Genomic DNA, 144,179 nt, shown 5'->3' with positions numbered 1-144,179 from the left:
TTTGGGTCACGGGGCAGATCCCTCATGAGTGGCTCGGTGTCCTTCTGCAGCAGTGAGTGAGTTCTTGCTCTGGTGAGACTGGATTTGTTCTCAAAGGAATGAATTCGTTCCCTGAAAAGTGGGTTGTTATAAGCCAGGACGACCCTTGGGGTTTGCCTCTTTGCCTTTGTCTGCTTCCCCTTTGACCTTCTCTGCCATGCTATGACCTAGCACGAAAAGCCCTCACCAGAATCTAAGCAGATGCCAGGGCCATGCATCCCATACTGCCTAGCCCGCAGAGCTGTGAGCTAAGTAAACCTCTGTTCTGTGTAAGTGATCCAGTCTCAGGTGTGATTATCCATTTGTGTTACAGCAACACAAAATGAACTAAGATACAGGTCCATAATGGAAAACACGAAGATGGCAACCACTAGCAACCAGCTGTGTTGTGTGGTGCTATCAGGTGACCAGAGGCCAGGGCTACTTAAACCAATGCAGGCCTCATTTATGGCCTCAGCTGGGATTCTGGCCGCCTGACTCCCCTGGATCCTAATTATTCCCAGATCTGGTTTCCCAGACTTCTCTAATAGTCTAGTTGCCCTATCTCTTTTCAATGCATTCCTTTCCTGCTGGAGTTCACCAGAGTCAGATTCTATTTTTTCACAGGTAAGAGCCATCGCTGGTTATAATAGAAGCTGGCCAGATGGCGCATCTGAGGGAAATGATAGGGAGTGAGGAAAGTGCCCGGCAGCACAGCAGCCCTCTCAGACGCCTGTGGCTGCTAATCAATCCCCACCTTCCTCCTGGTAAAGTAGAAACAGCCTTTACCTTACTCTTCTGCATCATACTCACGCTGTGTTTGTTCTTGTTTTTCTCTTCCAGACTCCTTTTGTTGGCATAGTAAGGCAAAAAAAAAAAAAAAAAAGAGAAAGAAAGAAAATGAAAGAAAGCAAGAAAGAAAAAAAAAGAAGAAGAAAATGTACGAACAGACCAGATTCCAGAGACCAACATCCTTGGTAAAGAGTGTGGGGAAGTCCGCAGTCAATTTGTCTTATGAGAACTACATTTCAAGTGACTAACCCAAATATCAATGCCCTAATGCCAGCAAAACAACTATAAACACACATGCTTCCAATCTAGATATCTATATTTGTATCAGTTCGAATTTTACTAAGATTCTTAAAATAATGTAGTGTATTCCCAAAATTATTACTGAACTCTAACAAAGTGAATGACATAATTACTATTTAAATGTTACACATGTGGTATGGTTAGCATTTGTATTTTAAACATTCACTGTGATAGCAGAGGACTATCTCTATGTGACACACAGGCACACACATAGATACCATACACCTTGTCTGTTAAAGTTCCTTATGGAACCAATACAAGAGTAGCTCATTGTTCATTTTTACAAGATTTATTTTATGGTACTTTGTTTTTAAATAATTATAGCTTTGCTTTTATGACAGGTAACTGGCCATATCTTTATTTATTTTCTATTCAATCTTTATTCAGAAACCATGTCCTATTTTTTAACACTGTAACTATAGAAATACATGATCAAATTTATGATACACGAAAAACTCATTGCTATGAATCCTGAATGATGAATAGAAGATGACCAGAAAAGAATGGATGAGGGTTTTGTAGGCAGAGAAGACAACATGAAAAAAAGATACGGAGGCACAAAAAACCCCACGTATCTATGTATATTTAGGGAAGGGTTGGTGATATTATGGTTAAATCACTGCATGTGTGGAAGAGTGAAATAGGAGAGCTTTGGGGAACAGTGGCACAACTGTTAATTTTGTGTGTCACTTTGACTGTATCACGTTAGATGGAAGAACGGCTTTGTTATTTCCTTTACCTGGACATTAAGTGCAAGAAAATGTGTATGGATGCTGAGTAAACAAGGGCTAAACTGTGATGGTTAATTTTATGTATCAGCTTGGCTGGGCTATGGAATCCAGCTGTTTGAGCAAACATTAGTCTAGATGTTGCTGTGGATGTGAATTGTATCTGTGATTAACATTTACAGTCAGTTGACTTTAAGTAAAGCAGATTACAGCAGAATATCATGTAGCAGGCTTCGTCCAATCCATTGAAGACCAAAGGGCAGAAGAGTTTCCAGAGAAGGAGTTGTGCCTGGAGACTGTAACACAGAAACCCACCTGAGTTTCTAGCCTGCTGGCCTGCCCTGTGAATTTGAGATTCCAAACTACAACATCAATTCTTCCAGGCTGTGCCTGCCTGACAAATTTCATATTTCCCAGTCCCCACAATCATGTGAGCCAATTCCATAAAACACAGCTCCCTGCAGACATAACATCTATCTACACAGTATATCTGCATAGATATATAGATAGATACAGATATCTAGAGATACATATAGAGATAGATGTAGATATCTAGAGATAGATATAGATATCTAGATATAGGTAGGGTTCTGTTTCTCTGGAGAACCCAGACAGACACAAGAGGTTACAGGTGATAATTAATCATCCTCCACTCCACACTCTGAGAATTGAGAAAGAAGCCACATAGAAAGAGATGAAGACAGCGTAAACACTGATGAAGTTCATAGAAGGGCATAGCTTAGAGCTACAGCCACAAAAGGACTCCCTAATTCCCTCTCTGCTTCCCTAGATTAATTCTACCAACCTAGACACAAGCTGAGATGGCAACTGCAGCTCTTCTCTACAAAAGGAGAGCACTTAGAAGAGGAAGAAAGAGACTCCTGAGGACAGGGCTGTCCTACAAAGAGAATGCTCAGGGGGCTCAGCCGTCCTGAACCAGTGCTGTTTTCCAGCCTCAAGAGGCAGGAGTCACTGTTCTTTCTGGGGGTGAGTCTAGTGGGGAGAAGGAAAAAAGAAAGGGCTCCTCCCGCTCTTTATCTTCCTGAGGCACAGAAGGCACATAGGTATCCCATTATACAGGCTGATCTGCTTTGGGTTCAGTCACAGACAGGGCAATCATTTCCCTACAGCAAGTTTCCTTCTTGTGACATGTAAAATACTTGCTCGTAAAGTTCTGCTGTAGTTCAGTACTGTGCTATGTTACTTCTGAGAGTATTAATTTTTTTAATACTCTCAAAAGTAACTAAGAAACTTTAAGACACGCTTCTACTTGTTTTCCCCTTTAGTGTAGCTGTTTCTCTCTGCTAGTCGAAGTTTGGATCTGCTTCTGGAAGCCAAAGTGCAATTGGAGGGTAAATACACAAAGTGTGTCTCAAGTCAAGAGCAACCAGAGACCTCTCAACCTAACAGCCTGAGTTTTCTTTTACATATTTCAGAGGCCTCAGTAAAAATCCAGAGAAGGCTCCCTCAGTTACTTCCTAGAGTTACTATAGAAAACAAGAAATTATGTCCTTTGAGTTGACACATGTAGCAACTTTAACAACCTCCATGTTCGATTTTGCTTCAACACTGAAAGCAATGAAAGGAGGTGCCTACCCTGTCTCCCTCCGCCATTTGGTTCTGGGGCCCAGGGTTGATGCTACGTGGGAATTCCCAGGCTAGCGCTCTACAAAAATGGCCGAAATTCAGTAACACAACTTGTGGAGCTGGCAATTAGGCAGGGTTTTTACATTCTGCACATGACAAAGCCCTTTTCATATCGCCATCTTCAATTAAATTATATAAAATTATTCAAAGCTACTAAGATCTCTGTTTTCTTAAGTAATGGCAGGTAATGCCTTGAGAGAGCTTAAAATCAGTTTATATGGAGTAGAGAGGAAAAACTGTTCATTTGTTATTGGTTCTGGGGAGCAGTATTGTGCCCTTGAAGACAGCAGGGAAGAGTCACACCATAAACATGTGACATTTTTCTTGCTTTCAGAGGTTCAAATTGCGGCATACACTCACTGTTATTTTCAGAAAGGCAGAAGCTGTCTACATGAATGCATCATCCTTTTAGTCAGAAAACATTTAATGCCCTCGTACTCTCAGCAATTCTAAGTAAAATAGGAAATAAAGAATAAATAATACCCACTTATTTTTTTAAGTTTTTTTAGAATATAAATTTATTGAATAATGCCTTAGTGCTTGCTAGAATTTACTTCTTAAAATAAATATATACATTATATATAAATATATTTGTATACTATGTATATGTGTGTAAATATATTCCCCTTATTAAGTAAAAAAGTCTTTGTAAGAAACTGTGTCTTAAGGTTTCTTAATTACTTTGGGGAATATTTAAAAATATGTATCCCAAAAGTAACATATATATATATATTTTTTTTTCTTTTCTTCCCATAAAAAGAGAAGATGGTATTTAAAAATCAGCATAGGCCTAAACATATTTAACTGACGTTCAGACAGAATGACTTTTTCTGCTGCTGCCATCTGGTGGCAGCTTGCCTAAAACTCAAGGAGAGTAACATTCTCAGTAGCTCCCTCTGGCCCAGGGAAAACCTGACAATTATACAGCAAGTTCTAAATCATAGAAAACCTAGATCTGAGATCCAAGTACATCTGTACAGGGAAGTTGCACTGCATATGAAGAGAGAGGAAAAATGGTATAACAGTGAAAAGTTAGCACCAGCACTTGAATGTTGACAGGAAGAGAAATACACAAAACATTTAAAAATTTTTTACAATAGAGAGAAGCCAGGCATGGTGGCTCACACCAATGGAATAGAATAGAGAACCCAGAAATAAAGCCCAACACTTACAGCCAGCTGATCTTCAACAAAGCAAACAAAAACATAAAGTGGGGAAAGGATACCCTATTGAAAGAATAGTGCTGGGAAAATTGGCAAGCCACATATAGGAGAATGAAACGGGATCCTCATCTCTCACCTTACACAAAAATCAACTCAAGATCGATTGACGACTTAAATCTAAGACCTGAAACTATGAAAATTCTAAAAGATAACATTGGAAAACCCCTTCTAGACATTGACTTAGGCAAAGACTTCATGACCAAGAACCCAAAAGCAAATGCAACAAAAACAAAGATAAATAGATGGAACTTAATTAAACTAAAGAGCTTCTGCACAGCCAAAGGAACAGTCAGCAAAGTAAACAGACAACTCACAGAGTGAGAGAAAATCTTCACAATCTATACATTAAACCAAGACTAATATCCAGAATCTACAAGGAACTCAAATTAGCAAGAAAAAAAACAATCCCATCAAAAAGTGATGAATAGACAATTCTCAAAAGAAAATACACAAATGACTCACAAACATATGAAAAAAATGCTCAACATCACTAATGATCAGGGAAATGCAAATCAAAATCACAATGTGATACCACCTTACTCCTGCAAGAATGGCCATCGGCAATAAATCAAAAAGAAAAAAAGATATTGGTATGGATGTAGTGAAAAGGGAACATTTCTGTACTGCTGGTGGGAATGTAAACTAGTAAACCATTATGGAAAACAATGCAGAGATTCCTTAAATAACTAAAAGTAGAACTACCATTTGATCCAGCAATCCCACTACTGGGTATCTACAAAGAAACATAAGTCATTATATGAAAAAAGATATTTGCACGCACATGGTTATAGCAGAGCAGTTTGCAATTGCAAAAGTATGGAACCATCCCAAATGCCCATCAATCAACGAATAGATAAAGAAATTGTGAGATATATATATATCTGACATATATATAGATACATGTGTATATATATACATACACACACACACACACCATGGAATATGACTCAGCCATAAAACAGAATGAAATAATAACATTTGCAACAGCCTGGATGCAATTGGAGACCATTATTCTAAGTGAAATAACTCAGAAATGGAAAACCAAACATTGTATGTTCTCACTAAGTGGGAGCTAAACCATGAGGATGCAAAGACATAAGAATTATACAATGGACCTTGGGGACTCGAGGGAAAGGGTGGGAGGAGGGTGAGTGATAAGAGACTACAAATTGGGTTCAGTGTGTACTGCTTGAGTGATGGGTGCACCAAAATCTCACAAATCACCACTAAAGAACTTACTCATGTAACCAAATGCCACTTGTTCCCAAAAAACCCATGGAAATAAAAAATTTTTTAAAAAAGAAAGAAAATTTGAGGATTTGAAATACTTGGGATGGTAAGGGTGGCACTAAGAGCACATGAAAGGGCATTTGATCAAATTCAATATCGTTATTTTTAAATATTCAGTGAAATAGGAATCAATAGACACACTCTAAGAGTAAATGTGAAAACATCCTTATGGTAAAAATATTAGATACATTCCCATTAAAACCTGAACTAGACCAATATGTCTACTATCTCTTCTATTAATTAATATTGTAAAGTAGGGAACCAATGCAATTAGACAAGAGAAAGCAATTAAAGGCAAAAGAATCATAAAGGAAGAAGTACAAGAAGTATGGGCAGATGCTATTATTAATTTTTTGGAAATTCCAAAAGAATCCATGAAAAATACTAAAAACAATACCAGTTAAATTGCAGGAATAAAATTAGAAATCAATATACTTCATATACAAACAATAACCTGGTAGAACATGTCACAATAGATCTCATTACAATAGAAAATAAAATGTCTAAGCAAAAATCTAGTTTAAAAAATGTACAAAACCCATATGACTAAAAGTATACACATACCCAAAGGACACAAAAGCATATCTAACAGAAAGACATACCATGGTCTCCCATGGTCGGACTCCAGAATGTATCAGTTAGTTCTAAGTTTGTAAATGTAACATGATCTTGATAAATATAGTAGGAGGGTTTTTTTTTTTTTTGGTCTGGAGAAAGACAAACTGATAATGAAGTTCATCTGAAAGAATAAATAGGCAAGAATACCATGGAAAATCCTGGGGACATGAGGGATCACGACTTGTAGAAGCTAACCTTAACGTATATGAAAACAATATAAAGCTTCCATAATTAAAACAAAATATTAGCACATGAATAGGATGGTAGTCCACTGGAACAGAATATAAAACAAATAGGAATTTAGTTTAATATTTAATGGAGGTAGTAACTAGAATCAATAGGGGAAAGGATAGGTTATCATTTTTTTAATGGTGAGGGTATAACTGGATAGCCTTATGAAAAATAATCAAATTAGATCTATTTCTCACACCACAAACAGTAGAAATTTCAAATACATCCAAATGTAAAAATTAAATTCATACAAGTTCTGGAAAGGAAAATGAAGCATAGATGAAGTTATTTATAACTGAAAGTAGAGAATACTTGGCAGACAATTATTCAAAACCCAGAGCCTATAAATAAAATTTTAATAAATGTGACTATATTCTAGAAAGCGCTTTTTGCCTGGGAAAAAAAAATTGTAAGAAAAGTTACAAGATAAAAAATGAGAAAAATATATATGGAATTTATATCTCAGACAAAAAGCTAATATATTTAATATAATGAGCTTCTAGTATTTGAAAATAAAAAGACCTACAACCCAAGACAAAAATGAGCAAAAGACATAAATAGAGATTTCAGAGAAAATAGATATATTAATGGCTCTTGAACATATAAAAAGATATTCAACTTTTCTCATACAAGAAATGCACATTAAAACTATAGGAAAGATGCTTCAAGAAAAAGGGGGGGTTGAGACTTTCTCTCCTAATCATGATGGAGTAACAGAGTCCTGACTTGTCCCCTACCCTAAATCATTAGAAAACCAGAAAAAAAGTATGAAAACAACTGTCTTCAGACATTGACAAAACGTAGCAGAAGATTGTTATTCCAGAGGGAGAAAAGGGAAAAAAGAATGAGAATTTCTGCTTAGAGGCAATTTCAGGAATGCAGAGATCAGGAAGCAAAAAGGGCTTGGTAGTCTCACTGAACTGAAGAGACAGATGTGTTCAGGGAGGCCAGAGCAGCAAGAATCTGTGGAGCAGAAAGTGAGAAGAGGGAGCTCTGCAAAAAAGAACCCCACAAATCTGCATAGAGGTCTACTTGAGACTTTGGCTTGATACCTAAGTTAAGCTTAAAAATCAACTTCAAAAAGATCAAATTGACCCTCAAGATGCTTAAAAGCCTTCCAAAAGAATTCCCAACACACTTTAAAGGAATATAACAAAATTTAGCTCTCAGCTACATAAAATCTATTATGTCCATGCCTGATTGAAAATTACTAGATATGGAAGAAACATAAAAATGTGACCTGTAGCCAGAAGAAATTTCTCAGCAAAAACATCCCAGAAATGACAGAGATGATGGAACTGGCAAACTGAGCTTTAAAATTAACTATTATATGTTCAATACAGTCAATAATTTTCTTAAAGTAAACATGATGCTGAGAGAAATGGAAGATACCAAAAATAACCAAATGGAACATCTAGAGATTAAAACATATATAATATCTGTAAAGAAAAATAATGACTTGATTGTATTCACATCAGATGCTGCAGAAGAAAATATCAATGCCCTTGAATACACAGTGATAGAAATTATCCAAATTGAAACACAGAGAGAAAAAAGACTGACATAAAAATTGAATAGAGCCTCAGCGCCACTGCACTCCAGCCTGGGCAACAGAGTGAGACTCCGTCTCAAAAAAAAAAAAAAAAAGATTGAATAGAACCTCAGTGACCTATGGAACAATATCTATATCAAGCAGTTTAACATAGTTGTAATTGGAGTTCCAGTAGGAGAAAAGGGGGAAGAAAACTATATAAATAAGTAATGGCTGAAATGTCTCAAATTAGCTAAAAACTGTATGTCCACAGATGCAAGAAGCTCAATGAATCTGTCAGCAAAATAAACACAAATAAAACCATGCAAAGGTGCATCATAATTAAATTTCTGAATATCAATTAGAAAGAGAGAATTTTAAAAGCAGCCTGGGGAAATGGAATGCAGGAGAGCACATTATATACCAAAGGAACAAAGGTAAGAATTACTACAGATTTCTCACCAGAAGTGATGCATACAAGAAGATAATGAAAAATCATATTGTAATAGTATTTTCTATTTTTAATTTTTGTATATAATAGCTGCACATATTTATGAAGTACATGTGATATTTTGATAGAAGCATATTATGTGTAATGATCAAGGTAACTGGGATACCTACCATCTCATTTAATGTTTCTTTGTGTTTAGGGTATTCAATTCCACTCTTCTAGTTATTTTGAAATACACGTTAAATTATTGTAAATTATAGTCACCCCACCAAACACTAGCTCTTATTCCTTCCATCTAACTGTATTTTTGTACCTATTAATGAACTCGTCTTTATCCCCCACTCCCTATTCCCCTTTCCGGCCTCTGATAATCATCAATCTACTCTTTATTTCCATGAGATTAAATTTTTTTTTAGCTCCCACATATGAGTGAGAACATGTGCTATTTGTCTTCTTGTGCCTGGTTTATTTCACATAACATAATGTCCTCCGGTTCCATCCATGTTGTTGCAAATGACAGGATTTCATTCTTTTGAAATTTTTAAAGGGCAAAAAGAAAAAAATTGTCAATCTGAAATTCTATATTCAGTGGAATATATTTCAAAATTAAAGGCGAAATAAATACTTCTTAATATAAGTAAAAGTGAAACCATGCCCCCAAAGAGTTAAAGAAACCACTAACAGAAATTCTTGAGTTTGGCAGCAGTTAAGAAAAGAAACAACTTCCTGAAACATTGAAACTCCCTCTTTCGTCTCCCTCTGGGATGAAAAAACTGGCTGAAATTAATTGGAACCAATATGGCCGACTGGAGTTTTTGCAGAATGAGTTTGCTGACATCACGGCCTGGATTTCTACCACATGTTTCATACTAACTCCCCACAAATTTGCACATGTGACCCGTGAGATATCAAGAAAAAATAATTGCACATACCCAAGGGCTTTCCAGACCTCCCCTTTCCTTCCACCCATCATCTACTAATCTCAAAATCCACCCCCTGTACCTTTTCTAATAAAAATGCTAACTTGAAGTCAGCGTGGGGAGACAGATTTGAGCTTGACACTCCTGTCTCCTTGTGAGTCAACTTGCAATACAAAGCTTTTCTTTTCTCAAAAATCTGGTGTCATAGCATAGCGGGCAGCGAGCCCTTTTTGCTCAGTAACAACTGCACTACAAGAGATTTACAAGAAGTTCTGTAGGAAAAAGAAAAAAGATACTAGTTGGAAGCAGCACTAGTTGGAAGCAGGGAGAGCTCCTGAAATTGCAAAATGTAACTTGAGAGATATGACATAAACGTAAATTCAAAGAGCACTTGAAATGGTAAGTGTGGGGGAAAATATAAAAAATATTTGTCTCAACTTTTAATATCCTTAAAAATAAATCAAGGAAAAATGATAGAAAGAGCAGGGACATAGGCTGCAGTTTTAAATCAAGTAGTGAGGTTAGGCCTCATTGTGAAGGTGATATTTGTTCAAAGAGTTGAAAAAGATGATCAGACTTTTGCGCAGTAATATTAGCTACCCTAATGTACTGTTGAATAATCGTGGCTAAATGAAATATCTGTCTCAGGCAAAAAATTTTATCAGACATTTTAGTAACTATATCTTAATCCAAAGCACTGGATCTAAAGGGAGAAAAACTAGGATATACTGAGAGTTTAGAAGAGCAAAAGATCTGAGCATTTTAAGAAATCACAATTCATCTAATGAAGGTAATTGTGAACACCCAATTCTGTTCTCCAGATACCCAACCATGGCTGCCCTAAATTCCAACCATGGGTACTCAGCTTCAGAAAGAAATCTCATAAAACTCATTCTTTCAAGGACTAATAAAGCTGGTATGTGACCACCTGTAGTCCACATTCCTTATTTTTTGGTATTAGGAATATATAGTATGTTAACATTATATTTATATTTTAAATAATTTATATGTTAATGAGGACAAACATTTTAGCCAAAGCAATAAATTTCTATTTGGAGAAATTGAAGCCTCAATTAGCAGATGGGTTATACATGTTTCCAGTCAGAGTTAACGGCTAGAGTTCTCATGGAGAGGTTATAAAGTCACAATACAAAGGCCGGGCGTGATGGCTCACGCCTGTAATTCCAGCACTTTGGGAGGCTGAGACGGGCAGATCACGAGGTCAGGAGATCGAGACCATCCTGGCTAACATGGTGAAACCCCGTCTGTACTAAAAATACAAAAAATTAGCCGAGCGTGGTGACAGGTGCCTGTAGTCCCAGCTACTCGGGAGGCTGAGGCAAGAGAATGGCATGAACCTGGGAGGCGGAGCTTGCAGTGAGCAGAGATCGCGCCACTGCACTCCAGCCTGGGTGACAGAGCGAGACCCAACCCCAAAAAAAAAAAAAAAAAAATCATAACACAAAGGCCAAAGCCCATGTTCTTCCTAGCAAGGCCTATTCATGGTTATGAGTATATGCACAAACTTATCAGTAATTGCTTATCTTCCTCCACGGGCCATATTCAACCAAGGTTCAGCAGTGACAGTGCCTCATGTATAGATTTTCAGTGAGAATGTTGCCACATCCTTCAGTGTTACTAATAAATCCCATTCCTTGTTCTCAATCCCACTGCACAAAATTTACAACTAGAGAAAAACAATTCATTAGAATGAACTTCAAATAAACCCCGTAAGGCAGAACCTCCTTGAGACTCAAGAGCAAATAAGACCTCAGGGATTCATTAAAAGTTGACTTTTCTCTAAGAACCTTTGAGGATTCTTGCCTGGATGAGGCAACACCAGGGAAGTCCCTCCGAGTTGATGTCACTTCAGAGACTGTTACAATGGAGGCTTCATTTCAAATGCAACTCAAAATTAGAGTATTGCCTTTTTGTTTATTTTATTTTTATTTTTTTATTTTTGTTGAGATAAAATTCACCATTTTAAGCCTTTTAAAGTGTGCATACAGCGGCTTTTAGTACATTCACAATGCTGTGCAACCATCAACACTTATTAGTTCCAGAATATTTTATAACCCCCAAGCAGAAACCTCACACCTAGCAGTCACCCCTATTCCTTTCTACCTCCAGCCCCTGGACACCACTAATTGGCTTTCTATCTGTACTGCTGTGGCCATTCAGGACATTTCATATAAATACATTAATACGATATGTGTTCTTTTGTGCCTGGCTTCTTTCACTTAGCATAATGTTTCCAAGGTTCATCCAGGTTGTAGCATATATCAGTATGTCATTCTTTTTTTTTTTTTTTTTCGATCTGGAGTCTTGCTCTGTCACCCAGGCTGGAGTGCAGTGGCTTGATCTCGGCTCACTGCAACCTCGACTTCCTGGGTTCAAGCAATTCTCTTGTCTCAGCCTCCCGAGTAGCTGGGATTACAGGCACCCACCACCACACCTGGCTAATTTTTATATTTTTAGTAGAGATGGGGTTTCACCATGTTGGCCAGGCTGGTCTCAAACTCCTGAACTCGTGATCTGCCCACCTCGACCTTTCAAAGTGCTGGGATTACAGGTGTGAGCCACCGAGCCTGGCCTATGTCATTCATTTTTATGGCTGAATAATATTCTATTCTATGTATATACATTTTATTTACCCTTTCATCAGTTAATGGTCATTTAGATTGTTTCCATTTTTGGCGATTATAAATAATACTACCTGAAGGTCAGCCGAAGGTGAGATCTTAGAGTTAGAGCATTCTCAGGTTTTTTCTGAGTAGCGTTCAGCCCTAAGCATGCATCTGACCTTCTAGGTCCCCAGGAATACATGGGGGCTTTTCAGAGTTCGTATTTCCCAAAGCATCTCATTCTCAGTCTACCATACCAGGCTTTTGGTTAACCTATTTTTTTGCCCCAATTGTTATCTCTTGCTTCTGGCTGTATCTATTACATTTGCCTTTGCATACTTATAACAAGCCCCACCTCCGTACTCCCATCCGGCACCCTACAAAGTCACCTTAGCCGTGGGAGAGTCCCAGGTTAGGCAAGAGACAGGCAAATCCTTTGAGCTGATCTTTCAGAGAATCACCAGGGAAGCCAAAATAAACATCAACTTTTTTTTAATCATCCATGGATAGAATAGTGGATAAAGAAACTGCAATACACACATACACACACACACACACACACACACACACACACACACACACGAGTGAGTATTATTTGGCTTTTAAAAAGGAGATTCTGCCCTTTGTGGAAACATGGATGAACACTAATCTAGAGGGCGTTATGCTAAGTGAAATAAGCTAGATGCAGAAGGAAAAATATTGCACACAATCTCTCTTGTATGTAGAATCTAAAAATGTCAAACATATAGAAGCAAAAAAGAATAATGGTTACCAGCGGCAGGTGCGGTACAGTGGAAAAATGTTTGTCAAAAAGTAAAAAGTTGCAGTTATGTACCATGAATAATCTAGAGATCTAATAAATCTAGTTCTCTATAGCATGAGAACTGTAGTTAATAATATTGTATACTGGAAAATTTTCTAAAAGAGAGGATTTTAGGTGCTCTTACCACACACACACACAAAGGTATGTATGTGAGATCATGGATATATTAAATTGGTTACTATAGTAATTACTTCACTATGCTATGTATATCAAAATCATATTGCACACCTTAAATTTCTACAATTTTTTTTTAAATCTCAATTTTTTGAAAATAAGATCTGTTATGCTCCCTCAGGTACTGGGTACTTGTGCCAGGAATGTGGGCTCCTGTCTTCAAGGCTGTTGCCAACTAGGTAAGAGCAGGAGAAACTCCTAGAATAAGTTAAAATGCCACAAAGCTCTCTTATTAGATCCAGCTCTTTTTCTTTAAGTGTTGCCTTAGTTGCTGCGTGTTTTTGGTTTGTTTGTTTTGTTTTGTTTTTTGGTTTTTTTACTAGTATTCATAGTTCTAAGCAAGTTGATTCTGAAAGTTTTTTACCAGTTTATTTGTTGCTTTTGTGGGTGCAAAAAATAGTTTTGGAGTTCCCTGCTCTGCCATTCTTGCTGACATCTCTCTAAAATCAACCCCCTTTGTAACCCACTTAAATGACAAATTATATGGTCCTACTAAGTATTCAGGCAATAAACTGGAATCCGACTGATATTAGTAAAAATGCTGGCTCTGCCACATCCTAGCTGAATGACAGTGATAAATTTGTTTAACCTCTCTCTGGACTTCAAATCCCTTAATTTAAAATAAGGATAATAATGCCTAAACTCAAAGAGTTACAGTTACGAATAAATGATGCCATTTCTGACACCATAAATTGAGGTATAGAGCTTATGATGTAATGTGCTTTCCCTGTTTTTACTACTGCAACATGAAGTTTATAGACTTTTTCCCACACCTAAGAAGGAACATAGGGTAGGTATTGTTATTGGGTGTGGAGTTAGGGAGGATAAGTGAAATACAATAAAACTATGTGTTTTATTTCTTGTCTTTTTGTTTTGTTTTGTTTTCATTTTTTTTGAGACAGAGTCTCACTCTGTCACCCAGGCTGGAGTGCAGTGGCCCCATCTTGGCTCACTATAAGCTCCGCCTCCCGGGTTCAAGCTGTTCTCCTTCCTCAGCCTCCTGAGTAGCTGGGACTACTCAGGTGCCACCACCACGCCCGGCTAAATTTTTTGTATTTTTAGTAGAGACGGTTTCACAGTGTGAGCCAGGATGGTCTCAATCTCCTGACCTCGTGATCTGCCCGCCTCGGCCTTCCAAAGTGCTGGGATTACAGGCATGAGCCACAGCACCCGGCCGTTTTTTTTGTTGTTGTTGTTGTTGTTTTGTTTTTGTTTTTGTTTTTGTTTTGACACAAAGTCTCACTCTTTCACCTACACCACAGTGCAATGGCACAATCTTGGTTCACTGCAGTTTCAGCCTCCCGGGTTCAAGGGATTCTCCCACCTCAGCCCCTAGAAAATGCAAAATAATAATAATAATAATAAATAATACAGGATTCTTCTTTTTCCCTATGCTATGCTGTTAAGACAATCAAGAGTATCAAGAGTAGAAGCACCTTGTCTTTCGAGTTACCAGGTGGGCCCTCTTCCAAGTGTACTAAAAATAATAATAATATTTTTAAAATAGTAAAACTGGTGCAGTCACAATGCCTAAGAGACACAGGTGCACGGATATGAGAGGCTGCAAACTAGAGAAGTAGTTCTCAAATGTTAATATGCATTAGAATTGCCTAGAAAAGTTGTTAAAACTCAGATTTCTTGACCCCATCTGCAGAGGTTTTGATTCAGTAGGTCTGTGGGTGGAACTCAAGGATTTATATAACAAGTTCCCAGGCAGTGCTAATGGTGCTAGTCTGAGGACCACACGTTGAGAACCACTGAACCAGAGGCAAAGCAACAAGCTCAGGTGCTTCAGGTTCAAGTTCCAAGTCACCTCCATTAGCTCTGTGACCTTGGGCAAATCTCTTAATCTGCGATTCAACTTCTTCACCAATAAAAAGAATATCATAATTCCTGCTAATAAGTATCACCTGTCCCCAAGATACTTATGAGCATTAAATGATTTAAACTTGTGAAAGGAATGCACAAATTCTACTGAATTATGCAAATATCATTAATTACATGAGTTAAGCAACTATCATAGCTAGAATTTACATTATTTCCATATTAGGAACCCAACGGTGAAGATCCATGCTCTAGAAAACATGTCCGAAATGTGAGTACTTTGCTACTATTAGTACTTGGTTAGACACCATGATGTGAACATGTGAACGATAACAATAATAATCACAAGAGTTAAAATATATTGAATGTTTCCTATTTACTAGGCACAGTACTGAATTTAAACCTCACAATCCTATGAGGAAGCCATTTGTAATAATTCAAAATGTGTAGCTTAAGAAAGCTTGGGCTTCAAATGGTCAAGTACCTTTCTCAGGCTCACACACAAAAGATCAGAAGCAGGGTTTCTAAATAATATGCTTACAGTGTTATTTAGTTTAGTTTAGTTTAGTTTAGTTTAGTTAGATGGAGTCTCACTCTGTCACCCAGGCTGGAGTGCAGTTGCACAATCTTGGCTCACTGCAACCCTCACCTCCCAGATTCAAGCAACCCTCCCGCCTCAGCCTCCCGAGTAGCTCCTGCCACCACGCCCAGCCTAATTTTGGATTTTTAGTAAACATGGGGTTTCACCACATTGCCCAGGCTGGTCTCGAACTCCTGACCTCAAGTGATCCGCTGGCCTCAGCCTCCCAAAGTGCCAGGATTATAGGCATGAACCACTGCGCCTGGCCTTCAATAATTTGAAGGAAATTGCTACCAATTAGATTTGACTGGAATTTAGTTCTCTTATGTTCCCCATCCCTAATCTTTCTCTCCTATCTTCCCTATATAGATAAATCACAATATTCATTTCTCAACACTAAATGTCTATTATACTTGGGGTTTTTTTTTTTTCACTTGTTCTATTTTGTTTTTCCCAGAGTAAATACTGTCCTCATAGCTTTCTATGTGCTTCTTCTTAATATTTCCACATACTCCATTGTAACTGTCAAGTACCCAACAATATTATTTCCCGAAAGCACAAACATACGCGACAATAAGTCGATTTCATTTTCTTCTGGTGGACTCCCTTCTCCTATTCCCCCCTGGATTCCTCTCCAGGCTTGAAGCGTGGCTGTGATCCTTCTGGTGGACTCCCTTCTCCTATTCCCACCTGGATTCCTCTCCAGGCTTGAAGCGTGGCTGTGATCCTGAAACTTCCTTTTGCTGCGCTCTTCTCTTGGGTTGGGTCTGCTCTTTTCTGGATTCCAGGTCTTGGTTTAGAGTCAGAGCTTTGTTTTGCTAGAACACTTTATTCAAAAGTTCCCTAAAAGAAAAAAAGGAGGAGGAGGAGGATGCAGAGAAGGAAGGTGGGGATAATTTTTTCAGTTCTTATTTCTGAACATATCTTTAGTTCTAACCCTGATACTTGAAAACATTAAGAATAATTTTTGCCATGGAATAGTGAAAGGATTCCTCTGTTGTCTTTTATTACAGTAACCACTATTGCCATTCAGATTTTGAATTCCATCCTCATTTCTCTTATGTGCAGGGCTGTCATATCTAACAAATAAAACTACGTAACACTCAGTTAAATTTGGCTTTCAGGTAACAAAATATTATTAGTATAAATATGTCCCAGGCAATATTTGGGATATACTAAAATTTATTCATGTTTATTTAAACAACGAATTTAATTGGGTACCCTGTATTTGATCTGGAAACTCTATTTGTAAGTAGTATTTTTCTCTCTCTCTGGAAGCTTTCAATATATTCTCTTCTGCAGAGTGTTCTAAAATTTTGCAGTGATGTATATATCTCTTTTTCTTCCTTATTATGCAGTATATTCAGTGAGTTCTTATTTTGGGGGAAAAAAACTTTCAGCCCTAGGAAATTTTCTTAATTATTATTTTCTTCCCATTCACTATTTCTGTTTCTTTCTCTTTCTGGAATCCTTATTCTTGACAGGTTGAACCTCCCCTCCTAGTTTCCATTTTTAAAAATGTTTGTTCATTTCCCTAGGAGACTTTTATCAACTTCACTTTGTAGGCTTTCCATTGGAATTAGAACTTTGCCTGTCATATTTTTATTTGCAAAAAATGTCCTCTTTATATAGACTGTTTATTTTTCATATCATTCTGTTCCTATTATATGCACATAACAAGGGAGCTTTTTGATATAAATATTAAAGAAAGATTCCCAGAAATACTAATACCTTGTAACTAGGTTACTTCACTCACTACCTTTAACTACTCTGAATTGTTGTATTATATAATCCTTCAGACTTGAGAGAAAATCGCTTTTTCACCCACATTGAACCTTTCTTTCCTCACCCATATCTCAGCATCACAAAATCAGAGGATTGGAGAGATATAGAGTCATTTTGTCCAATCATCCAACCACCCATCTTGTCTAGGACTCTTTCTGAGTTATCCACTTTGAGGTAACAAATTACACAAATTTAGGAGCTTGAAACAACAGACATTCGTAATCTCATAACTCCTATGGGTCAGGGATTCAAGCACAGCTTAGCTGGGTCTTCTGTTCAGGTCTCACCAGGATGCAGTCAAGGGATTGCCAGGACTGGTTCTCATCTAGAGGCTTGACTAGGGAAGGATCTTCTCCCAAGCCCATTCATGTTGTTGGCAGCATTCTGTTTCTCGTGGCTGTAAGAATCACAGAAGCTTGCTTCTTCAAAGCCAGCAACAGAGACAGACTCCAGAAAGATGGGAACTAACGCTCTTACACAATCATGCACCCAGAATCACATGCATACCATCACCTTTGCATTCTATTGGCATGAACCTCAAGTCACAAGCCCACCCACACTCAAGAGGAGGGGATGACACTAAGGTGTGACTACCAAAAGGCAGGGATCATGGGACTAGCTTAAAATCTCAACCTTGGCACTATTAACATTTGAGAGCCGAGAATTCTTTGTTTTGAAGGGATGTCTTGTGCATTGTAAGATATTTAGCAGCATGTCTGGCCCCTAGATGCCAGTAATATGCTGCCACGCCCAGATAAAAATGTCTCCAGACATTCCCAAGAGTCCCTTAGGGGCAAAATCATCCCCTGTTGAGAATCACGTCTCTGTAGGAATAATTCAATCACTTACAGTGAACGCCTTTCTCAAAAGAAAGGTCCTATTTGCTCTTACAAGTTATGCATTCCTTCTACAGCTTTTTCCTGAATAGCAAATAAATAAATAAATAAATAAATGTGTGTGTGTGTGTATGTGTGTCAGAATAGGGTGTAAAATCCAGTGATACAGTGATAGCAATTGCTTTTTTAAAAATGGAGACATAATTCACATACTATGAAACTCATCATTTTAATGTGTACAATTCAGTACTTTTTAGTATATTCATAAGGTTGTGTGACTTTTACCACCATCTAATTCAGAACATTTTCACCATCCCAAAAAGAAACCCTGTGCCCTGTGCCCATTAGCAATCACTCCACTTCCTCTCTTTCCCCAGCTTCTGACAAACACTGATCTACTTTCCTTCTCTGTAAATTTGCATATTTGGATCATTTCATGTCAGTGGAATCATAAATATATATATACACACACACAGCCTTTTGCAACTGGCTTATTTCACTTAACATAATGTTTTCTGTGTTGTTGTATGTATCAGTACTTCATTACTTTTTATGGTTGAATAATATTCCATTGCACGGATATACTATATTTTGTTGATTCATTCATCAGTTAATGGATATTTAGACTGTTTGCACTCTGTGACTATTATGAATAATGCTACCAGCAATATTTGTGTTCTTGTGTAAACTTATGTTTTAATACTCTTGGGTATATACTCAGGAATGGACTCACTGGGTCACATGTTTAATTTGTTGAGTGACTGCCAAAATTTTCCACAGTGGCTGCACCATTATATAATGCATTCCAATTTATCCACATCCTCAGCAACAATTGTCCACCTTTTCATTATAGTTATCCTACAGATGTAAAGTGACATCTCATTGTAGGTTTAATTTGTGTTCCTTGATGGCTAATGATGTTGAGCACCTTTCCATGTGCATGTTGGCCATTTATATATTTTCTTTGGAGAAATATTTGGTCAAGTCATTTCCCCATTTAATTGAATTGTTTGTCTTTTGTTGTTGAATTTTAAAAGTTATTTATATATTCTGGATTCTAGACTCTTATCAGATATATAACTTCCAAATATTTTCTCCCATTTTATAGGTTGCCTTTTCACTTTCTTGATAGTATGTAAAAGCAATTGCTTTTTGAAGACCAAACTTTAATCTGCTTTTTCGTCTTAAATGTCCCAGCATTCCTCTAGCAGGCCTCTTGGGCAGCAACATACAATTATCATCAGCTACATGCCTTTCTGCCCTGACCATGGGTTGACCCTAAAAGTGGAAAACCAATAAACAGTGATTTGGGAATCAAAGCTAAAAAATAGAAAAATGGTGAAGCAATGAGAACTGTTGAGATTTTTCAGGGGCAAAATGTGACATGGAAAGAGGAAGTCAAGGACACAAAGACTTTCTGGGACCTCAATGTAAAGGGCACACAGAGGAAGAGAATCCAGTTCCCCATTCAAATTACTTTGCTTTTGATTTGTGAGCATGTTATATTCTATTTCTAGTTCCACCTACTTCTAACCCTGACCTAACCTGAATTTTCCTGAGCTCCTCTGAGCATAGAAGGAGGCAATAGATCTTATCTATTTTTCTTCATTCCTTTATTTTTCTCAGGATAAACTACATTCCAAGTTTAGTTTGCCCAAATAAACAACAAAATTCTCAGTTGACATTAACTATTCCTTCTGTAGCAGAATACAACCTCCTGCCTAGAGTCATAGATGCTGGCTTTTCCACAACCACATGGCTTAAGCCCAAGCACAAATTTATTGGATTCAATTTCATATGCAAAGCAAACCTACTTATTGGCATAAATACACAAAGTGGCACATCCTACTTCTTTTCATATTTTCTTTCATTTTCAATACATATACCCACAAATATATATGCAATTTTTCACAAATATATAACTGTGATAACATGCATGCTTTTGTGAATGTATAAAATTCTTTATTCTTTTCTTTCTTCTTTGGTGACATTGTGCCAATACCACAGACATGGCACATGCAGACATCAACAGCAATGTTTCTTCATGGTCTTCTGACTTTTACATCTGTGTGCATTAAAATTCAACTTGTTGAGCTCCATTAATGCTGATATGCATGGCCTGTCAGGGTGCAGATTGTACTCCTTTTTGAAATGGTTTCTCAGGAACCAGCACATGACATTTTCACCCCATCGACTTCCCTCTGATTTCGCTGCTAACTAACCTCCCCAAAGTGGAAGGACACCTGCTGTGTTAGGTCACAGAGCTTCAAGTCCAGGGAAAAACTAAGGATGACTTACAGATGCTTGAGGGCAACTTACATTTCTATAGCAACTAAGCATCTGAAAAACATTTTCATGCACATTATCCCCCTTTATGCTTACAACATGCCTTGCGAGTTGACAGCGTTACTCTTCATTTTATGGATAAGGAAATGACTTGTCACTCGGGAAGTAGTTTAACTATAACCACACTACACTGTACGCTCTAGATTTGGAATAGTGTTAGTTTTATATTATGAAAGTCTAGTGAATATTTTGGGATTACCTATACAAAAAGGGAGATTAAATTTCAGAAGCAAAGGAAGCATCCAAACCCAAGAAATAAAACATAAAAATTTTCATCTTTAAATATGTGAAAAGCTTATAGGCAGTGAAAACTCCAGGTCTAACCCATTTGTTCTAACTAATTTGATCTCTGGAACATCCTCTGGCTGATGTGATTCCTGGAGAACATTAGTAGTAACGGCATGAGTAAAATGCAGGAAACAGCTCATTCAGGGGAGATGCTTATACCTAGCTCCACCAGGAAAATGGCAGCAGGAAGTCACTCTGCAGTGACAGAGTTCATTCTCAGGAAAAAGCCAGCGAGGGTTCCAGCTCCCCCTCTTCTAGGGATCTGTTTGAGCACCATAGTGGGGGCCCTCATCTTCATCATTCTGGTTTTCCTTAATTCTCAGCTTCACCCTCCCATGTACTGCTTCATCAGAAACTTATCATTTATAGATCACTGCAGTTCCTCTATTAGTGCTCCTAAAACACTGATGAAGTTTGTGTTAGAGAAGACCATCATCTCCTATGAGGATGTGCTTATATAGTCATGGCCAAGTGTAACATGCGGACCAGCAACTGCTGTCATCACATTTCATCAAGTCAGCTCCCTGCTGGTAGTTGTAGTATTTATATGGAGTTGACTGGTACAACAATAGATATTTTGCCTTGTATTAAAATAGTACTAGTGCAAGTTATTCATCAGTCATACTTCCCTCATGTGCTAGCACGTATGATATTGATAGGACAATTTTCTTTTTTACTTGATGCAATATTGTAGTCGCTAGATTAACGGTTCTTGTTTCCTACTCCTTTTCTCTCCAGCATCCTCCACATCAGCTTCACACAGGGCAAGCTCTGGGATTTTGCCATGGGTCTGACATGGGTCAGCATTCATGCTGTTGCCTTGTCCTCTCTTGGATTGCTTGCTCCAGGGAAAGGCAGGTGCCGTGTAGTGAGAACGTTCAATCAACCCTATGGAAAGGGCCATGTGGTGAGGCACTGAGGCCTCCTGTCACACTGAAGCCTTCTGCCAAAAGCCACATGAGTAAGCCACCCAGGATGTGACTCTTCCAACCCCAACTGAGACATCTTGACTGTAATCTTTGAGCAACTCTGAGCCACAGCAACCCAGCTAAGACGCTACCAAATGCCCAACCTGCAGAACCTGGGAAACAATAAATGCTTGTTGTTTTAAGAGGCTAATTTTTTTTTTTTTTTTTTTTTTTTTTTTGAGATAGAGTCTCGCTCTGTCACCCAGGCTGGAGTGCAGTGGCACAATCTTGGCTTACTGCAACTTCTGCCTCCTGGGTTCAAGGAATTCTCTGCCTCAGCCTCCCAAGTAGCTGGGATTACAGGTACCTGCCACCATGCCCGGCTAATTTTTTGTATTTTTAGTAGAGACTGGGTTTCACCATCTTGGCCAGGCTGGTCTTGAACTCTGGACCTCGTGATCCACCCACCTTGGCCTCCCAAAGTGCTGGGATTACAGGCATGAGCCACCACACCCAGCCTTAAGATGCTAATTTTTAAAGTAATTTGTTACTCAGAAATAGTTAGTGCACATATGAAGAGCTCAAAGTCATTAGTCATCAGGAGAAAAGCCAATTAAAGTAACAAGATATCATTTTACACCAGTAGCCCTAGAGGACCTAGAAATTCTAGACCTGGACATGTATCCCAACTGAATTTTCCTTTAGGACCATAAGGGGAAATGTAAGTTATTTGTGAAAGCAAAATGAGTCTCTATCAGTAGGCAAGTGAGTAGGTAAAGTATTTTGCAGTAGTGGAAACAGATTCGCTGTGGACATAACAACATAGATTGACTTTAAAGGCACAGTGCTGAGTATTTATTTATTTTTTTATTTGAGACGGAGTCTTGCTCTGTCGCCCAGGCTGGAGTGCAGTGGCGCGATCTCGGCTCACTGCAAGCTCCACCTCCTGGGTTCACACCATTTTCCTGCCTCAGCCTCCCGAGTAGCTGGGACTACAGGCACCCACCACCATACCCGGCTAATTTTTTGTATTTTTAGTACAGATGGGGTTTCACCATGTTAGCCAGGATGGTCTCCATCTCCTGACCTCGTGATCTGCCCGCCTTGGCCACCCAAAGTGCTGGGATTACAGGCGTGAGCCACCACACCCGGCCTGAGTGTTTTTAAAAATAAGAAACAGAATGAAATATAATATGGAATATCACTTATGTATATTAAAATTACCAAGCGCAAACTTTCAGGTAAGGTGCAATATGTTATGGCATGGCAGGTGAATGCTCCTGGAGCAACAAATAGAAAAAGCTGTATTAATAACAAAAAGTATGTTTTATGGATATCTGGAAGCTATGAAAGAAATGAGAATGAGATGAATTGAAATTCCAGAGGAGATAGAACCATTTTGCTGTAAGATAACAAGTTCTTTCTGTTTCTAGGAGACTTTGTCCAAGCAAAGGGCCTCTGTTGAGGAAAAAAATAAACCATCAAAGCTTTTAACGATTGTTACCAAATGGAGTGACAATCAGAAACTTGAGGGACTTCACACACATGGCCAGTTTTCCCCAGAGGACATAGACTGAGCACTGGAGTCAGGTGGACTGAAGACTAGAACAGAAGTTTCTAAAATACAAAGTGAAAACTGCTACACTCTGTGATGCTTAGAAAACAAAGACCCTCCAGAGGGATGGGGTCTGCACTGAACTCACTGTTCCAAACTCACTGAGCCAGTGTCTAACATTTGCCAGATTTTGAAGCAGTAGGAGGCTAACGTGCTAAATGGAAATCTTCTAAAGAGGATGATAGAACCTCTCAATCTTCTAAAGATAGAACTTCTAAAGATAGAATCTTCTAAAGATAGAACCTCTCAATCTTCTAAAGAGGATGATAGAACCTCTCAATCTTAAAACACCCAACAGGTTCTCAGTCAAAAACCCGGAACAGTCAAGCTTAGGAACGGGGAAAACTAAATGTAGACAGAATCTTACTAAAATTCCAACACAGGCCTAACAATGCTCAGTTCCTGGTAGAATTGTAATCACCTTCTCACCCTATTTACCTAATAGAAGAGTGAGCCATCTTTAGTGAATGATAGCGTCATCTGGAACATGTATGGTTCTTATGGTTTTGTATACACGGTCTTCAGCAAACAATGTGAAACTACTAGACATACAAGGAGATGAGTCCATATGACCAATAAAGAAGACAGAAAGTAGACAGTAAAAGCAGATCCACAGACTACCCAGATTCTGGAGTTAACCATAGGAATTTTAAAATAACTCTGATTAGCAAGATCAAGAAAATATAAGATGGATGAAATAGATAAAAGTTATGGGCTGGGCGCAGTGGCTCATGCCTGTAATTCCAGCACTTTGGGAGGCCGAGGCAGGTGAATCAGGAGGTCAGGAGTTCAAGACCAGCCTGGCCAACATGGTGAAACCCCGTATCTACCAAAAATACAAAAAATTAGCTGGGTGTAGTGGCAGGCGCCTGTAATCCCAGCTACTCGGGAGGCTGAGACAGAAGAATGGCATGAACCCAGGAGGCAGAGATTGCAGTGAGCCAAGATCGTACCACTGCACTCCAGCCTGGGTGACAGAGTGAGACTCTGTCTCAAAAAGAAAAAAAAAAGAAAGAAAAGAAAGTTATGGATATTTCTGCCAGAAAACTAGGATCTTTAAAAAATAATCAAGCAGAATTTTCTGGAGTGATGATAATGTTCTAATTGTAATGGGGTGTGAATTACACAGATGTATGCATTTGTCAAACTCCATGTATACACACCTCAACTTTGTTCATTTCATTGTATGTAAATTTTACCTCTAAAAAAACTGTAAATAGGCCAGATGCGGTGGCTCACGCCTGTAATCCCAGCACCTTGGGAGGCCAAGGTGAGTGAATTACCTGAGGTCAGGAGTTCAAGACCACCCCGACCAACATGATGAAACCCCGTCCCTACTAAAAATACAAAAATTAGCTGGGCGTAATGGTGGGTGCCTGTAATCCCAGCTACTCGGGAGGCTGAAGCAGGAGAATCGCTTGAACCCGGGAGGCAGAGCTTGCAGTGAGCCGAGATCGCGCCACTGCACTCCAGCCTGGGTAATAAGAGCAAAACTCTGTCTCAGAAAACAAACAAGCAAACAAAAACCTGTAAATAAACATTGAGGTATAGTTGATGTGCATGCTGAAATGTTTACGGAAGAGAGTATATCAATGTCTGCAAGTTACTCTGAAATTCATCCAAAAAAAGATTAATTAATGGGTGCATGGGGGCTGGATAGATGCATAACAGAGCAAACCATGTGAAGTGCTAAGGATAGAATTAAGGATTGCAAGCATTCACTAAAAAATTCTTTCAACTTGGCTATATATATAAAATTACATAATACAATTTGATATAAGAGCATATTATGATTACTAGTATGCCAACAAATTTGACAGTTCGAATGGAAAATGGACAATTTTCTCAAATTTTTAACTTATTAATATAATGGTTTAAAATAGTTCGCAAATTCTTTGACACTCGTTTAAACTGTGTAGCTTAATTCCTTTCTCTGTGGGTATGGGGACTTAATGACTTCCTTCTAGTGAATAGTAAAAAGCAGAAATAGCAGTTGCAACTTCCGAGATTAGGTCATGCAAGGCACTGTCGCTTCCTGTTTGCTTTCTCTCTTGGATCATCTGCTCTAGGAAAACCAGCACCCATGTCACCCTAAGGAGAGGCCTATGCAGTAAGGAACTGAGGTCTACTGCTAACACTCAACAAGAAACTGAGACTCCCAGCCAGTAACCGCTCAGTAAGTATGGAAGCAGATCCTGCCGCTAGTCAAGCCCTTAGCTGTCTGCAGCCCCAGTCAACACCTTCACTAGACCCTGAGCCAGAACAACCTAGCTAAGCCCCTCCCAAATTTCTGATCTATACAATATTTGAGATAATAACTTTTTCTGTTTTAATCCCTACATTTTGGGGTAATTTTTTATGCAACAATAAAAAACTAGTGCATTTAAGCTGTGATAAGAGAAACTAGAAAATTTGATTAATCAGGCCGGGCGTGGTGGCTCACGCCCGTAATCCCAGCACTTTGGGAGGCTGAGGCAGGGGGATCACCTGAGGTCGGGAGTTCCAGACCAGCCTGGCCAACATGGTGAAACCCCATCTCTACTAAAAACACAAAACTTAGCTGGGCATGGTGGCACACGCCTATAATCCAGCTACTCCAGAAGCCGAGGTGGGAGAATCACTTGAACCCGGGAGGCGGAGGTTGCAGTGAGCCGAGATCGCGCCATTGCACTCCAGCCTGGGCAACAGGGTGAGACTTCGTATATCATATCAAAAAAAAATAAAATAAAGTAAAAGTTAAAAAAAGAAAATCTGAACAGTCAAATATTGACTAAGGAAATTAAATCCATTACTAAAACTCCACACAAAGAAAATCCCAAGACTGGATGGTTTCACCTGCAAATTCTTCCAAATATTTAGTGAAGAAATAATACCAATATTGCACAAACTCTTACAAGAGGAAGCAGATAAAGAAGAAAGACTTCCTAACTCTTTCGGTGTGGCCAGCATAACCTGCCAAAGACCTTATTAAGAAGGAAAATTAAATCAAGTTCTTTCTCCTTTTAAAATAGAAATGTAAAAATCCTTAACAAAATATTAGCAAACTGAAACCAAGTGAGATTTACTTCACAGATGCAAGAGTAATTTAACATTCAAAAATTGATCAATATATTTCATCACAATAATACACATAAAGTTAAAAATCATATGAGCATCTCAAAGTATGCAAGAAATATATTTTTAAAAATGCAATATTCATTCATATCAAACACACTTAGCAAGCTAGGAATAAAGGAGAACTTCTTTAATGTGAAAAAGAATGCCTACCAATAAAAAAAAAAAGGAAAAAAACCTACAATGAACATCCTGCTCAATAATAACACTGAAAACTTTCCCTCTGAGAGAAGGAACAAAGCAGGGATACCCATTATCACTACTCATATTCAATATTATACTGGATGGCCTAACCAGTGTAATAGGGCAAGAAAATAAATAAAAGGCATGAAGATGAAAGAAAGAAACAAAGAAAGAAAGAAAGAAAGAAAGAAAGAAAGAAAGAAAGAAAGAAAGAAAGAAAGAAAGAAAGAAACTGATTTTTCATAAATGATATGGTTGTATAGATTTTTAAAAATCTAAATTAATCTACAAACTATTAGAATCAATAAATGAATTCAATAAGATTGACATACACAAGATCAGTGTACAAAAATCAGTTGTATTTCCATATATGAGCAACAAACAATTAGAAAATAAATTTTCTAAAAAATACATGGTTAGCAATAGCATCAAGAAGCATCAAATACCTAGGAATAAATCCAACGATAGATGTGTAAAACACCCACACTTAAGACCAAAAGTTGCTATGCACAGAAAGAAGTCTTTATGATTTATTTATTTATTTGTTTGTTTTGAGACAGAGTTTCACTCTTGTTGCCCAGGCGGGATTGCAGTGGCACGATCTCAGCTCACTGCAACCTCCGCCTCCCGGGTTCAAGCGATTCCTCTGCCTCAGCCTCCCAAGTAGCTGGGATTACAGGTGCCTGTCACCACATCCAGCTAATGTTTTGTATTTTTAGTAGAGATGGGGTTTAATCATGTTGGCCAGGCTGGTCTCGAACTCCTGACCTCAGGTGATCCACCTGCCTCAGCCTCCCAAAATGCTGGAATTACAGGTGTGAGTCACCGTGCCCAGCTTCAGAAATAAGTCTTAAACAAATGGAAGGATATACCATGTTCATAGATTTGAAAACTAAATGCTATAAAGAGGGCAATGTTTCCCAAATTAAACTGTAAATTAAAGTCACAATCAAAAAATTCTAGCGGGTGTTTTTCCTGCTGAAATTCAAAAACTGATTGTAAAATTCATGTAGAAATGCAAAAGATCAAAAATAACCAGAGCAATCCGGAAGAACAATAAAACTGGAAGATCTACACTACAGGTGCCAAGACCTGTTATAAAGCTGTACTAGCTAAGATAGTGCAGTGTGGGGAAAAAAAAAAAAAAAGACAAATTGTCAGCTGGAACAGAGTCACCTGATTTATGACCATGACAACACTGCACTGCAATGAGAAAAGACTGGTCTTACAATAAATGGTGCTGAGTCAGTTGGATAGCCATATGGAAAATAATATTTCTTGACCTCTATCTCATACCACATGTTACAAAAAATTATAGATGAACTGCAGACTCAAATGAGAAACATAACACAAAAATATTTTGGAGAAGACGTCAGAAACATTTTTCAAGACATTGTAATTAATAACCAATGGTTCGTTAAACAGAATACATATAGCACTATCCATAGAAAAAAAAATAATACATGGACTGTATTAAAATTAGAACTTCTGGTCATCAAAAGACAACATTAAGAGAATGAAAAGGCAACCAGTGGAGTGGAAGAAGATATAAATAAAACATGTTGCTAGCAAGGGTTTCATATCCAGAATATTTGAAAAAGTACTACAAATCAATAAGCAAAAGATAGACAACCCAACATTAAAGAAGGCAAAAGACTCAAACATACACTCACAAAAGAAAATATCCAAACGGCCAAAGTAGCCAACTTCATTAGTCAACAGAGATATTCAAGTTAAAACCACAGTGTACTACTACTACACACCTTCCAAAATGGCTTTAATAATTTTTTAATTCCAAAGGTATAATGTCAAGGATGTGCAGCAACTAGGATTTTCATAAGCTGTTGGTGAAAGTGTAAACTGATACAACCTCTTGAAAAACTATAGAGATAAACATACGCATAGCATTACGACCTAGCAATTCCACCCCTCACTATGTACCCAACATAAATGCGTACATGTATTCACCAGGAGACACATATTAGAATGTTCACAGCAACAGTATCTTCTAACATCCTGAACCTGAAAACCCAAAGAGAAATAAAGGATCCCTCCTGCTGCCCCATGACTCATATGCTCCAGTTAGCACACGCAGGGCAGCTCTGAATCCAAATGGGCCTCTAGCCTGTGGGGTGGGAGAGAGGTAAGCCCAGCCCAAACATTTGTGGCCTAGGAAAAGAAAGTTCAAATAGAGGTCCACATACCATATATCTAAAATTTTATAAAAGTTATAAACCAAGTTAACAAACTGTTGAATAAAATATGTTATCCTTGCTTGACATATATAGACACACACACCCCAGCTTCATAATGATCAGGAATGCCAGGTTCAAATTTAGAATCCTCAGACTCTCCCAGGTCCCTGGCCCAATCTTCTCTTCCCAACCCAGCTAACGCCCACATTGCAAAAAACCTCACAATTGCACGTGTGGACACCCCAAGACTTATAAATTGCATCCAAACCCTGACAGCCAGCCATTCCTTGGGCCTAGAAGTGCACACCAGCAGCACAATCTTCCCTTGGGAGGTTACCCCTGAAAAAAAGGCCCATACAGGTCTGGGAAGTAGGCTGGGGCCATTTGGGCAGAGCCTTACAGAGTGGTTTCTAGCTGACTGCACACACTCTGAATGGACACATCCATCTGAGCCCATGTACTCATTGCCTGATGAGAAGGGCACAACCAAAGAGGATAAAGTTAAGAGCCTCTATTGCCAGTTTAAGGGCAACACTAGAGACAAGAGTGCCCTCTTCTCCACTCACCCACCCCCACCTAATTGAAATAAGAGCTGACACTTCTGCTACACTTTCCAGTTTACAAAGCACCTTCACAAACAATACTCTTAATCAATCCCCCCAATCTTGTAAGCTTGTTACATACTACCATTTGAGAGATGGGAAAACTGAGCTAAAAGTGACTGGCCTGAAGTCACACAGTCAAAACCTGGGTACTCCTAGGAATCCAGTGGAGGAGTTTTCCCTCCAAATTTCAAAGGTTATGCTCTTTCCATGACTCAACACTGCCATGCATCCCCTAGCTTTGTAAAGAACCCATGGGCTAAAAAGGAATTAGAAATTGTAAATATGTAGTTGAAACATTCTGGAAAAAAGACGAGAGTCAGGGAAGGAAATCTAACACCAAACACAGAAAAGTTTCTGGGAAAGAGTCTGGGCCCAGAGCAAAAACCATCACTGGGACAAAGACTACTGTGTAGGATAGCAATCCCAGCTGGGTCGCGGGGGCTCGACTCCCACCCCAAACCACAAAATGAGTGCCTTCAAAACATTTAAGCAATCCTCCTCCAAATTCCACACCAATTACATGGGGGGGCTTGGTTCCACAGCCCTCCTTCTCTCCACCGCCCGGCTGAAAATACTTTATTAATGACAGGGCAGCATAAAGCCACAGAACTCCATCTGCTCTAGGATAATCCAGACAACAGTATGGCACCAGCCCCAGGTGAGGCCCGACCCTCCTCCAGCAAGGACCCGCTAAGGCTGTGCCTCCCTCTAATTAGCAGGGCCTGGCTCAAGGCCTGGGCAGTTATTTAGAGAACCATCGCCTGCTCCCAGCATAGATATCCATAAGGCTGGGGCAGCAGGCACTGTCTGCTCAAAGCCAGCTGCCTGAAGCTGCCATCTCCTCATTCCACCATCCCAGGACCCCTCCTGCCACCTCGGCACTCCCAAGCTCAGCAGCATCATGTCACTCGCACACACAGCTGCAGAGTACATGCTCTCGGATGCCCTGCTGCCTGACCGCAGGGGCCCCCGCCTCAAAGGACTGCGCCTGGAACTGCCCCTGGACCGGATAGTCAAGTTCGTAGCTGTGGGCTCCCCCTTGTTGCTGATGTCCCTGGCATTCGCCCAGGAGTTCTCCTCTGGTAAGTTGCTTCCAAGGCCCAGTGCGCAAGAGAGACTCCCCTTCATGTGACTCTCTGCATGGGCTCTGAAGTGAGATGGTGCGCACAGTGATGGGATTCCATGGCTTTGGGCTGGGCTGGATTATCCAAAAGGCAGATGATGCATAAGTTCAGGCCAGCAAAGCAGAGGCACCAAAAAATTTTGAAAGTCATCTGCAAAATGTTACAGTTAAAAAAAAGTTGTAATTTTAGTATTCATATATTTTATGTCATTTCAAATGATCAAACCTTTATTTTGGTTTTCATTATGAATGAAAGAAGTTGACACCCCTGGTAATGTTTTTAGGACCTTAGACCTCTTCATCTTAGCTGGGCCAAGTCTCTTATTTGCTCTGGGCCCTCTTCCCACCCCAACCCCCCAACTCCAGGGTTATTGACTTGAGAATATGTATTAAGTGCCTGAGAGCCAGGCACATTGGAGATGCTGGATAAACCCATTGCTTCCTGTCTACGAACCCCAGCCACACACACAGACATTAGCATACACATACATCTAGGGCTTCTGGTGCTGGATTCACTCAGCAAATCCGCCACCTTTGTTAAAGAGAATGTGGACTTCCTGAGAACTGAGACTTCTTTCTGACTTTCCTTTCCAGCAGTGCCATTAGCTTACTACATTTCCCAAACAGGTGTGCCAGCCTCCCACCACCTCTTCATTCATCCACAACCAAGGGAGAAGAAATGGCTCCCACTTCTGCCTCTTTCTGCAGACTGACATGAAAACAAAAAGGCAGGAACTCTCCTCCAAGCCCACTTTCCTTACGGCATAATTTGCCCACCCTTTCTCTTCATTTAGGCTCAGAAGCCCAGGCAATTAATCCTCAACATTTTAGAGCCTAAAGGATGTCAGTTATTTCAGGAAAGAGACATCACCATCAAACCACAAGCCTTCTGGTACCAGACTACAGGAGCACAAAAAGCCCAGGGGGTACTCTGAGAGCAAAGAACCGCCAGACCCAAAAGGCTGAGTCAGCACTGGCAAGCCCTGGCCATACGGTGGGATGCGTCCAGGAGTGCCCTGTCCTACCGTGACGTGGCAGTGCTCAACCCAGAAAACTAAGGTGTGGGAAGAAGACAGTCCCTGCCAGAAACAGAAACAGGAAGAGTTAGATGATTGCCCCTGAGTCCCCACTCCTCCACTCCAACTCAGGCGGCCTCAAAGCTGTGTTCCTGTTGCAGGGTCTCCGATCAGTTGCTTCTCTCCCAGTAACTTCAGCATCCGGCAGGCAGCCTACGTGGACAGCTCCTGCTGGGACTCACTGGTTCACCATGAGCAGGACGGGCCTGGTCAGGACAAGATGAAATCTCTCTGGCCCCACAAGGTAAAGCAAACTCTCTGTCAGGCCAGCTTCACGGTTGAGTGGAGTGGGGCAGAACCACTTCATTCTACTCCTTCTTGCTTCTATCCCCACCACCCCTAACCCATTTATTTTAGTCACTTGCTTTCATGTTTCAGGCATTCTCTGAATGTGGCGATCTTTGGTGACCCACTTGTATCTAATTGGAAGCTTTGTGCCTGAGGGTGAGGCACATAAACAGGCAGACTTCGGTTTAAGGTGATCCCTTTGGTCTATTTCATTAGTTTCTGAAATACTGACTCTGTAGTCCTTTTTCCTGGGCTCATCAGTTTCCTCCTACAAGAGTCATTCAGACCTTAATTTGTGGGGAAGGGCGGGGTGCCGTTGGAATTAAGCCTGCCTACTTGAGGTCAGGAATTCAAGACCAGCCTGGCCAACATGGTGAAACCCCATCTCTACTAAAAACACAAAAATTAGCCGGGTGTGGTAGTGAGCACCTATAATCCCAGCTACTCAGGAGGCTGAGGCAGGAGAATTGCTTGAACCCAGGAGGCGGAGGTTGCAGTGAACTGAGATTCCACCACTGCACTCCAGCCTGGGCAACAGAGCGAGACTCCATCTCAAAAAATAAATTAAATAAATAAATAAATGAAAATATTTACAAGTAGAGATTTTACTTTACAGGGCCCAACCCTGCTAGGTGTGGTAAGTATGAAGAGGAAACCTAAGGAAAAGTCCCTATGTTAATTTGCTAGGGCTGCTGAAACAAAGCACCACCAACTGGGTGGCTTCAACAATCAAAATTATCATCTCAGGGTTCTGAAGACCGGAAGTCCAAGACCAAGGTGCCATCAGTTTTGGCTCCTCTGAGGGCTGCGAGGGAAAGGTCTACCAGGTCCCACTCCTTAGCTTGTAGATACAGTGCCCTGGGCAGTCTCCCTGTGTGCACGTCTGCTTCTTTACCTGGCTTAAAAAAAAAAAAAAAAAAAAAATCAATCATAATGAATTTGAGGTCCACCCTATTCCAGTATGACCTCATTTTAAATTAACTAATTGCATCCACAACAACCCCATTTCCAAATAAGGTTTCATTCTGAGGTACCAAGAATTAAGACTTCAATGTATGAATGGAGGGAGGACATGGACACAATTCAACCCGTATCAGTCCCTTATTGCAGGTAGCTAACGATGCAGTCATTGAGGAGACAAGGCTTATGAATTCGTGAAAGTCAGCTTATAGATTTACATAGCTGAAAGAGCCCCCAAAGAATCCCAAGACAGTGTCTGATGGTGTAGTTTGGCATTACCAAGAATCCAAAAATTGGAAAAGACCACTGTGCATCAGACGAGTCCAGGAAGGCGACAGGGAGGAAATGGGATTTTCTCTCCCTTAGGATGACATGGTCTCTGCTGGCCGTGACCCCTAGCTAGCTAGCTGCACAGACCACTTTGAGGGAGGTAGGCAGATCACTCTCTCTCTCCTTTTCTCTCTCCTCTCCTCTCCTCCCCTCCCCTCCCTTGCCCTCCCCTCCCCTCCCTTCCTCTCTCTCTTCTCACTCTCTCTTCTCCCTGGGAACCCACACAGACCCTGGATCAGAAAAGCGAACCAGGGGAGCATGAAGGTGCACATTCCTTCTCAAGCAGGCCTCCCTATACTCAGCCAGGTCAGTAGGGTACCTCGGGGGCTGGGCCTGGGCTAGCCCATTCCCCACACAGCCTTCCCCTGCTGAGGCAGGAACAGGGGAAAGGAGAGCCCTTCACTCAGCGCTGTCACTCAGGGTCTCGGCAGCCCCGGCCTCCCTCCTCAGCTGCTCTCGCCCTGCAGGCCCTCCCTTACTCCCTGCTGGCCCTGGCCTTGCTCATGTACCTGCCGGTGCTGCTGTGGCAGTATGCAGCTGTGCCAGCCCTCAGCTCCGATCTGCTGTTCATCATCAGTGAACTGGACAAATCCTATAATCGCTCCATCCGCCTGGTGCAGCACATGCTGAAGATCCGGCACAAGAGCTCTGACCCCTATGTGTTCTGGGATGAGTTGGAGAAGTGAGTTGTCTCTACCACCTTTTTCTGAGAAATTCATTCAAGAATTTAAATGATATCTTTGCATAGTCATCTTTAAATGATCTTCCATGCCATTCGTCTCAAGAGGGCAAAGTGCTTAACACATCATCTCATTAATTTTCTATTGTTTCTGTAAAGGGAGAGAGAAAGGACTCTTCCTGTAGTGTACACTGAGCCCACAAAGGGATTCATCTCTCTAGAATTCCACTTTCATACACTACTCCCTTCCCAAACCTTAAATAGCTCCCTTCATGCCTACCAAAAATACTCAAACTTTCCCAGATATGTGTGCAAGGCCCTCAACACACTGTCACCAACTACTTTTTCAAACTTCTAACTACCAGGTGACAGAAACCTTCCACTGCACCCAGGCAGCCTCCTCCTTTTCCCCTGAACAAATCATTTATCTATGTAATTATTCCTCCACCTGCATACAGGCACTGTCCTGGGTGCTTCTGACACATTCACGTGTATGTGTTGGGGGACGGGGGCAGGAGAGACAAAGCTGTACCTATCCCTGTGGGGCTTAGATTCTATTAAGGAAACAGACAAATAAACAGAACGTGGGAGTGCAATCTATGTTCTGAGATAATAAGTGGTATGAAGAAAAGAAAAAGTAAAGTGGGGGCAGAAGGAAGCTGGAGGGATGGAGAGTGGTGTAGTTTTACAGACAGTGGCCAGGCTAGATGGCCCAAGGGGACAATTGCGCTAACATTTGAATCATATTGTCCCATATTTATGCACATACTCTATCTTTGGGAAAAAAAAATCCTATCTTTTGAAGCCCAGATTTCAGCCAATATTTTCCATAAAGGTTTGTGAACATTGAAGGCCACACTGTTGCCTACCTCTCCTAACTTTTACAGCCATTGTGGTTTGTGTCCACGATTTTAGCAACAAACCAAGCGCTATTTTTATTCCATATTTGCATGTCTTATCTGCCCCTTCCCCACAAGCCAGGCTCTAAGCTTCTTCAGAGCACAGACTGGCTTGCATGTACCTGAACACCACAGCTCTCAACAAACATTTGTGAGCCAAATTATTTACATGAGATGAATGAATTGGCCCAAAGATCATATACAGAGTGCACAGGCCAAGAACCAGAATGTACTTTTCTTTTTTTTTTTTTTTCTTTTTTTGGTGGGGGAGACAGGGTCTCACTCTGTTGCCCAGGCTGGAGTGCAGTGGCACAATCCTGGCTTCTTGCAGCCTCAATCTCCTGGACACAAACAATCCTCCCTCCTCAGCATCCCAAGTAGCTGGGACCATAGGTGTACACTACTACACCTAGCTAATTTTTGTATTTTTTCATAGAGATGAGGTCTCGCTATGTTTCCCAGGGTGGTCTCAAACTCCTGGGTTTATGGGACCCTTCCACCTCAGCCTCCCAAAGTGCTAGGATTATAGGCATGAGCCACCATGCCCGGCCCAGAATGCACTCAGCTAGACCCCCAATCCAGTGCTAATTTCATAAGCCTATTGCTACCTAAAGATCCTACTTCAGCTTAGAACTTTAGTCTGCCTTGCTTGGCAGAAATCCAGTGTAATAAATCATTACTCACTGATCATTCACTGGGTTTTTCACATGGCAGTCAGTACTTGGAGAATCAAGATACACTCATATGTCTCTGTTTTGGGGAGAAGGATGGTTATGCTCCTGGAAGGCAGATTTTCATGGGAGCCAAGAATGCCATGTTGAAAACAGATCTGTTAGTTTGTCACATGCCTCTCTTGGAGTATGGTTCTAAACGGTCACTACTCACCTTGCCTCCTTTCTTCCACTGCCCAGGGCTCGGAAAGAACGATACTTTGAATTCCCTTTGCTAGAGCGGTACCTGGCATGTAAGCAGCGTTCACATTCACTAGTGGCTACCTACCTCCTGAGGAACTCCCTCTTGCTCCTCTTCACCTCCGCAACTTACCTATACCTTGGTCATTTCCATCTGGATGTCTTCTTCCAGGAAGAATTCAGCTGCTCCATCAAGACAGGGCTGCTAAGTGATGAGACCCATGTCCCCAGCCTCATCACATGCAGGCTGACATCGCTGTCCATTTTCCGGATTGTTAGCCTCTCCAGTGTAGCAATATACACCATATTGGTTCCAGTGATCATATACAACCTCACACGGCTATGTCGATGGGACAAACGACTCTTATCTGTCTATGAGATGCTCCCAGCTTTCGATCTCCTCAGCAGAAAGATGCTAGGATGTCCCATCAATGACCTCAATGTGATCCTTCTTTTTCTCCGAGCTAACATCTCTGAGCTCATCTCTTTTAGCTGGCTGAGTGTCTTATGTGTGTTAAAGGATACGACCACCCAGAAGCACAATATTGACACAGTAGTTGATTTTATGACTTTATTGGCTGGCTTAGAACCCTCAAAACCCAAACATCTCACCAACCCGGCATGTGATGAACACCCATAGTTAAGAAACCATGGAGCCAGAAATTTTGTGGAAAGTCTCTCTCCTTCCTCATAAGACATGCACACTAATACACATATACACACACACACACACAAAATACACACTTTAAAATTGCTAAGCTTGGACTTAACTGAATCATATATCTTTTATCATGTTATCCTAAAAGTGAGAAGACATAATCAAGACATGGAAATAAATGTGAAAGCTGGAGCTGAAGAGTCAAAGAGCTAAAAAATTAAGTCTAGAACATTCTATGAGGACAGCATAAATAAAAAGAAATAAAGTCTAGACATGCTGCAAGGAAAGAAGATTCTAAAGGCCATTTATGGAGACAATTTCATATCCTTTCTTGGACGCACATTCAGCTTACCCCAGAGAGCAAGTGAGGCAATCTGGCAAGAGATTAATAAAGATGTAAACCCCTTGAAACCCTTTAGTGTGGCCTGAAATCCTGGGAATTTACCCAGCTTGCTTTGTAGAAGTTATCAACCTTGTCCAAGTCCTCTGTAGCCTCCAAAGTGCTGGGAGATGATGGCTTCAATTTGTAATCTGCTCTTAGAATGTAAGGACATAGTAGAACAAGGCCAGGGCTATGTCTCAGCCATAAGTGGAGCCTTCAGGTGCCCAGATACAGTTTTCACCATCTAAACCAGGAACTCATTTCACCAGGGGCTGGGATTATGGGCTACAGACTCCTTCACAACTTTTAATAGGGCCAGGTATGCTTTTAATACTCCAGAGGATACTATGCCTTCCCTTACAGCTAATCACTGAATAGCAAGCACTTAGAAATGGCTAGACAGTAAAATGCTATTGAACTTCTTTCTCTTCTGATTTATCACCCTGTTTTATCTTCTAACTCCCATTTCTATGCCTGTAGTTAATGGAACTTTGATCTGACTTCAAAGACTCACACACAATATCATGCTGTCTGCCATTTTATATTTCTTTTTAGAGCTACACATTATGCATTTCTTTAGAGAATTTTTGCATAGACCATTTAGACCCTTCTTTGTACAGTTACGTAGAAAAGTTATGTTGCTTCTGACAAATTCAGGTAAGTTTACCTAACACAAGCAAAGAGCTGATAGATGATTTCCTACTGTCACTAGGTCAAAGTCCAACTCTTCAGTTGGTACACAAGACTTTTCATGACCCAAACCCTACTTACTGCTTCAGTCTCTCCTCTTGCTTCTCTCTACACACAACTTTCACACCAATCAACTACTTGCAGTTCCCATGCTGCTCACAATGCTGAGCCTTTGAAGATGCTGTCTCCACCACCCAGCATGCCCTCCTTTGTTCTTCACTGGGCCAACCAACCACTACCTCTCCTTCAGAGTCTGTCCATATATATCTCCTTCAAGAAATCTTTCCTATCTCCTCCCTCCTTCCCTGACTGGGTGCTGCCAAATAAAATAAAACCTACCTCTGAAATAAACTTATCATACCATATTAACATTGCCAATTTACTTGTCTGTCTTCCTCTCTTAAAGTTCTTAAAGGTGGTATCATAGTAGGCACTAGGTAAATATTCTTCCCAACAAGTAAGGACTGAATGAGTTGCTCAGTGGCATCACCTTTGTGGAGCACACAAATCTAGCCTCTAAACTGTCGTATATGGAAACAGCTTTGGACACAAAGATGTACTTTTAATGGAATTGACCAAAAAGTCAAAGAACATGGAAATAATTATGCAAAATATAATATAGCCATAACTGGAATATTAACCAGCCACTTAAAATTATGCTTATAAAGAAGCTATACTAACATCTGTGAAATTGAAATGATATAATGGTAAATGAACAAAAAGGAAACTTTATTTTCAGTATTACCTAACCTATATAAAAATGCATAAAATATTAGACACATATACTAACATGTTAAAAGTAGTTCATTCCAAGTGGTAGCATTATGGATTTTTAAACCTTTCCTGTACTATATTTTCTGAATTTCAAAGGTTCAAATGAAATGTTTTATAAGTGTATGGAAATGTTTCCAATGAAGAAGAAACAAAAAATATCTTCATGCAAATCCCACTGAAGTCCATTGGCCAAAACAGCCTGCAAACTAGGACAAAGGATAGCACTTTCCTTCCCACTAGATGTGATACATGTATATGAAAATAAATAATACAAATAAAGTCAGACCCCAAAGCCTGCAAGGACAAAATACAGCACAACAGCAAATAAATCAGGCAATTAGCAAACAAGATTTAAAAAAAAAAGGAAAGAAAAGTCTCTTCCTATTACTGGCACTACTTTGAAGTTCCAAGGTAAAGAACCAGTCTATATTACCAAAGGCATTAGTGTGGGTTTTTTAAGCGCTAAAAATAATCCTGGTATTTTCCAAAACTGAATATATATGGCTGCCTTAAGTATGTTTGTGAAACACTGGCATCCTGAAGAGCTGCTCTATTAAAAACTCACTCAGGTCAAACAAGAGCACTTTACAATATATATGATCAAAACAAGAATTCCATAAGCTTTCGTCTGTATTAAAACGATTTTGCCAAGACCCTGTCACTGTTTTTACTGTTTTCAGAAATTAAGTACCTGGGTCATCAGTTGTGAACCTGTTTTTTATTCTGACTACACATTACTTACTATAGTGTTATATTTTTCTCCAATAGTTCAGTGAACTTATTGTTTTAACTATGTAACATATTTCCTGAATTTCCACAACTCTAAAAGAAAGTATTTTCGGCCAGGCACTGTGGCTCACCCTGTAATCCAAGGCGGGCAGATTACCTGAGGTCAGGAGTTTGACACCACCTGCCCAACATCGTAAAACCACATCTCTACTAAAGACACAAAAATTAGCTGGGTGTGTTGGCGGGCGCCTGTAATCCCAGCTACTCGGGAGGCTGAGGCAGGAGAACCGCTTCAACCCGCGAGTCAGAGGTTGAAGTGAGCCCAGATCGCGCCACTGCACTCCAGCCTGGGCAGCAGGGCCAGACTCCGTCTCAAAAAAAAAAAAAAAAAAGTCTACATTTTGAACATATAACAGTCATTATGTATCAGTAGAGTACTTTACAATGTAGAAATCCCATTCACCTCCACTATTATAAAGTTTACAATCTAAAGACTATGTTTAGTTCCGAGAGAAAAAAACTACAGAGTTACTGAACTAGTTATTGGCATCGCTGGAAGAAGATGCAAGCCTTCTGCCATCCAGCCTGGGTCATTCACCAATACCGCACCCTAAAGATTCTTCTATCCTCCTTAATTTTAATAGACCTCGGTTGTAAAGTTAGAACCGTATAAATGTACATACTATGTACAGAAATACACTTCTGCTTTCACTAGACAAACATCTACTGAGTGCCTACTTAGAGACAGTATTAAAACTGCGTGTTAAATCTCTCATCTTCCCTACTAGAAAGAGCCAAGGCCTTCCTCCCTATTCACGACTGTGTTCCCAGCTCCTAGGAAGATCATAGCATTAGGAGGCCCTGCAAACACATTTCTGTGAGCTACAGAAAGGAACGAAGCAGGGAAAGAAGCAGAGTCCCAGCATTTGGGACTCTTTCCCAGACAGTCTGGGAAAGCCTGTCTGCATGAAGCATGAAAAACGTGTTGAAAGGCAGTGGCCCGCTGGGGGAGCGTGAAGGACAGCTAGCGTTGGTAAGATTTTTGTTAGATCATTAGTTCAACTATAGCACCCTTCAGCTAAGCACACAGACGCCGAGGCCCGGATTCGATTCCAGCCGCCGGCCCTCCCTCCTTTCCTCATCCAGCACTCTCCCGCAACTGTCTCTTTCCTCCTGGCGCCCGGGATCGCACCGCCCAGACCGCCCTACTCTCCCTGCCCCGGAAGTTACACGCTGCCGACACCGGGACGTAACTTCCGGGAAGGGTTTACTTCCAAGACAGACACGGAAGTGTTGGGAGGCGCCGGGAGCCGGTTCGGTTGCCGGTGTCTCTGGCCCTGCGGTCAACCCTGGGAACGTCCCGGAGAGCTAGATTCCTAGAGCCACGATTCCGCTAGCCCCGAACAGACTAAGCCAGCGCTCCCGCCCGCTCCCCCGACTTAGGATCCGATGCCGGCAGCGTCCTGGGGCCCCCGTAGCGGGGCTGGACCATGAGCCTGCTGGACGGCCTCGCCTCCTCCCCGCGGGCTCTGCTGCAGTCCAGCAAGGCCAGGATGAAAAAGCTCCCGAAGAAGAGCCAGAACGAGAAGTACCGGCTGAAGTACCTGCGGCTGCGCAAAGCGGCCAAGGCCACTGTGTTTGTGAGTCTGACCCGCGTCCAGCCGGTCCCCGCCTGGAGACCCCCTCACAAAATCTTTCCCCAAGCTGTTCCCCCTTCCCAGGATGACAGTATTAATATAGGGTTGGCTTTTCCGTATACATTACTACTTGTTAGCCTTGTGTCCTTGGACAAATTACGTGATTTCTCTGTGTCCTCATCTGTAAATGAGCTAGTAACTACCTTGCAGAATAATGAATATTAAATGAGCAAAGAAAAGTGCTTGGTGCCTAAAAGACATGCCAATAAATTTTAGTCATCGTTATTACTGCAGAACTCTAGGAAATGTATTTGATTCTTGAGATACAGCCCTGAGAATGAGGCATTATTTGTAAAATGAGAACACTGAAGAAAGAGATGATTTGCCCAAGGCTACTGTGTCAGAGCCCTGACTCCAACTTAAATAACCCTGATTCCATTTTATGACTTCCAGTACACAGACTATTTTCTGAGCACCTCACATCCCCATAACTGCCCCCTTGCCCAAAGAGGTACATGAAACTTTCAGTAATTTCCCCCCTCTAACCTTTGAGTGTTCCAAGTGTTTCTTCCTTTCTTTTATTGTAGAAGCACTGGATTTATTGAATGAATAAACTTAATATAGCTTGCCAGCCATAACTGTATATTAGAATATTTCTTGCTTCAGTGCTTGGAAATAGGGGTGGAGTCCTCAAATGTCCCCCCACATCCAAGTCAACAGTTCATCTCTCTACCAAAAGCTTGAACATCTCTCAGCATATTTGGAAGCATAAGGAAAAGTTTAGAAATTAGAATACACATTCCAAAAACACTTATTCAGCACTCGCTATGTGCATTGCTTGCTATTTGCGCTGGAGAGAAACAAGAAAAGTAGAACTAAGAGAACTTGGCATCTGATTGACTGTTCCCTGTCTTTTATCCCCTATATGTCAAAGGTACCTAAAGCTTGGAACTTACGTTATTTCAAGGATGTTGGTTCCATCAAATACGTAAAGAAGATTTTGTGAAGAAAAAGGGATGTTTTGAACATTGAGAATTTGAGTTTCCACCTATGGAGCATTCAGATCCATCATTCCCTTCAGGATTGGAGCTTGGGAGATAGACTGAGACATAAGTTACCAAAAAAAAAAAAAAAAAAAAAAGATAATACCTGAATTCATATAAGTAGATTATGAAGTTTAAGAATTTTACACCCTAAATTTGAATTTGTTCTGTCCAGTTTTTCTCTATTTGGGTTAGACTGGCTTTATAAGTTTCTCAAGAGTTGAGGCACTTGAGAATAGTCTTCATATTTATAGTATTTAGTGTAAGCATCTGTGGATTTAAGCAGTATGCCTTTTTCTGTGCCAAAGGCTATGCTAATTAGGGTGACCATTAATCTTGGCTTGCCCAGGACAGTCCTGGTTTACCATATTGTTCTGACGTAAGCATTAATAGTACCCCCTTTTCACTCAAAGGTGTCCCAGATTGGATAATAAATTACATAGCTACCCTGCCCATAGTAGAACCTGACTACCTTTACCTATGGATTTATTTATAGTTTGTCACAAGGTAGAATAGCTCCTCCTCCTCACTCAGTAATACAAGCTTTTTTGGTTTGAAATATGGATCCTCTTCCCAGCATAATAATGTGATTGTTTATTCATTTTTATATGATTATATTCAAATTTTTACTTAAAGGAAAATGCTGCTATTTGTGATGAAATTGCTCGTCTTGAAGAAAAATTTCTTAAAGCAAAAGAAGAAAGAAGGTGAGCTGGCTTCATTTTGTGTTCAGCATCACCTTTTTGGTGATTGATAATGGTGTTACTGCTCTGGAGATTTTTTTCCCGGTGGGATTTATGCACATCACACAGCCCCTTGGCCACTTGATCAAGTACAGAGAAACTTAACCTATGGCATTGGTTCCTGCACACCCACATTACGTTGAGCCAGCTCAAGTTACGTGATGAGACAGCTCTTCTACTCATCTTTCTGAAAAAGCTGTCTTGCCACATCTCATAAATAATCTTGTTAAGATTATTTAATCTTATGGCCCAATTATAAAAGCCAAGTGATAAAAGCAACTGCCTCTTATTCTACAAATATTTATTCTGTACATACTATTCTGTGCAAAGCACAATGGGTATATACACATCTGTAAATAATGTGCCTTTCAGAAGCCTAACACCATCCAACATCAAGGTAGAGGAACCGTCCAGATGCAAGGGATAAGCTACAGTTCTTATCCTTGGCCTCTTGAAGTATTGATTATCCTCCAGGGCTTTATGATTCATAGGGTCTAATAAGAACCTTTCTTTTATGATCATAGTAATCTTTGTATACAGTTCTGGCTTTTCCCAGCACTTGAGTAAAATACTGAATTGAGACAATATGGAAGTTCATTTCTCTGCTCCTTTCCTTCCTGACCTCAGGTACTTGCTAAAGAAGCTCCTCCAGCTTCAGGCTCTAACTGAAGGGGAAGTACAGGCTGCAGCTCCTTCCCACAGTTCCAGTTTGCCCCTGACTTATGGTGTGGCCAGCTCTGTGGGAACTATACAGGGAGCTGGGCCTATTTCAGGGCCCAGCACTGGGGCTGAGGAACCATTTGGGAAGAAATCAAAGAAGGAGAAAAAAGAAAAAGGCAAAGAGAACAACAAACTGGAAGGTACTTTGGGGAGATGATATCAGGTGTCCCAGTGACTCACCTATTAATGACAGTTAGACCTGGTACTAACTGACAGACACAGCTACAGATACACTTAGAGTCTCATCTGGTTTTAAGGAGCCCTAAGAGCCCTTGAGAAACAAATGTCAAATGTATTAGAGCCACTTTGGGTGGAGAAATTCTAGCTAGTCTTTGTTAAATGCAAGGGGAGCAGACTGAGACTCTCCCCTTCCCCCAACTCTCTAGGTTGCATTCCATTTAGTCTTTCCTAGAGGCAGGGAAATGGGCTAGGTGGCCTTTGGAGCACACTGCTGGCTTGGGAAATTTCTGATCTTACAAAAGAAATGAGAGGCCTTAAAAAGTATAAGGCCTTTAGCTCCTAAGCACTAATCTGGGCAGGTTAGAAAGATACTCAGGGCTTTGGGCGAAAGCCCCACGTGCCCATTCAGTAAGTATATAAAACCAGGATTGGCTTATTACCCTTACCATTCACATGCAAATTTATCCCTTCCCTTCAACATTGGGAGGGGCCTAAAGTGGGTGACCCCAGATTTGCGTTTCAGTTCTGAAGAAAACATGCAAGAAAAAGAAAATGGAGGGAGGTGCTCGCAAGCTGGTTCAGCCCATTGCCCTGGATCCCTCAGGACGGCCTGTGTTCCCCATCGGACTAGGGGGTCTAACAGTATATAGCCTGGGGGAGGTGAGTGAGACCAGCGATATTTAGAGAGGAGAATCAGAGAAATATGGGAATGGGGTTGAGCCTTCCCTCCCTGTTCCCATTAGCAGCAGCCCCTTGCTGATCTATACCAACCTCAGAATGTCTCCAGTCCCTGCCAACCCAGGTCAGCGTTGTCTGCTACACAGCCTACTCTCTGTCTTTGTGTGATTTGTCACTCTTCGCAGCCCCAAAGTGGTTCTAAAGGCTACCACAGGAAACTGGACTTCTCATTTCTTCAGTGACCTCAATCCCAGGTTGGGGGAATGTTTTTTATAGATCATCACCGACCGACCTGGCTTTCATGATAAGAGTGCCATCTACCCTGTGGGCTACTGCAGTACTCGAATATATGCCAGCATGAAGTGCCCAGACCAGAAGTGTCTATATACCTGTCAGATCAAGGATGGTGGTGTGCAGCCTCAGGTACCCCCTCTAATAATAACCATTGTTTGTCTTTCGAACCTTCTCTATGCCAGGATATGTATTACCTGTTCTGACACCTTACAAGGTAGATACGTATAATCACCATTTGGGTAATTCCAAGATCCTGAAAAGTGGCTGGCCCTAAGTCGCACCTCTGCTAATAAGTGGTTGAGCTTGGATGTGAATCTATTATCTGTCTCATTCTAAAACTGATGCCCTTTTCCCTTGAACCATGCTACTTCAGCTGCTGACTTTGTGACTATGTGAGGCTTGATCAAGCCTACTTATGTGAGGTACAGGCCAAAATAGAGGGAAGATTAGTTTGATACACTGCCATGTCAAGTTGGACCAAGATGGAGTTAGCAAAGAAGTTGCATATTAGTTTCTGGCTGCAAATACTCTTAAGGACCTGAGAGTCTTAAATCCTAGTCTTACTAAATACCTTTTTTCATCCTTCTCAGTGCTAAGATTTGAGACGGTTCATTTTCCCCAACCATCATCTCCTGATTGTTGGGGAAAAACAAAAAAAATAGACCATTTTCAGAGTTCTAAGCTTCACTGAGGAAGTTACAGATTCCTAGAAAGTAAGGTAGAAGGAAGTAGAGGCAAGGTAAGGAACCTTTGAGCAGAAGCTGGGAGAACCCTGAGACGGCTTGACTTCTTGTAGATAATATTGCATCACGCCTATCAGAGCACTGTTAGGCATAGTTGAGAGCTCACATGACCTCCATTATACAACAGTTTCTTTAGAAAGACTCATTATTGTAACGGTATACCATATGTATAATACATCTATAAATGCAGTGCAAATCTAGTCAAAATCCTAAGTAGAAATTGACAAGCTGATTCTTAATTGTCTCTGAAAAACAAAATGCTAAAACATTTTTGAAAAAGAAGAATCTGTGGAGTTTTTAGTTTTCTTTTTTAGGTCATTAACCTAACTGGACATTATTTTTAGGTTTGTGAGCTAGGAATCTAGCTTCAAATTTTGTTACAACTAACGTCAAGCAGCTGTTTTATATATATATATATATATATACACACACACACATACACACACACACACACACACACAAAATATATGTAATTCTTGTATCTGTTTCCAGATGATTCCTTTTTATTGATCTATTTGTCTATACATGTCAATATGACTTTTTATTACTTTAGCTTTATTGAATATTCTATAAATATGTTAAAGGAAAATGTAAAAGAATTTTTTGTAATCTTAGGGTGAGGTGAAAAAGCTTTCTTTATTAGCAAGACATGAAACTTAGAAACCATAATGGAACATAATAACATATTTAACTATTAAAAATGTAAACACTTCTGAATGGCAAAAGACACCATGATCAAAGTTAAAACACAAGCAATAAACAGGAAGAAAACGTATGACAAAGTATTAATACCAGATAAAGTGCTCCTGTAGAGTAAGAAACAGCAATATTAAAAAAAAAAAACAAAAAACAAACCCACAGGCATTTCACAGAAACAGTGCAGATGGTAAAGTGTGGGCCTCATCAGTAAATGGAGAAATGCAAATAAAACAAAAATGAGATCTTATTTTGCTCATAGGCACACATCAGAGGGATTAATAATATCCAGTGCTGGCCGAGGTGGAGGAAAACGAGTTAGTAGGAGTGAAAATTGGTAGTCTTTTGGGAGGGCAACTTGGCAATATCAACAATTTTAATATGTGTGTCATTTGACCCAGAATATGTCTAGATAGTCTAGTATCTAGACTGCACTAGGTACATATTTGCACCTAGAGAAATGTGCAAATGTGAACCAAGTAACATGTAACAATGTACATTGTAGCAGTATTTGCAATAGCAAGAAATTAGAAATAGCCTAAATACCCATCATGAGAAAATGGTTAAGTAAAATATATCCACCCTTGTATGTACAGCAATTAAAAGAATGAAGTAGATTTATACATTAGTACTAAAAAGGAAGTATCTTCAAGACTAAAGTATAACATTTCTACCTTAAACGCTCTTTACTCAAATAAGGTAGAAATTTCAGTACAAAAATAATTGAAATTGACATGACGGATACTAAACAGTAGAGCAGTCCTGGACTATTTGAAATTAATTGCTCACAGCAAAATTAGGCGGGCCTGGCGGCGTCCACCTGTAGTCCCAGCTGCTGGGGAGGCTGAGGCAGGAGAATGGTACGAACCTGGGAGGCGGAGCTTGCAGTGAGCCAAGATCACACCACTGCACTCCAGCCTGGGCAACAGAGCAAGACTCCGTCTCAAAAAAAAAAAAGAAAGAAAAGAAAAAAAAGAAATTAATTGCAAACAGTGTTTTCATTTATTAGCTGAGAAATAAATATAAAACATTAGAATCTTAACCTGGCAAGATATGCCATTGGTTGAAATAAGAAAACCACCATTGACTGAAACTACTCACGAGAGAATTTATTACTGACAAAATTGACAGATCTCTAAAATTTGACACAGGAAATTGAATCCAGTGAAATAATAACCACAGAAGAAAACTAACAGTAGTAGAACCTATACTTAGTAAAAATTGGTTTGACTTTTTTAGAAATCAGTAGTGCTCAATATCATTCTAAAAAATTATACAGAAAATAAATTAATCCTGTTCAGGATAATTCGACTGAAGTAAACATTGAAGAACTAGAAACTGTTTAACTGAACTTTATAACTAGTCAAAGAATTTAACTGGCTAGATAGAACTTGTTACAGAAATCTTTTCCTGGCAAAAAAATCATTGAGCTTTATGGAAAATTGGCCAAATAATTAAATCAGCTAGTTAACTTGTTACATTTGTTACAAAAATATTTTCTTGGCAAAAATTCCTCAGAATTAGTATAATTTCGATGCAACAGTTTCTTTTTATTAATATAACCAAGATATTTTAACATTCAAAATGAAAGCAAATACAATGAAATGGCAGTTTGCAGTCAGCCTGTTTCTCCTAGATCTTGTAAAATTGACTTAGAAGATTACATGGAGAGTGATCTCATTTGTTTTTAAAATACCATTTGTATTTGTACTTAAGGATATAAGTAAGTGGATTGGAAAGGCATATAAGAAATTAAATGCTTACTTTTGGAAAGCCGTCAACCAAGAAGGGTAGAACTGAAACAGTCCAAGGACTTTCTCTAGGTACTTGGATTTGTTTAAATTGTTAGCAGCCCTGTAGGAGAGTATGTGTGTCCCTTTTGAAGATGGTGTACATCAGCTTCAAGTTCCAGAGTAAAGAAATATTTACAGAGTAGTGTGCCCTCTTTCCTTCCTTCGTGAGGATTGATCTCATTGCTCGTTTATCCTTCTTAGTTTGAAATTGTTCCTGAAGATGACCCCCAGAATGCCATCGTCAGCTCTTCTGCAGATGCTTGTCATGCAGAACTGCTCAGGACTATAAGTGCTACTATGTAAGTTGACCAAAAGCTTGAAAACAGGCTAAAAGATCACTGTTGGTACAGTGAAACCTTTTCTCTTGCTTTGAATGAGTAGAGATACCTCATTTTATGGAAACCTATCCTGGATCCTCCTGATGTCATACCAACTAGAGCCTCCACATTATCAAAGTCAAGAAAGCTTATCCTGTTTGTTCATACCACTATTCTGTTCTTAAACCCATCTTCATCTCCCGCTAAGCCCTCAAACTAAAATTATCCCTCTCCTGTTTAGGGGGAAACTAATGCCTAACCTGCTTCCAGCTGGAGCTGACTTTTTTGGGTTTTCTCATCCAGCCATCCAAAACTTGATCCAGAGCTGTCCAGGAGCTCGAAAATGCATCAAGTAAGTGTGGTCAAATTCATTCCTTTGAGAAAAGCTCAGTGATGAGCCGGCCAGGGACTGGCAGTTACTACTTTGTTCACTCACCTGCTGTGTCCAAGGCCTGCCTGCTTCCCAACCACTATGGCTCAGTATTGGCCCCTTAGCCTTCTGGACAGGTGAGCAAGAGCCAGGACTCCACTGTTCGCTAATTATGACTATTTTATGTGTGTACCATGACAGCAAAATGGGTGGGAAATGTCGCAGAATGATTTGTCACTAAAGAGGCCTGCTTGTTTCTTTTAGGTTTTTGTTAGCTAATATGTGTTTTAGATATATATGGGAGGAATATAAAGAAAAATTACCTGATCCCTTTGGAGGTAGGAATGGGTATTTATGTCTAGCAGATAACTCTCAAGGGTGATTTCCCTTGCTTCTGCAGTTACCAGTGGGTGAAATTTGATGTGTGCAAACCTGGAGATGGGCAGCTACCTGAGGGGCTGCCAGAGAATGATGCAGCTATGAGCTTTGAAGCCTTTCAGAGACAGACCTTTGATGAAGATCAGAATGATCCCCTTCTGCCAGGTATCTTTAACTTTACCTTTCTGGTTTGAAAATTGACTGTGTTTAGGCTACCTTCCCACCTTCACGCATAGCCGATTACCCTAAATATCTATGCATTGAGTGATAAAAGCTTTCACTGAATCAGCCTTGCAGAGTGCTGAGTCAGAGGGGGACCTGCGGCCTGCATAGCTTCCGAGATTACTCACAGATGTCATGGGGGGCACCTGCGATCATAGTAAGGCAGGGTACCCCAGAAACGAAGGTAGCTTATTCTGTAAGCTAAGCAAGACCAGAGCAGAACACCAGGGGAAAGTTTACTGTGCAGGGAATAACGTCTCAGGCGAAGTCAGTGGGGTCAGGTGAAGGCCTTGGCCCTGCCGTGTTCCATGAATTCCTCCCACAAATGAGTGGAGTGATCAAGGGTTCAGGCTTTGGGGTCATATGGGGAAACCCTGGGTTAAAAAATGGAATTGAAATTCTCACTCTTTGCCTAATATACTATATAACCCTAGGCAAGTCACTTCATCTGTTTCAACCAGTTTTCATTGTAAAAGTATCTGTCCTGTTGTAACAAAGGCAAAATTGAGCTGTCAAATGCAAGGGTGTTAAGGAATTGATTGAAAGGACAGGTATGTGTCTGACCAAAACAGTCTGCTCAGACTCCCAAGCAGCAGTGGAACTTAAGGAATTGTTTTCCCCAGGATCCTTGGACCTCGCAGAGCTTCAGCCTGCAGCCTTTGTGTCTTCTTACCAGCCCATGTACCTGACACATGAACCCTTGGTAGATACTCACCTGCAGCACTTGAAGTCTCCATCACAGGGTAGCCCAATTCAGTCTTCAGATTGAACAAGAAGGGATCAGATGCCACGTCGTTTTCATCGTGATTAATTTAACTTAAACTAAAATTTTGGGTATATGGAAGAAGGCAGCAATTCAGAAGTAAAGAAGATATTCACATATTTCATCATGAAGGGTCCTGTAGTGACGGTTTTCCCTGGGAAAAATTTCAGCTGCTTTATTTTTAGTAATAAATTTCTCTTGTCAATTCTGTTTATTTTCATCTTGTTGTAATCAGGATATAATCTTTTTTGCTTAGCTCTGCCTGAGGTAGAGTCAACTTCAGCCTCTTATAAACAAGAGTGATAGAGAGCTGCTGTCTAGTCTATTCAGGCTGCTACAACAAATACCATAGACAGAGTGGTTTATAAATAACATGAATTTATTTCTCACAGTTCTGGATGCTGGGAAGTCCAAGTTCAAGGTGCTGGCAGATTCAATGTCTGGTGAGGGCCCACTTCCTAGCTCTTAGACAGCCGTCTTCCTGCTATGTCCTCACGTGGTAGAAGGGGAAGGCAGCTCTCCGGGGTCTCTTTTATAAGAGCACTAAGCCCGTTCATGAAGGTCTGCCCTCATGACCTAATCACCTCCCAAAGGCCCCACCTCCCAATACCATCACATTGGGGGTTAGGATTTAACTTATGAATTTGGGGGACATATAAACATTAAGTCTATAGCAGCAGCTAATGAGGGAGATAGGGAGGTTCTGACAAACTTCTACTCTTGATTCTGATCCTAATTCAAGGGATATCAAGTCCCAGCCCCTGCAGCCCAGGCTGCTGCTTTATTTTCACGTCAGTATCATCAAAATCCAATCTTCTGCTCAAACTCAAGATGGAAAGTCCAGTCTAAGGTCCACTGTTCATCTTTTTCTTCACATTTTGCACATCCTTCTTTAACCCTTCGTTATCGCACCTCAGAGAATGTGCTTTTTAAAGCTCAATACATTGAAACCAAATGATAACACAAATTCACATATAATTGGGGGTGAGCCCCATCCTCTGTAACAGACTTAGTCCTGTCTTTTCATTAGCCATGTAGTAATATAACTCCATGTTCCATGCAACTGGATTTTTGGACCCTGTTAATAGCATTAAGGTAGAGGTTCACTGTATCACCTAACAACTCAGCACTACCTGTGGGATGCCTTAGGTACCCATCACCAGGTTGCCAAGGGCTGTGTGGAAAGGGAGGGACAAAAGGACCCAGAAGAATGGGGATGGAGTGGTGAGAATGAAATGGTTAATGCACTACCATTCATAATTGCCAACTGAGGACAACACAAATGGGATTGGTATTTTATAGTAATAAATCTGCCAGCAGAGGGAGGGATCAGGCAGCAGTGTTGAGAGCACACCACACTGGCCGGTGTAAACTCAGAAGCCAAGTTAACTGGTATCTTATGATTTGGAGTATAGTTTTTTTATAAGTTGTACACATTTTACAATGTAAAAGAAACAACATTTCTATCATAGTGAATCGGGTGGGAAGGGGATTGCTTAAAATGTTAATGTGTTTTTTTTTTCTCTGCATAAATTGCTTGCGCATACTGGCACTTAACACAGAAATGGTACGTGCTGCTTTTTTCATATAACAAATATTTTCCCACTATTACAGCCTGAGTAATACCCATATTAAAAGAGCCTCATTTTAGACAGACATTTACAATTTTTGGAATGTATCACATGGAGAAAGGTTGACACTGTTTTTTCAACTATAATGCGTATACAACTATAGTGTGTACGTACACCACATATACATATACTTGTATGGAGATATGTGTAAAATGTTTTTATTATGGATCATGGATTTAAGAAACTTGAAAAGCCGGGCACAGTGGCTCACACCTGTAATACCAGCACTTTGGGAGGCCGAGGCAGGTGGATCACAAGGTCAGGAGATCGAGACCATCCTGGCTAACTCGGTGAAACCCCGTCTCTACTAAAAATACAAAAAATTAGCCAGACGTGGTGGTGGGCACCTGTAGTCCCAGCTACTTGGGAGGCTGAGGCAGGAGATTCACTTGAACCTGGGAGGCAGAGGTTGCAGTGAGCCGAGACCGCACCACTGCACTCCAGCCTGGGCAACAGAGCAAAACTCCATCTCAAAAAAATAAAATAAAATAAATTGAAAAACACTGCCATAGTATACTTAAACTATCTTTTCATCTGTCAGATTGTTAACGATTTTTTTTATTTTAACAACATCCAGTGTCAATGAAGGTCAGGGAACAAAAGGACTTCCTTGGTGAGAATGTAAGTTATTTAATCCTTTGGGAGGGTTAAGCTGTAGGTATCAAAATTTTAAATATATATTTATCCCCTTCCACGTTAAGGACCCTAAGAAATAGTATGTGGTATGGACGAGTGTGGTATGATGTTTGCATGTGATATTCATTACAGTATTATTTTAATAGTAGAAAATTATTAAAAAATCCATATGTCCATTAATAGGAAATTGGTTAAATAAAATGAGGCTTCCACAAACTGAAACACTCTAAATCTATATTTACATAAGAAAATTATTTTGGTAAAGTAAGTCAAAAACACAGATTACAAAATAATATGTAGTGTATAACTCAAATCAAGTGAACAGTTCAGCAAAATAGTTTCTCTGAATGATGAATTTGGGGGTGATTTTTACTTGCTTATACTTTAATGTCCAAATTTTCTACAGTGCCTATAAATTTCATTTTAAAACTAAGAAGTTATTACATTTGGGGAAATACAGTGAATTCCCACATAATGTTTTAAATTATTCTGCCACTAAAAATAAATGTACATGACTTCATTAACATAGTCATTGCCTAAACCATATTTTTCACACTATGTATTCTAGGTTCCTGGAGGTGAAAGGAACCTGGACTTAGCGTTCTTGGCTACCTCTAGCTGCCCCTGAATTAGAACAGCCAATGGGGGTATGTGTATTGGGGGTGGAGGAGTGGACATGTAGATTGACTTTCCTCAGGCATCAATCTGTTACGAGGTTCATGGTTTCTTTTTTTTTTTTTTTTGAGACAGAGTCTGGCTCTGCTGTCACCCAGGCTGGAGTGCAGTGGCGTGATCTCGGCTCACTGCAAGCTCCGCCTCCCGGGTTTACGCCATTCTCCTGCCTCAGCCTCCTGAGTAGCTGGGACTACCACCTCGCCCGGCTAGTTTTTCGTATTTTTTAGTAGAGACGGGGTTTCACCGTGTTAGCCAGGATGGTCTCGATCTCCTGACCTCGTGATCCGCCCATCTCGGCCTCCCAAAGTGCTGGGATTACAGGCTTGAGCCACCGCGCCCGGCCGAGGTTCATGGTTTCTATGGGGCCAGATGCAGGAGAGGTCAAAGCATGGGCAACAGGAGTTAACTGAATGAATTGAATGCTAGGAAGTCCTCAGGGGAGCCAAAGTTCCTTGTAAAGTGTGCAGATTTTTTGTTTTTTAACTAAATAAAATCTTGGCACTGACAAAGTTATTCCTGTTTGGAGCTACACCAGAACCCCCTGGAATTCTATAGAGGGGTAGAACTAAAGCAAAAACCATCATTCACTCTACAGAGTGATTATAAATTTCATTTTCAAACAGTAAACAGTTCCTAAATTGGGGGAAATATAGTGAATTCCACATAATGTTTTAAATTATTCAGCCACTAAAAATAAATTTACATATGATTTCATTAATATATTCACTACCTAAACCATATTTTTTACACTCCGTAAAATACATTGTATATGTAGAGTGAGTGATGCTTTTTGCTTTAGTTCTCATTTTTCACATTAAGGGGAGGAAAGCTACCCATAGATAGCATTCTTGTTCCTTTTCACACGCTTCAAGGACAATTTGCAAGTTTTGACTGGATACAAATATATACACATCACTAGTGATTATGCTTTTATTTCCAACTTCTAATAGGTAACATAATTTTCAGGCACCGTTAACTGTTTTTAATCCATCAGTAAACTGCATTAAGATTCTTAATAATAAACACAAAAGGTCTCTTTCATGTTTGTATCATCTGCATTATTTTTCTATATGCTTGTCATGTGGCTTTACTTTCAGCCTCACTCTCTCTTTTCTTCCAAATGGATTATCCTTAAACCTTTTACCTTTAAAGAGCCTGAGATTTATATTTAACTCGAACAACACATTTGCCTCTGTTGCCCCTATGTTCATGTTTACCTAAGCCAGAGTTTCCCGTCCCTCCTGTTCCTGGCAGCCCCAGTGCCTTCCCTGGGCTACTCCCACCTGGCCCTTGCTTTTCATTCCTTAGGGCAGTCACTTAGCACCTCCCAAAGTGCCTGTACATGTTTCCTATTTCTTAAACATTCATATTATCATTATTTACATTGAAGGAACAGAATTGGTTTGGGCTTGAAGAGAATACAAAGAGATCTGTCTTCAATTATATGAAAGACTCCGATAGTGGTAAAGTTTCACAGGAGACAGATTTGAGTTCCACATAAGGAAAAACTTGGAAAGTTTTAATGGAAAGTTCATACAGAGATTCAGTAACCACCTGTCAGAAATTTTGTAAAGAACACACGAGGGTGAGGTGGCAGCGCCTGTAGTCCCAGCTACTCCGGAGGCTGAGGCAGGAGAATGGCGTAAACCCAGGAGGCGGAGCTTGTAGTGAGCTGAGATCCAGCCACTGCACTGCAGCCTGGGCGACAGAGCGAGACTGTGTCTCAAAAAAAAAAAAGAACACATGAACACTAGCTGGGCTATGCAGCCTTTAAAATCTTCCAATCCTGAGATCCCACAACTCTGGATAACAAGGAGCAAAAGTATTAGATATTTCACTCCCATTAATATGAGGGAAGTGAATGACATTGAGGTCCAATTTGTCTGTAGTTCAGAATTAGTCCAATACAGACCCTTCGACTAACTAGGGGACAAAAAAAGCAAGCATTTCAAGTTACCTACCAGCCTGGGCTCATCAGAATATAGAAACAGCCATGTGCTAGCTGGAAGCCATTCAATGAGGCTTTCTATTAATTTCCTTTAAAAGCAATGGTTATTATTGAAACTCCTAAATGCTAAAATCTGAAGGACCCATCCTTATATCTAAGTTCTGATCATATTGAAACAGTCATTTAGCAACATTGCTCTGATGTCCAGAACCCTGGTCTGTAATGAAAGCAATGAAGGGAGGGGCTGGCAGGGCACTGCTGGGGTGGTATAGGGGACACTGCTTATATTCACAAGGCCACGTGGTCCAAGCATAGCGGAGAGCAACCACGGTGCCCTGACAAGAATCAATCGCCAGGGTCAGGGACTGGGTGGAGAAGGTGTTCATGGAAGCTGGAAGCCACTTGCATCGATGGTCACTGCAACAGGAGATCTAATAAGAGAGCCATAAAATAGGAATGATTAGGTCAGAAGGGTCTTCTAAGAAGCAGCACTGCTCTTTCAGACAGAATGGATGGGTGGAAAGGAGACACTCATCACCAAGGACCTACTCCTACAGTAACCAGAAGAAACCTGAGCCCACTTTGGATCTAGTCAGTATAGCCACAGGTTGATAATACATGTTCATGTGATTAAATAAATAATTTTAATAAATAAAACATTTGCTGGGGGAGACAAGCATGATCACATGAGGCATTTAGGGAAGGCTCCCCTGAACATTCTTTGGGTGACCCCTCTTGCCAAACAGCAAGGCAGGCAGGAATTTAAGTGAACAGAGTGGCCCAGCTGCTGCTGCTGCTCTGTGGCACTCCCAAAGGAGCTGCAGAATGAAGAAGGGGCATAAAGGAACTCTAGATACGAAGCCTTTCTCAAGCCAGAAGGCAATCCAGAAACGGGAATACAAATTATCCAGAACCCAAAGGTTAAATTCTGTCCTGGAACAGAGGGTGGGCAGACCACCAGCAACTGACTAAAAGAGGAGAGTTCAGAATGCAGACTTCTCAGTTCACCTGGAACCCAGTGTGGAAAGAAGCTAAGTGGGGTAAGTGCCAACCAAGCATCAGAGGCAGGTGGATACCGTAGTTAGGACTTCAGAAACAGCAGCCCTAGATAAACTCCTGTGTAGTTAAAAGTTTGCTTTTAATACTCTTTTCTCTTCTCCAATGCATTCTTTTCACACACCCCTTCCCAACCTAAGGCCTCATGATTCCCAAAGTCACTCATTTAAATGTTCCACGTAGGAATGCCTCCACCCCCCACCCTCAACTATCAGAGACTCCTAAATAACCTCTTTCATCAATGGCCCCAATTCCACAGCAGAATGACCCCTGCTAGGTATTAGAAGGAGTCTCATTATATAAGTCACACTAAGTTACAAATACCTAAGAATAAGCCTCTCAAAGGAGAACCTCAACTCAGAGAATGTCAGGATTTAGGAGAGTGTAACAAAAAATACACCCAAGGATGAGGTGAATCTTCTGGAGCAAGGATCTTTCAACAGGTAACCTACAAATAAAGCTGCAGGCCCTGCCCTAGCAAAGATGGTTGCTTTGGGAGAAAACATTTAAAAGGAAATTTAAAATTTTTAAAGTCCATTTTAATATGGACTTGTTTTCCCTTTCTTGATTGTCCTGTCTGTCAAAAGTGCCTCTAAGCTAATGAATTAACAGCTGTTTATTTGCGGCTCTGAAATATGCTCAGCCCCAACCAACCAAGACCTGCCGCATCGTAATGTTGTAACAAAAGAGACGGCCTTGGTGTGGAGGAAATCCTGACTCCACCACAAAATGAACCCCTGTTTATTCTGCTGTTCTTCTCACCTCAAATATCTTGTTGTCCCTTTTCTGCACCTGGATTTGCTGGTAATATGTGAGATTGAGCAGCCCCTCGTGAGCCAAGAGTTCTATCTTCTCAGGCAGTGGTCCTTCAAAGGTCAAGTTCTTCTCACCATAAGCCAGAGCACGGGCCCCCAGGTGCAGCCGATAAGCCACAGTCTGTTTATCTCGCGGGTGGACGCTACACGATGAGGAACAAGTAGAGAACTTTGGGTTTAAACTCAACAATAACCACATTTTTTTAAAAAGGGGATTATACAAAGCACCCTTTATGAAAGTAAAAATAAAGCTGACTGAACTCCGTGATCAGTGGCTAGTCAACTTAAGGGAAATGGTGAATGGTAGCCATAGATGGGGCTCTGGGCCTTCTATAGGTTGGAAACCTTGAAACAATAGATGGCTTGGAAGGAAGGAATAAAGGGAGGGATGGGAGGAGGGAGGGAGACATGGAGGAAGGAAAGATACCAGAACTAACCTAAGAGAGCTAACTCATAAGATTGTTCCTAACCACTAAAAGTCAGGTTTCTTCTGAATGAACTGTTCATTATTTGGTCCCCTAGAGCTTTTATGCATTTATTCAATAAATCAATCAAGTTCCTCCTATAATCCAGACACTGTGTGTTGGACTCTATTTCCTATGTGAAATCCCCTCACATCCTACAGTTACTGTGCGGTATTCCCTGGGGCTGCTCACAGATATCCCAGTATTCCCCCTCTGCGGCCAGAGGAGTGCTGGAATTCCATTTCTGCTGTCACTGAAGTTAACCATAGCCTTATGACTTGGTTCGGCCGGTGCAATGTGAGCAGAAATGACTTGTGTGGAAGCACTGAATTGCCAGTATGAGACTTTAAGATGACTGTGGAAGCACAGGTCAACTTGGAGCCTCTATTGCTCTGGGTCTGTGAATGATTACAGTGAGCAAAGTCTCTGTTGACCTTCTTTTCACATAGACAGTGAGCAAGAAATAAACTTTTGGTGCATCAAAGAACTGAGATGTTTGTTGTTGTTACTGCAGCAAACATCTGCAGCACATCCCAGCATACGTGATTCTAAGTGCCAATCCTCAGTCTAATCTGCCCCTTACCTATGAACATCAGAGTGAAAGACTACAGAGAAAACACACTGTTCATGCAAAGCCCAAGAAGCAATCATACCTGCCAAAAGGCGAGTCTCTATCACAGAGGTCCATAGCTACGGCCATGAAAGTATTGGGCATCTTTGGGTTGGGGACATAGCCAAAGTCTGCTGTTTGATGCCAACGGATCTGGGGAAATCCATCGTCTGAGCTCTTCTTAGACAAATCTGAAGATAACTAGAAAGCAGAGACAATGTTAATTTTATTGCATCAGAATCCCAAACTGGACTCTTTTTCACTGGCAGACTCTGCTTCTGCTTCTCTCATTGCATTTAAATGCTCATTCAACAGGTATTTACTGAAATTCTTACTGTTGTGGCAGTGTCTTTCCAAAGACAGCTGCAACAGTCCCTCTCATCCCATGTGCCCTCCTGCAATGCAACTTTGCCACACCTCAGCAGCGGAGTCTGTTTCTCTTCCCTTTGAATCTGGGATTTGCTTTGACCCATAGAATGCAGGAGAAATAATGTTATACAGCTCCTGAGTCTTGGCCTTATGAGGCCTTGCCTTCTGATTTCCTTCTCTTGAAACCCTGAGCTGGTCATGTAAACACTGTCCAGCTACCCTGCTGGAGAGATTATGGAGTGAGAGGGGCCTTGGAAATTGAAAGATCATAGAAAGACAGGTTCTAGAGTTCCAGCAATCACAGACAAGGGGCCAGTCATATGGATTTCTAGATCCTCCAGTTCAAATTGCAGCCACATAAGCAAACCTAGCTGATATCACACAGGGCAGAAATGAGCCATCCCAGGTGAGCCCCACCCTGGCCAACCCAAGGAATCATGAGCAAAAAATATGGCTGATGGTTTAAGCCCCTACGTTTTGGGATAGCTTGTTACAAAGCGATAGATAACTGATACATCTGTATACAATACAGGGCTAGGCACTGTAGGGAAGCACAGAAAAATCTACCCTTGAGCATGTGCTAAATTGCATCCAAGACTCCAATTCTTCACGCCTTCCTGTATCCACACCCTCTTGCCATGTGGCTTTGCAGTTCCTCCTGTTAACAGGACAACTATGTTTCCCAACCCTTTGATTCTAAGCTCAGCCATGTGGTTTGCTTTGACCAATAGACAGAAGCAGAAATTACGGTGTGTCACTTCCTAGCCTAGGCCTCAAGAGACCCCACATGGCTTCACTTGCTCACTGCACTGCTGCTATCGCCATAAGAAGGATGTGCCTGGGCTAGCCTGCTGCTCCCTGGAGAAGGACAAGAGCTTCTGGAGAAGGACAAGAGCTCCCCTGCTGACCCACAGCGGTCTGAAAGAGCCTAAGGATCTGCAGCTTAGCCAAATCACCCAAACCCCAGCTCCCCAAACAAGAGCTACCTATATAAGAAGGGCTATTTTAGGCCAGGGGGTTTTGAGGTAGTTTGTTACACAGCAGTAGCTAACTGGTACAAGTACTTTACAGCTTTGTTGAGGAGGACAGACCTACACATAAGAAATAAACATAAGGGTTTAATGGGTTTATGTTTCATAAACATATAAAATACTATGGATTAAATGTTAAATCAGTGCCACAGACAGCAAGTACTAAACATTTAGAACAGGCAAAGATTATTATTATAGGAAAACGTGGCCTCAGAATTCATAAAAACAAGTGAAATGGGCACCAAAAATATGAGGAGTCACTTCAGGCAGTACTGCTCACACTTCACATGTTAGAAGCATGTCAGATGCAAAGGTGGGGAGGAGCATGGTCGTTCCGAGAGAAGGGCAATCCAGCTGGACTGGAGGATTTGTGAAGGAAAGACAAAGTGGGAAAGATAGCAAGGCAAGTGTTTGTATAGTTGATACTTTCGTATTAAGCAATAAGGAACTACTGTAGAGGTGACAGCAGCAAACATTGTGAATGTGCTAAAATGCTACTGAACTCAACACTTTTAAATGGTCAATTGCATGTTACATGAATTTCACCTCATTTAAGAAATTACAGAGCCACTGAAATTATTGACATGATCGAAGGACCATTTCAAAAGATTGTTCTAGTGATCATACAAATGGCTCTGACAAAAAACAAAATAAGGCCGGGCATGGCGGCTCATGCTTATAATCCCACCACTTTGGGAGGCCAGGGCGGGTGGATCACCTGAGGGCAGGAGTTCAAGACCAGCCTGGCCAACATGGTGAAACCCCATCTCTATTAAAAATACAAAAAATTAGCCGGGAGTGGTGGCAGATGCATGTAATCCCAGCTACTTGGGAGGCTGAGGCAGGAGAATCACTTGAACCTGGGAGGTAGAGGTTGCAGTGAGCCAAAATTGTGCCACTGCACTCCAGCCTGGGCAAGAGGGCGAGACTCCATCTCAAAAAACAAACAAAAAAAAACCAAAACAAAGGACTTAACACAGAAAGACTGATTAGTTAAGCAGCTATTATAATATGCTAGACACAAAAACAAAGGTCTAATCTACAGAGATAGTAGTGGAATGGGATGATGAGAAATAACTGACGAAACCAGGCAACCAACTGGATGTGGGGCACAAGAGAAAGGGTAAAATCCATCATTCGGAAGCCACGGCATCTGAATGAACTGTGTGGCATCTCAGGCATCCAAGTAGCACCAGAATATCTGGGGAATAATATTGTTCCAGAAAGAGCCTGTGAAGGATCCACAGCTCATGTATTATCAGTCAGCTCATTTATTTATTCATGCTTTTAACAAATATTTACTGAGCACCTACTCTGTGTCATGCACTAATACCGGCCTAGAAGATAGAGCAGTGAACAAAACACAAGAATCCCTTCCCATTCTTATATTCTAGTGGAGAGAGATAACGAATAACAAGATAGATCTGTAAACTACATATCCTATGAGAAAGTGACAAGTGCACTGGAGAAAAATATAATAGAGAAGGAGGAGGGAGTGTCCGAGTTGAACAAAGACTAGAAGGAGATGCGCGAAGAAGCTATGAGGATATCTGGGTATGTCAGGCAGATGACTCACAGGGAGCCACATCCTTATACAATCCTCTCCTCTTTGTGGTAGGGGGAACTCGTAACTTGATTCTAACTAATAGGCTATGGCAAAGGTAATGGGTTATCACTCCTGTGATTATGTTGTATATGGCAAAAGTGAAGGGATTTTGCAGATGTTACAAGTAAGGTCCCCAGTCAGCTGACTTCACATTCATCAAAAGGGAGAGTATCATGGTGAGCCAGACCTAATCAGGTGAGTCTTTTCAAAGAGGGTCTAGAAGCCAGCCCCCTCCCCTGCTGGCATCAAGAAGTAAACTGCCATGCGTTCTACAGCTTCAAGGAGGTGAGTTATGCTGACAACCACATGAGCTTGGAGGAGAACTCCAAGCCTCAGATAAGACCCCAGCTCTGTCTGACACCTTCACTTCCACCCTCAGTAGAAGATCCAGCTAAGCCCTGCAGGCCCAGACATCTCACCCACAGAAACTGAGATAATAAATGTGTGTTGTATTGTTTTAAGCTGTAAAATATGCAGTCATTTCTTGCTCAGCAATAGAAAACTAAAATAGCGGGAAAAGAACTTTCCAGGCAGAATGGAAAAGAAAATGGCAGGCCCCAGGACGGTAGTACGCCTAGCGTGCTTAAAGAAAAGTAAGGTAGCTAGTGTGGCTGGAGTGGTGTACGCAAGGCAGAGAGAATTAGGAGGTGAGGTCGGCGGGTAATGCAGGCAGGGGGCACGTCATGTATGGCCTTGCTGACCTCAGCACACGGAGACCCACTGGAGCCTTCCGACCTGACTTACACTTCAGAGGGTCACTTTGATATATTGAGAATATCCTAAAGGAGGAGAAAAAAAGGTAGAAGCAGGAAGAAGACCAGTTAGGAGGCACTAATTCAAGGGAGAGATGATGGTGGCTTAGACTAGCGTAGGAAGAGTAAAGGTAGTGAGAAGTGGTCAGATTCTGAATGCAGAGTGAGTTAACAGGATTTGTTTTCATCTAAACGGAAAGTTGATATACTCCTACTCCTGCAAAACACAGAGGCTCCCAGAAAAAATCTTTACTATTACTATGATACATGCAGTCCAACTATTTCTTCCTTCTTTTTCTGATGTTTACTCAGATCACCCTGTCCTTTGATTTAGATAGCATCTTATTCTTAGCACCAGTTCCAGCCAATGAGAGGCATCAACCTATTATCTCTCTTTTACAAACCATGATCTAACTGTAAGTCAAATCACAAACTGGGAAGCAGTCTGGGCCAGCAACAACATTGTTTTTTTTTGACTCCATTTCAAAATGTCTGACCCCATCAGAGGACTGCATTTTACACAGACTGTTCCACCCAGCCTTATTACTCACACAGCCCAGAAAATACCTGACATCATCCCTACGAATGTGGCCAAATGCAACTTTGAATCGAGGATATTTTCTGCTCTCTGAGTTGCTCCAGAAAGATGAGAAAATCATCAGGAGAACACGGAGAGGTTGCACTAATAACAGAAAGGAGCCTTGGATATGATATGGAACTAATAGGCCATTTCCAATTCTCTTATTAAAATTCTCTTAGGCAAATCAGCTTTAACATAGGAAATGATAAAAGGTGCCGCTGAAGCCTCACAGTGGAATCTCATGAAGACTAGAAAATGGGAATTAAAAATCTATTAAGTCACCCTACTTCTTCCACACAACACCCAGAAGACAAAGTGCAACCACGTGCGCCAGCCAGGGTCATAATGAAGATCACAGTAACAAGTCACAGGAAAGATCTGTGGTAAAAAACTAGCCTGAAGCTCAACAGGGAGCAATGCTAACAACAGCCCCTCAAGCCAAGGGAATTTTCTCAAAATGGCAGTTTGCTGAGAATTCTTGCAGCAATTCACTCTTTCATTGACTGCACTACTACAAACTCGCCACATGGGGGCACCGGCGTACTCCACACCCAAATGAAATTCCGGTTTTCCTAACCTGAGATACAGTGGGGCACTAATCGGTCTCCCACAGTGGGTGGTAGAAATACTGCGGCTAATAAAGGCGTAGACCAGCCAGAGAATATAAAGCTGGCCACGCTCACAAATAACATGCTGCAGTTTGTGGTATGTTCAACGGTCCCTCGAAATCCCTGTTTAAAAACCACACTCCCTGGGACTCCAGCCCTTAGCCTCCTGTTCTTTCTCTCTTAGGTTCCAGGTGGCCTTTCTACTAACCAGTCTGGGATACACGTGTCCAGCCCTGGTCTCTCCATGGAGCTCACATCCTCCATCTCTAGCTGTATTCTAGTCACTGCAACCATCATTTCACTCTTAGCACTTCTATGAAGCCAGTTCCTCTTTCCTTACAGACCAACTGTCCCTCCAGATCTTCTGATTTCTCTATCAACAATATTCAACACTAACATTGCCTGGTATGTTCCAGGCTTTACATGGATGAACTCACTCAATATTTGAAATAACAAAAGTCCAGTATCGTGTTCAAAAACACGTAGCCCAGAAGGGTCAGAGCTAGCATCGGAATGCAGTTAGTCTCGCTCAGACTCAGTCCGAACCATTATGTTGTCATGCTGGGTATTTCCCTTCGAAGGGATATGTTTATATTTCCAGACTTCCACTAGTAACCAGCATGTTTTTGTTGGTGATAATAAAGTGAAAGCCTGGAGATTAAGGGACTTTCACTAAATTGTAAGGCATAAGTACAAGAACCAGGTCTTTCCGGTTGCTATACTTCTTTTTCCTTTTTTTTCTTTTTTTTTTTTTTTTTTTTTGAGATGGAGTTTTGCTCTTATTGCCCAGGCTGGAGTGCAGTGCTCACCACAACCTCCGCCTCCTGGGTTCAAGCGATTCTCCTGCCTCAGCCTCCAGAGTAGCTGGGATTACAGGCATGCGCCACCACGCCCGACTAATTTTGTATTTTTTAGTAGAGACAGGGCTTCTCCATGTTGGTCAGGCTGGTCTCAAACTCCCGACCTCAGGTGATCCGCTCGCCTCAGCCTCCCAGAGTGCTGGGATTACAAGCGTGAGCCACCACGCCCGGCCTGATTGCTATATTTCTAGCACCTCACAAGATTCACAGCATATAATAAGCATTCGACACATACTTTTGGTGTGAGTTGGCTAAAGTCATACTCAAATCACCACGTGCACAGGCCAAGGGAGAAAAAAGTACTTCCAAGGGCCAAGTGTAGTTTCCACCAACAGGGATGCAGAACTGGTGACAGGAGCTGCTACTTGGAAAATAATGAGCAGAATAATCTCATTTCAAAGTCAGGACAAATGTAGGAAAGAAGAAAGAAAATAATCATAAAGGTATTTTAAGTGAAAAGGTCTATACAAATATTCAAAAAAAGGTACAGTGAAAAGGACAAGGTAGGGGAGTTGGGAGGATGGTGAGAAGGCATCTGTGGGGCGTGCGGAGGTGGGTGTCTGGGACCATGGATGTCCCATTTACACAGTAAAGCCTACTCTGTTGTCATGTTGTAAGATGGGCATTGTTTTTATATCACCTTACTTGTTTGATTTCTTATGTTCTAGAAAAACCAGCACTACCACCCTGCTAAAAAGTTTAGGTCATATGAACATGTGGAGGCTAGGCAATTATGAACTTGGTCAAATATGTTTATTCTTTTTATGCAAGGCTGAAAGCAGAATCTTTCTGACTAGTTATCTCTAATTAAATGTATGGTTTCTCTTGCTATCTTTTTTCATTCACGTGTTAAGCCGCTATTTAATGAGTGCCAATCAACTACACACATACTAGGGATGTAAGTGTGACCCAGGAAAATGTAGTCACATAGGCAACCTCATGCAAATAAAAAGGGGAAGTAGAGAGAAAGGGGACATCTAACCCAGACTCTGGATAGTCACAGAAGGCTTCCTAACTAATATGTAGGCTGAGACCTAAAGGGTGATTAAAGTTAACTAGGAAAGTATGGAAGGTAAGGAGCAAGGCAATGGCCTGGGAGTGAGAGAGCATGGTGGATCCCAGGGAGTGGAAGGGATAACACCAAGCTGGGGAAGGGGTGGGGAAGTGGACATTCTCACAGACAGTTGCTAAGAGTGTAAATTTATACAAATTCATGAATTTCTACAGAGAAATCTGGGGACATGTTCAAAGCCTTATCAAGGTGTACCTTTTGACCCAGAAATTTCATTTCTGGAACTTTACCTTATGGAAATAATCAAGCATACATGCAATGAGCAACAAGGAAAATAAACATGCCAAAGCTTATTAAAGCAAAATGTTTAAAACAACCTAAATGCCCAATCTATAGAGAGCTAGTTAAATAAACTACAATATAACCATATTTCAGACTCTACAGTCATTACAAACTGCATTGAAGATTAATATTTATTGACATGAAAAAAATGTTTACTACTTATCTCTAATTGAAATATTACTTAAAGAGAAAAATGCAAGATACAGTACAGATCTATTTCAAAAATAAATGAGCAGAAGAGAGCTGCTTATTTCTGGATTGGAACATTATCAATGTTTTTAGCTTCTTTTTTGCTTATCTTTTTAATATTTCCTCAATGAAACTGTAATCCTTTTTTAATAAGAAATATTAGTTACTTATCAACTTTTTTGAAGATTTAATTGTCCTATCAGTGAACTGAGATGAAGTAAGCCTTACATTCAGTTCTTGACCAGCACGTTATGAGGATGAAAAAGGAAGATGAACTCCAGGAAAGAGATCTAAATAGCACATCCCCACACCAATGCCCCTAAACCTCTTCCTCTCAACACAGGAACAGGTGTTGACACGGACAGAGAAGCCTTTACCCACATCGTACCTGGACAAATCCAAATGGGAAGAAACGCTCTGTCTGCCCCTGGGAACCACGGTGGAAGGTTTCGCGCCAGTCTTCGATGAGTGCAGGGAATGTGCAATTGTACAGGTCCGTGTTATAATTTATATTGGACTCCCCTAAAAACAGTCCAAATTGCAAGGGGAGTTTGGAGTAGACTGCAAAAATGACCGCACATTACTCTCCTCCCTCTATCCATGCCCTGAGGTAGTGGTCTTCCCACAGTCTCTCTGGACCAGCCTTTTTCCAGCCAATGGGGCATCAGCAAATGTGATACAAGCAGAGGCTTGAAAAGTACTTCAAGTTTGGGCTCTGCCCTCTCCTGATGACCCTGGAATCCTGAGACTATTATACAAACAACAAATGAGTCTATACTGGCTTGCTAAAGGATAAGAGCCCACCTCAGAACGATGTTGCAACAGCCCCAGACAATACATCTAGGGAAAGACCATCCTAGGTCATCCAGTCACCAGACAATCTGCCAGGTGGGCAAAGACACAAACGAGGTCCAAGCAGGAAATAGCTGAAGCAGCCCAGACATAAAAACTACCTGCTAAGCCGCAGAACAGTGAGCTGAATAAAATTATAAAGTGATTGTTGCTTTAAGCCACTACATTCTAGGGTGCTGTGTTACACAGCAAACGCTATCTGATACAATGGAGAAAGAGTACACTGAACACTTACCCTGGTACCACACCACCCCTTTCAGAGTCATATTGCGCAGTGGATGGATCATGGCATTCCAGAGGACAGAGTGCTTACTGGGACCAGTTACAGAATTATATGGAACGGACCTGAAATCATACGATGCACAAGTGTCACCAGAGAGCCAGTGATTGATCACCTAAGGGTCCCTAATTGGGCATCTATCCACTTTCACTTGGGCAAACTTCTGATGAAAGCAACACAGAATTAAAATTGAATGGAAACTCCTTCTCTTGAAAACATGGGAATATTCTCTGAATTTCACCTCCGGGTTATTCCCAAAATAAGTGTATCAGTCAGCTGTCTATGGTAATTAAAGGTAATTTCTAAGGTAATTAAAGTCACAGAGGAGGAGTGTTTTATTGTTGAGTATCTCACATGGAGGGGGAGCAATACATTTACTTAACTTTTCTTAAATAAACCTTCATTTAATGGACAGACATTTAGGTTGTTTTAAACTTTTTGCTTTTATAAGCAATGCCAGGAGTATCTTCCTTATAGCTAAGTCATTGCATATATGCTTAACTATATCCATAAGACAAATTCCCAGAAATGAAACTGCTGTGGCAAAGGGCATCTTTTTTAAGGCTCTGAACACGTTCTCAGATTTCTCTGTGGAATATTTATATGAATTTATCCTGTAGCTGCTGCGTGTGAGAAGCCCACATCCCCACACCCTCAGGATTATCCCTTCCACCCCCAGAGAGCTGGTCTAACGCTCACTCCTACTCTACTGCAGGCCATTCTTCCTGTTCCAAGTTGAATATCTTCACTCCCCCACAGGCAAGCTTTTACCCAAACTATACCAAGAGCTCAAGCCCATCCTCCTCCCACAGGCCTTCCCAGCGTGAATGAGACACGGTCCGGGAAAGCAGGTCACATACTGCTCATCTCTACATCGATGTTAGTATCAGGATTTGTATTCACTAGCCCTTTCCCTCCCCAAGTATTCTTCCTGATCCAGCCTTTCCTAAGCGGGTGTTCCCAGTCAGTGTACTGATACATTTCTCTGAGTACATGTTTACAACATTTGTTCTTCCTGTTAGATTGTTTATTCTTCTAGGCAATACAGCACAATGGTGAGGGGCACAGACCTTGAAGCCAGACTTGCCACTTACTAGTCACGCCCATGAGCAAGTTGCTAAATCTCTCTGAAATTTAGTGTCTTCGCCCATGGTCTCTAATGTCTACACTTCAGTATATTAATATATAATAATATATATTCAAAATATTATAATTAATACATATATAAAGTGCTTAGCACAGTGTCTGGCATATAAAAAGCTTTCAGTAACCACTAGCTATTACTATTACTAGGGAAAAAGATAATTTGTTTACATGTTCTCAAACGATTGTGGTGGCAATGACAGTGAGAATAATGCTTTCCCTGTGCATGAATAAATTACATACATTCGACACATATGGGGACATTCAACATATACTTAACTCCCCACAGAGGACCATGACCCTCTCTCTTACATAATTCCCTGCTAGGCTCGTTCTCAGACTGGAGAATGCTGTCTTACCCTTGTTTAGGAACCCCGCAGGCTTCCAGTGACCGTCCAGATGACCAGGCTTCAATGGGTGTCCCGCCCCAGCTGGAGGCGATCAGCCCGATGGGATACTGCAGAGTGTCATACAGGTGACGCCCAAAGAGCCAGCACACTGCTGACATGTACTTGAAATATCCGTGGCCTAAGTTTTCTGTGCAGAGAAACGGTTAAAGAAAAAGAGCCAGAGAAAGGTCGATGGATACAAACTGCAGCTGCTAGGTGGGTCTAGGTGAGAAGGGTGGGCAGAGGTCATTCTTCTGTTCTTTTCTAAGACTTTCAAAAGTAGGATAAGATTGAGAGGCACAGAGAAGACACAGCATCAAGACCAATATGCTGGTCTGAACACTATTATCTCTTCCAAACCTTCCCTAAGGAGAATCTTTTCCAAGGGAGAAAACCGTAACCTTAGTGATAAGTTTCCTTTTATCTGTCTTCATGTTTTTTCAGTTGCTCAAAACGCTTGTTCTCATAACAAGGAGATAGCACTCTCTGCCTGGGAGAGAGGCAGATATGATAGCGATTCTGCTCTCAGTCTGAGTATAAATAATTCACTTACATAACATGGAAGTTAAAACTCTCTGGCTAGGCAATAGGCTTCCCTGTGCTTCCCATCACTTACAGGATCCACAGACTCTCGGATAATCAACGCTTTCCCGCAAATAGGTGAGAGGTGGGAAGGCCATCACCTCCCCATGCTACTCTCTTCTATGTGTCCCCTCTTACTCAGCCACTCATTCCCACTGAGCTCTGTGGAAGGGAAAAAGCAAGCAGGGGGCAGCTTAAAAAGAAATGTGTTTTGGTTTTTTTTTCTGGGTGGTTTTATATCCAATTTTATAGCTGTGGCAAAGAGGCTGGGCACGGTAGCTCATACCTATAATCCCAGCACTTTGAGAGAACGAGGTGGGTGGATCATCTGAGGTCAGGAGTTCGAGACCAGCCCTGCCAATATGATGAAATCCCGTTTCTACTAAAAATACAAAAATTAGCTGGGCGTGGTGGTGGGCACTGTAATCCCAGCTACTCGGGAGGCTGAGGCAGGAGAATCTGGGAGGCGGAGGTTGCGGTGAGCCATGATGATGCCATTGCACTCTAGCCTGGGTGACAAGAGCAAAACTCCATCTCAAAAAAAATAAATAAAAAATAAAAGTCAAAAAATAAAAATAAAGAGCTATGGTAAAGAAAACACGGACAGATAAGTGATGGGAAATTTGGCCCAAAGGGAAAGCAACAGAAGCCAAAACCAGTGTTTAAATTCTCAGCACAGTCTAACCCATTCATCCAATTACACTGCCCAGTAACCAACAGAGGCAAGAGTGAGCAATTTCATGTTAGGAGAAAGCTGGTGAAGAGGGGGGCATGCATGCGCACACCAGCATGGGATCAGTTCAGCCCAAGGTTTATTAACGACTGACTATGGCTAAGTCTCTGGCACTCCAAAAGTAGACAGTGCGATAGTGAGGATTCAAATCAATTCCAAAAGAATTAAAATGGACTGAGCACCTACCATGTGTCAGGAACTACTAGATGGATGGGAGACAGTGAGGAAAGTGATACAGAGACACATGGAACCTCTCCTCATAGGTCTTATAGTTGATAGAATAAGGCAAATAGGGCCGGGCATGGTGGCTCACGCTTGTAATCCCAGCACTTTGGGAGGCTAAGGCAGGTGGATCACGAGGTCAGGAGTTCGAGACCAGCCTGACCAACATGGTGAGACCCCCGTCTCTACTAAAAATACAAAAAAATTAGCTGAATGTGGTGGTGTGTGCCTGTAATCCCAGCTACTCAGGAGGCTGAGGCAGGAGAATCGCTTGAACCTGGGAGGCAGAGCTTGCAGTGAGCCAAGATGGCGCCACTGCATTCCAGCCTGGGTGACAGAGCAAGATTGTCTCAAAAAAAAAAAAACAAAAAAAAGAAAGAAAGAAAGAAAGAAAAAAGAATAAGACAAGTATTTAGTTGAATAAAATATATGGCAAAAGATGGTAAGTGCCTCAAGAAGTACAAACAAGTATTAAAGAGTTTTAACACAAAGAAAGAATATCAAATGAGAGGCAGACCCTAAAAGGCCTAATAAAGACTGACCTCCCCGCCCCGCACCGCGCTTCCGCAATACTCTGTGCATCACTAGACCTTGCAATAACCATCTGCTCAGTGTTTCCCTTAGCTCACTACACTATTAGCAGATACTTCACCTGATTCACGTCTGTATCCCCAGCATCCAGGACATGATGGAGAGTCAGTGTTTGCTGACTGACTGAGAGTGGCTGTGGTTTCACTGACAGTAGGTAGAGGGGAGTGGTAAACAGGAGGGAAGAAGAGAGCTGGGGAAGCCTTAAACCATCAACAGGAGTTTAATAAACAGAGCTGGCACTCTAGGCAGAAGAAAAAATACGTGAAAAGCCACACAGAATAGGAAATATTCTGAGAGTATTTGGCTGGAGCAGAGATTATAAAAGAGAATAGTGGAAGATAAGACTGGAGAGGAGGTTGGAGTCATATCTTGGAGTAAAGAAAATGGAAACCCACTTGAAAATGTTTGAGAATGAGAATGTGGGGTGTAGGAAAAATAATAGATCCCAAAGACGTCCACACACTCATCCCTGGAACCTGTGGCTGTGTTACCTCGCATGGTGAAAGGCACTTTGTAGACATGATTAAGGTTAGGGACCTTGAGACGGAGAGAGTGTCCTGGCTCATGTAAGTGGCTCCAATCTAATTACAAGAGTCCTTAAAATCAGAAAACCTTTCCCAGCAGCAGTGATGTGATAACAGAAGAAGAGGTGGGAGGCCGGGCACAGTGGCTCATGCCTGTAATCCCAGCACTTTGGGAGTCTGAGGCAGGCAGATCATGGATGACTTGAAGCTACGAGTTCCAGACCAGCCTGGCCAACATAGTGAAACCCCGTCTCTACTAAAAATACAAATATTAGCTGGGTGTGGTGGGGCACACCTGTAATCCTGGCTACTCGGGAGGCTGAGGCAGAAGAATCACTCGAACCTGGGAGGTGGAGGTTGCAGTGAGCCAAGATCACATCACTGCACTCTAACCTGGGTAACAGAGTGAGACTCTGTCAAAAAAAAAAAAAAAAAAAAATACGGGAAGAGCAGGCAGGAGAGATTCCCAAAGTGGGAGAGATGGATCCTCTGTGCCCTTCCTAGATATCTGCATTGCCTCGCCTCTTTCAGGCTGCTACTGAAATGTTGCCTTTCCCCATCCCAGCACAAACACTTCCTATTGCCTCCCTTCCCTCACATATTTATTTGTTTTGTCTCATTAGCACATGTCACCCATTAACCTATCCTGTGATATCCACATTTATTCATTCAGCTTCTGATTTCACAAAGTGAAAACAAGTTCAGATAGCAAAGCATAATACATTATCCAAATGTGATTGAGTCCTGAGTTTTGGATACCATGTAGTAAGAGTTCATAGAGCAAAGGATTCATCCAAAAATTTACCTGAATCCATTCAGTTCCTGAGCTCTTTTATAGAGAGAATTCAGATAGTGTAAGACTGGATAGCATCAGATACTTTGTCTATAATTTACTTATTTTATGATTCACTTTCAGTATTCCCTTACACTAGACTGTAAGCTCCACGAGGTCAGGTATTCTGGCCTGTTTTACTCACTACGATATCCCCAGCACTTAGAACAGTGTTGAGCACATAGTAGGCACTCAAATATTTGTTAAGTGAATTACTACTTGTAAATGTAGGAACTTCTGAGCACCAAGGAAAGCATGCACAGGAGAAAAAGAAAAAGTCCAGGGGGAACACAGGGACCACCTCTGAGGCAAGGGAATGAAGAAGCAAAGAAAAAGGGACGGAGACGACAGAGGAGGAGAACTAGGAAAAGAAAGCACCAGGCAAGCAAGGAGGAACATGCAGTTTCTAACGGGGGTGTCCGCAGTGCCGAATGTGGCAGAGGTCTCAGTTTTCTCCTTAAAAGAAGGATAGTAACATCAAGGTGAACAAATTGTTGGGTGGAAGCAGAAGCCAGGTGACAAAGGCTGAAGAGTGAACACAGGGAAAGAGAGTGAAAAGAATGAAAACAGAAGATGTTCTAGAAAGGTTTAACAAAGCAAAGGAGAAAGATGAAGCATCTGAGAAGGGTGTTTGCGATGTTTACTGTTGTTTTGGTTTGTGTTTTCAGAATAAAAGAAAGGCTAAGCTCAGAGAGCAGGGACTGTGTGTCTGTTTGGTCACTGCTGTATTCCTGGGGCCTGGCACAGATCCTGACACAAAGCAGTCACGAAATGGAGAGTGGCTGGGTGCAGTGGCTCTCACCTGTAATCCCAGCACTTTGGGAGGCCAGGGTGGGGGGATCACAAGGTCAGGAGTTCAAGACCAGCCTGGCCAATATGGTGAAACCCCATCTGTACTAAAAATACAAAACTTAGCCTGTACTCCCAGCTACTGGGGAGGCTGAGACAGGGGAATCACTTGAACCCGGGAGGCGGAGGTTGCGGGTGAGCTGAGATCTCACCACTGCACTTCAGCCTGGGTGACAGACTGAGACTCCGTCTCAAAAAAAAAAAAAAAAAAAAAGAAAGAAATGGAGAGCTCACGCTGAATGGACTGAAGGGAAAACCACAGTGCCTAAGGGATTAAAGAAGGCTCTGGAGAAAGGAGAACCCAAATCAGAGTTAGCCCTGAAAAGAGATCAGTCAGTTGTCTACAGACATAGAAACAAGGGAAGAAAGAGGAGCGGATTTGGAGTGAAGACATTGGCGAGAGATGCTGGCAGAGCCCATGCCGAAGGGCCTCGATATTTTCACTGAAGATGTTGAAGGAAGAGTCATTTCCCCACAGCAAGAGGGAAGATTTGTTGGTAGTCTTGGGAAGAAACCTGAAATAGTCACCACCAGGAAGGATGAAGAGTCAATAAGAAAGGAATAAAAGGCATGAGTAGTAATAAATAGACATATAAGAACCAAATTCAGTCTTACAGAATCCACTTAGGGCACTAACCCACTATATAAGAGACAGCACGTTCAAGCTGTCACATACCTGAGGTGGGCTTAGACCATTGCAAGTCAACAGCGACAAGGTCCTCCAGCTCCTGCTCTGCTTGAATGGGAGAGACGGAGAGGATGCGGACAGACTGATAGGCAGCAGTGTTAGACAACTCCCTTGTAGCATTAAATACCTAGAAAAGAAATTGAAACATCATTTAACCTAGCTGGTGGTGAACTAGCCTGACACCTCTTAGTAAACATCAATCCTCTGAGCTGCTAAGCCTTCAATATACTGAGATCATATTAATAAACCAAAATCAATGGGCTGGACTGAATCACCTTGATCCACTTTTACCAAAAGAGACCATGATGAATCATGTTCCCAAAGAGGGTAGGAACATAATGAAATCTGTGATCTTAAGGAGCAGGTCTATGTTAGACAAGAGGAGCTGTGAAGTAGCTTAGGCTAAAGAATATTGCCCAGCACTTACAACACTCTGATACCTTGAAACTAAATACTTCTACTCTGAAAAAGTATCTCATAACACAAAACCAGACCAATTAACTTCTTTTTAAAATGGTGCTTAGGATACTATGTGGAACCAAAAAGGCCGTGAGGAGGTAGATTTGTCTAATCCACACCACACAAGAGAAGCCTGCTCAAAAGAAACACAGCTGAGAAATGACTGTTGAACTACTGAAACATAGTTGAACAACTGAACCATACTGGACTAAGTCTCAAAATGCATATACAGTTATCCTTTGTATCCACATGGCATTGGTTCCAGGAACCACACACTCCCACCCCCGGCCAAACCCCAGCACATCAAAATCTGAGGATTTTCAAGCCCCTTGTATAAAATGGCATATTTGTTTATAGCCTACAAACATCCTCCTGTATACTTTAAATCATCTCTAGATTACTTATACCTAATGCAATGTAAATGCTATGTAAATATTTGTTATATATGTTAAGCAACCCTAATCTGAAAATCCAAAATCCAAAATGCCCCCAAATCCAAAATTTTTAGTGTGCCAACATGATGTCAACAAGCAGAAAATTCCACACATAAATAACACAAATTTTGTTTCATGCACAAAATTATTTTAAAATATTGTACAAAATTACCTTCAGGCTATGCGTATAAGGTATATAGGAAACATAAATGAATTTCAGGTTTAGACTCGGGTCCTGTCCCCAAGATATCTCATTATGTCTATGCAAATATTGCAAAATCCAAAAAAAAAATCCGAAATCTAAAACACTTCCAATCTTAAGCAGCTTCAGAAAAGGGATACTCAACCCATATGTATTGTTTGTTCAATGTGTATTATTTATTGTTGTATGTCACTTTTAATTTTAATTCTTCAAATATTTTCTATCCATGGCTGGTTGAATCTGCACATGTGGAACTGGTGGAGACTGCAGGCTGACGGTATCCTCATCTCGGTCTTGGTAATTCACCAAAGAAAAGCAAGGGAGGCATGGAGACTGGAAAGGTGGTGTTCAGGGTAACAGCTCAGAACAGTCCCAAGGAATTAAAGAAAAGGGTCCATCCAAAGATAAATCATGTTTTCCCAAATCACTTTATTAAACCTCATCAATTGTCAGGAGTATGAGAGGAGTGGCTTAGGGTTTTGGAGTCTTGCTCTGTTGCCCAGGCTGAAGTGCAGTGGCATGATCTCGGCTCACTGCAAGCTCTGCCTCCCGGGTTCATGCCATTCTCCTGCCTCAGCCTCCCGAGTAGCTGGGACTATAGGCGCCTGCCACCATGCCCAGCTAATTTTTTGTATTTTTAATAGAGACAGGGTTTCACCGTGTTAGCCAGGATGGTCTCGATCTCCTGACGTCGTGATCCACCCACCTCGGCCTCCCAAAGTGCTGGGATTACAGGCATAAGCCACCACGCCTGGCCTCAGTTCTTTCTTTGTTAGTCCAGTAAAGCATCATTGCTCTATGAACTTATGCACAAGTGCTATTTCCTCTCATCCTGACTTTTCAGTTATTTTTTTATTTTAAAACAAATATATCAGAAATATTTTGTTTTGTTTTTTTATTTGTGTGTTTCTTCTTGAGTCCTTCCTATCCCCCTGGACCGGCCCAGCTTCTCCCAAAACAAAGGGCCAACAGGAGCATCAGGAAGCCCAGTTACCGCTCGCCTCAGGGAGCAGGTGCTCCAGCTGAGTCGGGGCTGCCACAGCAGTGAGAGGCACAGGAGGCTGGGTACGTTCCATTGGCCACTGGTCACAGAGTGTGCAGCTGGCTCGCTTTCCACCCCCACCCACCCACCGCAGAGAATACAGCGGGCCCTCCAGCCACAGCGTAAGAGAAACACTGAAGCAGCCGAGTGTCCCATGGTGCATTTCACTGAAAGATGCTGCCCCTTGAATCTCTCTGGACTTGCCAGTGAGCCGGCTGTGCCCAATAAGATGGCCAGATGGAAATGAGATAGTTCTTTTGGTCACAGTGGGAGTCACAACCTGAAATGCTCCCTTGGTAGCAGCAGCTCTAGGCTATCAGGGTTACTGGTCTTCCCATTCTCAAGAAAATTCCATAGGAAATCCAGACCTGTTTGTTCAGGATCATACCTGGCAGGTTAATGTGAAGTAAACACGAAGGAGTAAGAACAGGTTAATGCACTCACAGTATATCTGGCAGGGAAATTATTTTTCAGCAGCAAGTACCTGTAAAAAGCCACCTCCTTTGGAATTCAATTCTGCACTAAGCACTCAGGATCCTATGCTGCTTCCATGGAAACAGTGGATGAAACTGCTTTCATTCTCTCCACCCACACTAGCTTCCGCACTGACTGGGAACTCAAGTGCCTCATCGCAGTGAGACGCCAGCTTGGGAGGCAGCATGGGAGAACATGCTACTTGTCTTTTAGACCCGTTGCTAGCACTGTAGAGTACTGTGAGGCCGATAGAGTCAGAATGGTTGGCATTCTCCTGTATTGATACCAGCACACGGAACTGGATCCAAAACATTGACTGGAAAACTTCCATTTTCCAATTCACATGTGCGTGTAATTTCAAGCCCAAACTTGAAAGCCACAGAGAGTGTCAACAAAAATGGGGGTGGGGACCATTCCTTCCGTACCTGACAATGTAATGACAATTACTTCAGAAATTGGTATCCTTTCCCAATGACTAGGCCTTTTTTGATGAAAGCATTTCCTCGGGGATATGGGCAGCAAACTTAGGAATAAAGAGATTGCAGGAAGATTTTCATTTAAATGACACTTGGTTCCCCTGCTGATGAAAGGGGAAGACTTACTCCATCTGCTGAGATCAGATTTCATCTCATCAAACACCGCAGTGTAATTATTTTTCTACCAAGTATTTAAATGAGGATGTAAATGAATACCAAGGTATTTGAAGTCATTAACGCCACAGAGGCTGGGAGAGAGCACTGCTTCCTCTCTAGGGACTGGACCGTTCACCATCAAAGCAGCTGCTCACTGGTGTTCATTTTGCAACCTTTATACCACATTCTTGAATTAATGAAGACACGTCAAGAATCTATTTCCTCAGAGAATCTTGGCATGGGGTCTGCATGGGGGAGCAAAGCATGCATGTGAGTGTGTGTCTGTGTGCACACACACACACAGAAGGACAGAAACTTTATTTACTTAAAAGAATTTGGAAATTCTGTAAGTTATTTTACCTTCTACTATGGTAGCAGTTCTAAAATTGAGGAGATAACTATTAAAAAAAAAAGCCAGCCTCATAAGTCCTGTGAATCTTTTGTTGGAATGTGGTACCCGCCCTTCTCTTCTGGATCTTAATTTCTCTGTTTGTAAAATAGGAATGTGGGGAGTTCTGAGATATTGGAAAATGGGTTTCCTGATGGATATTGGCCATCTTTTTCTGAGCATAACTAGAAATATCCAAGTCTTAAGACCTACCCTGACTTAGGAGGCGACAGATGAACATTTAGACTCTTCTCCATTTATAAACATCTCACTCAGCGTTATAAATAACACTCAATTTTAAAATTCCACTTTACCCTAACAACAAGATGGGCATACAATCTGCCATTTCCTTGATTTGAATGTGAAGAGTGGTAGGTTATAGTGGAAAATCTTACCTCCTCAGAAAAGTCACATGGAAGGAGGGAAGGAGAAAGACTCGCGGGTGTGTGTGTGTGTGTGTGTGTGTGTGATGTGTGTGTGTGATGTATGTGTGTGTGTTGGGGGTTTGTAGGAGGAAAGGAGCAAAAGGAATAAAGGGGAAACCATGTAGAACATCCTTTTAATCAAAAAATAAGGTTCCACAGACTGTTAAGAGACTGGAAACCTGGCTTTTGGTACTGTCAGCACCTAAAATGTTATCTTGCAAACTAAGTGCATGATTTAAACAAAAATAAAAAATAAATATTAACACTTGGATGTTTCAGATAGAATTTTTTTCTGTTCCCCTATATCCCAGAGCTTGGAGACCTAGCTTTATACAGAAGATGCTTAGGGGTCAATTCTAGGCAGAAAAAATATGTTTACTCTTAACAATCAAAATCTGATTTAGCTTGACAGAAAATGGGATGGGATCCCCTGGCATAGACTGCTGTTGAGAAAGCGACTATATAGATACAAACAGATCTGGTCTATGCCTTTCTGTGCAAACAGGGAACTGCAATTACAGCATTAAGAAAAACACTGTTTTCCTTAATGAGTTAACAGCAATTCTGCTTCTATACAAAACCATCCTTTCTATCGAGAAATAAAACTTTGATTTTGCTCCCACTCTCTTATGATAAAAGAGAGTCCAGTCAAAGTTCAGTTTAATAAACATTTTAATTCAAAAAGCCCAGCATGGGTAACATAGCAAGACCCTATCTCTATAAAAAATAAAAAATCAGCTGGGTATGGTGGCTAACACCTGTAAGCCCAGCTACCCAGAAGGCTGAGGCAGGAGGAACCCTTGAGGCCAGGAGTTCTAGGCTGCAGTGGGCTATGATCATGCCACTGCACTTCAGCCTGGGTGACAAAGAAGGACCTTATCTCTTTAAAAAAAAAAAAGGGGGGGGGGCCTTCCATATATATAAATAAGACAGAACATAAGAGCAAATAAAATGTTGATAAGGAAGACTTCAATGCAAGAATTTAAATCCTAAATCAGAAAACTAATGATGAAATGAAGTAGATATGTTCAGAGCAAGATCATTTTAGTAGCATTATGTAGTAGTAGACTACAAAAAGAAAAAAAACAGAAAAAACTAAGAAATAGAAACAAAATAAATCATAGAGTATATGAACATATTGTATTTCATATATTTTTCTAAAAGAGATGAATTGAAATAATGATCTAGTTCTCAACTCTCAGGTTTACATCTCAAATTTAATATTTCTCAAAGGAATGATTAAAAGGCAAGAAAAACAGGCCGGGCTCAGTGGCTCACGCCTGTAATCCCAGCACTTTGAGAGGCCGAGGCGGGTGGATCACCCGAGGTCAGGAGTTCGAGACGAACCTGGCCAACATGGCGAAACCCCATCTGTACTAAAAATACAAAAATTAGCCGGGTGGCGCATGCCTGTAATCCCAGCTACTTGGGAACCCAGGAGGTGGAGGTTGCAGTGAGCTGAGATTGCGCCATTGCACTCCAGCCTGGGCAACGAGAGAGAAACTCCGTCTCAAAAAAAAAAAGGCAAGAAAATAAAAATCCACTTGAGAAGAACCTCAGTTTTGGAGAAAGTGCTAGAGAAAACAATGCTGCCTCTAAGTTCTTAACCTATATAGAATTCATTAGCACCAATCAATAACTACCAATTTAACAATAACTTATCTCTTAAGATTATTAAGTCAAATTAATGAATTCATTCAAAGCACTTAGAACAGATCTTAGTTCATGGTACTCACTAAATAGAAACAGCCCTGTTTCTCCTTGTTGTCCCCTTATTCCTCCTTCTTTTCCTTCTTCATCACCAACACTATGTATTATTGCTGAGACTCTCCAAATTACCTGTAGCACAGTCATCTGCATGTTACTCTGCCCACTACAGAGCCAGACATCTCCAAACAGGACATCATGAACTCTCAGGGTGAAGTTCATTTTCTCCAAAGTCTGTTGTGCCATCACTTCAAAAGGTCCTCCAGCCTTCATAGGATCCAGTATCACCATCCAGGTATCAAAGTGAGCTGAAATAGTAACAGGACTCCAAGGAATTAATCAATCAATTAAAATGAAATTAAACCCCAATTATACTCATTTGTGGCTATTCCCAGCCTCTGTAATAAACTGAATTCAAAGCTATGAAGATTGGCCAAATTTCAGCTAAGAGGATAGAACTAACACGAGCAGCAGCATTTTTATCCTTCATCTGTACCAATCCCTCCTTCCTTTTAACTGAAGCATTTACAAAAAAAGTAAGTTACCCAGTTATCATCCTAAATGAGGATAGACAAAAATACATGCAGATTAAAATTCAAGAGTTTAATAGAAAACACAAAAGAGAAATTCTTATTAGACTATCCAGCTGTCAAAATTAACATAATTTCATCTTATAGTGCCCCAAACTAACTTGCAATTACTCAATCGAATGTGACCACAGGGTAGAGAAAATCAATGACAATCTGGAACTTCCCCTGGCTTGACAGTATCACCCTTGCGCCTTCACTCCCCACCTCCTCCTGTGTTGCTAACAAGGATTAACGCTACCAGTGGTCTGGGTTTTCCGAACAGCAAACTGTTGAGTGGAGAAACTGACACGTCAGAAAGCAGTGGGAGGCGTATAAATTAACGCCTCTGCGAAAAAGATACTCCGATTCGCCCAATTAATGATTTTCACAGAGTTATTTACAAGACTTAAGGCTTTGGGACTCAACTAGGGAGATGAGAAGCTATCTGAGACCCTATTTCAGAAATTCATAGCATATTCCCTAGAACCACCCTCTCACCCTCCTACCTCTCATCACTCACCAGACCACCCCTGCCAACAACATACTTAGAAGCTTCAGGAAAATATCTTCAAAATGGCAAAAATTGTGCCAAGGAGAACCAAACAACATGAACAAGGTTGATAAAACAAGACTGAGAAAACAGAAAAAAAAATGAGAATTAACATTTTAAAATAAATACTCTTGGCATTATGCCAAAGAATATGAACTGATTTATAATTCATACCCATCAGATCAATGTAAATTCAAAGGGAAAGACTGATAAGAACTGGAAATGGAGCATCCTAAAATGATTACATCCAATTTACGAGGAATAATAATTCTAAAAAATACCATCCAAGGGCCTACTATGTACTAGACACTGCAAAGTTCTTTCCAATCAGCAAGAGCTAAGCAGATGCATGAGATGTCCTAATGTACAACAGGTGACTAATAAAAACTCAATTCATACAGGATTTCTCAGAGTCCTGGGGAAAATGTCCAAAAGCCCTAAGACATCAGGGGAAGGGTGCATGCTTGCTCCTCTTAAAAGCATAAGCAACTGAGCTTGCTACTCCCATCCCTAAGTGGTTAATTAAATCTAAAACCAAATGTTCGGTATTGTTTTTATACCATCAGTAGCCACACGTCAACGTATTAAATGTATAATTCACCTAAACCAGAAAAATCACTGTTTTGGAAACAGTGGGCAGCTAGGACAGATTGTGTCGCACAGGTGTGATGTGTTCCATATGGCTCACACTTCTGAGCAGGCAGACACTCCAATCTGTCCCAACTCCAGGCTTGCCAAGGTCTTTCCAGGCTTCCTGTACTGACACTTCTTACTGGAGCTCTGCCCTTCTGCCACCAACGTTATTCACTTATGATGGTGAGGTCAACCCCCAGAAAACCAAGGACTATTTCTTAGCCTTCTGTTGCTATACAATTGATTCCTATTCACTGCTGTTAATTGGGTATTTACACTTAGCCTCAATCCAGACAACATGGCTGGTGAAGAAAACTACCTTCACCAGAGGTTCTAAAAAACTCTGCTGCCCAGTAATAAAAAGACAATGCCAAACTATTTGGGCAAAACATGGCAATACCATCCTACTACAATCAGAGGATGACTCCCTCTAGGGCCTAAGGAGTAGAGAGAACTAGGCATCAAGACCTGAGCCTTATTCCCAAGAACTGCCTCCCAGAGGAACCGCCTTCCAACTTCCACAAAGACCTCAGAAAACTTCCTCCTGGGCTAGTCCTCAAGATGTTAGTTTCTAGCTTTTTTCCTTTCCTACTTGATAAAAGGAAACTCTGGCAAGGCACAGCAGCTCATGCCTGTAATCCCAGCACTTTGGGAGGCCGAGGCGGGTGGATCACCTGAGGTCAGGAGTTTGAGACCAGTCTGGCCCACATGGTGAAACCCCATCTCTACTAAAAATACAAAAATTAGCAGGGTGTGATGGCATGTGCCTGTAATCCCAGCTACTCGGGAGGCTGAGGCAGGAGAATCACTTGAACCCAGGAGGTGGAGGTTGCATGAGCTGAGATCGCACCATTGCATTCCAGCCTGGGCAATAAGAGCAAAACTTCATCTCAAAAAAAAAAAAAAAAAGTAAAGTAAACTCTGACAATAACAAGTATTAAGAACAGTTAACTTCCAGGCAAGTCAGGGAAAACCTGATGCACTCCAGAGAGGTTACTAATGGTTAAACCAACTCAGAGACAGTTCATTTAAAACAATAAGGATTTGCTCCTATTTAAGTATATACAAAGGACAGCAGCACCTGTGAAGACTGTTTCTTAGACCAAAAGCAAGGGTGGGATTAAAAAGGCAAAAGCTACCATGTTTCATAAGAACTGCCTAGTCCTTGGCTTATCAGTTCAGGACTGGTTTGTTGAAATAGAGCTCACCACAGGCCAATCAAGTTTGGTTAAGAGTTTTTAGAAACAGTGGTGACCCATGAAGTCCATAAGCTTGAGTCCAAATAATAAACTTGAGTCACTAACCACAAAGAGTTCACCATCCAGCTGCTTTTCTACTGATCCGGATCGGCTTTCTGAACAAGTTGCTCTCCATCCTTCTTCTGGGCCCTAATCACTTGCTCTCAGCAATTCCAGGCCAGGCCCAGGTTTCTGTAAATCCTCATTTTCGGTGCACTCAAATCTCTGCTTCCTCACATTTTTTCTTGTGCCACCTAGGAAGATTATTCCCTTCCTTCATTATACAGCTACTTAGAGTGCTTAGTGTGCCACGTACTCCATCAATTAAATGGTAGGAAGTAAACCCCATCCCTGGGTTACACTGACAAGAGAGCCATGCAAATTGACTAGGGCCTTACATTCTCATGTCTAAGGGTTAGCGTTTCTGGTGGCCTATTTCCTTTTTTTTTTTTTTTTTTTTTTTGAGACGGAATCTCATTCTGTGTCCAGGCTGGAGCGCAGTGGCGCGATCTCGGCTCACTGCAACCTCCGTCTCCCAGGTTCAAGCAATTCTTCTGCCCCAGCCTCCCAAGTAGCTGGGACTACAGGCGTACACCGTCACACTCAGCTAAATTTTATTTTTGTATTTTTTAGTAGAGACAGGGTTTCACCGTGTTGGCCAGGATGGTCTCGATCTCCTGACCTCATGATCCACCCGCCTCAGCCTCTGGAAGTGCTGGGATTATAGGCGTGAGCCACCGCACCTGGCCTCTGGTGGCCTATTTCTTATTGTTGCTCTTCTCACATTCCAGCCAAGGGCAGTGAAAAACTCTGTCTCCACCTTCTCTCCACCTCACAATTCACTCCCACCTCAAAATGGGAAGAACAAGCACACGATCAAAGGAAAAAATGAAAATAATTTGTCTAGAGACATAGTCATAAAGTGCTTTCTTGTTTTTTCTTTTTGCTACTCACATCAGATGTTAATTATTTTGTTCTATTATTGTGCCAAAATCTCAGATGCCAAGAAGAGAAAAAGGAAAATTATCCATGACCATTCCCTTCCCGAGAACAACCTAGAGATGAAAAAAGCATCCCTGTTCACTTCCTCCCCAACCCCCACCCAACAGAACCTTAGTTCCTCACTAGCTGCAAAGTGGCTCAGTGGTTTGTGGAAATGGCTTGGAAGTCAAGAAGGCCTTACTGCCTACACTGCCCCTCACCAAACTACATTTATTCTGTTGTAATCTTAAGTTCATCTCCACCACCAAATATGAATGCAAAGGGAAAAAAGCTTAAGTGCTTTTATATCATTAAAACTGCCCATGCAAGTTACTTACACTATAGCCTGTGGTGGCAGACACATCCTAAGGTGACACCCCAAAGTCACAGGCTTGTGTGGCTGGCAGAATCTGTGACTGGCTCCCAACCAACAGAAAATGGCAAAGGGAATGAGATGTCACTCTTGTGTTAGACAATGTTATATGGAAAAGGTGAAGGGATTTTGCAGATGTGATTAAAGTCCCTAATCATTTGACTTTAATAAAAATCAAGATTTTCCTGGGTTGGCATACATAATAAGGTGAGCTCTTTCAAAGAGGATCTAGAGGTTAGAGATCTGAAACAGCAGAGGTGCTGCCATGAGCTCAACACCTAAATGAATTCTGCCAGCAACGCAAGGGAGCTTGGAAACAGGTAACTCTCTACTCGCACCTCCAATGGGAACACAGCCTGGCCCACACCTTGATTTCAGCCTTGTGAGACCCTGAGTAGAGAATCCAGCTAAACCATAACCAGACTTCAGACCCGCAGGAATTGTGAGATAGTAAAAGCGTGTTGTTTTAAGCACCTAAGTTTGTGGCAATTTATTACGTAGCATAGAAAACTAGTATGCAAATTAGCCAGGCGTGGTGGCGGGTGCCTGTAATCCCAGCTACTCAGGAGGCTAAGGCAGGAGGATCACTTGAACCTGGCAGGCACAGGTTGCAGTGAGCTGAGATCACACCTCTGCACTCCAGCCTGGGTGACAGAGCAAGACTCCATCTCAAAAAAAGAAAAGAAAATTGGTACGCGTGCCAACCAGGGGCAGGGAGGGTTTTAGGCTTTTGTATTATTTTAAGGTAGAGAAAATATATCTATTTACCTCAATCATGATGACAAATATAGACAGACACACCCCCATTTTATCACCTACATACACACATCCCTACCATGTATGTCAAAGTGAGAGGATATGCCTGGTTTTCCCTGCTTGTATTCCTCGTGTCTAAAAGAATCCTCTTACCTCATTTGACAACATCGTTGGAACCAACCCAGCACCTGACCATGGTCCCAATCATCCCTCAGGTGTTAATTTTCCCAAAGTCTCAGTGTCAGTCTGCTGGACAACCACCTTTACGCTGTTATATCTTACTTTGTTCTGGGTTTCTAGGGGACTATGGGTAATAAGTTAAACATTACCAGAGGTAGACAAAGCAGCAAACTCAGGTAATGTTGCTGAAAATCTCAGAGTCCTCATTAAAATCTAAACCAGAAATCCACCCTTCAGTATTCTCTGTGGTATGTCTTTTGAGAGACATATTTTGCCTATGAAATTTCTTACATGTCTGCCTCCTTTATTCCAATTAACACTTCATCTATTTTGCTTCACGGGCAGAACAAAGCAAGATACCCACTGCAGCAGGTTTGCAGATCTCTCTAAACTCAAATACCTTCCCCTTTTCTACCAAGTAAATGTGGAAAGTCTAATAAACAGGTCCCCACCACCACCAATAACATCAACCCCTTTTCCTGTGAAATTATCATCCGTACCCATGAATCACTCAATTCTCTTAAGTTGCTGCTGGTTCTTTTAACTACGAATGATACATCTCCTTGCAGTGAAGCAGCTGGAGCACTACTTGAGCCTAAACTACTAAATGTGAAAGGATGGAATGGGGGAGTGAGTTCTTGAGAGATGGGCACTATTTGTATTCTTCTCTATACTTTCCTAGGGTTTCTGGCTCAGTGTTTTAGACACAGTAAGCCCTCACTCGGTGTTTATCAAATTCGACTCAAGATAAATGAGCAGCTTCGCAATCACTGTAAAAGAAAAGGGAGGCTCCTCCCCTAATTATTACCTTTCATTCCACCTAGCCTCCTGCCTCATCTCTGCCCACCTCAAATACTAGTTCTGAAACAGGCATGAAGGGAGAAAAATCTAAAAACAATGCAGGAGGATTTTTAAACTGAAATGCTACACAACATTGTACGCTTTCCGTATGTATCTCTACAGCACTGTGTTTTCTGAAACAGGCATGAAGGGAGAAAAATCTAAAAACAATGCACGAGGATTTTTAAACTGAAATGCTACACAACATTGTACGCTTTCTGTATGTATCTCTACAGCACTGTGTTTTCTCTGTCGCCTAAATATTTATTGGTAACTTGTTAGCACCATGTAAATCACACTTCTTATTTTTACACCACAGCAGTTCTTTAGATTTCTAAGTCAGCATCATTTACTGAGAGTGCCATTATTTGTACACAGTGCTCTTCATTTCTAAGGTGGCCCAGAACAAACAGAAAGCACGAAGAGTCCCTTGAATTCTTCACTTTCAGGATATCCTGCAAGTCACCGACAGCATTTAGATCCAACAGAGAAGCATGTCTCAATCAGCTGAAGCTTCCCTTTCAGTCTTTTAGTTTACCCAACAACATTCTTACCTTAAAAAGTCTTAAAACCCAAGAATTAGAAGCACTTACCTTATGTCAATGCCTGGCATATAGTATTTTTAAATGTTTGCTGAATGGAAATGAATTTTGAAGAGACTGCATCAGGATCCGGATCACTCTGGATTGGATCACCAGTTTTGTATACTGATAAAACTAACCGGACAATCCTTGCTTTCGGGGGTCAGTGCAATTCCCACAAGCATCCCTGTCACATATATATGCTAGCCACTGCTCAAACCACCACTTTGCACCTGAACTCCACCTCCACCTCTGAGCAGCCTCCTCATCTCTCTCATTCTCACCTCCACATCACACAGCTATAGAGCTATCTGTAACATCCAGCCCTGAGCGTGCCTTCCTGCATCCCGTAACTTCTAGCTTCATCTCCTCCACGCCGGCTTCTACATCTTTACCTCTTCTAGACAGAGACTCTCTCCTTTGTAAGATCTCCCTGCTCATGAAAACTGCGAATTCTCACCTTCCTGAACATCCTCACAGCTACTCTATGAGGTCAAACCGTCATCATCTCTTGCCTGGATATCATAGCAGCCTGCCCACAGGGCCCACCACCTCTATCTTACTAATCTCCAATCCATCTTCCACAGTGCTGCCAGAGTGAGCTTTCTAAAATATCTGATCATATTATTTTGCTGTTTAAAACTCTGTCTGTTTAGAATAAAACATACACTCCTTAGCAATGACAGACAAGCCTCCCGGCCCTTCCAACCTATCTCCTGTCATCTGCCCAGTCATACACCCCTAGTGTTCCAGACCAACCAACCTGCCTGGCATCTCTCCCATGGCCCAGGTACACTCAGGCCTCCATGCCTTTGCCAGGCTATTCTCACTACCTGGTGTGCCCTGCTCACCTCTCAAGATGAGCCTCAGACTACATAATTATCCCTATTCTCTACGAAGCACCTTGTTCTTCCTCACTGTGGTACTTATCACACTTAACACACTATCACACTGAATTGTAACTGCTTACTGTCTTCCTGTCTAACCTGCATGCCTCATTAAGGGAGAGGACATATCTGTTTTACTTATCACTGTATTACCAGTACCTAGCACAATGTCTCAATCATGAGAGCACATGGTAGGCTCTCAATAGATATTTGAATGACTGACTAAATAAGAATAGTAATAGTAACAATCATGACTACTAAAACTTACCCTGCAGTTGTGTGCCAGGCACTGTTACAAGTACTTCACAAGTGTTAATTCATTTAATTCTCACAGTAATCCTGTAGGTATCATGACGATCTCCATTTTACGTATAAACTGTGACATGGAGATGTTATATTACATGTCCAAGATTATTCAGCCATAGAAATGACAGAATCAGGACCTGAAAGCAGTAACTTCCAGAGCTTTAGACTACCAATATGAAGTCTTACATTCTTACATTATGGCACTCTCAGTAAATGATGCTGACTTAGAAATCCAAACAATTGCTGTGGTTTAAAAATAAGAAATGGGATTTACATGGTGCTAGTCTTGGGTTTTAAGATTTTTTTAAGGTAAGAATGTAAGAAGGTAAGAATGTTGTTGGGCAAGAACTACCAGAGTTCTTACCCTCTCCTCCATACTGCCTCTCCTCTATATGTGATTCAGCTCAAATATCATCTTCTGTGGAAACTTTCCCTTACCACCTAGTCTGAGTTCAATGTTTCTCCTCTGTACCCCAAGACATCCCACATGTACCTTCATCATAGCATTCATCACACTGTCCTATATAACTTGGTATCTATTCCCATTATTCCGTAAGTTCCTTGAGAACAGGAACTTTGACTCAGTCTTATTTTTCTTTGTATCCTCAGTGCCCAGCACATGGCAAAATTCAAATAACTTTTATGGATGAATGGACAGACGGATGTACAGACGGATGGATGGATAACGTGAGCTACAGCATTAGCATTCATTTTCAGATAATCCAGCAGGTGGCAGAAGAGGGCAATAGCTGAACAGAAGATGGGCTGCCTTACCTTTCACACTGGTCACTTTCTTCATGATGGTTTCCTGACCTTGGCGCAGGGTCACGGTTACTGCGGCTCCAGGTGTACCGAAGCCCCATATCACTGCTCCAGCGGGCTCCTTCTGCAGCACCATATCATTATTGATGTATGAAGCAAAGCGAAAACCAATACCTAAAAAATTTAGCAAACACTGAGGGGAGCATCACTGGAGAGATACAGCATCAACTGGATCAAGTGAAACAGCAAAGAACATACAGTCTTTATGCACGAGAATTTTAACATACTAAGTCCCTTTAATCGTCTAAAACTAGATCTTCTTCCTCCTAATTAGGCAAGCAACATAACAAGAACAGTTTCCAACAGATGCATCATAGTACACGATGACCACTAAGGGAAACTCCCAGAGCCCAAAGCAACCAACAGACCATAGTCTTCCCTCCCCTTCAGAGCTCTTGATCTGTCTTTGTTCTCAGGCCTGGCCCTAATGCTGGGCTCTCTCCCGCTAAATCATTAAAATGCTCCTTTCGTACACCCGATAGATGGTGTTTATGAGAAAAATAAACCACTTCCTTTCCCTGTTTTCCATTACCACGCCCACTCCTAATGGCTGGGAATAAAGCAGCATGCTTCTCTCCAAACAGCCTTCCCTAATCTTTTTCCCCTTCTCTATCTCCCCTTTTCCATGCCACTAATGCCAATTTCCTTCAAATACTGCCCCTTATCACAGTTTTTTGACAAACCAGTGTACTGCATCAAAAATTCTAAATAAGCCCTTATAAATATTCACGACAAGTCAGCGTCCTTCTCAGGTAAATTCAAATAAATCAAGACACATAAATAAGGTCAGTGAGAGACAGAAGGTCAACATGTCTGAACAAAAGTCTTCCGTCACAATTTTACCCATTCCACAAGCTAAATTATACTAAAAGGACAAGATAAAGCACACGAGAAACTGGATTCTATTCTAGAGAGTCACTAACAAGACTGAATAAGAACTCGCTTTAACGAGATCGTTCCTATTTTTAACATCCAGCCTATATAGAAGTATTTTATTAATAACAAACATCCATCCAAATTATCTCAGCGTGTTCCTCATCAAAACTTAACAAGGAAAAAAATAAAACAAATTATATCCCAATGTATCTGAATAAAACAGACCCCAAATTACCTAAAAGATAATAATTAACAAAATTAAGATCTTTTTAAGCATTTTAAACAAAAATGATAGGCAGAAAAGAGAATCAGAATTAACAAGGCTGACATTTTCCTCCCTGGAAGCTACAAATGATGAGGGCCCCTTCGGCTATACTTAACAGGGCAACACAGCTAATGGAGTCGCCTACACAGCTCCGTGGCCTATTTATCCTGCTCTTGGAATAACAGGCAAGTCACTAACAATCTTCAGCTCTCTCTTATGAGCTATATATGATTCAGCTCAAATATCATGAAACCTACTGTGATCATGAAACCTACATGACAATGAAAGATCACCCAGAAGGCCTACTGGGTTGGAGATGCACAGCTACCATGAGCAAAATGCTCTAAGAAAAGAATACAACGCCCCAGAATTGCATAAGCAGGTTGGCAGCCTGCTGGGGGGAAGGGGGAGGCACATGTGTGGGAGGGCCTTGTCTTGGGTAGGTGCTTCATATGGAACCAAAAAAAGGAAAACCACAGACATAAATAAGAGCTAAGTAGAGAGAGGGTGGGGGTAGGGGAATGGCTGCAGCTTGCACATTTGTGTGCAGTCAGTAGCCCATAGGCTAGGGGAAATACCTTTCCAAGTCTGTCTGTTTTCAGCAATATACACTTAATGAACATCTTTGTGAATGACTCTGTGCTGGGCTAAAGAGTTTTAGAGGTGGAAAGGATCTTCATAATCGTAGTATAAACATGTTACTTACTGATCAAGAAGTATAATCATATTACTGATCAAGAAACTGAGACCAAAGGCAGATTAAACAATTTTTTTAAATAGCTTGCATGTTCATTAGTTAATTCAACAAATATTTATTGATACCTACTATTTTAAGCACTGGGAATATAACGATGACAAAATAATAATAATAACAACAGACAAAAATCCTTGCCCGCAGGGAGCTTCCACTCTAAGAGACTTTACCTGTGGCAGGCACAGTGCTAAACATACCACAAACATTAATGTCCTTTGGTCTCAAATAACATAGTTTATGACGAAGTTAGAAAACAAGTCACTTGATTCCAAACTTGAAATTCCCTTTTTGCCGAAGTTAGATACTTGCGGCAAACCAAAGAAAAAATCATATTCCTTGTCTTTGTAAAGTTTAAATTCTAAGCTCATTAGAGTAGACAGTGGAACATCAAGGAATTGTACAATGGACAAAAAAAAAGAGAGAGAATGAGAAAGAGAGCAAGGCTAGTCATTCCTTGTGTCAAACACAAGACACATACAGTTAACATTTGATTTTGTTTGTTTGTTTGTTTTTTTGAGACAGAGTCTTGCTCTGTCACCCAGGCTGGAGTGCAGTGGTGCGATCTCAGCTCACTGCAACCTCCGCCTCCAGGGTTCAAGTGATTCTCCTGCCTCAGCCTCCCGAGTAGCTGGGATTACAGGCATGTGCCACCACACATGGTTAATTTTTTTTTTGTATCTTTAGTAGAGATGGGGTTTCACCATGTTGGCCAGGCTGGTCTCGAACTCCTGACCTCATGATCCGCCTGCTTTGGCCTCCCAAAGTGCTGGGATTACAGGTGTGAGCCACCATTCCTGGCCAATTTTTCTGTATTTTTAGTAGAGACGAGGTTTCGCCATGTTGGCCAGGCTGGTCTTGAACTTCCGACTCTAAGTGATCTGCCCACCTCAGCCTCCCAAAGTGCTGGGATTAAAAGTGTGAGCCAACATTTGGATTTTTTAGGTCTTCAGTTTTTTCCTTCATTTGGGGCTGGAGTAGAAAAACAGGAATGAGTGTTATGGGGAAAAGACCATCATTAAAAGTGGAATAACACAATTAGGACAGTGGTTGCCTCTGGTGAGGAGTTCCGGAGGCACTGACAAGGAGCACAATGCCAGGCTCAATAGACTGGCAGTGTTCTAGTTCTAAGTTGGGTGCTGATCTCATGGGTGTTCATTTTATTGTGTTATTGCTACATATAATTTTGTACATCTCAAGTATTACATGGTAAACATGGGCACAGGGAGAATGATTTAAAGGAAAAATGTCAGAATATGCAACCAAGTAGAGTACTAATGAATGAAAAATGTGATCAATGTTAATGAAGGTTATGTAACAATACGACCCAAAGGAGGATAAAATACTGACACTAAAATAAACAGCCTTTAACTGAAAATCTAATAAAACATCTTCTCCCTACCTCATAAGATGGATCTCAAAGGTCACTGAGTAGAAATAAGAGTCAGGAAATGGCATACAGAGTGCTAGCATTTTGCACTTTTGTTAGACTCTAAACAATCATTTATGGCCTGCAGTTTGTCTGAATCTAGGTACTTTTCCGGCTGTCAGGTAGAGCAGCGTTCATTTTTCTGCACGCTGTTCTCCTGCCCAAACTTTCATTTCTTAACAGGGATCGCTGGGGTCCACGCTTTGAGAGTTTTTAAAAAGAAAGGAAGAAATCCAACATTATTATCACTTTGCATTATCAGACAGACTGTACCTTCTGCTTTCTCCATACTGTGACCCAGTATCCAGCCTAGGGTATTCGAATGGCAAGATCAAGATCTGACCTGCACAACAGCCAAAGCGAGCCAGCAGCCTCCCTTATGCCACTCACATTATCTCACCACCAATATCTGTAAGCTGCACCAGAAATCAAAACTGAGCCTTAAATAGTCTGAGCTAGTGAGGGGGTTGTATTTCTTAGCCCTAATAACCACTTAAACGAGTAAAATTTAATTCCCCTAAGGAACCCCACCTGAAGCAAACCCTCCCCAAGGGCACCACTGAGGGGGTAGCGCTGAAATGTTTTGGAAGATTCAGTCACCTGTTTCCAAATATTATCTAACTCGCTTCCCCTCCTTTCCTCCGAGCTCCCCTGCAGTTACTCCAGGACCCCGAAAGCCTCTTTCTGGGCACATTTGGGCCTCCCCACTGAGACAAACCGCACTTTCTTCCTGCGCACAGGCTGCCTGTTAGGAATGGTGAGTGGGGGTGGAGAAAGTGGAGAGGCCGGGGTTCAACCCAGCAGACCCCTGCAGACCGGGCCTAGGTCGGAGACGCGAGCACCTAGCCTAGCTAGGTTCCTTCGTCGACCTTGAGAAAGGGGCGCGGATCCGTGTCCCCCAGGGGACACGGGGTCTCGGAGCCCGCACAGGCTGAGGGGCAGGGGTCCGGCCGAGCCGGGCCGCCTCACCTGCACTTCGGTCGGCCCACAGGATTAATGGCAGCACCAGCCCGAGTACAAGCCCCGGCGCCACCATGCTTGCAAGGATCCGCCCGCCGCTCGGGACTGGGAAGGTGGGCTCCCGGCGGGGGCGGGGCCTGGGCAGGGGCGGGGCCTGGGCGGGGGTGAGGCCGGCTCCACCCTTTTGCAGTCCTCGGAGCCTCCCGCGACCTCAGGACTGGGTCGTGCGCTCCCCTTCTCGGCCGCCGTAGTTTTGTTTTTTTTTTTTTAAAGTAAAAACGGTTACCCAGCAACGAGAAAAACAACCGGAACCGGCGGCACCTGCTTGGAGAGAAAGGAGGTGAGGCCGCTTCCCCACTTCCTCTCTGACACCGAGACCTAGCCTTTTCCCTTCGTCTCTTGTACTCTCTCTGCATCCCAGACACATCCTCGGAGCCCTGGGCCATTTGGAGCCGAGGCAGCCCATTCTGCACGAATCTGAAATCCCAGGTCCTCAACGTCTGCCCCCCCGCCCGCCCTCCTCTGCCCACATTGGTTCAGAATCTCGCCAGCCCTTTTCACCACCCTAGAATGGTTCGATACCTCTATCTACTGCTCCCTCAGAAAAAGCAAAAGAGAGGAGTCAGGCGTGGTGGCGCGCGCCTGTAATCCCAACTGCTCGGGAGGCTGAGGCGGGAGCATCGCTGGAGCCCAGGAGTTCCAGGCCAGAGACACCGTCTCAAAGGAAAAAAAGAAAAAAGCGATGAAACGAGAACCCTCCATAGTCTCATCAAACCGCCTAGTTCTCCCAACCTGCACCCCTACCACGGCTTCCACCTCTATTCCGCATTGACGCACACTCTCACGTTAACAGGCCAGGTCTTTTCATACTCAGCCAGGTTAACAGGCCAGGTCTTTCCATACTCAGCAGCTCAGCCCACTGCTTAGCAGCTACCCTTAATCTGGCCCTTGTATTGCAAGACAGAAAGAGACAGCCTAGTCAAGAAGAAACCGGAAAATATAAGAATTCTAAAACTTTAGAGGCTGGGATTTCAAAATCCTGGCACACAGCCCCATCCCATCCCATCCCTCCCCTCCCTCACACGCACGCAGGCACAACCCCATTCCACAGTACAAAGGTGTTCGAAGCATTGTGGGCCATGCTTCAGAAGTGGCAGCAAAGGGAAAGGTTGTGCAACTTCTTCATTCAACAAATTAATTTCTAGAACCAGGACTAATTTCTACTCTTTAAAAAAAAAAAAAAATAGACCTCAAAGAGGGTCTTCTCAGCAATTGATAATGAATTCAATTTAAGTTTTTAACAATCATTCTCTCTAAATTCCTGTGTGATAGCAAAAATTACCCTTACCTTTTGAGAATACAAAGGGTAAAGAGAAAAAGTCATATTGAAAATTATGAGTTTTTTATAGGGTTTAAAAAAAATGATTTGGCCTAGTGAATGGGTCTGTATTTGTATTTTTCTAATCCATAATGGAGATTTCAAAACCCTTTGGAAGAAATAGATGGACTTGGGTTGTGTTAGAGAAAAAAGAATTCAAGTTAAAAAAATGTGGGTCTCAGAAATAATTTGTTGGCATAGTTGTGATTATAAAAGTAAAATCAGATAAATTTAAAGACAGTATTCTTTAATGAATCTTTAGGTTCCATAGGCAGTTCTTACCAAGAAGATGTCGATTCCATTCTCCAACACCCACTACCGAATTCCACAAGGATTTGGGAATCTTCTTGAAGGGCTGACACGCGAGATTCTGAGAGAGCAACCGGACAATATACCAGCTTTTGCAGCAGCCTATTTTGAGAGCCTTCTAGAGAAAAGAGAGAGTAAGCTTTCTAAAATTAGTCATTTTTTAAAATAAGAAACTAAGCATTTGTTTATAGTAAAACTTGCTTAAGACCATCTCCATTCTGCAGAAAGCCTTTATGAGGCAGGGAGTTTCCGTTAACAGTTCTTGCTCTTTGAAACAGTCTGTACCTCTTTGATATGTTTTCTTAAATTCATTTCGTATTATCGAAGATTACCAGTTCATTATTCAGACCATCTTCATTGTATTTCTCATGGGCATGCAGTGTGGACGGTAACTGCAAAAGAACATACATTTCTTGGGAGAAATCAGTGGGGGAAAAAAAGATCATATAGTCTACCCTCGTCACGTTCCAGCACACTGTTCTTGTGCATCCCTGGCAGCTGACTATTATTCCTGAAATGAGTGTCTGTAGTTTCCTTTCAATTTTGATTCCTTCCATTTGTAAGTATTATAAGTGCTGCAAAAAGAATTCTGCACTCCTTAAATAAACTGATATTCACTGGGGTATATGAAACTGTTCTGCAATAACGGCACAGACAACCTGCTTTGAAAGGCGAACTACCAGCTTGGAAACGTAATTTATATTCTTTATGCTAAATTCCATCCTGCACAGAGACCCAGATCCCCACTAACAATAACTCTTTGGTTGAAAGCCAAAGCAAAATTCCTTCACTCCCATAATAAAATTTATAAATCCCCAACCTTGAAGGTTTATGACTGTCAGGACTTTACCAGTTTGGTACTAAAAACCCATCCTTAGCCAGGCATGGTGGTGCGCACCTTTAGTACCAGCTACTCAGGGGCTGAAGCAAGAGGATCACTTGAGCCCAGGGATTCAAGACAGTAGTGAGCTATGAGTAAACCTATGAATAGCCACTGCACTCCATCCTGGGCAACACAGTGAGTCCCCTTCCCCACTCCTGTGACCCCCGCCCCAACCCCCGGAAAGCCATTCTTGATTAGAATATCCATTTTGTGTAAATTCTTGTCATCATTACTTTTTATTACAGTATTCCAACGGAGTGGTAAAGGTGACTAGAAACAGGCACAAGCAAACAAACATTCAATTGTAATCATTTTATAGTGGAAGAAAACCTGGCACAAGGGTGGAATTAAAACAACTCCCATACGCACTGCATAGCTCCACCCCTTGCTTTTTATGCCCTGCCCTCACAGAGCTCAAAATCTCTGCCAATTTCCTGAATGTTGCTGGTCTTTTCCATATCCGGTCAGTGGGAATATTTGTTGCACAATCTGAAACTTTAAATATTTTCCACTGAGCACATTTGATAAACTATATGTAGAAGAGGAAAGTTATTAAGAGAAATCATTTGGCAATAGACTTGGGGGCCTATTTGAGGGCAGAGGTAGGAGGAGAGTGAGGATTGAAAAGCTACCTATCAGGCATTATGCTGATTACCTTGGTGACAAAATTGTCTCTACATCAAAGTCCCTTAACACAGAATTTAACCATGTAACAAATCTGCACATGTGTCCCTTGAACCTAAAATAAAATTTGGAAGGGGAAAAAATTATTTGGGAAAAGAGGTGAATTGTAATGAACATTAATTTTATTATAAGATTAACTACAAATTCATGCAGTAAAAGTCTTTAGTCATTTATTTAATTTTAGAACTCAGAAACATTCCATTATAAAAACATTTGCATCATTGTTACTGGATCACAATAATTAAAGCAAATAATGATTCAGATTAATGGTCTCAGGACACTAGCTCTCTAATAAACAATGAGTAAAACCATTTGAAAAAATTGTAAGCACCACACCCAATTCCACCCATGTCAACCAAAGGCAAATTATCCAGAAGATGTAAGTATCAGAATTCAGTCTCTTCAAAAAGGAAAAAAAAATAATCACTATGGACTTGTGGCTCAGTCTCCCACACAATGCAAGAATTCCCTCGCCAGCATTCATCATAGGTGGTTACTACTCTTAATTTTTATTTTTGTGACAGGAAACATGTTAGTATATGATTTAAATGGTATTTCAGGTCACTAGGAAAAAGGTGGACTTTTTATTATTTTAAGATAAAGAAGGAAAAAGATAAAATTGGATCAATTTCTTATATCATATACAAGGACAAATTCCAAATTAGTCAAGTATATAAATGTTTTTTAAAAGAAACCATACAGATACTAGAAGGAAACATGGATGAATTTCTCTATAAGAGAAGAAAAAATTTTGCTAGCTAAATTGCTTTAATTGCTTCAAAAATTCGGAAGCAATTAGAGAAAAGATTGTTATAAATTGACAACATAAAAGTAAACTTTTACATGAGAAAAAGCACTGTGAGGAAAACAAAACTGCAAAAGACAAAAAATATTTGCAATTTACATCCCAATGGGTTAATAGCCCTAATAAATAAATAGTTTGTAAAAACAGTATGTTACAGGCTTATAGAACCCAATAGAAAATATTGGCAAGAGATATGAGCAAACAATTCACACAAAAATGAACATAAATGGCACTTATGAAAAGATATTCAAACATCCATAGTAACAGAAGTCCAAATCAAAACTACACTGAGCTACCAATAACAACCCCTCCATTACATTGGCAAAGAGCCAACGTACTCTGTAGGCTGTGGGATAATATGCATTTATATACATTGCTGGTAGATAAGCAAAATGCCATAACTTCCAGGAGGGGAACTTAGCAATACCTACCAAAATTATATATGTATTTAACCTTTGACCCAGAAGTGCCACTTCTACACTTTTCAGTGCATCATCCTTTGTAGAAACAACCCAAATATCCATAGGAGGTTGAGTGAACAAACTATAATACATCTACACAACTGAGTTATATATATAGCTGTTTTCAAAAATGAGAAAGACCTCTTGATAATACTATGGATGATACTGTAGAGTGATTTTCAGGATATATTCAGTGAAAACAGCAAGATGGGGAAAAGTGTGCTTAGTGTGCTATCATTTTTTTAATACAAACGGGGGGTCTCACAATGTTGTCCAGGCTGGCCTCAAACTCCTGGGCTCAAGTGATGATCCTCCTGCCTCAGCCTCCCAAAGTGCTGGCATAACAGCTGTGAGAAACAACACCTGGCCAGTGTGCTATCATTTAACAAAAGAGATTGATATGAATATATATCTCTGTGTGTGTGTGTGTGTATGTGTGTGTGTGTGTGTGTGTGTATTTGCCACAGGGTTTGGCTCTGGCTCTGTCGCCCAGGCTGGAGTGCAGTGGTATAATTGTGGATCGTGGCTCCACTGCAACCTCCCAGGCTCAAGCAGTCGTCCCACTTCAGCCTCCCAAGTAGCTGGAACTACAGGCATGCACAGACGCGCTGGGCTAATTTTTGTTTTTTGTTTTTTGGTTTTTGGTTTTTGGTTTTGTTTTTTTTTTTTTTTTTTGGTAGAGACAGGGTTTTGCCATGTTGCCCAGGCTGGTCTTGAACTCCTGAGCTCAAGCATTTGCCAGCCTCTGCCTCCTAAAGTGCTGGGATTACAGGCATGAAGCACCATGCCCAGCTTTGTTTTTATTTTTAAATGGAAAAGTAAATCTTTAAAAACTTAACATTTACCTTTAGGAGAAAGTGAACAGGGTAGATTAGAGAGAACATTATAGAAAATATCTTGATTTTGGAATCATAAAAGTTTACATAGTTATAATTTTAAATTTAAAATTGTTAAGCTACTCGGGAGGCTGAGGCAGGGGAATGACTTGAACCTGGGAGGCAGAGGTTCCAGTGGGCCGAGATCGCACCACTGCACTCCAGCTTGGCGACAGAGCAAGACTCCGTCTCAAAATAAAAATTGAAAAAAAAAAAAAAGTAGTTTTTAATTTTTATTTATTTTGAGACGGAGTCTCCCTCTGTCGCCCAGGCTGGAGTGCAATAGCCCGATCTCGGCTCACTGCAAGCTCCGCCTCCTGGATTCACGCCATTCTCCTGCCTCAGCCTCCCGAGTAGCTGGGACTACAGGCACCTGTCACCACGCCCAGCTAATTTTTTTTTTTTTTTTTTTTTTTTGTATTTTTAGTAGAGATGGGTTTTCAGCATGTTAGACAGGATGGTCTCGATCTCCTGACCTCGTGATCCACCCCCCTCGGCCTCCTAAAGTGCTGGGATTACAGTCGTGAGCCACCACACCCGGCCAAGAAAAGCAGTTTCTAAAATGTAAAAGCAAAGTGAAACATATGAGCCTAACTAGTATAGATCGGGTGACATAACCACACAGAAAGGAATTATTTCAAGTGATATTAAAATGGAGCAATTTGACTGTACATGCCTAGTGCATATATCCTAAAAACAAAATAAACTTTAAAAAAAAAAAACCCTTAAGCTGCTTTCAGTAATCATTGTTAATCATATTATGGTATGGTTATTCTGAAATTGTATATTGAATTTATGTATTGTAGAACAAAGCAAGTAAGGAACTAAGCTAGTGTTATTAGGAATAAGATTTTTGGTGTAGGAAAAATAACATATAATTATGAAGATGAAAGAGGTTAATAAAATCCTGTAATCTTAAATTTGAGTTGAAAAATATCAGTGTAACCTCATGTTTTCTCTTTAAAAAATGAAAGAAGTATTTTCTAGCTCTGTACATTAAAGGCCTCAAAAGAATGACCAACCTAGTACCAGTGAGCACCCAGCTTCTAGGTTGTCATCTCTAAATACCATTCCCAGGAATGAGGGCTTCTTGGAGAACAAGCTAATTTCATGAACTTGGCAGGAAATACACAAGATTAGGCTGAACGTCTTGCCATACCAGAAAACAAGGAAGCTATCAAAGGTTGCTAGAGGTGTTTCCAAAGGACTCAGGAACATTTGAGCACCTGAATAAGCTACCACTAGACAAATGTTTAATAATTAGAGCATCAATAAGAATAATATGTGCATTGGATTGAAATGAATCCATTTTCCTAAACATTCATGAATTTGTGATGGTTAAAGAAAAAACTCATTGGTCATCTTGAGAGGATCCTAGGAATCCAACTGATTATTCTGAAAACTGATAAATAAAAGGAAAGAACTAAAGCTTTAACCTTTCTTTTCTGTAAGAACTGTTCTTCAGAGTAACCAAACAGTTGATGAGAAAAAGTTTTCTTTAATGAGTACTCCAGAAAATAAAAAAGTATTGATCAAATTAGAGCATTACCATTTCACATCCCCTAAAGAAATGATCTAAGCAAAGATCATCAGGGGGCCGATAAAAATTATAAAAAGAGTAACCAGACATTATAAATTTTATGACAGAATTACACAGCACTACCAATCAAGTATACTTGCAGAAAAAAAATCAAACCATCAAACCTGAATCAGATCAAATCTATACATCTAGCTGCCAGTCTACAGGAAATTCAAAGGCAGAAGAACTTGTTAAAAGCCACCATGGGGATAATCAGAAACATCTGAACTGTGAAAAACTCCAAAGAGAAAATGACCTAATTTCATCAACAAATAAATTGCAAGGAAAGAATAGGGACTGGGGGATCTTCCTTTAAAAGAAATTTAAAAGACATACAAAGGGTTGTGCATGCCCATTTTCAGGGTCCTGATTTGAACCAACAAATAAACAGACAATGGAAGAAATTTGGATAGTTGACTGAATAGTTGAGGATATTAGGGAATTGTTAATATTTTTAGTATTTTGAAGTATGATAATGGTGTTGTGGTTATATTTTAAGAGAGTATATATTGAGATACATTGTGAAATAAATAATTGTAGATAAAATAACAGGATGCAAGGGAGGGGTTGGGTTAAAAATAATCAGAAGAAAGTGCAGAAAAATAATTAGAAGAAAAGGTTATAAATAAAATAAATCATGGGTTGATCATTGAATCTAGACAATATGCTTATGGGAGTTTGTTATCTTATCTACTTTTTAGCTTTGAAATTTTTCATAACATGAAGTTAAAGAAAAAATTATTTAAAAATAAATACCTCTCCTTGTCTATGTCAACTGTCTACATAATATACTTCATTAAAAAAAATTTCTCCGGCCGGGCGCGGTGGCTCAAGCCTGTAATCCCAGCACTTTGGGAGGCCGAGATGGGCGGATCACAAGGTCAGGAGATCGAGACCATCCTGGCTAACACGGTGAAACCCCGTCTCTACTAAAAATACAAAAAACTAGCCGGGCGAGGTGGCAGGCGCCTGTAGTCCCAGCTACTCGGGAGGCTGAGGCAGGAGAATGGCGTGAACCCGGGAGGCGGAGCTTGCAGTGAGCTGAGATCCGGCCACTGTACTCCAGCCTGGGCGGCAGAGCAAGACTCCGTCTCAAAAAAAAAAAAAAAAAATTTCTCCCATCCTTCACTTTTCCAAACTTTCTGACAACTTAGCATTTAGTTTTATACATTTTTCTGTGTTTACTAATACATGTTCTAAGTGTCTACATTTATATTTAAGTACTGGCATTTGTTCTTTTTCCCTTTTTATTATAAATTCTATGAAGGCAGAAATTATGTTTTTAGTGCTTTTCTAAATATCTCCAAAGGCTCATCCAATGTTCAGTTGGTTATTATATATTTAATAATCACAGGTAATGTCTGCAGTGCTAGGCTATGTACAATGTCAATAAGATTTTGGACTGTCAGTAAAGAACCTATAATTTGAAACGAGAAACTTATATTTGTGTTACTATTCTACATTTACCTGAATGAATTCAAGTAAATCTGAAGTTACTATATTTTTATTATTTAGAAACCAACTTTGATCCAGCAGAATGGGGGAGTAAGGTAGAAGACCGCTTCTATAACAATCATGCATTCGAGGTATGGTCCTTTGAAGCTATTGGATTTGGCTATTTCTTCTCTCTGTCAACAGCTAGTGATTATTAGGCTATCCCCAGAATTGTGAGAATTATGTGAGGAGGCATCACAAATAGCTTATTAAATCTTTTTAATTGTGCTGGGATTTTTTGATGAGAATATTTTTCTAAAGTATCTGAGTCATGTACAGATATTTCACTTAAGTTTAACAATGAACACCAGGAAGAAGTTGCTTAAAAGTTATGAATAATTATTTCATCATTTATTCTTCAAATGTTTTCAGCATCACAGTGCTAAATAGCAGGTACTCCACAAATAATTACTGAATTAATAGATGATATTTCATAGACCAAAACACTATTAGTCCAATTATTTCATTATCATTGATATTATATCATTGATACAATAGACTGGTTAGAATTAAAGATGGTAACGGTATAGTTTTTTCAGAGTCTGAGCCTATCTTTCTCTTCAGCAGCTTTACAAAGACAGCTTTCTGAACCAAGTTTCGTCAAAAAAATTAAGGCCTAAATCAAAGGCACTAATTGCATGTAAGGAATCGGTGTCCTGCTTTGTATCTAGAATGGTTCTGGTTAGGTACCATCCTTGGGAGAATTGAGAAAAGAGCCACTCAAAATATTCTCTGTGTTCCATGGTTCAGATAATGAATGCTGGTTGAGAAAGGCTGTGTGGTATCAGCATTATTGGCATCAACTGGAAACTTGATAGAAATTCAGAGTCTCACAGGAAACATGAAAAACAAGGAAATATGACACCCCAGAATGAACACAACAATTCTCCAGCAATAGATCGTAACTGGAATGAAATTCTTAAAGTCTCAGATAAGGAAGTCAAAATACTGATTTTTAAATATGGTCAGTGAGGTGCAAGATAAATCTGAAAACCAATACAAAGAACTCCGTGAAACAATTCAGGATATGAATGAAAAATTTTACAAGGGGATAGATTTTTATTTTTAAAAAAACCCTAACATAAGTTCTGGAATTGAAGAATTTATTGAAGGAAATATAAAATACATTCAAAAGCTTTAATAATAGACTAGACTAGGTAGAACAAAAAATTTTTAGAACTTGATTACATGTCTGAAACAATCCAGTAAGACAAAAATAAAAAAGAATAAACAAAGCCTTTAAGACATTTGGGACAACATAAATCAGCTGAATATTTGAATTATTGGTATCCCCAAGGACAAAAAGATCAGAAGGCTTAGAAAACCTGTTTAATGCAATAATAGATGAAGGCATCGCAAGTTTAGCAAGAGATTTAAACATCTAGATATAGGAGGTGCAGTGATTCCCCAAACAAATACAATGCAAAAAAAAAAAAAGTTTTCACTACAGCACATTAGAATCAAACTATCTAAAGTCAAAGAGTGAATTCTAAAAACAGCAAGAGAAAAACATCTCATCAACTGTGAGGGAAACCCAATCAGACTAATAACCATACTTCTCAGCAGAAAGCTGACAGGCCAGGAGAGAATGGGATGAAAATTCAAAGAGCTGGAAGAAAACAACCATCAGCCAAGAATTCTATATCCAGCAAAATTAGCCTTCATAAATGAAGGAGAAATAAAGTATTTCCCAAACAAGCAAATGCTGAGGGCATTTGTCTGTACGAGGCTGACCCTACAAGAAGTCTTTGAGGAAATCCTAAACTTGGAAGCAAAAAGATGGCATTTAGCATCATGAAAACACATGAAAGTATGAAATTCACTGTTAAAGCGATCACACAAAGGAGGAACAGAAATGAATCAAATAGCACCACTACAGAATTCCACCAATCCACAGTGACAAACAGTAAGAGAAAAAGAAACAAATAATGTATAAAATAACCAGAAAGCAATTAACAATATGACAAAAGGAACAAAACTCTACATACCAATAATAACTTTAAACATATATGGATTAAATGTTCAACATAAAAGCTATAGACTGACTGAATGGATTTCTTTAAAAAAAAAACAAAATGATTCAACTAAATGCTGCTAATAAGAAACTCACCTTACCTGTAAAAACATATTGACTGAAAGTAAAGAGGTAGAAAAAGATATTCCATGCCAACAGAAACCAAAAGCAAGCAGAAATAGCTATAATTATATTAGGTAAAACAGACTTTAAGTCAAAAACAGTAAAAAACAACAACAAACAAGTTTATTTTATAATGATAAAGGGATCAATTCAGTAAGAGAATATAACAATTGTAAATATATATACACCCAGCACTGGAACAACCAGATTCATTAAAAAAAAATTACTATGTCTAAAGACAGAGGTAGACTACAATACAATAATAGTGAGGGGCTTCAACACCCCACTGAAAGCATTAGGCAAATTATCTAGACAGAAAATAAACAAAGTAACTGATATCATTTGACTATGTCCCCACCCAAATCTCATCTTGAATTGTAGTTCCCATAATCCCCACATGTTGTGGGAGGGATGCAGTGGGAGGTAATTGAATCATGGGGGGTGATGGTTTAATAAGGGGCTTTTCCCCCCTTTGCTCAGCTCTCATTCTCTCTCCTGCCACCCTATGAAGAGATGCCTTCCACCATGATTGTAAGTTTTCTGAGGCCTCCTCAGCCATGCAGAACTGTGAATCAATTAAACTTCTTTTCTTAATAAATTACCCAGTCTCAGGTATTTCTTCATAGCAGCATAAGAACAGACTAATATAGTGATTTTTTTTTGAGGCAAAGTCTCATTCTGTCACCCAGGCTGGAGTGCAATGGCACAATCTCAGCTCACTGCAACCCCCACCTCCTGGGTTCAAGTGATTGTCCTGCCTCAGCCTCCCAAGTACCTGGAATTACAGGTGCGTGCCACCACGCCCAGCTAATTTTTGTATTTTGTATTTTCACCATGTTGGCCAGGCTAGTCTCAGACTCCTGGGCTCAAGTGATCCATCCACCTCTGCTTCCCAAATTACTGGGATTACAGTCATGAACCACTGCTCCCAGCCTAATACAGTAAATTGGTACTGCAGAGAGTAAGGCACTGCTATAAAGATACCCAAAAATGTGGAAGTAACTTTGGAACTGGGTAACAGGCAGAGGTTGGAACCATTTGGAGGGCTCAGAAGACAGGAAGATGTTGGAAAGTTTGGAACTTCCTAAAGACTTGTTGAATAGCTTTGACCAAAATGCTGATAGTGATATGGACAACGAAGTCTAGGCTAAGGTAGTCTAAGATGGAGATGAGGAACTTGTTGAAAACTGGAGTAAAGGTCACTCTTACTATACAAAGAGACTGGCAGCATTTTGCCTCTTCCCTAAAGATCTGTGGAACTTTGAACTTGAGAGAGATAATTTACGGTATCTGGCGGAAGAAATTTCTAAGCAGCAAAGCATTCAAGAGGAAGTAGATCATAAAAGTTTGGAAAATTTGCAGCCTGATGACACAACAGAAAGCAAACCCCATTTTTCTGGGGAGAAATTCAAGCTGGCTGCAGAAATTTGCATAAGTAATGAGAAGCTAAATGTTAATCACCAAGACAATGGGGAAAATGTCTCTAGGGTATGTCAGAGACCTTCACAGCAACCTCCCATCACAATCCTGGAGGTGTAGAAGGGAAAAATGGTTTCCTGGGCCAGACCCAGGGCTCCCCTGCTCTATGTAGCCTCGGGACATGGTGCCCTGTGTCCCAGCTGCTTCAACTCCAGCCCTGGTTCAAAGGGGCCAATGTACAGTTCAGGCCATTGCTTCATAGGGTGCAAACTCCAAGCCTTGGTGGCTTACATGTGGTGTTGAGCCTGTGGGTCCACAGAAGTCAAGAATTGAAGTTTGGGAAACTCCACCTAGATTGCAGAGGATGCACCTGGATGTCCAGGCAGAAGTTTGCAGCAGGTTCAGAGCCCCCATGGAGAACCTCTACTAGGGTAGTGCAGAAGGGAAATGTGAGGTCGGAGCCCACACAGAGTCCCCATTGGGGCACTGCCTGGTGGAACTGTGAGAAGAGGGCCACTGTCCTCCAGATCCTAGAATGGTAGATCCACCAACAGCTTGCACTGTGCACATGGAAAAGCTGCATACACTCAATGCCAGCCCATGAAAGCAGCCAAGAAGGGAGCTTTACCCTGCAAAGCCACAGGGGTGGAGCTTCCCAAGGCCATGGGAGCCCACCTCTTGCATCAGCACACCATGGATATGAGACATGGACTCAAAGAAGATCATCTTGGAACTTTAAGGTTTAATGACTGCCCTGTTGGATTTCAGACCTACATGGGGCCTGTAGCACCGTTGTTTTGGCCAATTTCTCCCATTTGGGGCAGGTGTATTTACCCAATGCCTGTACTCCCATTGTATCTTGGAAGTAACTAACTTGCTTTTGATTTTATAAGCTCATAGGCATAAGGAACTTGCCTTGTCTCAAATAAGACTTTGAACTTGAACTTTTGGGTTAATGCTGGAATGAGTTAAGACTTTGGGGGACTGTTGAAAAGGCATGATTCTGTTTTGAAATGTAAGAGCATGAGATTTGGGAGGGGCCAGGGGCCAAATGATATACTTTGGCTGTGTCCTCACCCAAATCTCATCTTGAATTATAGTTCTCATAATTCCCATATATCATGGGAGGGATCTTGTGGAGGTAATGGAATCATGGGTTGGGGGGTGGTTTAATAAGGGGCTTTTCTGTCTTTGCCCTGCTCTCATTCTCTCTCTTGCCACCCTTTGAAGAGGTGCCTTCCGCCTTGATAGTAAGTTTCCTGAGGTCTCCCCAGCCATGCAGAACTGTGAGTCAATTAAACCTCTCTTCTTTATAAATTACCCAGTCTCAGGTATTTCTTCATAGCACTGTGAGAATGGATTGATACAATAGCATTGGACTGAAACCTGACTTTAAGCAAATGGACCTAACAGACATTTACAGAACATTCTACCCAACAACTGCAGAATATGTATTCTTTTCATCAGCACATGGAACATTGTCAAAGATTGACCATATTATGTTAGGGCACAAAACAAGTCTCAACAAATTTTAAAAAGTCAAAATAATATCAAGTATCTTGTCAGACCACAGTAGAATTAAACTAAAAATCAATACCAAGAGGAACTTTGGAAATGATACAAATACATGGAAATCAAACAACATGTCTCTGAATGTCTATTGGATTAAAAAAAACTTAAGACAGAAATTTTTAAAAACTGTTTGAAACAAATGAAAACTGGAAACACAACATATCCAAACCTATGGTATACAGAAAAAGTAGTGCTAAGAGAGAAGTTGATAGCAATAAATGCCTACATCAAAAATGCAGAAAGATTACAAATTAATAATCAAAGGATGAACCTCAAGCAACTTGAAAAGCAAGAACAAACCAAACAGTAGCAGAAGAGAGAACAAAGATCAGAGCAAAACTAAATTAAATAGAGACTAAAATAACAATACAAAGGATTAACAAAACAAAAACTTGGTTCATTGAAAAGATAAATAAAATTGATAAATGGCTAGCTAGACTAACCAAGAAGAGAGAAGACCCAAATAAACAAAATCAGAAATGAAAAAGAAGATATTACAACTGATAGCACAGAAATACAAATGGTCATCAGAGACCATTATGAACAATTATACACTCACAAACTAGAAAACGTAGAGGAAATAGATAATTTCCTGGAAATATACAACCTACCAAGATTGAACCAGGAAGAAATAGAAAACCTGAACAGACTAATAACAAGTAGCAAGATTGATTCAGTAATAAAAATCTCCCCCACCCCAACACCACCAAAAAAAAAAGCCTGGGACTGGATGGATTCACAGCCAAATTCTACCCAGTTGTGCATACAAAGGAAAACTAATACCAAGCCTCCTGAAACTATTCCAAAAAATTGAGAAGAACGGATTCTTCCTAACTCATTCTATGAAGCCAGTATCACCCTAATACCAAAACGAGACAAGGACCCAACAAAAACAGAAAACTACAGACAAATATTCCTGATGAACATAGATTCAAAAATCTTCAACAGAATACTAGCAAACAGAATCCAACAGCACATCAAAAAGGTAATACACCATGATAAAGTCAGTTTTAAACCAGGGATGCAAGGATGGTTCAACATATGCAAAGCAATAAATGTGATACATCACATCAACAAAATGAAAGACAAAAACCATATGCAGAAAAAGCATTTGATAAAATCCAACATCCCTTCATGATAAAAAACCTCAACAAACTAGGCAGAGAAGGAACATACCTCAAAACAATAAATGCCATATACAAAAATCCCACAGCTAATATTATACCGAATGGGAAAAAGTTGAAAGCAATCCCCCAAAGAACAGGAACAAGACAAGGATGCCCATTTTCACCCTTCCTATTCAACATGGTACTGGAAGTCCTAGCCAGAGCAATGAGGTAAGGGAAAGAAATAAAAAGCATCCGTACTGGAAAAGAGGAAGTCACATATCTCTGTTTGCTGATATATATATGTATATATATTTGGAGATGGGGTCTCATTCTGTCATCCAGGCTGGAGTGCCATGGTGTAATTATAGCTCACTGTAGCCTTGGCCTCCTGGGCTCAAGGGATCCTCCCATCTTAGCCTCCCAATTTGCTAGGACTACAAACACGTGCCACCACACTGAATAATGTTTTGTCTTTTGTAATGTTTTTGTCTTTTGGGCTTTTGCTATATTCAGGCAGGTCTCAAACTCCTGGCCTCAAGCGATCATCCTGCCTTGGCCTCCCAAAGTGCCGGGATTACAGACATGAGCCACCATGCCTGAATCCCAATATAATCTTATATCTAGAAAAATCTAAAGACTCCACAATAAAACTCTTAGATTTGTTAAATGAATTCAATAAAGTTACAGGATACAAAATCAATGCACAAAAATCAGTAGCATTTCCATACACTAATAACAGTCTAACTGAGAAAGGAATCAAGAAGGCAATTCCATTTATAATACCTTTAAAAAACACATAGGAGTAAATGTAACCAAGGAGGTGAAAAAACTGTACAAGAAAAACTACAGAACACTGATGAAACCAATTGAAGATGACACAAACAAATGGAAAAACATCACAGGCTCATGGATCAGAAGAATTAATAACTTTAAAATGATGATACTTCTCAAAACAATCTACAGATTCATTGCTATCCCTATCAAAGTACCAACTCACTTTTCACAGAATTGGGAAAAACAATCCTAAAATTCATATGGAACCAAAAAAGAGTCCAAATAGCCAAAGCAATCCTGAACAGGAAGAACAAAACTGGAAACATCACATTACCTGACTTCAAATGATATTATAGGTTGGTGCAAAAGTAATTGCCATTTTTGCTATTACTTTCAGTGGAAAAGACCCAATTACTTTTGCACCAACCTAATACAAGGCTATAGTAACCAAAACAGCACAGAACTGGTATAAAAACAGATACATAGATCAACGGAATAGAGGAGAGGAGCCAGAAATAAAGCCATGTACATATAGCCAACTGATCTTTAGCAAAGCTGATAAGAACATATATTGTGGAAAGGATATCATCCTCTTCAATAAATAGTGCTGGCAAAATTGGAGAGCCATATGTAGAAAAATGAAACTGGACCCCTATCTCCCATTGTACACAAAAATCAACTCATCATGGATTAAAGACTTAAACATAAGACCTAAAACTATAAAAATACTAGAAGAAAACCTAGGGGAAACTTTTCTGGATATTGGTCTAGGCAAAGAACGTATGACTAAGACCACAAAAGCACATGCAACAAAAACAAAAATAGACAAATGGGACTTAATTAAACTAAGAAGCTTCTGCACAGTAAAAGAAATAATCAACAGAGTGAAGACATAAGCTGTTGAATGGGAGAAAATATTTGCAAACTATTCATCCAACAAGGGACTAATATCCAAAATACACAAGGGAGTCCAACAATTCAACAACAACAAAAAATAAGTGATCCCATTAAAAAGTGGGCAAAGGGCTGGGAGTGGTGGTTCATGCCTGTAATCCTAGCACTTTGGGAGGCAAGGCAGGAAGATTGCTTGAGCCCGGGAGCTTGACATTAGCATGCGCAACATGTCAAAACCCATCTCTTCAAAAAATTAGCCAGATGTGGTGGTGTGCACCTGTAGGCCCCAGCTACTTGGGAGGCTAAGGTGAGAGGACCACTTGAGCCCACAGGCCAAGGCTGTAGTGCACTCCAGCCTGGGCAACAGAGTGAGGCTCTGTCTCAAAAAGAAAGAAAGAGAGAAAGAGAGAAAGAAAGAGAGAAAGAGAGAAAGAAAGGAGGGAGGGAGGGAGGGAGGGAGGAAGGGAGGAAAAAGTACTTGGAAAAGGATATGAATAGAGATTTTTTTAGAAGAAGACATACAGTGTCCAACAGGTATATTTTAAAATGCTCAAAATCACTAATCATCAGAGAAGTACAAATCAAAACTACAATAAGATATTATCTTACCCCACTCAGAATGACTATTATGAAAAAGACAATAACAGATACTGGCAAGGATGCAGAGAAAGGAGAACTCTCATACACTGTTGTCAGGAATGTAAATTAGTACAGCCTCTAACGAAAGCAGTATGGAGATTTCACAGATAACTGAAAATAGAATGACCATTCAGTCCAGCAATCTCTGTGCTAGATATCTACCCAAAGGAAAATAAATCAATACATCAAAAGATACCTTCATTTTTATGTTGTTTGCAACACCATTCACAACAGCAAAAATATGGAATCAACCTAAGTGTCTGTCCAATGGATGAATGAATAAGGAAAATATGGGATATATACACAATGGAATATGATTCAGCCATAATAAAGAATGAAGTCATGTCTTTTCTAGCAACGTGGATGAAACAGGAGGCCATTATCTTAAGTGAAACAAGCCAGGCACAGAAAGACATGTAGTGCTTGTTTTCATTCATAAGTGGGTGCTGAAAAAATGTGTTTAAATGGGCATAGACAGTGGAATGATAGATAATGGAGACTCAGAAGAGTGAGGAGTGGTGGGAGAAGGGACAATAATGAGAAATTGGTTAAAGGCTAAAACGTACATTATTTGGGTGACTGACACCCTAAAAGCCCTGACTTGATCACCAATCCACACATGTAACAAAATTGTACATGTACTCCATAAATGTGTACAAATATAAAAGAAAAAGAAGAAATTCAAAGTATTGGGCCCCACTCCAGGTCTACAAATCAGAAGTTACATTTTTAAGAGATCACCAGAATAATTCGTAGGTACATTAAAATTTGAGAACACTGCTCTAGACAACTGAGGTAGTACTATTAACCACAAAGCACAGCAGATATTAGAATTGAAAAGAATTAACAAAGTTCAAGTTTTGGTGGTGTTCTCCAGTAGATTTGGGGAATTTCCTGAAGAAGGAGTTGTCACTTATTACATGAGTTTGAAAGTGAAGTTCCATCCATTTGTGCCTGCAGATATGGGTGTGTTCTGTGTATTTCCATTTTACTAGATTCTCTGTGCTCATGTTTTAATTGTATTCATGTTTTATCGATATTAAAGGAATAATGTTGAAAAATGTTAAAATCCTTGCGTCACATAGCAATTTTGGGGTGTTTCTTTTTTTAATTTTAAAGGCTTTATTTGATTAACTTATACTTAAATTTTGGTTTTATGGGTTAAAGAAGCTCTTTCCATAGGTGTGAATTAGCAATGGAGGAAGACTTAAATAGCCACGTCAAAATAGGCAGAGGTGGTTTCTCCTTTTATATTTAAATCATAAAGCAAAACTCCACAGCAAAAGTTACTTCTTTGACTAGTTTTAATCCATAAATGTCACTAAAAAGTCAATTTGATGTCACATTCTGGAAGACAATGTCATTTATTTTATTCCTATTTTAGAAACTATTGGAACCTCTTTTTTATACTTTGTTCAGGATTCATTACATCATCTTACCAACTTTTAGTATAGGACAGTGGTTTATTTTTAACATAAAACAGTGGTACACACATTCCAAAAGCAATAGATCAAACATTTTTGCCAATTATTTGGTCTTTAATATTTGTTTATACATATTTCCTTAAGAGCTTTTATTATTTCTTCTTGTTTCCATGTATTTTCCTTATTAAAAGATAAATATGTAGTATTTAATTCCCCCTATTTCTCAGTAATTTAAAGTAATATTTCATTACTTCTAAGCAGTTTGATACAAGATTTTGTTATTTTGGAAACATTGCTGATTTGGCTCTCTTCTACCTGTCCAGGAGCAAGAACCACCTGAGAAAAGTGATCCTAAACAAGAAGAATCTCAGGTATCTGGGAAGGAGGAAGAGACATCAGTCACCATCTTAGTATGTAATATTTTTCATGTACTATTGGGTTCCTACAAAGAATGATATTGCCCAATTTAAAATTGAACTCTAAATATGAATGTCTGTTATCTTTATTGTCAAAATTATGATTTTACTTTTCCAGATAATTAACATCAGTGATAAACTAACTGGTAGATCATTTTCAGCCATGCCTCTTATGATCACAAACTCATTTTTCCCTTAAAAATTAAATCTTATTTTTCAAGATTGTTAATGGATGGAAAAATCTCCCTATGGGGAAGGGCAGACAGAACTCACAGCCCTAGTCATGATCCTTCAGATTCATCTTCCACTTTGGGAATTTTTCACTAATTGGTGTTGTCACCACTACACAATAGCAAATGTTCAGAGATAACAAAAGGAAAAATCACAGGGAATTACATACAGCCAAAATAATGGCTTTACAACAATGTGGCTTATTTGTCTTCCATGCATAACCCTCTACAAAAATGCCTTTGTGCCTGATGTACTACATCCAAGCAGTCAAGACATAGCAGAGGCCAGGTGCGGTGGCTCACGCCTGTAATCCCAGCACTTTGGGAGGCCAAGGTGGGCAGATCATGGTGAAACCCCATCTCTACTAAAAATACAAAAAAATTAGCTGACTGTGGAGGCGGGTGCCTGTAGTTCCAGCTACTTGGGAGGCTGAGGCAGGAGAATGACGTGAACCCAGGAGGCGGAGGTTGTAGTGAGCCAAGGTCACACCACTGCACTCCAGCCTGGGCAACAGTGCAAGACTCCTCAAAAAAAAAAAAAAAAAAAAAAAAAGGACATACCAAAAGGCCTATGTTCGGTAATGTCACTTTAATAACTTGAAGTCAGCAACAGTGAGAATATTAAGACCATGGCAAACACTGTAAATCAGGGTTTTGTTTCTTCTGGAGAGCCAGTTGTTAAAACACTTATCAGTACACCATTGTCTATATTCTTCATACTCCAGACTCTTGTGGACTAGGCCTCATAAGAAAGAAGAACTCACTCCCTACAATGTCGAAGTTCAAACTTCTGAGTTCCTTTTTACGTCTTAGGTCCCAGGTAGTTGCCCAAGAACTGGCAGCCAGAATGGATATCCCCTCAAGGAATACCCTACTTCCTACCTAGTGATGGATTGCTTTTCCCTGTAAGATTTACAGGTGGCCGGGCGCGGTGGCTCAAGCCTGTAATCCCAGCACTTTGGGAGGCCGAGACGGGCAGATCACGAGGTCAGGAGATCGAGACCATCCTGGCTAACTTGGTGAAACCCCGTCTCTACTAAAAAATACAAAAAACTAGCCGGGCGAGGCGGCGGGCACCTGTAGTCCCAGCTACTCAGGAGGCTGAGGCAGGAGAATGGCATAAACCCGGGAGGCTGAGCTTGCAGTGAGCTGAGATCAGGCCACTGCGCTCCAGCCTGGGCGACAGAGCGAGACTCAGTCTCAAAAAAAAAAAAAAAAAAAAAGATGTACAGGTTATTCAATTGTATTGTTTTCTGTTATATTCAATTATATTCAATTTCCATTGTATTCAATTATATTCAATTGTACTCTGAAGATTCATGCATTTTACTGTCTGTAAATTTATAGTTACAAACTTATAACCAATTTATTTTAAAAGAGGGTATGTGCCAAAGTTCAACCAACCATATTAAAACTGATATTATTGGACTAAATGGATTTTATTTATTTACTATTAGGTTGTACTGAAATAACATTAAGATATAACAGGAAGATTAACATTAACATGTAACAGGAAGTCAAGCAAGAAGGGAGTTTTATTTCCTTACATCTTTCATAGGTGCTCTTACACAGGTTTTCATGAGTTTGAGTAGGGATCTCATTGATTTCAAACTTGAGTGTATTTGTTTCCCTATATTAGGATGTCGTCTCGAAGAATTTTGTACCATTCTGTTTGCATTTAAAAGTTTAAGAGCTAGGCCGGGCGCGGTGGCTCAAGCTTGTAATCCCAGCACTTTGGGAGGCCGAGACGGGCGGATCACGAGGTCGGGAGATCGAGACCGTCCTGGCTAACACGGTGAAACCCCGTCTCTACTAAAAAATACAAAAAAAAAACCCAGCCGGGCGAGGTGGCGGGCGCCTGTAGTCCCAGCTACTCCGGAGGCTGAGGCAGGAGAATGGCGTGAACCCGGGAGGCGGAGCTTGCAGTGAGCTGAGATCCGGCCACTGCACTCCAGCCTGGGCGACAGAGCGAGACTCCGTCTCAAAAAAAAAACAAAAAACAAAAAAAAAAAAGTTTAAGAGCTAGATTTGTCTCATTGTTTATAATGGGGGGATAGGAGGCTTGAGCAACCCAAAGGTCCATTAATATGAGATTGAGTAAATATTAAATAAAAGTACATCAGTATAATATAATGATGTCATAAAAAAAGAATGAGCAGAGTTATACACTGACTAATAACACAGAAAAAGAGAACCAAGATATATCGTTACATGGAAAAAGTAGCTGCAGAACTCTGTGATTAGCATGATCGCATTTTTAAAATAAAAAGGCATATATATATATACACCCATATGAATATATTTGCATATAGAGAAATTTTGGAAGGATGTAGATACTCAACTCATAATAATGGGTATCTCCCAGGAGCAGGATTTGGATAGAGGGAGAAAATTATCACTGCTAGTGACATTTGAGTTTTTAAAGTGTATACATGTCATTTCTATAATTTTAAAAGATATATTAAAAGCTATATATTCAATTGTGCACTGAAGATTCATGCATTTTACTGTCTGTAAATTTAGAGCTAAAAATTTATACCCAATTTTTTTTAAAAGAGGGTATGTGCCATAGTTCAACCAACCATGTTAAAACTGACATTATTGGACTAAATAGATTTCTCTTTGGCACCTCACTTTAAATGTATGACTATGATTAGCTAATCATTGAGAAACTGAGAAGTTATTCTAATTCATTATATATAATTGTGATTATTTTGAAACATAACATTTACTATTCTTTCTCCTTAACATTTTTACTATGCCTCAAAGATTCTTTCTTGTCCCCCCAAACCCCCTAAAAAATGTTATTGCTCAGGAAACTTAAATAGACACTATTTTGGGGGAAAGAAAGTTGGCAATGATCTTTCGTTGCAGAGACATATTAAAAGATATGTCTTTTAATATCTATCTGTATTTTTCATACTCCAGACTCTTGTGGACTAGTCCTCATAGAAAGAAGAACTCACCCTCTACAATGTCGACGTTCAAACTTCCGAGTTCCTTTTTGTGTCTCAGGCGAACAAAATGTCTGCTATTTTGGCATTTGCTATTTGGTACATATACAATGTGACAATATATGAAATTCCCTCAGGAAGCAACAACTCTCAGATAGTCGCATCCCTAAATTGATTAAATTTGTTGCATTATTTTTATGGCATCAAAAATACGGCATGTTTAAAGAGTCTCTTACTTTTTCTCCTTTCGATGAAGGACTCTTCTGAGGAAGATAAGGAAAAAGAAGAGGTTGCTGCTGTCAAAATCCAAGCTGCCTTCCGGGGACACGTAGCCAGAGAGGAGGTAAAGAAAATGAAAACAGATAGTCTTCAAAATGAGGAAAAAGAGGAAAACAGTGAGGACACTGGTTTTACCTCCAGGACACATGAAAAATAATCCAAATCCATCAACCTTCTTGTTAATGTCATTTTTTCCTGAGGAAGGAAGATTTGATGTTGTGAAATAACATTCGTTGCTGTTGTGAAAATCCGTCATGAGCATTTGTTTAATAAGCATACCATTGAAACATGCCACTTGAAGATTTCTCTGAGATCATGAGTTTGTTTACACTTGTCTCAAGCCTATCTATAGAGACCCTTGGATTTAGAATTACAGAACAAAAGCATCTGAGATTACAGAGATCTCAGAGGTTATGTGTTTTAACCATTATCAAATGAATAAATCCTCTCTATCACATCCCCCAAAAATGTTCTTTAGCTCCTGTTTCACTCCTAGTGATAAAAAATTTCACTGCTTCTTAATGATAGTCTATTTAATTTTGGAATTTTTAGAAAGATAAGCTGGGACAAAAATCTGCCTCCTTCAGCCTGGCCCACATGGTGAAACCCCATGTCTACTAAAAATACAAAAATTTGCCAGGCATGGTGGCGCACACCTGTAATCCCACCTACTTGGGAGGCTGAGGCAGGAGAATTGCTTGAACCTGGGAAGTGGAGGTTGCAGTGAACCGAGATTGCACCACTGCACTCCAGCCTGGGCGACAGAGCAAGACTCCATCTCAAAAAAAAAAAAAAAAAAGAAACCCTGTCTCCTTGTAAGTTTAACCCACTGACTTTCATTTTTCATACATGTATTCAATCATTTATTGAAAATGTATTGAGCACTATTCATGTGCTGGGAATTAATAGTGAATATTTGTTCTTACACTCATGCAATTTACAATTCTTTATTGTTTTGCTCTCCAGAACCACACAGAACAAGACTAATAACATCATATTGGAAAAAGCAAAAGCTATCATATCATGCTGACTTCTTCAGTTAAAACTTCCCAAGTTTTTAAGTATACAAATGGTAATGCCTGTTTCACAAACTCAGAGGCTTTATCTCTTTTATGTTTTCAATGAACCATTCAAATCCCCAGCGCCTTATTTTTAGGAAGTTCAGTCTCTCCTTTTTGAGGCCTCTCCACCCTTGATTGTCGAAGAAACTGAGAGTTCATGTCTTAGACCAAAGGGTGCAGTTCTCTTCCCAATACAAAGGGTAGAAAGTAGAGTCTTACCATTTAGTTAATGCTGTTGCCTTCTACCATAATGTTGTAGCATAGTCCAGCAGACTAAGGCGATTCTCTGGCTGGTTCCAATCCTGCCTGCACCACAGTGGATGACCCATGATTTAGTTCCAGGATTACATCTCTCTTGGTTTATAGTCACAAAGTCAGTCTTCCCCCAAAACTCAAAAACAAGCCAGGATGGCTCAGTCCTGAGGAGCTTCTAAAACCAGGTATATGTTGTCACAACAAATACTCTCCTACAAATACTTTGATCCTTGTCCTAGGCTTAGACATGTTCTTTCTGCAAAGCAGTTTTATTTCAGGTGCCTCACTGCCCTTCCCTGGCACTGAGCCTTTATCAGACTCTGCAACAGAGGTTCCCCCAAGTGATCGGCACTCAAACACAGTTGATTCACACCAATGCTTCCAAGGTTGTGGCATTCATTCTCTAATGTCCACTCATACAGGCAGCCTTTCTCCTTCCAAAATCTTGCTGCCACTATAGAGAGTTTCATGCTAGCTAAACACAAGTCTCTAATATCCCCCTTCCTCCCCTCCTTAACCCCTCTCCTCCAGGCTTACAGAGTAAAAGAAATCAGTTCTCCTCGAGGATTCCAGCTGTTCGTCCCTCCCATTCCACTGAAAGCACCAGCTTCTAACACCTTCCCCTCTCAGACAGAGCCATCCTGCTTAGAGAATTGTCAAGGGAGGACCCAGAATTTATGCAAAGACTTAGATTCCCTGACCTGTAGAGGAGACCAGAAGAGAAAAAAAGGGATTTTTTTCCCTAGTGAGTATATAGCAGGAAAAAAAAAAGAGATGAGTTAGCCTTTTCAGTAAATTCTCTTGTTACACACATAAAGTGACTAACACTGTGCATTCCATACACACACACACACACACACACACACAGACAGACAGATCTAGTGGTGGTGATATTTGTAGTGAAGGAGGAAAAGGAAAAGGCGAGCAATGGATGTGATATTACGGGAACAACACGTATGAATGACACTTTATTAGAACTTATCTGGTTTTCCTCTTGTCTCTCTTGCTGTTCCTTCTCAATTCCCTTTACTGGTAACTCTTCAACTCCCCAACCACTAAATGCTATGTGCCCTTAGGCTCAGTCTTTTGACCCCATTTCTACACTCACTTGATTTCCTGCAGTTTCGTAGCTTTAAAATCCAATCTTCTTAATGATTACTCCCAGACCTTTCTCTCCTCTACCTGCGAACTTCTATATTCAGCTGCCTACATAACATCCCTATTTGGATGTCTGTAGGCATCTCAAAAGTAACATATAAAAAATGACTCCTGATATTGCCCCCAAATCTGAAACTTCCCCCACACCCAAGTTCTTCCATTCAAAAATGGCTGCTCCATTCTTCCATTTGCTCAGGCCAAAAACCTTGAATTCGTCTTTAATGCATCACTTTCTTTCACACCCCATATACCATCTATCAGCAAAACCTGTGGGTTGTACCTATGAAAGATACTCAGAATCTGCCTACTTCTCACCACTTCCATTGTTACCACCTTGGTCCTAGTTCCCATGATAGCCTTGCGAATTATTGCAATAACTTATATTGGTCAATGATTATCTTACTACTGCACAACCCATTCCAAAGTCAGTGGTTTAAGACAATTATCTTTTCTCCTGGGTCTGTAGGTCAGTGGTAATGTAGCTGAGCTAGGCTGGACTACAACCGCAAGGTTAGGTTCAGGTCAGCTCTAAGCTGTGCATTTGTGGGTTGACAGAGGAAGGTCTGCTTCAGGCTGTGGGCCCAAGGGTCAGCTGCAGCACAGTCCCTCTACTTCACGTGTCCTATTCTGAGCCCCTGCTGAAAGACGTTATCCAGGACAAGCTTTTTCGTGCTGGTCACACCAGACAAGCAGGAAAACCCAGCATGCAAGAGTATTTCAAGCTTTTGCTCATATCACTTCCACTGACATCCCATATACAAAAGAAAGTCATCTAATGAAGCCCAAAGTGAGGAGGATGAGGAAGTACACTGTTCACCATGCAGCCATAGCAAAGGTTCATGTGTGCATAATGCTACTACAGGGTAGTGAAGAATTGGGACCAGTAATTTAATCTACCACAATCTGCTTTCTTGATTATAATTATATATTTACCACATGTAAAAACAGACCCACTCCTATCCCAAAACCCCTAAAAGTTCCATCACATCTTTGAAGTCCAGGATCTCATGATCTACATCAGGTCCAGATATAGTCCTTCTTGACATAGAGACCTGTGAATTAAAAGAGCAAGTATCCTTTTATCACATACAACAAATGATGGAATAGAGACAATAATCACAAAAAATACTTATTCACAAAGGGTAGAAATGGAAGCAGGTGACAGCCACTGGTCCATAGCAATTAGGAAACCTCATTGGACAATGCTTGTCAGGTTCCTCTATTGGAGGGAATTATGTTTCATGATTACACACTGTTTCTACTCCCTAAGAATGACTTTCCAGTCTATCTTCCATAGCTCTTGGTTCTACACTCTAGGGAATCATTCTTTTTCCCTCATCTTCCTTAGTCACTTGCAAAGGACATTAGAGAATATGCCTTTTTTGGTGGATAAATGGGTTCTTCAACCTGCTTTCTGCCTGTAGAAAACTAGAGACAAATAATCTGTTTGTACCTTGTAGAATGTCAGTCTCTTTTAGCTGGCACTGGTACTTTTGTCAATAAAGTTCTTTTTTAAACTTTGTGAACTTCCTATGAATTTGACTATAGTCACCTCCACATGTCAAAAGGTGTGGTGCACCCACAATTTCTTTCAAGATTTGCCTCCCTTTATCTCTCTCTGTTTCTAATTCTATTAAGAGTGAAAAATTGGCACCAATATTTCAATATATAAAGACTTCTATCATAATCGCCGAGCATTCACCATCCCTTCTTCTCCCAGCTTCCACCATGTTACTCAGGGTTTCCAGAGAAACAGAGCCGATAGGATATATATATAGATATATGACTAGAAGTTTGTTATGGGAATTGGCTCATGCACTTATGGAGGCTTAGAGAGCCCACAATATGCTGTGTGTAAGCAGAGAACCAGAGAAGCCAGTGGTGTGATTCAGTCTGAGTCCGAAGGCCTGAGTACTGTGGAAGCCAGTGGTGTAGCTCTCAGTCCAAAGCACAAGCCCTGAGAACCAGGGGAGCTGCTGGTGTGAGTCCTGAAGTCCCAAGGCCCAAGAACCAGCACCTCTGGTGTCCAAGGGCAGAGAAAAATGGATGTCCCAGCTCCAAAAGAGAATTTGTCCTTCCTCTGCCTTTTAGTTGGTACTGGTACTTTTGCCAATAAAGTTCTTTTTTAAACTTTGTGGACTTCCTATGAATTTGACTACAGTCAACTCCATGTGCCAAAAGTGTGGTGCACCCTTCCCAAGAGAATTTACCCTTCCTCTGCCTTTTCATTCTACGTAGGTCCTCAATGTCAATCTGCCCACATTGGTGAGGGCAGACCTTCTTTACTTAGTCTACCAATTCAAATGCTACTCTCTTCCAGAAACATTTTATCAGCTATCTGAGCATCCCTTAACTGGTCAAGTTGTCACAAAAAAAAATGAACCATCACACACCCTTTTCCCCTTTCAACACATCAGCCAGAGTATCCTATTATAATTTAAGTCACATCATGTCACTCCTCTGCTTTAAACCCCCAATGGCTCCTCATTTCACTCAGAGTAAAATTCTTCCTTATAGTCTACAAAACCCTGTGCAGATCTTTCCTCCTGTTACCTCTGACCCCCATATCACTTGTTCACTTGGCTCCAGCCACTCTGGCCTCAGAGCTCTTCCTCAGACATTCCAGGCATGCTACTGTCTCAGGAATTTTGCATATGTTATTCCCTCTGCCTGGAATGCTTTTCCCCAAACATTGCCCCATTCCTTCACGTCTTTAGTCAATGAGCAAAAGTTAATGAGACCTTCCCTGAACCACCCCCTACCAAAAACAGCTTTTAAAAAAAGCACTTGTTTTTCTCCTTGTTATGTATCTCTTTAGTTCTAGATACCATCTAATATATCTTGTTTACAGCCTGCTTCCGTCAGTAAAATCTATGCTCCATGAAGATAAAGATTTGTTATTCTGTTCACTGCCTAGTGCCTTTTTTACATACAGTGGGAAGGAGTGAATCACCTCTAGTGGCTCATACAGAAGTTGAAGGAGTCCTAGCAAATCTCCTTCCATCCAATTAGCTTTGATTGGGTAATACATCTATCCTTAAATCGATTATTGAGGCCAGGGGAAAGGAATATGCTAATAAATTTATGCATTTGACTATCAAAACCTGTCCCTGGAGTAGGTCAGTTTTGCCCAAAAATATTTTTCCTGAAAGTGGAGGAAATTTGAAGTCTCCTATAGGAAACAGAGGAATAGAGGAATGTTGTCAAATAACAAATATCCATCACAATCACCACCTGGCTTCTCACTACACTGCATTTGTGAATTATTCATCAAAACCAAAGATGAGAGAAGTATCAAGAATAAAAGGAAGAAAAATGAAACAGCATAGGAGGAGTTAACAAGACATGGGAATGTGGAAATTTGGGTAGCCTGCCACATAAATTGCAATGCTAATGGTGCTTCTTGGAACCATGCAATGCAAAAAGGAGACTCTCCCAAAAGAAAGAGCTTTGGGTGCACCCTTTGATAGCTCAGCTGGTAGAACAGAGGACTATAGGCTGTATAGAAAGAGCTTTGGGTGTAGGAGAGTATGAAAAATCATGAGAGAGGGAGAGAAAGAGAGAACTTGAACTGTTTTAGAAATATATGCAAAATTTTTCTCTGTGGGAAGCTAAGTGTGAGAGTTTGTCAACATGAATTTTTCATAAAACATTCTTATGAACGCTGTACCTATGGAAAAGGAGTCTTCCGTCGACATCATCAAGCAGTTCTTTTTAATAGACACAAACCCAGCATAATTTGGAGGGAATTTTTCTCTGTTCTACTGTGATATGAAGCTCAGTCAAACAATGTCTCTGTGATTCCGAGATGAACCCACAATAAGGTCTTGAATTGTCGCTGTCGTTCTGCCTCTAAACTATTACATCATTCACTTTCTTTGTTCTAAAGCAAACTAAACAGTAATTTCCCCAATTCCACAATAAAATTAACCCAATAGTTTCTATACCTCAAAACGACTTGAGCTTTCCCTTTTTTATATAATTTCAACTTTTATTATAGATTAAGGGGAACATGTGCAGGTTTGTTACATGGGTATATTGTGTGACACTGAGGTTTGGTCTACGAATGATCCTGTCACCCAGGTAGTAAGCATAGTATGCAATAGTTGATTTTCAGCTCACTCCCCCCTCTTTCCCTCCCGTCTAGTAGCCTCCAGTGTCTGTTGTTCCGCATCTTTATGTCTATGTGTATTCAGTGTTTAGCTCCCACTTATAAGTGAAAACATGCAGTATTTGGTTTTCTGTTCTTATGTTAATTTGCTTAGGAAAAGGGCCTCCAGCTCCATCCATTTTGCTACAAAGGACATTATTGCATTCTTTTTTGTGGCTATGTAGTATTCCATGGTATATATGTACCACATTTTCTTTATCTAATCCACTGTTGAAGGGCATCTAGGTTGATTCCATGTCTTTGTTTTGAATATATGACTGTATGTCTTTTTGATGGAATGAATACTTTTCCTTTGGTATAGACCCAGTAGTGGGATTGCTGAGTGAATGGTAGTCCTGTTTTAAGTTCTTTGAGAAATATCCAAATGCTTTCCACAGTGGATGAACTAGTTTGCATTCCCACCAATAGTGTATAAGCATTCCCACCAAGAGTGTATAAGCATTTCCTTTTCTCCTCAGCCTCACCAGCATCTGTTCTTTTTTGACTTTGTAATCATTGCCATTCTAATCAGTGTGAGATCTATCTCACTGTGGTTTTGATTTGCATTTTTCTGATGATTAGTGATGTTGAACATTTTTTTCATATGTTTATTGGCTGCTTGTATTGTACATCATCTTTTGAAAAGTGTCTGTTCATGTCCTTTGCCCATTTTAAATTGGATTATTTGCTTGTTAATTTGTTTTTTGTTTGGGTTTGTTTGTTTGTTTTTGAGACAGGGTCTTTCTCTGTTGCCCATGTTGGAGTACAGTAGCACTATCACGGCTCACCGCAGCCATCCTCCCACCTCAGCCTCCCAAGTAGCTGGGACCACAGGCTCATGCCACCACATCTGGCTAATTTTTTTATTTTTATTTTTGTAGAGATAGGATCTTCCTATGTTGCCTAGGTTGGTCTCAAACTTCTGGGCTCAAGTGATTCTCCCACCTCAGCCTCCCAAAGTGGTGGGATTCCAGGCATGAGCCACTGCACCTGGCCTTGTCTCTGATTTCTTTCAGCAGTGTTTTGTAGTTCTCCTTGTAGAGATCTCTGACCTTGGTTAGATGAATTCCTAGGTATTCCACTTGAGCTTTCTAACATTTGGAAATATTTCAGCAGATGCCATATTATCTTCAAACTTGGATTTTCCCCTGTAAAATTATTCCAATGTTCTTGTTTTATTGGGTGGGCAGCCTGGGGGTGGGGGTAATACAGAAACTAGGTACTAATTCCCTGCCTGTAGGTTTCTTGGCTTGAGGATATTTCTAGAGTGCATTATAAACAGGACTAGGACTCTACTTTTATTCCTATTTTCCCTTTCCTGCTATCTGTAATGAACATATAATCCTTTTTGTATCAATTTATGATGTTGATAAACTCATTTCCAATCTGAAGTGCTTTTTACAAATATAGCTACTCGGAGGCCAGACGTGGTGGCTCACACCTGTAATCCCAGCACTTCGGGAGGCCAAGGCGGGCAGATCACAAGGTCAAGAGGTAGAGGCCATCCTGGCCAACATGGTGAAACCCCATCTCTACTAAAAATACAAAAATTAGCTGGGCGTGGTGGCGGGCACCTGTAGTCCCAGCTACTCAGGAGGCCAAGGCAGGAGAATTACTTGAACCTGAGAGGCAAATGTTGCAGTGAGCCGAGATCACACCACTGTACTGCAGCCTGGTGACACAGCGAGACTCCGTCTCAAAAAAATAAATAAAACAAATATAGGTACTCGGATTGGCAATTATTTATGCCTGTGATGCTATCAGAAGAGGTTGTACATGCAGAATACAATACTTCAGAATGTGAAATTATTTTCGTGAATGAAATATGCTTCAAAGTAAGCAGCCTCTGTTGTGTAGAGCCAAAAAATTAAAGCCTGCTGGGGAGTGATGTTATTGTAACAAAAATTTCAGGAGTCACCACACACTTTGACAAAGGACTATTAACACTGCAAGACCATCAGATTACCACAGAAAGTGTATGAACTACAACCCTAAGGGGGTCAGATATAATGGGGAAGGTATGAGAATCTGCCACTATTCTACCCTTGAAGACACACTCCTATCTCAGAAGGCTTCTGACCAAAAAGTATAGGATCTTATACAAAAATTAACTAAGATGGATTAAAGACTTAAATGTAAAACCCCAAACCATAAAAAACCTAGAAGAAAACCTAGGCAATATCATTCAGGACATAGGCCTGGGCAAAGACTTCATGACAAAAAGTATAGCATCTTACACCACTGAAACTATATTACTAAGAAGTACGGTCCAGTTTACTAAACCAAATAACCCAATTTTGGAAGTTATCAGAAAAACTTGTTTATTAATTCCTCGAAATGATAGAAAATATGCTCACCTGGGCCCTTAACAAGCAGTCGGTAGGAAAGTATGATTACTGCAGTGCTGTTGTTCCAGTAATGAGTTTAGAGCCACTTGCTTTTAGATTGCTTGGGTAACACAGTCAATGCTATAATGTGCTACCCAGATATGCCCCCTTCTCCCCACTCTTTCAGGACTTAAAGCTGCCTCTATTCTAAGAACTGCCCTCAGCATTAAATTTGTGCCTTCCCTAGGGGCAGCCCCCATCTAATGCCTAGTCAGTGCTCTGGTACCAGGGCTGATCCCTTACCTCAAATTTAGACAGTTTTGCAGAGCCATCCCAGCTCTCACCCAAGGGATTGGCTAAACCTTTATTGCAACCTTATCGCAGTTCAACCTCATCTATCCTGTCCTGCTTCTCTTCCTTAGAGGTATTGTTCCCGAATGCACTCTCTAGTAAACCACCTATGCAAAACTATGCCCAAAAAACCTGACCTATGACTAAGTTGCGAATCTCTGGCATACTTGCACATTTTTAAACCCTTTGCTTCCTCTAATGTGACGTGTATAAAAATTCAATGATAGGCATACATGCTTGTCAGGGGCTAATCTATAACAGAAAAAAATATACATTTCTTCTCTAAATGAATTACAATTACCAAAGCCCCAACTAGTAATGCTATGGATTCAGTTGTGTTCCTCTCAAAATTCCTATGTTGAAGTCCTATAACCCCTAATGTGATGGTATTTAGAGACAGACTTTGGGAGATAATTCCGATTAAATGAGGTTAATGAGGGTGGGGTCCCTTGTAAGGGTAGGCCCTTATAAGAAGAGACACCAGACAGCTTGCCCCCTACCCAGCCTCCACTCACACAGGCACCAAGGAAAGGCCATGTGAGCACACAACGAGAAGGTGGCCGACTGCAAACCAGGAAGAGAGCCCTCGCCAGAACTCAACCATGCTGGCACCCTGATCTCAGACTTCTAGTCCCAAGAACTGTGAAAAAATAAATATCTGTTATTAAGTTACCCAGCTTACGCTATTTGTTATGGCATCCTAAAAAGACCAAGATAAGTAACAACTGAACACCTAATATGCACAAAACTTAATACCCTGTCAGTGCCTGCCATCTTTTCTGAACCACTGACATAGCTCTTCCTTTCTAATGTTGCTATAACGTACATACCTGAGTGACGAAGGGAAGAGAAAATTGGAATGGATGAGCTGATGGTGAGGGCTCTGGAGTAATTATTGGATATTAAAATGGGAGAAGGGTAGCAATGATCAGTTAGCTGCCACGTTGAGCCTCGTATCAGAATTTTCTAGGGGTGACCATTTCTTGATTATTTAGCGTCACTTCCACTTTTCCACCTTCTCCCTTTCTACTAGTAACTAACTTTTCTTTTTGTTTCTAGAACATGCATTAACCCAGAACAAAGGTTGACCCAAACCTGGAGATAAATCTAGATTAGTTTAAGCCAATCAGCACCTTCCATCACTCAGCAGCCTGTCATTATTTCTGAACCCATAACTTAGGACCATTTAATTAGGATAGTATTTCACAACCAGGGGTGATTTCACCCCCCAGGAGAAACTTGGCAATATCTGGAGACATTTTTGGTCATCACAGCTCCATGTGGAAAAGGGGAGTGCTGCTGGCATCTGATGGGTAGATGTCAGGGATGCCGCCTAACATCCTGTAATGCTCAGGACAGATCCTGCCACAACACGTTATTATCTGGTCCAAATGCCTCAAGTACCAAGGTTTGAGACCAGCCTGGATAACATGGTGAAGGCCCAACTCTGCCAAAAATATAAAAAATTAGCCGGGCATGGTGCCACATGCCTGTGGTTCCAGGCTACTCGGGAGGCTGATTTGGGAGAATTGCCTGAGCCTGGGAGGTGGAGGTTGCAGTGAGCGGAGATTGCGCCACTGCACACCAGCCTGGGTGACAGAGTGAGACCATGTCTCAGAAATAAATAAATAAATAAATAAAACTGTAGAGGATGAAAAAAGTACATAAATCATGGTCCTTTCCTCAAGGAAAAATAGACATTCACCAAGGAGATAAAACATACATCCACAGAAAAGTTATACCACAAAAAGCACAAACCATAAAAGAAACATCTGATAAATATGATCATATTAAAATTAAAAATTTTCATATATCAAAAAACACCATAAGCAAAGTGAAAAACACAGCACAGAATGCGAGGAGATATTTGCAATTCAAAATGCATAAAATTAACAAATGATTAGTATCCAGAATATAAACTCCTACTCAGTGTAAACGCTTTGCATGAGAACGGTAAACACTAAATTCATGATAGTGATTATCGTAGGGGAGGAACAGTAAGAGAACAGGATTGAAGAAGAAGGCCTGAAGGACGGCAAGTATATATATGTTTTATTTCTTTAAAAGAAATGAGACAATGCTAAGATTTAATGAAGCTGGATGGTGGAAATATGAATATCTCTTAAATTATCTTCTATTCTTGTCTATATGTTTCAAATATATTTCACCAAAAAAAAAATTTTTTTAAGAATTCCTACAAATCAGCAAGAAAAAATCTCAAAAATTAAGCAAAAAACATAAGCAGCCGGGAGAAGTGTCTCATGTCTGTAATGCCAACTCTTTTAGGAGGCTGAGGCAGAAAGATTACAAGGTCAAACGTTCAAGACCAGCCTGCGCAACATAGCAAGGCCTCATCTCTACTAAAAATAAAAACTTTTTTTAAAAATTAGCCTGACATGGTGGCACAGGCCTGTAGTCCCAGTTACTTGAGAGGCTGAGGTGGGAGTATTACTTGAGCCCAGGAGGTCGAGGCTTCAGTAAGCCATGATGGCACCACTATGCTCTAGCCTGGGCAACAGAACCACATCCTGTCTTAAAAAAAAAAAAAAAAATACATAAGCAGAAGAGAAACTCAAGTTCAATAAACATATGGCAAAATGATGCTCAGCCTCCTCCACAAAGGAAATGCAAATTAAGCAATAGTGAGATATAATTTCTCATTCATAGATTGGCAAAATTAAAACGTCTGACAATACTAAGTGGATGATGTGGAACGACTGGAACTCACTTACACTGCTCTTACAAATGTAAAGGGCACAATAGCTAATAAACACAATGATAAGCACACTTAGAGTTTAAGAGGGTCAGTATATAATACCCCTTCTTCCCAACCCAAATTCTGAACCAATTGAGGGAAACTAAGGTTTAAAACAGGGATGAAAAGGTAGTGTTTAGGCCAGGCACAGTGGCTCACACCTGTATTCCCAGCACTTTGGGAGGCTGAGGTGGGAGGATGGCTTGAGGCTAGAAGTTTGAGACCAGCCTGGGCATCATAGCAAGACCCCATCTCTATAGGAAAAAAAAGCAAGGTAGTATTTAGAAACAGAATATTCAGATTGGACTATGACTTAATTTGACCAGTAGTTAATATATAGCCCAGAACAGATCATGAGACTCTCCCACATATGAATACCATTGCTGCCTGGACTTTGTGTCTCTTCATATTGGGAAGAAAGTGAAAATACCTTTGTTTGTAGGAAGGTAGAAACAATTTTGTGGCTGTATGGAAATTTAAGTGAGTTTAGTCGTGTGCATATGAATCTGAGTAGCAATAGGGGTAGACCATACCAATTACTAAGCTGTGGGTGCTCAGCTTCCAGTCCCACTTCTAGTTGGCTTTGTGATGCTGAAGTCGGGCTCTTCAAACCACATTTGTCCCCTGCCAGGTGGAATTTTTTAGGCTTGGACAGTAGGAGTCCTTAGAGGAGCCTTCAAGGCTGAAAGTGGAGAGTGGCACAATCTTCCAATGCCTGTCGGTATCACGTTGCTTCTTCCTCACTCCTGAGCAGCAATTCAGTCCAGGAACAGTGGAATCCAGTGTCCTAATACTTGCGTTCGGCCTCATCATGCTCCCCCAGAAATACCAGCCCCAGCCTATCAGGTTCTTCCTCAAAGAACTGAGTTTCAGCTCCCTGAAGGTATCTCTCCAAGTTTCTGACTTTTAGTAATTCCGGGCTTCGGGCCTAGGGGTGGTAGCTGCTTCTTGAAGTTTCCATCTCCATAATAGTTATGTCTTCTCTCTGAGCTTTCTCAGTCACTATGTTAACAATTCTTTATACCTGACTAACCATTATTTACATTAAATTCTATCTGTTAAATTAAGTGTAGTGGTTTCTGTCTCCTGATTAGACTGTGACTGATTTGGATGGAAATAAAAATGTCTGATTTATTTACTTAGAAAGATGGATTGGAGACTTCTAGATTAACACGAACGACTGAAAATATACAGCTAATTCTGCATCCTCCAAAAACTCCATTACAACAACAGCAAATGATTTTAACTAACACATGGGTAGGGCAACAAGAAATAAGACAACATCGACACGTTTTGAAAGCTGGAAACCAAATTCATCCAGCAGGACTATGAGAGCCAAATCCCAAACCCACCGTGAGGAAGGCTGAGAATCAACACAATTAGCATCACAAAATTCACAAACAGCACAGGATTAGCAAGTACCAGGTACTGCCAGAACTAGAAGTAGAAGTCGGATCCCAGCACTTTGGGAGGCCGAGGCCGGTGGATTACTTGAGGTCAGGAGTTCCAGGCCAGCCTGGCCAACATGGAGAAACCTTGTCTCTGCTACAAATACAAAAAAAAATTAACCAGGTGTGGTGTTGGGCACCTGTAATCCCAGCTACTCAGGAGGTTGAGGCAGGAGAAGTACTTGAGCCTAGGAGGTAGAGGTTGCAGTGAGCCAAGATCATGCCACTGCATTCCATTCTGGACAACAGAGAGAGACACTGTCTGAAAAAAAAGTGGAAGTTGAGAGGGCTAAATTTCAAAAACCATGGGTAAAACCTGTTTGAGAAGTATTTGATCCTTAGATGCCACTGGGAGCCTGCCCCTCCCTCATACTGGCAGAAATCTGCAGGTGTAGAGTCCAAAGGAAATAGAATGGTCTCTAGACTTGAGGGTACCAGGCCCCTTTGAGGACGGAAATACCATGCCGGAAGAAGAGGATTCAGCGGTCACGGGCATTCTGGATCATTAAGTACAGAGACTTCCGATCGTCTTTCCCAAACACTCCCCAGAGCACTGGTGGAAAGATCCTAACTTTCTAGATGTGAGATTGGAAGGTCCTTCTCTGAAAACATCTGGCCTAAAGATGACTGACATTAGGAGTTCTCAACAAATGTCCAATCAAATCACTTTGAAACTCCAACTTGAGACCACCCAAACCACATGATCAAGACCATGATCCAATCAGCTTTCTGGTTCCTCACTCCTGAATCACTCTGGCTTGGCCAAGGATGGTGAGATATTTGGGAAAACAAATTTAAAAAAAAAATTAAATTAACTTTGTAAGACAGACTATGCAGGGAGAAGAAAATTTCAAAAAAAACATTATTGACATCATCAGAGAGGAAAGGGCGATATTACATTCAATTTTTAAAAAGAAATATTCAGAAAATGAATAAAAAGAGCTTCTAGAAATGCAAAGCTTGTTAGCAGAATTTTAAAACTCTATAAATAGAGTTTAGCAGTTCTTCAAAAAGTTAGACATGGAGTTACCATATGACCCAGCTATTCCACTTCTAGGTATATCCCAAGAGAATTGAAAACATGTATACACCAAAACTAGTGAACACATGTTCATGGTTGCATTATTCATAGTAGCCAAAAAGGAGAAACAACTCGAACATTCATCAACTGATAGATAAACAAAATGCAGTATATCTATACAATGAAATATTATTCAACCATAAAAAACCATGACATAGATATTGTTACATGCTAGAACATTGATGAACCTCAAAATATTATGCTAAGTGAAAGAAGCCAAACACAAAAGGACACATATTTTATGATTCTATTAGTATAAAATGTCCAGAATAGGTAAATATGGAGACAGAAAATAGATTAGTGATTTTCAGTGCTGAGGGTAGAGGGGAGTTGGGACTAACTGCTGATAGGTACAGGGTGATGGAAATATTTTGGGGATAATGTAATTTGTGCAATTATGCAGGTACTAATTATATTAAAAACACAATGTAGTAATTATAATAAAAACCACTGAAGCATACACTTTAAAATGGTGAGTTTTATGTTATGTGAAGCATATTTCAATTCTAAAATTTTTTAAAGTAAAACTCAGCCAGGCACAGTGGCTCATGCCTGTAATCCCAACATTTTGGGAGGCCAAGTCGGGCAGATCAACTTGAGGTCAGGAGTTCGAGACCAGCCTGGTGACTGTGGTGAAATCCTATCTGTACCAAAAGATACAAAAATTAGATAGGTGCAGTGGCATGTGCCTGTACTCCCAGCTACTTGGGTGGCTAAGGCAGAAGAATGGCTTGAACCCAGGAGGCAGAGGTTGCAGTAAGTCGAGATTGCACCATTGCTCTCCAGGCTGGGCGATAGAGCTAGACTCTATCTCAAGGGAAAAAAAAAAAAAGAAAGAATTATATTAAAAATAATACTCAATTGAAAGATTGAAGAAAAAAAGTCAAGGAAATCTCCCAGAATAAGAGTAAAAATACAAAGAGAAAGAAGAGAAGAGAAAAAAAACAGAAATTTGGAAAGAGAGAGCAGTGAAACAAAGTATGGTAACATGGATGAAATAATTCAAGAAACATTTCCAGAACAAAAGGCATAGTCTCCAGATTGAAAGAAACTAATAATTGTCTAGAACAATGAATAAAAGCAAATCCACTGCAAGGCGCATGGTAAAAATTTGTGAAAATTTGACTGGGGCAAAAACAAGGTTCTACCAGTTTCCAGATAAAGATAGACAGAGAGAGACAAAACAGTTCACACATGAAGAGTGAGAACTCCAAAGAATTTCAAACCTCTCAGTGGAGTCCACTGGAAATTCATTCAAACCCTTTTTTAAAAAAATAAAACTATTGAGATATAATTCACATATCACACAATTCACCCATTTAAAGTCTACAATCTGGCCAGGCACAGTGGCTCATGCTTATAATCCCAGCACTTTGGGAGGCCAAGGTGGGAGGATCACTCAAGGTCAGGGGTTCAAGACCACCCTGGCCAACGTGGTGAAACCCGTCTCTGCTAAAAATACAAAAATTAGCTAGGCATGGTGCTTGGTGCTGGGATCGCTTGAACCCAGGAGGTGGAGGTTGCAGTGAGCCGAAATCGCGCCATTGACCTTCAGCCTAGGTGACAAGCGAAACTCTGTCTCAAAAAATAAATAAAATAAAATGTACAATCCAATGGTTTTTAGTATGTTCGCAGTTTTGCAACCATCACCAAAATCAATTTTAGAACATTTTTTAACCCCTCAAAAAGCTCCATAATTATTAGTAGTCATTCCCTGTTTCTCTCTGCCCCCATCCTCTCCCTTCAACCCCTCAGGCCCTGGCAATCACTTGTGTACTTTCTATCTCTCTATATTTGCCTATTCTGCACATTTTTTAATTGACAGATAAAATTGTATGCATTTGTCATGTACCATATGATGTTCTGAAGTATATATCCGTTGTGGAACAGTTAAATCAAATGCATTGCCTCACATGGTTATCATTTTTGTGATAAGAACACTTAGATTTGCTCTCTTTGCATTTTTTTTCTTTTGATTTTATTTTGTATTTGAGATGGAGTCCTGCTCTGTCACTCAGGCTGGAGTACAGTGGTGTGATCTTGGCTCACTGCAACCTCTGTCTCCCAGGCTTAAGTGATCTTCCCACCTCAGCCTCCCAAGTAGCTGGGATTACAGGTGCACACCACCATGCCTGGCTAATATCTTTTGTATTTTTAGTAGTAGTGGGGTTTTGCCGTGTTGCCCAGGCTGGTCTTGAACTCCTGGACTTAAGTGATCCACTCGCCTCAGCCTCCCAGAGTGCTGGGATTACAGTCGTGAGCCACTGCACCCGGCCACATTTTTCAAGCATACAATATATCATCATTAACTATAGTCATTGTGCTATACAACAGATCTCTCGAACCTATTTATCCTAACTGTAATTATGCAGTTATACATCTCTTAATGACAGGGATACATACTGAGAACTCTGCGTTTAGACAACGTTATCATTGTGCAAACATCGTAGAGTGTACTTACACAAACCTTAGATGATACAGGCCACTACACACCTAAGCTATATGGTATAGTCTATTGCTCCTGTTACAAACCTGTACAGCATGTTATTGAACTGAATATTGTAGGCAATTGTGACACAATGGCTAGTATTTGTGTATCTAAACATACCTAAACATAGAAAAGGTACAGTAAAAATACAATATAAAAGACTGCAAATGATATACCCATATAGGGCACTCACCATGAATGGAGCTTGCAGGACTGGAAGTTGCTCTGGGTGAGTCAGTGAGTGACTGGTGAGTGAATGTGAAGGCCTAGGACATTACCATATACTGTTGTAGACTTTATCAACACTGTAAACACTGTACACTTAGGCTACACTAAATTTGTAAAAAATAATAATAATAAGTGTGCTACAAGGTTAGAATGGCTACAACATCACTAGATTACAGAAATTTCTTCAACTAACTCCATCATAATCTTATGGGACCACCATTGTATATGCCATCTGTCATTGACTGAAATGTCATTATGTGACATTATGTGACACATTATGTGATATATCCTTTGACCAACACCTCCCTATCCCCCATCAACTACTCAAGCCTTTGGTAATCACCATTCTACTTTCTACTTCTATGAGATTGACTGTTTTAGATTCCACATATGAGTGAAATCATTCAGTGTTCATCTTTCTGTACCTGGCTTATTTCACTTAACATAATGTCCTCCAGGTTCATCCATGTCCATATGAATGACAAGATTCCACCTTTTTTATGGCCCAGTAGTATTCCATTGTGTATATGTACCACATTTTCTCTTTTTCTTTTTTTTTTTCTTTTTTTTTTTGAGACGGATTCTCGCTCTGTCACCCAGGCTGGAGTGCAGTGGCACAATCTCAGCTCAGTGCAAGCTCTGCCTCCTTGGTTCATTCCATTCTTCTGCCTCAGCCTCCCGAGTAGCTGGGACTACAGGCGCCCGCCACCATGCCCAGCTAATTTTTTTGTATTTTTAGTAGAGAGAGGGTTTCACCGTGTTAGTCAGGATGGTGTCGATCTCCTGACCTCGTGATCCGCCCGTCTCGGCTTCTCAAAGTGCTGGAATTACAGGTGTGAGCCACTGCGCCCGGCCCCATATTTTCTTTATCCATTCATCTGTTGATGGACACTTGGATTGATTCCATATCTTGGTTATTGTGAGTAATGCTGCAATAAACATGGGAGTGCAGATAGCTCTTCAACATACTGGTTTTATTTCCTTTAGAGACATACACAGTAGTGGGATTGTCTTCAGACTTCTCAAGGAAATTATTTCAAACTAGAATTCTATGTCACCAAACTGTCCTACAAGTATGAGGGTAAAACAAAGATATTTTCGGACATGCAATGGCTTAGATATTTTCTATTTTCCCTTCCAGACCTATTCTTCATTGTGTTTATGCACTAGGAGGATTTTTTAAATAACCTGCATAAATGAGCTGCCTGGCCTTCTAGATTGGACAATGGCAGGCACCAGGAGGAGATCAGAGGGTAGGAGGAGAACGAGGTGATGCTATTCATTCCCCTTGCCTTCCTCCCTAGTTCTCATGGATTGCCTGCATTCCTCAACCAAAAGCCACAGCTCTTATCATATGATCCTCTCCTCTAGCTACTCTCCAGGTTCTAGTAACTGCTTCCTCCCCTTGATCCTTCTGCCCACCATCAACATCTCTGAGGTTCTATTCCATCTCTTATTGTTTTTTAATTACTCCAGAGCATCAGTTACCTATTACAACATTAATGTTACATAACCACTACCCCAAAGTCCAGTGTCTTTTAAAAGAAAGACTGTGTTTTTTTTCTCATACATCTACAGGTCAGCTAGAGCGGGGCTCAGTTAGGCTGGGCTCAGTTGAGCATCTTTACATCATGCTTTGCTAGCTAGAGCAGCTATGCTTCCCACTGTAGATCTATGGGGTGATTGGAGCAACTCTGTTCCCCATGTATCTCATCTTCATTAGACCAGCAAATATGTTTCTTGTGGTGGTGGCAGAGGCACACAAGAACAAACAAAAAAATGTGATGCCTATGAAGGCCTAAGCTTGGAACTGGCATGCTGTCATTCCCACTCACATGTCATTGGCTAAAACAAATCACATGGCCAAGCCCAATGACACAAGGCAGAGAAGCATGGTCCACCCATCAAGAGTGCATGAAAGTATACAGATACAGATAGGAATGAAGAATTGAAGTCAGTTTTTTAATCTGCCACCCTGCCTTCATCTTTATAAATATTACCTTTATTAAATCCATGCCAATTACCCCCATTTTAGTGTACCTCGGCACCTAGAGCTTAGCCACATTTGAGTGTGGCGTAGTGGTTGCCGCATGTTGCCTTCTGGGCTCCAGAGAAATATAAGAATACATGCCACGAAGGGCCCAAGAAAACAGACCCCCACAGTAGGATTCTGGTATTCTGTTGCTTTTATACTTAAGAAGCACAAAACTAACCTCCTCACCAGGAGAACAGTGGATACTGGTAATCCATGGCATTCAGTGGCATAACAGTGACTAGACTTACCATTGTTGGTGGCAGGGAATAAATTCAAGGAGGATGGCAATAGAAATAAAGTGACTATGGTACTTAGTCACCATGGTGACAATAGTGATTATGAAGACTGTGGAGTCAACTGACTGTCTCTGATGGCTCTAAAGAGTAAACAGGGGGAAAAAAACATATTAAAAGCCTTGGATACGCAACTGAAAACATGATGGGAAATCAGAAAGTCTCTACAGCAGCTCTAACGGAGTCCTTCTCCTGTAGTCAATGGACTGACATGGAAGAAGACCACATCTAGAAAATGATGTTAATAGTTGCAGAGATGAAAAACCAATTAAATACTCAAATCCTCCAGTTTCAATTTCTTACAATAAGCAAAGGATACTAATGGGAGAGAGATGGGACCCTGAGAGATGCAATATAGACATTTGTGCAGACATGGATGAGACTAAGAATCTGAATGCTAAAATCCCTCTGAAGTTCTCTGAGGAGGTTTATACCTTGCAACCCCAATTCCATTGAATAAAATTCTTTCAATGACTATTCCTCAGGCAGTTCCCTTACAAAAAAAAAAAAAAATGTGACTTCCCTCAAGACCCACCTCCACTGCCCTTCATTGCTTCCAGATCCACAAGGAAAGTAAAACGCCGGCATAGTGCAGATTGCAAAGTATAGAAGCTAGGCCTCAAGGAGATAGACTTTAGGCCAAAAGAGTTGTAGAACTTCATTAATTTTTATCAGCAGGAGTCTGGAGAACATTTAAGTGGATTGTAAGGTTGTGAGGCCAAGAAGATTGTAACTTAAGACTTGATTAAGCGGAATTTATTGAAATGGGTGCACAATTAGGAATCAGTATTTAATGTCATGGTTTGAGCACTTGGGAAGTGGCATTAATAGTCGGCTAGATTGGTCAATCTCAACAGCAAGCCACAGTCAGTAAAGTTGAAATGCCAGAACTTCCTTGGCATCCTATAGACAGAGGAAGAAGTCTAAATGTGAACAGGCATGAGAAAGCTAAAATGGATCTATTATATGCAGCCTGATTAACCCCTCCCTAGCCATATCCCCCCAGGAGGACTCAGAGGACACTCCCTTCTTTAAGGCAGTAACAAAGGAATTAAACTGACTAATCCTAAAACCTGAAATCCTACCTTGTTTCACTAATCAGAATGTGCTTATGGAAGCCAGGTCAAAGAAGGAGTTTTGGTCTAAGTCCAGTGGGATCATGGATTCATTTTGTGGCTCCCAGCCTCAGGAGGTATATTTAAAACAGATACATTTAGTAATTAAAAGACCCTCACATCTGAGCGGCAGTGAGATCGCGCCAGTGCACCCCAGCCTGGGTGACAGAGTGAGACTCTGTCTCAAAAAAAAAAAAGCCCAAAAGACTGCCAAGACCCTCATATCTATTTCCTAGCTCACAGAGTGAGGTATTCTATGGCCATAAGGGAGCAGCCAGTAGCAAGTAGAAGACTCTAGAATTGCCCTACCCAGCCTACTCCCCCGTGCCAAACTAGTAACCCAAAGTAAACCCACCACCCCAGAGGAACTGGAACTGCAGAGTTAGTACCACCCAGTAAAGGCTTGACAGAGGCAGAGGTGGGATTCTAACCACATCTCCACTTAACTTCCTTCCTGGCTCTAAGAAAAGCCAGATGGTTTTGGAGAATGACTTTGGATTATTACACACTTAATCAGCAGTGCCACAATGCAGCCCTTGGAAGCCAGTAAGCAGATATTAGTCTAACAAATTCCTCCCCCCAACCCATTCCTACCACCAAAGGAAATAAGAAGCAATCTCTTACCTCAGGCTATGGCAGTGCTCCTGCACTTTGTCATCATATAGCCTGGAGAATCTTGATTGTCTTAATATTTTGTAGAACATCACACTAGTCCATTACGCTGGTAACATGATAGAATGTTCAAAGGCTTGCCACTTCAGTGAAGTTCATAAGGGTCTACAGGTCTAGTTCATATCAAGATATACTTTTTAAAGTAAAAAACAGCCGGGGACAATGGCTCATGCCTGTAATCCCAGCACTTTGGGAGGCCAAGGTGGGCAGATCACTTGAGGTCAGGAGTTTGAGACCAGCCTGGCCAACACGGCGAAATCCTGTCTTTACTAAAAATGCAAAAATTACGCGGTGGCTCAAGCCTGTAATCCCAGCACTTTGGGAGGCCGAGGCGGGCGGATCACGAGGTCAGGAGATCGAGACCATCCTGGCCAACACGGCGAAATCCTGTCTTTACTAAAAATGCAAAAATTAGCCAGGCATGGTGGTCAGCGCCTGTAATTCCAGGCACTCGGGAGGCTGAGGCAGGAGAATCGCTTGAACCTGGGAGGCAGAGGTTGAGTGAGTCGAGATCACGCCACTGCACTCCAGCCTGGGAGACAGAGCGAGACTCTGTCTCAAAAAAATAGTAATAATAAATAAATAAATAAATAAATAAAAAAATAAATAAATAAAAATAAAAAACAACAGGTTGCATCTACCTACCAAAAAAAGAGGCATAGTGCTTGGCAAGCCTCTTTGGATTCTAGAATCAACATACACCACCTACGAATGTATTCCTTCTACCCATTTATCGGGAAACTCATGATGAGGTAATAAGACTGTCTGTTTTGAGTGGGATCCAAAACAAAAAAAGACTTTGCAACAGGTCCAGGCAAGCTATCCTTTCACTTTGAGTCACACAGGGTAACACTGACCAAGTGGAAAGTGAATGCGGCAGGTAGTGCATTCTCTAGAAGGATTATCTTGCACAGCAATGTTCAAGGAAAGCTTCTTTGGAATAGTAAAGCTGTTCGGTCATATGCTGGAAAGGGAGAGTGAGTCGGGTCCAGTCAGGCAAAACAGCTAATCACCTGGCATATTTCCATGTAGCCTTGTTTCAAAAATCCCAGGCTCAGGAAGTATTCCTAAATGAGAGAGTTCATATTAAACTCAGAGTTTCCCACCAGGATTAGAACCCACTTCTACTCAAGTTCTCCTCCGTGGGACCATCAGGAAGGAATGGAAACCACACCACTTATGCCATTGCCTGCATTCTCTCCGAGAGGGAAATCGTATCAGAAGTGAGCGTCTGCCAGTCACAGTCCTGTGATGACTGAGTAGCCTGGGCGAAGAGCATAGTAAATATTTGGCAAAGTTAGCAGCCTTCAGAGCGGGAATGGAGAAGGGAGTGAGTGACTTAGAGGGCAACGTGCAGGCCCCTGCAGCCGGAGCAGGATTTTTGCTCCTGTTCCTGAGTGAAAGGGAACAGGCTGCTATACCCCTGGCCGGAGGGGCCTTCCAGCACCTCCCTGGGGAGCGGCTGCGCTTGAGGCTACGGGAACCAAGGATGGGCACGGCGGGGGCAGGAGTGGCCGCAGCAGCGAGTCCGCGGTCAGGTTGCGGTGAGGGAGGGTGGGAGCGGCGCCCACACGTGTGCGGTGCCCTTTGTGTGGGGAGCTGCTCTGGGACCGAGATGAAGCAGGGGGAGTCTTAGGCATCTTAATGAGTTGTTGCTCCCTAACCACACACTTGTCAGCGGCGGTTTTATTGTTGTGGCTTAGCGCCTGGCAGCGCCGCCTCCCCGCGCTGCGCTCCGGGATGGCGGCTGCGGTTCCCAGTAACTCTCCCGCCTGCCCCTCCGCACCGCGCGTCCCAGCGCCTCGTCCCTCCCGGGCAGGCCTCCCGTTTCGTCTCCCCTTCTCCTCCCTGTCTCAGGGAGCCTGAAGCCAGGGAGCGGGCAGGCGAGATGCTAAGGTACTCATTGTGTTAATGAAAACGGCAAACACACATCCTTTCCATTTGGCAGCACAAAAGGATAGGCTGCTGGGGATGCAATGACCCACTACAGGAGACAGTAAAATATTTGTCAGTTTTGGCAATAAAATTAATATCCCCAATGACTAGCATCTCGCTAATGAGATGCATACAAATTGCTTTTCCTGGTAGCAAGAAGAAGAACCTGTGGCATAAAACCCAAAGCCCAGGAATCTCTGCCACTGAGACTGCCATCGTCCATGCTTGGAGACTCAGGGAGGTGAAGCCAGCGGGGATGTTCCGATTGTCAGTGCCGTGCACCCCATTACACACTGGGGTTGTGTGTGGGGGAGGGTCCATCTGGACTCTGTGCCCCCATCACTCTTGAGAGTCTGGATGATCCCAGACCCACGTGACAAGACGGCCAACGGCTCCAGGCACCGTGGCGCACCGGTCGCTTTCCCCAGTCCATCTGCACAGCCTCCCAGGTCTCCTGTAGCAAGTGGTATTAAACCACTTATGTCAGATATTTCGGCAATTTCCTACATTATTTTCCCTCATGAAATTTGTATATAGCAAAAGCTGAGTTTGCTTTAGGCAGAGCATATGCTTCCTATTTATTGGAATAAGTTTTCCAGTTCCTTAGCATTCTGTTCACTGATATTCCGTATGTTAAAAATATCTCTGCTTTTTCCCCTGATACTCAGTAGTAGGCAGCCACAGTTTTCCTCTATAGTTTTTCTGGGTAGAAACCAGAACATGCTCTCCACAGCCTGGGGGAGTATTCTATACCTTTGCAGAGGATGACCTGATTTCCCACCCATAAAGAGAAATACGATTTTCTTACTCTCCACCAGTTTCACGGATAATGCTATCAGGCAGCCTGATTCCAGGGAGGACCCTTATTTTAGAAAGAAAAAAGCTTAGACCTAACACTTTGTCTCTCACTAAGGGAGTCTGGAATTCGGATTCCTCTTGCAGGTCTATAATGTGCTCTATGTAGGAAGCAAAAAGAAGAGGATCTGAATCCTTTGGTGAGTCTGGGACTCCAGGAGATTGCAAATAAGCTCTGCAGGAGCCCTCTTCCCAGGAGGAGGGGTCTGTGGCCCCCTGGGGACCTCGCATGCTGAGCCCACAGCTCTGATGCCTCGAGATTTCCCAGAGGTCCACTTGGAGGCCATCGTCCCTGCTGAGCCCCCCAGAGACACAGGGAGCTTCGATCTCAGCAATGGGACATTGATTTTTACAACTCCAGCAACAAGAGAACAGTGAGTAAGCCAACACTACCCACATTTGAGAAACAGAATTTCGAGTTAAAATGGCAGAATCAATATTCAAATTCATAGCTCTGTGTGTGTGTGCGTGCACTTGTGTGTGTGTGTGTGTGTGTGTCAGAGAAAGAGAGAGCGAAGGAGGAAGGAGAGAGACAGGGGAAAGGAGATTTTATGACTAAGACGGAAGAACAAACAATTCCTTGGAGGGAGGAGATCTCAGTTGAATATGCCCCTCGTCTGTGCTGCTGGAAGGGTGGAATAGAGGATCGCGTGGCCAAGGCCAAGGGTGATGATGATACACTTTACTGACTCCATCAACCCAGAGGTCTCCTGGGAAGAACTCACCCCCAACCCCACATCCTCAAAACCCATGTATAGGGATTTGTGCAGTCTGTTGTCTGACCCAGGGAGTTGTCCAGGGGCTGGGCTGCAATGGGTCATGGCTTGGTAGAGTCACTAGCATAGCAGGTACCACCCTGGGCCCCCAGATCTGTCTTCCTAGGCCTGACCTCAAAGAGGTTCTATAAGTAGATTGAACTTATGTTTCAAATATTAGGAACCTCATTATGTTTCAAATATTCTTCTGTAAGCTGATTGTCTATAATTTAGAGTGCTTTTCTCATATATACAACATTCAACACATGTTTATGGATTGTCTACTGTATCAGGTGCTGGGAATATAATGGCGAAAAACAGACGTCGCATTCCCAGATCCACCCATAAAAACTTATTTAATCAATAATAAAAGCAAACTATTCTTTGTGTGTGGGAGCATTGCATTCTGAGCTCCATCTTGGAATACCTGGAAAATAGCATTCCCTGCCTTGGCAATAGAAATTGAAACTCCCACCTGGTCCCTGAGCAACTGCAACCACAAGTAAGAAGTGTAGAAACCAATATTTGTTGAGTGCGTACTGTATGTCTGGCAGTGCTAGCATTTTACATGCGTCTATGAGATAGACATAATTGCTCTTGTTTTATAGCTAAAGAGTCCAATACTCAGAAGCTAAGCAAGTTCCCCAAGGTCACACAGTTACTAAACTAGAATTTGAGTCAAGGCTGCAGATATCAAAGCCCATGTTCTTTCTTCTAATCATCAACTGCCTTATTTGGGGCTTTGGCCAGAAAGGATGAGGCAGTATGGGAAGGCACTGAGGTCACTCAGAGTACTCTGGCCATGGGGCGCCATGCAGCCATGGGGAAGTGAAGCCTGCAGATGTATGTATAGATCATTCACAGGCCCATGGTTCTGAGTGCACCCGTTTCCCTGACGTGGCTTTTTGCTGTTATTCACCTTGCTAGCTACCCTGGAATCCTTAGGAGTGACCAGGCATTCAAGTCACTGAGACTCAGCTGGAACTAAGAACCCTCTTCTTCCACTGTGTTTTCTAGGGGGAGATACTGTAGGAATCTTGCAGGAGGAATCGAGTGTGAGTAATAAAAGAGTTGCTTATGTAATAGGAAACCACACTGTCTAGGGCACACGGACTTCTCTGGGATCCAGGGAGCCAGAATTCCAAGGTTCTCTTCCAAGTTCACCCACACTTGGGGCTGTCTTTTGAGCAAGTCACCTCACCTTCTCCAGTTTCGCTGTGCAGCCTTGACACAGTGATGTTCTTTTTCATCCTTTTCCATGATGAGACCCCCAAAAAATGACTGTGCATAGCGACCACTGGAGCTGCATGGCACTCTGAGCAACATCCGTTGGTTTCTACCCCCAGCCAGTGCCCCTCTCACCTCCAGGTGCTCACTTTTCTACGGCATCCCTCTGGGGACATGACCCCCATTTTTCTCTCAAATGTCTTCAGCCTTCTTTGATATGCCTAAGACGATTTCTCCCTGCAACCCCCCAAGGGGCCCAGTGAGGTTATCATGGCTTCTAACTGTCTAGCTGTGAACAGAGGAGAGACATTGGCAGCTTCTACTTAAAATAAAATGTCTCAGCCTGTATGCCTGTTTTCCATTTCCACCCCTTCCACTAATGATGTCTGTGTTCTGAGAATGTCACTTACCTCTCTGGACCACAGTTTTTTCCTTTGTAACAAAAGGGGACTGAACCAGATGTCTCTAGGAATCTTGTAGTTTCCTGATTTTGAACCCCGTACATCCTTTCATTTCATCATCTTAAAAATGACAAGGCTCAACAGGTTTACTGAAATGGACACATGGAAATGTGTACACAAATCCAGGCCCTTCCCAACCATGCACCTAGTTAGACCCCTAGTGTCGGTTCTCTGAGACGCAGCATTCCAGCCACTGCAGTCAGGAGGTGTCTTCAACTAGGGCTCTGTTCTCTCCCCAACCCTTGCACCTTCTCCCTGGCACACAGTCCTCTGTCCCAGTCCACCCCAGTGAGGGTTTCCCCTGCACAGCAGGTGGCTGCCCACCAGCCAGTCCCTCTTGGAAGCTGGAAGGGCCAAGCTGTACGAGAAGACATTTTCCTTACCCCAGCCACCCGTATCCCAGCCTCAGGACAGTTTTGCTCTGCTCCACACGCCCTGCGTGGGTTGGCTCCTGTTGCTAGGAGAACCTGACCATTTGCATTTCCTGCTGTTTTTATTTTAGATTAGCAGCCGCACTGCTGCAGGAACACAGGGTATTTTAAGAAAGACAAAAAAGGGAAGGGTGAGGGGAGAGCCTAGCATGGGCCCTCCTTCCCACAGGCCCCCAAAACACTCAGACCAAGGTGACAACCATCCCAGACCCTGTCCCCACCCAGGCCTCTTGCCTCCTCTTCCCTGAATGGCACCGTTGCCCAGTCCTGACACTTTCACAAACACCTTCAATCCGTACAGGAACAAATGGCCCAGTCTTCTTACACAAAAAGCAGACGAAGGTCAAGTCTTCAAATCGACCTAACACACACACAGCACCAGCTTCCCCATGTTTTAAAAAAACCCAACAAATAGAAATACTCCCAGATTCCCATGTGGATTATCCAACCCCAAAACACCTGATCTCCAGAGATGACTCCTGCTTTTTCCTTTGTCCTTGCCCTTTCTCTGCCCTAAAGATAGGGATGTGACTTTTCCTTCAAAGCCTTAGCACAAATCAGCATCGCCTTCCCAGAACCCCTCAGTTCTGTTAATCTCTCCCTCCCCTGTTCTAAAGATCCCTGCACCTTATCATGGTTACCATTTTATCAGATCCGTAATCTACAGGTCTATCTCCCCCACTAGACTGCGAACTCCTAGAAGCCAGTGTCTTCATCATTTTTTTTCATCATTTCATCTTTTTTTTTCATCATTTTTTTCATCTTTTTTTTTTTTTTAAACAAGGTCTCACTCTGTTGCCCAGGCTGGAGTGGAGTGGTGTGATCATAGCTTACTGCAGTCTCGACCTTCTGGGCTCAAGCGATCCTCCTGCCTCAGCCTCCCGAGTAGCTGAGACTACAGGCATGTGCCGTGATGCTCATTTAATTTTTAATTTTTTGTGTAGAGATGGAGTCTCGTTATGTTGCCCAGGCTGCTCTCGAACTCCAGGACTCAAGCGATCCTCCCACTTCAGTCTCCCAAAGTGCTGGGATTACAGGCATGAGCCACCATGCCTGACTGTCTTTGTCATTTTTAATGTTAATCCCCTTCTTATCTCCAGTGCATTTTGCTCACAGCAGATGTTCATTAACACTTTGTAAAGTTTGTTCATCCCCATCAAACACTTTGCAAGTCATATGCCATAGATGGTCCAAAACATTTTCTACCATGAAGGAACTCTTAGCGCTGTGGAGGACAGCAAGTCGATAGTTTTACACGATGTGACAGGTGTGGTTGTGAAGATCACAGAACACGTGCAGAGGATTACAGAATCACAAGAAGGTTCCTGGGGCAGGGGTGGGGGATAGAGAGAATGGTCAAGAAAAATCAGGAATAGCTTCATGGACCTGACTCTTAGAGAGGGATTAAGAGTCCACCAATGGGTAACCACTCCAATCAGATGGAACAGCTTGTGCAAAGGCTCAAAGATCTAAGAGAAATGGACTGAGGAAAATATGCCATCCAAGCCCCAAACAAGCGGAATCTCAGACTGGCCCAGCTCACCCCTCCCACACCCACACCTCAGAGCCTTCCTCACTTCATCTTTCCTTAAGAAGTGAGAATGTCTTCCCTCTCCTCAGCCACCTGTTCCAGGCTGTAGGGAGCAAAGTATTGCCAGGAAGAAGATAATTATCGGAGACCAAACAAAACTGTTCCCACGCAAACGCTGCAAAGCCCCCCACAAGGCCATGGTCCTCAATGGAACAAGCATCTCCTTTTTAGCCTCCTTTCTAATAACCAAGCCCTGGTCAGAGAATAACCCTGCCAGCCTCACTCAGGAGGGCCAGTTTCTGAGGACCAATTGTGAGCTTAGGAATCCGTACCAAGGTAGGCCTTTGCATGGTAGGCTTTTTCCTCCAGTCAGCTTTGTCTGAGCAGTGGGCACACAGACCCTTGAGAGATGGTAGCATCTCCTCCCCCAAATCCGAGGTTCTTGACCTTTTGTGAGACAGACACTGCAGCAGAAATTCCTAGTTGTCTACCATTCTCTCCTTTTCTTTCCTACAAACACAAACACTGCTCTTACATGGAGATGCCCCATGTCAGCGAAACTGTCATATTCTCCCCCCCTCTCTTGCAGGTAGGTATGGACAGTAAGATGGAAATGGATTTCTAAGAAAGCTCTTTAAAAGAGGGACAGAAAACTGGAGTGGAACTTTTTGGTCTTTCCTGCCCACCAACTTTTTCCTGCTTCCTGCCTAGAATCTAGGTGTTCAGCTGAGACTCCAGCAGCCATCTCAAACCATAAGCTGACCTCAAAGATGGCACCACATGCTGAGGATGACACTGTGGATCACATACCAGCCCTGCTGGAAACTGTCTCCAAAAAAACTGGTGATGTGCACAGGAACAGTTTTGCAAACAGCAGCCAGGTGTGATGAGCCCCAAAACCAATGCACAGACCCAAGATTAAGGACTCAGTCTTAGGGAAGTGGGGAGACCCAGCTTTACCTCAACTTCTTAGGTGACTATCGTTAAAGTGGGAAGAGTTTAGGATTGTGCCGTGATGGTGTCCTCTGTGACTGGATATGTCCTGTCTTCCCTCTGGAATCCCAGCACAAACACCTTTCTTGCCTTATCAGTCTTAATAGTTCTGACGCAGGGCTGCTGCCGCTGCCGCCCATCTCTCCCTGCTGCCTCTCCTCCCCTCTCCCCAGCTATTCCCCCTGCGCTGCCAATCCCACTCCAAAGTCACTTTCTACAGGGGAGGAAATTAGCATTTGTGTTGGGACAGAAAGTGACACTGCTCAGCTCTCACTGTCATTCTGCTCTTAATTAATATTTAACCTCAGAGAGATTGTGTAGCAGACGGAAGTGGCTGATGGGAGAACAAAGCCGTGGCTGGCTCTCCTTCTCAACACTGCCTCCCCTACTTGCAGCTCCTCCCCCTGTACCTTCAGGCCCTGAAGGACCCAGAGGCCCGGGGGAATAGAGGGGAGTGGAAGGGGACACCCCTGGGGACCCTTGACTGTACTGTATGAATTTTCTCCTTCGGACCTCTTGACTAGAGAGCCCTTCTGCTGCAAAATGAGAGCAGCCAGTGCCCGGAACCTGATTCCCAGTGCCCAGAGCGAGACCCGGGCCTGGCCTGCCAGGAAGGATGAAGAGACAGGCGAGGGGGAAAGAAAAGCAATGCAAATGTGCCCCTCAACAGATTATATTTAATGCACTATTTTTAGTTGCCTTCAATCCCTCGGGGCTGTCAGGGCGGTTGCAGCCCCACTCCCCCGGGAGAGGAAATGACAGGCATTATTACCCAGCCCAGGAACACTGGTGCAGTGCGTGGTGGGTGGGGGAGGTGCTGCCTTGCCAGCTCCAAAATTTGGGAACTTAACTTCCAACGGGAAATCGAGGACACAGAGAAAGATGCAGCCTCAGGACCTCCTCCT

At 41.2% G+C, this 144,179-nt stretch overlaps 4 protein-coding genes across 4 annotated transcripts; 3 read left to right on the top strand and 1 right to left on the bottom strand.

Annotated features, from left to right (window-relative positions):
* The first annotated feature begins 29,324 nt into the window (after positions 1–29,324).
* On the top strand, positions 29,325–36,979 carry PANX3 (pannexin 3). The gene is made up of 4 exons (XM_003910885.5): positions 29,325–30,731; positions 31,950–32,092; positions 33,894–34,108; positions 35,916–36,979. The coding sequence occupies exons 1-4, from the start codon at positions 30,551–30,553 to the stop codon at positions 36,553–36,555; spliced, it is 1,179 nt and encodes a 392-aa protein (XP_003910934.1). The 5' UTR covers positions 29,325–30,550; the 3' UTR covers positions 36,556–36,979.
* A 3,424-nt stretch (positions 36,980–40,403) lies between these two features.
* Positions 40,404–51,282, top strand: TBRG1 (transforming growth factor beta regulator 1). The gene is made up of 9 exons (XM_009187559.2): positions 40,404–40,788; positions 42,465–42,535; positions 43,199–43,431; positions 43,995–44,131; positions 44,426–44,572; positions 47,877–47,974; positions 48,234–48,344; positions 48,763–48,905; positions 49,586–51,282. The coding sequence occupies exons 1-9, from the start codon at positions 40,639–40,641 to the stop codon at positions 49,729–49,731; spliced, it is 1,236 nt and encodes a 411-aa protein (XP_009185823.2). The 5' UTR covers positions 40,404–40,638; the 3' UTR covers positions 49,732–51,282.
* A 2,301-nt stretch (positions 51,283–53,583) lies between these two features.
* SIAE (sialic acid acetylesterase) lies at positions 53,584–91,618 on the bottom strand. Its single transcript, XM_003910886.4, has 10 exons — positions 91,364–91,618; positions 87,026–87,187; positions 78,490–78,665; positions 72,583–72,721; positions 67,544–67,721; positions 65,997–66,106; positions 65,298–65,431; positions 57,604–57,761; positions 56,434–56,629; positions 53,584–55,046 (listed from the first exon to the last, which is right to left on the bottom strand). The coding sequence occupies exons 1-10, from the start codon at positions 91,428–91,430 to the stop codon at positions 54,795–54,797; spliced, it is 1,572 nt and encodes a 523-aa protein (XP_003910935.1). The 5' UTR covers positions 91,431–91,618; the 3' UTR covers positions 53,584–54,794.
* On the top strand, positions 91,537–114,137 carry SPA17 (sperm autoantigenic protein 17). The gene is made up of 5 exons (XM_009187561.3): positions 91,537–91,694; positions 92,995–93,175; positions 99,844–99,914; positions 110,114–110,200; positions 113,647–114,137. Exons 2-5 carry the CDS (start codon positions 93,022–93,024, stop codon positions 113,824–113,826), a joined length of 492 nt encoding a protein of 163 aa, XP_009185825.1. The 5' UTR covers positions 91,537–91,694; positions 92,995–93,021; the 3' UTR covers positions 113,827–114,137.
* Positions 114,138–144,179: the final 30,042 nt, after the last annotated feature.

This window comes from Papio anubis, chromosome 12 (assembly GCF_008728515.1).
Source record: "Papio anubis isolate 15944 chromosome 12, Panubis1.0, whole genome shotgun sequence".
NCBI classification, from domain to species: Eukaryota; Metazoa; Chordata; class Mammalia; order Primates; family Cercopithecidae; genus Papio; species Papio anubis.
Note: the sequence above shows the minus strand (reverse complement) of the source record. Positions and strands in the feature narration are given on the sequence as shown.

Coding starts and splice junctions, on each gene's coding strand:
- PANX3 (XM_003910885.5), top strand. CDS start 30,551: ATGTCACTCGCACACACAGCTGCAGAGTACATGCTCTCGGATGCCCTG. Junction 32,093..33,893: donor AATCTCTCTGGCCCCACAAG/GTAAAGCAAACT, acceptor CTCGCCCTGCAG/GCCCTCCCTTACTCCCTGCT. Junction 34,109..35,915: donor TTCTGGGATGAGTTGGAGAA/GTGAGTTGTCTC, acceptor TCCACTGCCCAG/GGCTCGGAAAGAACGATACT.
- TBRG1 (XM_009187559.2), top strand. CDS start 40,639: ATGAGCCTGCTGGACGGCCTCGCCTCCTCCCCGCGGGCTCTGCTGCAG. Junction 40,789..42,464: donor CGGCCAAGGCCACTGTGTTT/GTGAGTCTGACC, acceptor TTTTACTTAAAG/GAAAATGCTGCTATTTGTGA. Junction 48,906..49,585: donor GAATGATCCCCTTCTGCCAG/GTATCTTTAACT, acceptor TGTTTTCCCCAG/GATCCTTGGACCTCGCAGAG.
- SIAE (XM_003910886.4), bottom strand. CDS start 91,430: ATGGTGGCGCCGGGGCTTGTACTCGGGCTGGTGCTGCCATTAATCCTG. Junction 57,762..65,297: donor TCCCATTTGGATTTGTCCAG/GTACGATGTGGG, acceptor TCTGCTTTCTAG/TTATCTTCAGATTTGTCTAA. Junction 55,047..56,433: donor GGGACAACAAGATATTTGAG/GTGAGAAGAACA, acceptor CTCTCTTATTAG/ATCTCCTGTTGCAGTGACCA.
- SPA17 (XM_009187561.3), top strand. CDS start 93,022: ATGTCGATTCCATTCTCCAACACCCACTACCGAATTCCACAAGGATTT. Junction 93,176..99,843: donor CCTTCTAGAGAAAAGAGAGA/GTAAGCTTTCTA, acceptor TTTATTATTTAG/AAACCAACTTTGATCCAGCA. Junction 110,201..113,646: donor AGACATCAGTCACCATCTTA/GTATGTAATATT, acceptor CTTTCGATGAAG/GACTCTTCTGAGGAAGATAA.